This window comes from Salminus brasiliensis, chromosome 8 (assembly GCF_030463535.1).
Source record: "Salminus brasiliensis chromosome 8, fSalBra1.hap2, whole genome shotgun sequence".
Taxonomy (NCBI): domain Eukaryota; kingdom Metazoa; phylum Chordata; class Actinopteri; order Characiformes; family Bryconidae; genus Salminus; species Salminus brasiliensis.
This window is the reverse complement of record NC_132885.1, coordinates 14,359,642-14,503,399: the sequence shown is the minus strand read 5'-3', so window position 1 is coordinate 14,503,399 and position 143,758 is coordinate 14,359,642. Positions and strand designations below refer to the sequence as shown.

Sequence of the window (143,758 nt, the reverse complement as noted above, 5' to 3'; positions counted from 1 at the left end):
TTCTTGGCCAAGAAAGCAAGACTTTATAAAAAACATCAATAAAGGCCAATTAATTGCAAACATCCCCCCCCACCCACACACACATATATACATCATCTGATTTACATTTGCAGTATAAGTTTATGTTCCATACAAATTTATTATACAATGCCTGTTAAAATATCATCTGTGACTTAATATACATGATCATCAATTTAAAGAAATGTAATCTGACTACTTTCCATTGTTTACAGATTATCCAAGATATCCCAAGAAAAACATTCTCCTAAGGTGAGTCTTACTTAACACAAAACAAATAGAAAAACTACAGTCATAAGAACCTGTGCAATGAAGACATGCAATAATACCTACATGAAACTATTTGCCTCAGACCTCTGCACACTGTTTTGGAGCATAAACTTCAAATGACAATATACAAGCATAAATGACGACAAGGATCAACGTTTTGAACTGTAGTTAATTTTGTGTATGCCATTGAAAGGGAGGAAACCCACACTAGTAGGATTTCAAAATGCAGATGTAAATATGGAGAAACACACCCAACATATGGATGCAATCACAGGATACAATCTTTTATTTAAGATACTCTGAGCTCCACAGATACATGGACTCTCTCAGCTGGTGCTTGAAACAGTGTTTTAAATGTGGTTGATTCCAAAAAGTGAGAGACACTGACTGATGCATGATGATGCATTACCAAGTTTGCCCTGAAACGTAAATGTGGCATCCAGCTCTGCCCTCGATCGGTATCAGCAATCGGCTGATTGTGCTGAAATCTGTGATTGGTATTGGCCTTAAAAACACTGATTGGTCAATCTCTATGTAATATTACTACAGTTACATTAGCCACATTTATGTGCAGCCTGATAATCCGGTAATAATCCCACTAATCTCAGTATGTACACTATTGTATGGAGTAGAATAATCCAATTGAAGCCATTCCAAATACAATTTCTGTAGAACGAGGTGGGTAATACTTTAAATAATCAGTTAAATAGAAGGATAAAAGCCATGTAAACACCTGTATCACAGTCCCAATCAGGAAGTGTAAGTAAATTCTGTGCATGACAACGCAGTGCTCAAAATCCTATCTTGTGCAAGGCATTACTTGTAGTACGTAGCATGTACATGTAAGCGCTTCAGTCTTATATCTATAATCGGATTGAATTGAATCGGATTGGAAAAAATTTTTTAAACATGTAAACATAGCCGTTGTAACACGTATACAGTTACTTCCAAGGTCCAGAGATGAACTAAAGTTTTTAGTGTTTTTAGTGTAGATCCAAAATAAAGGGACTCTTTTATGTCGGGAACACTTAAATAAATGCACTCAAAAGAGCGTAAGAGGATGTTCAGGATATTCGGCTGGTTTTAAAATGGTGACAGATATTTTTCTTCAAGTTTGAGCTCTCTAAAAGTGTGAGTGAGGATACAGTTCAAACAGAGGTCTTGTGGAGCTCGGGTGCTTTTGCTGTCACCACTGATCCCCAGAGAGGCTCTCCCACACCGGAGGCCCTGAATAGCTGACACTAACCCAAATTAGACAGCCCATATCTTCTCATACTGCACTTATTGTCAGACTCTCTTTTCTGAAAAAGAACAGGAGCTAAAATACAAGAGTCTCCGATTGCTGGGCATGCCAGGAGTAGGCCAGGATGAGGACAAGCAGACAATACCCACTAACTGCTGTGTGACAGGCTAATTATTGGCTTACTGTTGTAAAATTTTCTCTACATAGGTCACTTGGACAGTGTAATTAAAAATGCATTACAGAATCTTTTTATTGAAGCAATTAAATCAAAAAAGCAAAAAGTAATTAAGCTTGGAGGTAATGATAGTGTTAGTCAACAGCATTTATTGCGGAGATGAGTGGTGTTTGCCTTGCCTCTTAATGCGTTCTGTGGCCGTATTTACAGGCAGCGATTTGATGAATGTGTCACGCAAGCTTTCAGTAAGAGCCAATTATGTTGATAATGTCAAATTTTGAGCAAAATTAGTTCTACAGCCGTATTGTCATCCAGGAGGTAATTGTGAGCAGACTCCGAGCACGATTCCCATCGCCAGTGTACTTCACTACATTACGCCATTTAAAGATACTGTAGCACAATTTGTGCCACCCAGTTTATAATTACATTAAATTGCTCGTCTTATCAGCGCTTATGGAGTTAGGATTATCAGAGGCCGCGCCGTATGGGCTATGCCAAATTCCTCCCAGACTTTTGCCCACAGCCTGCACAAAGAACAGAAGAAGAGAGAAGATAATATTCTGAGGTTAAAAACCACAATTTCCTCTTTAAAGAGGGTCTCCGGTTAAAGGAGCCATCATATTAAAACAGCCAAGCTTTGTGAAGCGAAGCAGCCGGGCTTGGGCCTTTTTAGACATATTAAGATCCACTTGACTTTGAGTGCAGCTGATTTCTCATGCCAATGTATACACGGAGCTGACGCATCGTCCCCACACATCTATCCCAGCCCCCCCCAATTGTGTCAGGTAACTGCATTCAGATGATATGGTAATGGCTAGGGGGTGGTTGGGGGGAGGTTTGCTGTCCTAGTTAGCATATGGAACAACTGCAAACCTAGACCTAATTAGAATTCCATGCGCACGTTTATGAACAGCACAATAATAATTTAATTGTCACAAAAAAGGTCTATTAGGGTCAAATTTGTAGCTTCAAGGAGGAGGTAATAACCCCAGCTAAGATGAAGGTGGCAACAAAAGACGAAAAACCAACCTATGCACCTTCTAATCTAGGCCCATCACAATGTCTAGTGTCAGAACATTTCAAATTAAAAGCACTGAATAAAACAGCCAAGCTTTAACGATGCGGCTCCACTGTCCAATGGAGAGAAAAATGTCAGTGTGTTTGTGTCCTTGAGGAAAGCTCAGAGTATACGCTTGTAAGAGTAATATTCTGCAGACATAAAGTGGCCTGAGGCTGCTGTCCACTACACAGAGAAAAATCCTGATCCCTGTGTTTACAATCAGCCCTATCAGTAATAGCACTTTTATCCTACAGTCTACATTACACAATACCACAGGTGCTTAACACGGACGCTACATTGCTACAGGGGTAGAAGAATAGCAGCGAGACATTTCTCTGCTCTGTAAATTCATGAGTATCAATTTTGGACCCAACGGCTAAAGCGGACAGATATTTCCTGAGAATTATCCTTGCTTCGTAGACGCATTCATGTGTGAGGAGGCGTGCAATGCATTATACATTTCCCTGTAAAAACAGCAACATTTCTTCAAGTGTTTGCATTTCAGAATATTTCAAATCTTTATTGTATTGTTATTACTACTGCTACTATTACTACTACTACTACCACCACTACTACTATTATTACTTCTACTATTACTACTGCTACTATTACTATTACTACTACCACTACTACTATTACTACTACTATTATTACTACTGCTACTAGTACTACTACTACTATTACTACTGCTACTACAGCTTCTACTACTACTACTACTGCTACTAGTACTACTACTACTACTAGTACTACTACTATTACTATTACTACTACTACAAGTATTATTACTACTACTACTGCTACTACTAATACTACTGCTGCTACTACTACTACTACTGCTGCTGCTTCTACTACAACTAATACTGCTAATAGAACTACTACTACTACTGCCACTACTTCTTCTACCTTTACTGCTAGTGTTCTAGCTACTCATAATACTACTGATGTTCTGCTACTGCTACTACTACTCCTAGCACTACTACTGTTGCTGCTATTATTCCAGCTACTAATAATACTGCTTCTGTTATTATTTCTACTGCTACTACTGCTGTTAAGCTGCTACTGCCACTACTTTAGCTGCTGTCACTGTTATTACTACTACTGTTACTACTGCTAGTGTTCCTGCTACTAATAATACTGCTGCTGTTACTACTACTGCTACTAATACTGCTGCTACTACTACTACTGTTATTCCTGCTACTAATACTTCTGCTGTTATTAGTACTACTGCCGTTACTACTACTGCTACTACTGTTATGCTGTTACTACTACTTCTACTGCTAGTGTTACTAATACTGCTGCTGTTACTACGACTATTAATGCTGTTACTACCGCTGCTGTTAATACTTCTAGTGCTACTGCCAGTGTTACTACTACTGCTGCTGTTACTATGGTACTACTATACTATACAATATGGTACTACTATACTATGCAATAGATTATACAAAGGTAGGCCCATTAATATACTACTGAATTCGTTCTGTTTCAGCCCTCAGTACTTTAAATCATGCTGTTTATACATGGGGTGCCCTAAATGCTTTGGCTGTTCATTTTTGTGTTCTGTTTATTGTCTTAAATGTGTAAAATATAAACAGTTATTGTGGAATTCATGTCTATTGTGTTTCGCTGTCTTTTAGAGAACATAACTGACCTCAGGGCAGTTTTCTTGTGTGCTTTGTGAGCAGGTTTATTTGTCCGTTGTAGAGTTAGCTTCCTTAAACAAGCACATGAAGGAACAACAGCGCTCTGCTTTTTCTTTTGTTCCCGCTCTTTTGTCTTGTCATTGAGATTGTGAACAGCAGAGGGCAGCTTAAATACATACATATGCACTTCCTAACATCATACACACACACACACTGAAGCCTGGCCTTCTTTACTTGTCCAAGTTGGCCCACGGCTACAGATGCCCCTGCTGAAAAGCCTAGCAGCAACAGGCGAGCAGCATGATTGACATTAACAGCCCAGCGACAGAGCGAGAAGTCAACAATAAGGGACACTCTGGAACTGGGGATTTTCATCAGCCACATCTCTCTGTCTTTTCATCTGGGTTTTGGGGCTCTGCATGTCTGCTATAGACCCCCACCATGACATGCCACGTTTAGCATTCAATGCCCATGTTGTGTGTCTGAGGTTGTGTCTCAAATGGAGCCCTAGCTCCACGTTGTGAACTATCAGCTAGGGATAGAAAGTAAGTGATGTGATCAAGTAAAAGGATTTACTGAAGTACTGGGACACTTAACACCACAAATATGAACTGGATGTAATGACAATCCACAGACACTGATGTGCACATACACTATTTGGACAAAAGTATTAGGACACAACTCTTAATTATTGGAATCACCTTTAGACACATTAGTAAAATAATGGGTTGTTCTCACTGAAGTACTGTAATAGTACACTAATAGTAAACACTGTTGTAACAAGACGTCTGTTCCGGAAATGTCTTCCCTCTTAGATATTCTTAGATACATTGTTAGGGGTATAATTAACAAGTGGAAACATTTAGGAACCATAGCAAGTCGGCCAGGAAGTGGCAGACCACGTAAAGTTACAGAGTGGGGTTGCTGAGGCCAACTCCATATCAGTGTCTGTCTTTAGAATGGGATATCATTTAAAGCACCTGTAGGTGTAATGTGTATACACTCTATACACAGCATAAGCTAAATGCTAACTGACTGGACAATTGCTGGCAACTACAAAGTCTGTTTAGTATAGAATGTATATCAGCAATTAAAAACAGAGACTGAAATGTTACTGTCTTAGTGATAAATGTATATACAAATGTGGGAGTGGTTGATGATTTGATATAGGATTCATTAGTTAGGGCCACCGTTTATCCCCTTCATTAACAAGTACACTGTGAGATGTTAATTGGTGATGCGACAAGTAAACAAATGATGTGCTTTGATATTGTAGCAGTAAGATACGTGCTAACTGACTGACAACACTTTGCACTTTTCAAATGTTGAGAACAGAAAAAAGAGGTGACTTATTCGTGATATTCTGCACCATATTTTTACAGTATTACAGTGTCTCCTCACCTGGTGACAAATCGGCTTTTTAGCATCATTAATAGCCCAGCATCTATTAGTTTGATTCAAGATCAAGTTCTGAATATGAGCTGCTGTCATTTTCAGACACAATCTTTGACTATTGTGTTTATATGAGCCTACTTGGTTAAGTTGGTAGTGATCAGTAATCTGTTATTTTTATCAAATACTGAACATGTTAGGGCAATTGTAGATAAGCAAACTTAACAGTAATTGTCACTGTCACATAAAAATATTGTATCTCCAAAATGGCAAATTTAAAATAGAAGGAAAAAACTTACCTTTCAGTGGAGTCATTTTGGAGCATTTCTATTGGTCTGTTAATCATGACACATGAGTCAATGTAAAGAAAAACTTCCAGGTTCACATAGTCAAAATGTGTAAAAAAAAAATAATAATAATAATAATAATTAAAAAAAATAAAACAAGATTTTTGTGTGACAGCAACAAAGTTAAAAATCAGGTTCAAGGGTTTGGGTTCCACGTTTTAAATATATTTACTACATAATAATAAAAAATAATCTGTTTTTTAGCTTCTGTTGGCCTGATGAGCACATGATACAGCCAAAAAACTTTGTGAATGCTTGAGTGAAATTCCCTCCTTTACCTTTTTTAAAATAGTTTTTGGTTTAATTTGCAGAGCATTCTGGGATATCCCAAGGCCCATCTGAGTATTTTGTTCTGCATTGCAGGATGTAGTGGTGGTGGTGGTGGTGGTGCTGGAGAGGGGGTGTTGTGTGGTGTGCTGTGCACTAGTGCAGTCTCTACACTGGCACGCGCTGAAAGGGCTGAGTAGTTTACTGTATTAGTTTTTAGAGGGACTCTCTATAAGCCGCTGCTCAGCGTGCCGTGCAGGCGCGTCCTCGAGCCGGTGCGGTTGCGCGCGTCTCCTCTTCTCTCGGCTCAAGATGAATCTGGCGGCGCGGGGCTGCGCGCTCCATCAGTGTCACGCGCCCGGCGGTGGTCCTCCTCTCCTCCCACAACCAGGGTACCAACCGCTGCCCGGAATTATCCTTCAGCAGCAACAGCCCTGCTTTAAATAAACAGCGCGCGCTGTGGTCGCCCATCCATCTTAAAGAATGAGCGCCACTTGCTCAGCGCCCGCAGAACCGAGCTGTTTAAAACACCACGCGCAGGAAATGCACAAATGCACGAGGAGGAGCCGCGAGCTCCACGCTGAAAATATACATCTTAATAAAGAAGCAACAACTCGCAGATGAACAGTTTTATGAAGAATGAAAACAGATTAACCGTGTCAAACCCTTTATTTAATCAAGCAGAACATTAATAGTGTTTTAAAAATATGAATAATGTAGTATATACACCCCCAAAACACACAGTTACAGCAAAAATAACCTTTATTAGACTATTAAAATGAAACATGGGGGCCTTTTATCTCCCCTTGTATAATCTAACACTAACTCAAAGCAATGCTTACTGAAGTATGTAATGCATTTATATACACTCCTAAAATGATGTTCTATATAGAACCACACCATCTCAAAGTACTATTGGATGTTTAATGTTTACATGGTTCTTTGCCTGTTTCTTCTAGAGAGAGAAACTCTAGTAGATGGTTCTTTATAGAAGGTGTTCTATATAGCACCTGAAAAAGAGGGGGGGGGGGGTCACTATTGCTGCACTTCAAATGACCATCTTGCAGTACAATGTACAAACCATTCTTTCTATGAGTGTAGTTATTTGTTGTAGCTGCCAATCTTTTTCTCACCATCATACACACATTCACCCCCCCTCACAAACACACACATTCAATGACATTAAACAAAAGCCTTGCAATACATAAATATAAGATACAGTTCTAATAATAATAAAGGTGCCACAGATGGTTCTTTTAACAGGTCCACTTTTGTTTGCATAAAGAGACATTTCTGAAAAAGAGGCGTCAGTGTGAAAAATCTTTAAACCTTCACATCCACTCTTTTACTAAAATGGATCTTTGTGGAATCAAAAGTGGTTCTCTTATGGCATTACTCAAGGAACCTTTTGTAGCACCTTTATTTATGAGAGCATAGAGAAGCTAAATTGGACGGGAAAGGAAGAAAACAGTGTGGAATTCCAGTAAATGTATGTTAATTTTATTTTTAATGAAGCTCAACTGGATACTGTGTGTGTGTGTGTGGGCATGTTCGTGGGTGTTTGGGCATGGGGGCGTGGGGCTCATTTGCAAAGATGACAATGGACGTTTTTAACTTTTGAGCAGGCCTGCCATTACCCAAAAGAGTATTTTTGTTTCATTTGACTGCGTAACATTTGCTGATATTAAAGTGTTAATAGCAGCACAATTGATTGGTTAGCTCCACCAGTCATTAGTGAAGGGGGTGGCAGAGAACATGGCAGTAAAATTATAGTGTTCTCCCAGTCCAGCAGCACTAGCCGTGGGCTTGTCTGCTCTGTGGGAGGGGCTAGCGGGGCCAGACCGCCACATCTGACAGCAGCTTGAAAAACCACAGGAGGGAACCCTGTTAATTAGACATTTATGAACATAACACTTAGCTCAATTCAGTCAGAAGATCCATTTCTAGATATCTTAATTTGCTAAAGGTAGTAAAATGTGCAGTCCCTCTAATTGAGGTGAGTCTGCTTACATGGCAGCTGTATGTTGGACCACTCGTGGTTGTGTAGACATGCTGTGATTCAGTTTACTGTAAATTAAAGCAGATTAAGCAGTAATTAATTATTTTGAAAAGTGCCGTTATGAATGCGGTGCTGTATGCTTTGATATTATAGATGTAATTGATTTATTAGGTGGAAAATGGAGGTGCATAAAATTCTGTGTGCATAATAAAGAGCTTTTGCGATGTTTCTTTGGAGACACATCAGTAGTGAAATTTCAGGACTTTGTGAATTTGTCCTTTTCCCTCCCCCGACAATCTCATTACTTACGGTTGGTCTGGGAGGCTGTGTTAATTGCCTGTTCGTGGGATAGTACATAAAATAATGAGTGTCCCGCATGAGAGAAGCTGGTCAGGATGCCCTTAGCCTGCTGCAAAACGTGATTTCCACAGTCGAACTCTCACTCAATTTACCAAAGCGCCTTTGCTGCACGTTTTGTTTAATGGTGGGAGATAATGCAGCACGAGTTCTGTGATATTACCGTAAATGAAAAGAGCATGGATTCACAGTGCATAGAAATTAAGCAGCAATATGAAAGCTATAAATCACCTTAAAAGGAACCCACCTGGAATAGCTCCTGATTAGGAGTTAAATAAAATGACCCAGAATTCTAGACCTTTAGTCAAGCTCATGTGAAAAGCAGGCGCCAAGATCCCCCCTTTTTTTTCCTCTCTCTCTTTCTCTCCCATCACGGCTAAGAACACTCTCCAGCCCGAATACGCACTTATTAAGTTCCCCAAGTTCAATCTGAAATGAGTTTGTAATTAACAAGTAAAGCCAAAGCTTTAAAATGTCAAACGCATTGTATTTCTAGATCTCTGAATTTTTCTGAGGGGAGGACGGAATGGCGTGTGTTTCACAGCCGTCCTGATAAGAAGCTTACACTGAGAGAATCTCAACATAGATCATTCCTGCTAACGACTTTGGTGGCCAGTAGTTAAATTGGTTTCACCCTCCTATTTGGGGCCTATTGGAGCGATAGCTTTGAATGGTAAGCAGTTTAGCTCATCTGAAAAGAGGAGGTTGATGCAAATGAACTCAATTTCTGCCTGTTTTGTTTAATGTTTAACATTATGTGTTCTCTTCAATCTTTCCTAAGTGCACTTTAGTCGTTATACACCGGCGCAGATTATCAAAGCTTAGGCTCCCCTATCTTCCCCTATATTTCGTCTTAAAAACCACCTCATTGCATACCAAGGACACTGAAACATAGTATCTGATAATTCCATGCATTCATTACATTAATGAATCTAATATGAATAAGTGTCCCCCCATCAAGCTTAGCTCATTAGCATAGTCATTAATATTAATATCAATGCAGATTTGTTTTGTGATAAAAAAAAAAAAAGCAATAATAAGCGTAGGCATACAATGCACAGGCAGTATGGGAAAGGGAAACACATTGAGAAATGTTCAAACTAAACATTTAAGCCGCGCCATGGCATGTGTCACATTTCTGTGAGAGCGAACAGCAGAAATAGGCTGAGAGAAATAAAACAGCAGCATTAATAATGCCTCAGAAAGAATATGACTGGTATGCAGATGAGGCGGGTGAATGTTAAGGAGCAGCCGCACGTCTGAGACGGAACTGGAGGGATGGTTCGAGCCCTCTGACTCATCAGCCGGAGCCGTCATACAGAACAGCACCTCTCTTCAGACGAGCGCGCGCACACACACGCACACATACACACGCTGCCCGTTCTCTATTCTCTGTGGATAATCAGAGATGCCAGACATAGTTTAGTTAAAATTCAGCAAACATTCAAATATATATTTCTTTGATTCCGCTGGTGACTCACCCGCACTGCTGCCTTCACTTTGCCTCGCAAAGAGAGAAGAAGTTAAATCATGTTTTGTAATTCTTTATTTTGTTATTGTGTGGGTGCGTGAGTAGGGGTGCAGGTGGGTGCATGCATACTGTATGTAGGTGCATGCATGCTCACATTGTTCTGTGTATATGTATGTGTGTGTTTGTGTGTGTGTGTGTGTGTTTTTGCCCTAGGTCTGCTTAAGCTTGCAGCTGTCAGGTGAAATTTAAAGGGTCCTTCTCGGTTCTCATTCTTTAGCTTAGCTTTCCCAGAGAGACATCTGAAATCACTTACAGAGACAAACTGTTTGGTCAAAGCAAGCTCACAAAGCCTCAGAGCAGCTGCGTTTTCAGTCAGTCAATTCATTGCGACCAGCTGGGGGAAAGGAATGAAACCTTCGCAAACACAGTGTTAAGCGGTGGCTTAGTTATAATACAATAATATAGTAACATTCACTTCCCAAACTTAGAGGTTTGGATAAATAGACAGAATTCAGATTGTCCAGTTCATAGTCAAAAGTATTTATTAAGTTTAAGTATGTCAGCCCAGTTGCATCAGTTATTTGTGTTGTTGTTCTCTGCAACCCTAAAAACACACAATATTACTCTTTTACTGAATACTGAACATGCCTTTGATGTTCAGGTGTGTGATTAATTGAAGATATGAATACTGTGGTTATATTTTATTTCATTATTTATTATTAGTTATTAGTTATTTAAGAGATATTTAAGAGTTATTTAAGAGATGAATTCAGAAAATGTAGGTAATAGTCTGATTTCATATTTCCTTTTTTGCTGTATGCTTATTTGCAGAGTTTGTCCCTAGGTGAGCTTTTAATAAAATGTTCTCTAGAGAAGAACAATATGCTTTCAGAAAAAAGGAGGCTACTGTTATATTAGAGTTTATAGTACTGACATGCCATTCTCATGCCGACTCATAAGGATAATAGAAACATTTTTGGTGCCAATAGAACCATTTCTAAAACATTCTATATAAGGCCACCTACAAAATGTTGCAAAGAACCCTTTAACCAGCCCCAAAAACATTTAAGCATCAAAAAGGCTCTTTGATTTGTCATTGTTCCAAATATAAACATTTAAACTTAGCTTTAAAATGATTCCACTCATGGTTGATAGGAACTGAGTTCAGAACATCAACTGGATTACTGTGATAATCGAGTAAAAGATGACCTGATTTCCAACATGCATAAAGTTAAAGATACATTTCTTTAATGTTTCCCATCTTTTACCATTTTTAATGTAACAAAAATGAAAAAAAGGGTCTGGAGCAAAAGCATGGTAGAATGACAGTAACAACCCTTTTTGCCCAGTCATCCTTGCAGAATGCTTTTTATTGTGTGAGATTCTTGGGCCATCGTGCAGCACTGCTCTTTGGAAGCCTTTCCACAGATTGTCAATGATGTTTAAGTCTGGGAACTGTGGAAATCATTAAGGTGTGTTTAGGATTATTATCCTGCCATAGAAGCCATCCTCTTTTTGTCTTCAGCTTTTCTACCAATGGTGTTGATGTTTGCTTCCAGAACTTGCTGGTTTCTTTTCTGTGCCACTGGCTGCAACACAACAAGCCCAATGCAGGATTAATCCATCCCCATGCTTAACAGTTGGAAAGATGTTTGCACCCTTTTACTTTTTTCTGTCATACTTCTGCTCACTTTGACCAAAAACCTTTACTTTAATTTCACAGAACTCTTCAGAGGTTTCAGAAATTCATCAGGCTCTTTACATTCACCTTCAAAGATGTTTGATGCTACAATTTGCTGGCGATAATATTATTTACTAAAACGTTATAAGCAAGTTGACATTTTTGAACAAACTGATGTTTTACTGTCACAATTCTTTTTTTTTTAGAAAAGAAATATAGATATTTAGCCATTTTCAACTAAATCTTATACTTCAATCCTGAAATCTTATACTTGTACTCCAAATCTTATACTGATCTGATCCTGAAACTCAAAATGGTTGCTACTATGTAAGAATGAACAGTACTTAAGTGAAATCATTTTATGGACTTAATTAGAAATGAATTCATTAATTTACTTAAACATAATTGGTTTCCCAACTTTTACAAAGTTAACTCATTCTTTAAAGGTTACCATTTAGGTCTTTTGCACAGTACTGTATACAAGGTGTATATACATGTTATGTGCATATGTGCATAAAAGGAGTATTTCAGCCTGCACTGTTTTTTTTATTTACAGACAATCAGAAGAGGGATCATTTACAGTCATAAGGTCTGTTTGAATCTAAGGAAGGTTGAAAGAGGTTGAAAATAGACATGAAAAATGAATTATGACTGCTTTTGTTACATAAACCCACACAAACGTCATAAGTAGGCCACAGGGAAAAATACATTAAGTAAATGTAAGTTATGGGTCCTTCAAAAAAGCTCAATACTAAACCTGGCTTAAGAAATCTCAGTAATGGCAGTGAAGCTACAAAGTCACCCATGCATTGTTTTTGCAGTGAGAATTGGAGAGGAGATGTGGTGTAATGCTGTTCTTCATAATAGGAGGCTGGTTGGTACCATCCTGTGCGAAGGTCTGAAGGTTCCTCACAGTCTGCTCTGCTTCTGGCAGTCACACACACACACACACACACACACATGCCAGCAGAGGTCAGAGCTGTCACTCAGAGGGCATTGTCAAATCTTAGCCAGCCATGTCTGAAGTGGGCGGGCCTTTCCTCTAGCCCAGCTGTTTCCAATCAGCTGGATCCCCCAACCCCTCCAGAAAAAGGAAAACTCACTGATTTGAATAAGAAACATGAGAAACTGTGATTGAAAAAACAAAACCTTTTACGTAGCTTGAACCTGTCAGTTGCTCTTTATGAATGTACCAATAGAAATGGTATTTACTATGAAGATACCATTTCAGAGCTAACATTTACCATTCAATTTCATGGGAAATGGATCAATAGAAATGCTCCAAAATTTACATTGACTTCCACTGAGAGTAAATAAGGGTTTACATGTAAAGTTGCTGTTTTGGAGATTACATTATACACTATTTGAGACACTGAGAAACATATGAACCATATAAAATATACCAATACTAGCCACACCACACTCACCACTGATATGGATAATTTTTTTATGCTACGAAATTTGATTAATAATTTATATCATTTAAAAGATCTATGTTGCATATGGTGTAATCAGCCTTGATCCAAAACACAAAATGTCCGATGACTGTTTTCATGTAATTGTCACCCAGAGTCTTTAGGGCAAACTTCCAGTGCTGTCATCTACCCCAACAATGTCACAGTATTTCTAGCCCACTCATAACAATGTATATTAATTGTGACGGTTGGCTTTATTCAATTCTGAACACTTGTACCTCACGAAGAGAAATGAATCATCCCTGACTTCACAGTAGCAAAGCCCAGAGACAAGGCGGGCCTCAACCATCCAATGCAAATTACTCCAATTTACAATCTTGTATTCTGCGGGAGACCATTGCTAAATGGTCAGGCTAGCTAGTCACAGATATTAAAATAAATTATGTCTAATTTGAATTTTAGTCACGCTACATTAACTAATAGAAAGTTATTAACATTTCAAGAGAGGGAGAAAAAAAAGCTTTTGCCTGCAAAATTAACAGTGGCTGCGCTGACCTGTGCGGCACACGGACTGATCACTGTAATGACAGCGTAATGGCATATTTACATTAAAATCTCTGTAGCTAATATGGGATTCAGAATGGGACGCTAAGTCAAGGATTATTTGGTCTGGCCTGCTGGCCTCTCCTAGAGTATTGCTCTTCGACTTCAATCCACAGAAACTTCTCATTTCATGACTATTTATATGAGCAGCCTCTGCGGCCTAGCGCCCCTCCCTCAGCCTAATGTGTTCTTTAGTGCGTATCTTTTATCTTCCTTCCTCTCCCCTCTTTTCTCCCTTCCTCTGTCTTTAAAGGCAATTATCATCACGCTGCACGCATGTCAGAATCCTGCTCCTCTTGCGTCTACTTGGAGGAGTCTCGTTAGATGAATGGAATTCCTTACAGAGAGTGACGGCTGTTCAATCCTTAGACCACCCCCCCAGCACACATCTCCTAGTTTGGGAGAGCTTTTTTTTTTCTTCATTCGTTTATTTGGCTTTGACTGCTCTCGTTCTCGCGCTCTTTTATCCGCAGTGTTATTTTAAGGGCTAAGGGCTGTTAAACAGCTCTGAAATGATGGGAAGCTTTCAAACCTCTCCCTTTCTAACAATTGATTTCTCATTTGAGGTTTTAAGATGCTGCTATGAAAGACGCTGTGATCTATATTATTGCCAAAATACTTGAAGCGGTAAAGCGCGTCAAAGCAGGCTGATATGTTGGCAGGTTCTAGAGTGTGTGTTGTGAACATGACCCACACATTTAAATTCAGAGGCGAGTAGACAGACGCAAGATTATTATTATTTTTTTTTTAAAGAATAGTCATGATTTTTCTTGATTTAAAAATATATGTATTTGGGGTTTTTGTGATTTGATGAAACTGAAAGGGTTACTCGGCAAGAAAGAGGTTATCATACAAAGTGTTGCAGAGTATAAGAAAGAGAAAAAAAACAGAAAACATCACAGGACGGGCTACAGAGCTGACAGGATCCACTGACAGTGAAACATCCCTGCTGGCCCCCTGCATGAGGGCAGCATATCAAACACACACACACAAGCATGCATGCATGGATGCTCACACATCACATGCTTGAGCATTAAAAATATTTGATTGGAATTATTTTTTGTTCTGTTAAGTTTTGCCTTTTTTCATCTATTAATAGTTTCTTGTTTCATATATAAACTGGATTTCTTGTTATATACACTATTTGGACAAAAGTATTGGGACATCTGCTCATTCACTGTGTCTTCCTTAATTAAGGTTTTTTTTTGTTGGAGTAACAGTCTTGGTTGTCCAAGTAAGAAGGCTTTCTACTAGATGTTGGAGCATTGCTGTAAGGATTTGATTGCATGCAGTGACAAAAGCATTAATGAGGTCAGGATGTTGGATGATCACCACCTCATCCTCAAACCAGTCCCCAACTCATCCCTAAAGTATTGGACGGAAAACCATCATTCCAGAGAACACAGTTCCACTGCTAGCCCACACCTGGCATTAGGCATGGTGCCATTAGGTTCCTGTTTATCTGTTCAGAGAGTCCTGTTCTGTTGGCAGTACTTCTCTACAGGGACTAGACAATCTGTGTTGAAAATACGTGCAACCTAAAATAGCCGAATGCATTCATTAGAAAGGGTGTCCAAAAACATTTGGACATGTATATATACTGCATTTGTAGGAAGTACTGCATATTTCAGCTATTTAAGAAATACTGTATATGTCATGTTTTCACTTTTTGCATTTAGATCTGGCAGTTTCAGAATTTCATTATAAATAGGCCAATAAAAATAAATAACTTTGAATAAAATCCTTTTACACTGAAACTTAAGAAAGTTTTTCCTCCTCCAGTGAAGTTGTCATTTTGGAGATATGCGGTTTGCCAACTACTTAAGCAATACTATATATGTCAGAACCAAATCATCACGCTTCACAGTACAGGGGGTTTTATGGTGAATGCATTGTTACACAATAGATAACTGGCTGTAAGAAGGGCTACTTGTGCATTCTGCAACACCGCCTTCATATAGCCAAACACACGACTGCTTCTGATTTGCTTATCTGTCCTCATTTAGCACAGGTTCCCCCATGCTCTTTGTAAGATGGCATTTCAAAATAAATCTATTATAGGGGGCTGTGCACCCGTGGCTGCTGTTCCTCGCTATCTGCCTCTGACATTCTGCAGGTTGGGGTGGGCAGAAGGGGTGAGGGCGGGGAATGTGTATTTAAAAATGCAAAATGACATCTAATGTTTGCGTGGTAGCTTGTTCCTCAGACCCCGAGCGTAGCTGACCATCTGCTGATCTGGTCAGATGAGCAGAGAGCTGGCAGCAGTGCCCAGGCTCTGGAGAGAAGAGGCTAGAGGATGGGAAAGGGAGGGGGGGGGGGTAGGGGGGTATAGGAGGAGAAAAGGGAATAGGAGAAATAAAAAGAATAACAAGGGGAGACTAAAGAGGAAAGGAGAGGGGGTTGGAAGGGGAGAGGGAAAAAGTGGAGATGATGGGAAGGGGAGAAAAGTGGGAAAAGGATGGGGAGAATGAGGAGGAGAAAAGGAAAGCAGAGGAGAGGGGATAGGAATGAGGAGAGAGGAGAGGAGAATGAAGAGGTGAGGGCAGGGGAGAGGGATAGGAAGAGGGAGAATGAGAAGGACAGAAGAATGCGGAGGTGAGGCATAAGAAGGGGAAAATGGATAGGAGACTCATTCTGTTCTCCTCCTCATTCTAATCTCCTGTATGTAAAGAGGAGAAACGAGACGAGAATCAGGAAGAGGGAATAAAAGAGGGGAGGAATGACGAGGAGAACAGTGGGAAGAGGATAAGGAAGTGGGAGAAGGGGAAGTGGAGGAGGTATAAGTAAAGGAGAACACTTGAAAAACTGGGAATGCAGATGTGTAGAGCACTAACAAAGAAGTGAGGAGAGGAGAACGAGAGAAAGGACAAGACCAGAGAGAAAAAGGAGGCGATTAGAGAGGAGCTGATTGCAAGTGTAGAAATAAAGGAGAGGATCTGAAGAGAACAGAGGAGAAGAGAGAGTAGATGTGTGAGGAGGTGTGTGATTTATTTGGGATTCATTGAGAAGTTCAGTATTGTGTAGTCTCTCCTCTGTAGAGCAGCAGAGAGGGCGCCACTGTAAAGAATGGGAGTCCAGCCATGGGGTGAAAACAGGTTGTCTCCAAAGCAGCAAGGCTCAGTGACATTACAGATGAAATCACTTCAGAAAACACTGGAAATTAATATCATAATGAAGCGGAGAGTGGCCATTAGGATGGCGTAATGTGGCTCAGGAGAGCGGTGATAGATGTCCAGCAGCTCCAGGCCCCCTATTTACACACAGGCTGCACAGTGGTGGCTGTTATTAGAGCAGTGCAGGAGGCACAGCGAGGGAGGGAGGGAGCGAGCAGAGATAGGGAGGGAGGGAGGTGGGCTTTTATTAGTCTGCCTTCCACATAGCACATCTCGCCCTGTCACCAACTCCACTACACATGTTTTAGTGTGTTTTCACTGCTAAATGTCCCCCTCCATAAACTCCAACAATATCCCTCTCTTCATCATCCAACAGGAAGCTGCGTCAGTTTGTCTCTTCTGCTCTGGCCATTTCCCTATAAAGCGCTACTTATGTATGGCTTTCACACCTTCAAACATAGATTTACACCCTTGCTCCCCTCTCTCCTCTCTCTCTCTCTCTCTCTCTCTCTCTCTCTCTCTCTCCTCCTTTTGCTCTTCTTTTGACAGCACTATTGCATTCCCCCGCTTTTTATCTCTGCACGTTTTAGGAGAATGAATTGGCCGCCGCTGTCACCGGGCTCTGGCCAAGAATTCATTTTTGTGGGTCAAGTGTTTCAGAATGTCATCTTTGACAGGAACTATCCAACAAAATGAATACAGGCACAGACCTTGGCACCTCTCATCCCTTCATCACCCAACACACAAACACACACAGCTCCCTCAAACAGCACCCATGACTATTAGCTTGGCAGATAAAACTATTCAGGATTTTTCTTCTGCTCACAAAAAAACCGCTTCCGAATTACAGCAACATTAGAAAAGGACAAAAGAGGGATGGGAAGACAGTGGCTCTCACGCAGCGGCCGTAACCTTTTCGCTTCCGTCTGGCTTTGAAGCTGAGCTAAACACTTTCTGAAGAAAATTCCCCTCTTTGATTTCGGACTAAATCTCTCTCGGAAGATGCTCTCCGCTTTCCTGCTAATTTGCTTTAGCGAGTCTTTCTCAGCCCCCTCAGTGCACCTAATGAAGTTGATGTGCGGCGGTGATTTAAGCGTACCCAATGACGTATCGGGGCCCAACGTAGCTAATGGAAAGCAATCATGTCGGACATGGCTGCTGGATGCCGAGCGTTCAATAAGTGAGCAGCAACAGAATGGCTCCCAGCGAACAGGAGGCAGGGGGGCTTCTGAGGAGTGGCTTGCGCTCTAATGCGATCCGACTATAACGGACAATCTATTTACAGTGGGCTCTGGGGAGCTAATAAACAAATGTTGAGTAATTTCAGCCAGCAGTAATTACCCTTGCAGCTGACAAGGAGAGTGTGATCGTTTCTCCTTCACCCCACGCTCTGAGCAGGAGGCACGGAGCAGCCAGAGCAGGGGACCCACGCTGCAACACGCATGTGGGCTTCCAGCCAACAGCTAGCCCTGCAAGATCACTTGCTGAAGAACTAACCTACAGTCTACATCGCACACACACACTCACACACACAGAGACAGAGAAAAACTGACAAGGCTGTATAAGGGAGGCTAAACTCTCGCTGTGAAGCTGCAGATGTGTTGTGCTTTCCTTGCTCTTCCTGAGCTGGCCTGTGTAATTTTCTTCCATGAGCACACAGGCTATTAAAGAATCAAGTGGGCTGGCTCCTGTAACATAAACATCAACAAAAATTACCTGTAATGAATGAACCCAGTTAGCAACTACTCCTGATAATGATAATAATCCCAACCTGCTATTTAAGTGGAGGGTACACTCTTTAAAAAATACAGATGCCACAGTGATTCTTGGCTCGGGCTCTCAGCAAAAAGGGTTTTCTTGGTTTCTTCTTAACAACTGTGGAACCCATCTAGGTGCTATATCGTTTTCTGTAACAAATCATCTAAAGGATATTACTCCTTTAGATGTTAATGAGCATTCACAGAACATTTTAAGCATTTAAATGATCATGTGAGTTGTCACATCATTCTGTATAAAGAACCCCTTTCTTGGTTGTAGTAAAAAATCTGTAATTTGTATAGAACCTTTAGATGATGTGTAGACTCACACTATTTCCTCACCTTTACAAAAAAACTTATTTCTAGGAGTGTAGTAGACCAGTGGATCACCTGGCCATTAAGCTGGAAGGAGGGATAGCCACCTCAAGAGCTCTCCATCTTTCCTCTCTCTTGCCGTCCACTGCCATGGCTGCAAAATAGATTTTTATGCAAATTCCTCTCTATTGATTACTGCGCCTCTCATCGACTGGCTGGGGGTTTGTGGAATGCACATGTAATTAGATTATGTGATAATCATTACAGCATAAACATTGGCGGATAAACCCGTTAAAACCCGTTACATGTATCTGCAGGGCAATCTGGCAGAAACAAACAACAAAAAAAAAGGAATCTGAAGTCCATCGAAACATATCCCTCCCTCTCCTTCTCTCTCTCTCTTGCTCGCTGTTTTGGATGGAATAATAAGCTGTAGATGACGTGACAGGACAATATGATCCGCTGACAGATGGACAGAGTGGCCGGTGAGTGGCTCTCTCTCTCTCACAGACAGGCAGATGTCCCGCGTCTGGGTGCGGGAGCGGGCCGGGGGACAGAGAGAGCAGCCGGCCACTGAAACGAGGAGGCTGAAACTCGAGCGCTCCTCGGGGGGTTTGACTGGTCATTTGATGTCCAGCACAAGGGCAGTGTGTGATGGTGAATGAGCTCAGGGAGAAAGGCCGACGCGGCAGTCTGTTGCAAAGCTGGGCTGGCAGGAGAGAGGGACGGAGGGGGGCACAAAGAAGGGGGGGGGGGGGGGGGGGTCCAGACACTTTCTTGAGTGTTTTTTTTTTTTTTTTTCCTTTATTCTGCCTGACAGACAAAAAGTTGCACGCACACACAGGACATCTGCAGTGAACACGAAGACAAAGCAGCAGAAGAATCTATACATTGAATGTGCTGTATGTGCGGTACAGTGTACAACGTGAAGAGGTTGGCTTTGAAGCCTGGTTTTGCAGATCAGAGGGCACTCATGTCTCAAGGTCAGCCCTGTTATTCAATCACTGAAGAATAAAAGTCCAGAGAAAACTACACACATCCTGCTGTGTGCAACAAAACAGACCCATACAATCGCTCTGTCTGGGCATCATCAGAAAACACTTGAAAAAAATCATTAGGATTGCACAGGTCTTGTAATTGTGTTTTGGAATGTCCACTCTACTTAAAGCAGGAATGTTAAGAGTTAAGAGGTTGACTTTGTAATACCGGTCTACACTCCTGAAAATAAAATGAATGGTTCTGCTTTGACATTTAGTTAAAAGAATAAAAAACTAGTTCTTTTTAGGAACTACTACAGCATGTGGATGTTCTTTTAACTGTATGTCTGTATGTCAGTCTATGACACTGTTAGGTTGTGCTATATGACACTGTTAGGTTGTGCTTTATGACCGTTAGGTTATGCTGTATGACACTGCTAGGTTGTGCTGTATGACACTGCTAGGTTGTGCTGTATGACACTGTTAGGTTGTGCTGTATGACTGCTAGGTTGTGCTGTATGACACTGTTAGGTTGTGCTGTATGACACTGTTAGGTTATGCTGTATGATACTGTTAGGTTGTGATGTATGACTTTGTTAGGTTGTGCTGTATGACTTTGTTAGGCTGTGGAGTTTGACTCTGTTAGGTTGTGCTGTATGACTTTGTTAGGTTGTGCTGTATGACTTTGTTAGGCTGTGCAGTTTGACTCTGTTAGGTTATGCTGTATGACTGTTAGGTTATGCTGTATGACACTGTTAGGTTGTACTGGGTGACACTGCTAGGTTGTGCTGTATGACACTGCTAGGTTGTGCTGTATGACACTGTTAGGTTGTGCTGTATGACTGCTAGGTTGTGCTGTATGACACTGCTAGGTTGTGCTGTATGACACTGTTAGGTTGTGCTGTATGACACTGTTAGGTTATGCTGTATGACTGTTAGGTTGTGCTGTATGACACTGCTAGGTTGTGCTGTATGACGATTAGGTTGTGCTGTATGACTTTGTTAGGCTGTGCAGTTTGACTCTGTCGGGTTGTGCTGTATGTATTCTATGTTGTGCAGTTTGACTGTCAGGTTGTGCTGTATGACTCTGTTAGGTTATGCTGTATGACTTCTAGGTTGTGCTGTATGACGATTAGGTTGTGCTGTATGACTTTGTTAGGCTGTGCAGTTTGACTCTGTCGGGTTGTGCTGTATGTCTTCTAGGTTGTGCTGTATGACTTTGTTAGGTTGTGCTGTATGACTTTGTTAGGCTGTGCAGTTTGACTCTGCTAGGTTGTGCTATTTGTCTCTGCTAGGTTGTGCTGTATGGCTGTTATTTTGCACTATATTACATTACATATACATATATTACATATTACAAGAGTATTGCATTCCTCAATATTCTGTAACTCTCTAAAGCAGCAGCAGAAGAGGAAGCTGCTGTACTTTTGAGGTACCACAGGCTGAATCCGCATTCAAACAGTGCGGCTAAATGTCACCGCTGAACTCCCATCCAGCGGGCAGGCAGGTGCAGGGCAGCAAGCTGGGCGGTGAGGGGTGGTCTTTGATTGCCTGAGAGGGGCTCAGATGAGAAGAAGGCCAGCCGGGAGGGAAGCGGATGTGCAGCCGCCTCTACCTCCACAGCTCCCGCTCTGTAATTAATCGCCAGTGATCGGAGGTGCGGTCCTGCCGCCCTGTATAAAAGGCCCTCTCTCCCTCACGGCCCAACCCGCGGTCAGCAGACGTTAGGCAACATTAACTGCCTGTGCCGCTGCTGGTTCAGAGAGGAGGGATGGAGAGAGAGAAAGTGTGTGTGTGAGAGAGAGATGGAGAGGGTGAGAGAGGGAGATGGAAAGCTTGGGAAGGGGCTGGGAGCCCCTGGAGCCAGCACGCATGAAACTGTGCCTGTGTACCTTTCATCTTAGCTGAGATTTGGAGAGGGTTCAGACCGCCGAGGCTCCTTAATTCTCACTAATTCATTTGCGCTCCAGATTCACTTGGCTGCGGATAACCTGAGAATGATAATGAACTGGAGAGAGCCGGAGCACGGACCCCTTGCCTTTGAATGTGCCTGCGTGGATTGAGGGAATCTTTCTCTTTGAATCTCACAAGGGGAAAAGAATCTTATTAGTGTCTGTCATGAGATGTCCTCAATGTGGAGTTGGGGAGGTCTTAACTGTTCTTTGCTCACAGCAACATGCACGCACACACACACACACACACACACACACACACACACACACGCATATTTGTTTTTATGTGATTTTAGGGCTTTGAGTCATACATACCTTTGGTCCATTTATTAAATATATATATACTTAATTGTTGAAGTGATTCAGATCTAAAGAGCTCTCTGAGGCCCTCGAGAAGGCTCAAGCATGCATATTTAAAGTGAAACACGTAAAACATCTGGCAGCATAGCAAGTTTAGCCCAGAAGCAAACTTCTATACAACAAAATGTTTAAAGAAGCCCCCCACAGTTAAAAAAAAACATCACAAGGAAACCATCACTATATATACTATAAATATGACGATATAAAGACCAAAAATATGGCAAGTCTTGGCCTGGACAAAGACCAAGACTTCTGGAACAATGTGCCTTTTTTGACAGATGGATCCAAAGTGGAATTATTTAACTCAGTAACAAAAGACATGTTTGAAGCACAACAAACATTGCATTTAAGCACAATAACCTTATACTAACTGTGAAGCATGGAAGTGGAAATGTTTTCTTGAGGAATATATGAGGCCTGTCTAAAAACTGAAGCTGAAGTGAAGGTGGACCATGCAACATGACAATGACCAGTAAAAGTAATGGTTCATCAGAAAGAAATTGAGAGTTCTGTAATGGCCAAGTCAAAGCCCTGATCTTAATCCTATTGAGATGTGATGGGGAGATTTAAAACCCCAGCTGAAAGAATTCTGCATGGAGGAGAGGGATAGCTTTCTCCCAGTCGATGTTGTAGGATGCTGGTCTATGGTTATAGGAAACATTTAATGTAGGTCATTTCAGACAAAGGGGACAATAGCAGCTAATGGGGCATAGATTATCTTAACCTCTTTCCTCACAAAAAAATTAATTTTTATTAATTATATATGCTTTATTTGTTTTGTTATATTACCTGTATGCAACTACCTGTATGTACCTACCTAATTTTAAGCCCAAACTTATTCTTAACCTCAGCAACTAAAAAGAAAAAAGGCAAAAGAGAAATCTTTTGTTGATTAAACCGTTTACTTGTTAAATGTACAAAAACAAACACATGCACACACTCAAACTACCAGAGCAAAAATAAAGCCCTGCAAAACTGTAGGCGAGTTGAACTGGAGCCCATCGATGCTGAAGCGAGGAAAGCGATCCGTCCGAATGTTGATCACCATTTCAAAATCATATTCGCCAATGAATATTTATCACTTCAGAGCTGTGTGAATTTTCAATCAATAGATTTTACCCACCAGCAGAAGTTTTTTTTTTGCCTGTCCACGCAACACCAACCTACATCCAAATAATACATAATCATTACTGATGAGAAGCCTAGCATTTACATTTATGGATTGAAATGCCACAGTTTTCCATAACTAAACACAAGCATGGGAGTCTCTCCTGTCTCCTGCTTAGAGGAGAAAGGAGGCTGTATCATCATGTTTTACTCATCTGCAATTCATCAGGAATGCTCAACACGAAACAGTACAAACATTTAAATAGCGCAAACCTGGCTTTGAGTCTTAGAGTTAATAATAAGCCATAGACTCCTTGTGAGTACAACCCCCAGCCCACATCTATGAGGGTAAGATAATATATTCCACTACCACTACGGATTCTGGCCTGGCTGCAGAATGATTGAAGGAAAGCACTGTTTAAAGATGTCTTGGAGGGAAGTAGTGGTTTAGGAGACAGAAGCAGAATGAATTATTTGAGATAAAAGGCTCCATTTTTTATAAATGGAGCTGATCTATTATTATGTCTTGTAAAACAGAGTCTATTTAAAGGTAGCTGGACTGAAGTAGAAGTGAGCAAACAAAGAGTTTTTTTTTCCTCCCAACCAGATGTTGCTAATAGCATCCATTCAATAACATTGAACTACATGGGGAACATTAAACATCCCATTTCCACTGTTCCTCTGTCAGCCTGTGTCTGTGCAGCAGGGAACTGCATAACTAACTACAGATCAATAGCACATAATAGCTCTCCGATCCCCATCAATACTCAATTAATGAAAAGCATGGGGAAAATATCAACCGTCCGCCAGCTCCTGCCGCTCCAAAACAGTGAGTAATGATCGCCCTGCTTCCACTTTACGGCCCTGGAAAGGCCCTGCAGGACTGTGTCCATGGCGCTGGTGGAGGAGGTCTGACGATAAACAGAGAGATTCAGTGCAGATTTACGGGGTGGGGGAGTTTGGAGAGTGGATGGCTGACTGGTGTGGAGAGGCAGGGAAAAGCCTCCATGGTACTGCACTGTTCCCTTTTTCACTCAAATAAAAGTGAACTTAATTTGTGGTGCTGTCTGGAGAATTTCAAAGGCAAGGGCTTCCCCCCTCTCTTCTCTCTGTTGCCTCTCTCTCTCTCTCTTGTTGTTTTGATGCTCCTACTCAAGAGTAGGTTTTGTTATATATTATATATTATCTATATTATAGATTAGGTTATATATTAGTCATATTAAATATACTGTATAGGATGAATAATATGAATAAGTTATATGTTAATTTATTTGTAAACAGAACCTTTGAGTGATATATGTAAATAGCCTCTGTTCTGACTGACTTCTCTGTATTGTCCTTCATTCTAAAAAGTAGTCCAGGCTAAAACTGCTGCATGACTTAAACTTAAACTAACCCTAACCACATCCTAAACTTAAACTAACCCTAACCACCAACCTAAACCTCACCTAACCTAACTCTAACCACACCCTAAACTTAACCTAACCCTAACCACAACCTAAACCTCACCTAACCTAACCACAACCTAAACCTCACCTAACCTAACCACAACCTAAACCTCACCTAACCTAACCTAAACCTCACCTAAATCTAACCCTAACCACAACCTGAACCTCACCTAACCTAACCACAACCTAAACCCCACCTAACCTAACCACAACCTAAACCTCACCTAAATCTAACCCTAACCACATCCCTAAACCTCACCTAAATCTAACCCTAACCACAACCTAAACCTCACCTGATCTAACCTTTTCCACAACCTTAATCACAACCTTAACATAACCCTTTTTCACAACTTAAACTTAACCAAAACCTTACCATAACCCTAACTCTAAACATAACTATATTGGAATATGAAATTCTTATGGTTTCTGCAGGGGTTTTTGTACATTAATCCATAACGAGAGCATGATGTGGCAACGCTTTTCTCAGTTCTTCTTTGAGTACATGATGGGCTGGATTTTGTGTATTTGTCAAAACAGCACCACCAGTGGATGGAAGCTCCTTGACAATCTCAAAAGATATGTACCAAATGTCTTGCAAATGTTAGAAATTTGCAAGACATTTGGAAAATCTCCAATGTCTGCTTCATCGAAAACAAACTGGACTTCCGTATACTAAATCTAAGCACATATTTAAAGGAGATATTAAAACGTGGTGCACCAAGAAGTTAAATCCAGGGAATTGAGTTAGCGTAAAATGTAACCCTGCTAATCCGAGACATTCTCAAAACAATTTAAATGCTAAAATGGTTTCCTGCATGGTTAGATAGTTCTTGAAGAAAATATATAGTTCTCAAAAAAAACTCTTGTAGATGATTCTTTACAAAACATTTTTCAAGGTTTCTTTATAGCAATTAAGAAAAACGTCTTTAAACTGTTAAAAAATTGTTTTTAGTGAAATGCAGGTCACTTTTCTAAACCGACGTATGTGTATGTGTGTGTGCATGTGTGTGATTAAAGCGCTCACCTGTAGCACCAGTTTACAGCAGCTCTCCTGAGACTCTTGAGAACTCAAAAAATAAATCCTCTCTCTACTCTAGGTGGAAAATTCAGCGCAGAAGTGTCGGTAATCAATAAAGAGACGAGTGCGGCGGGGTGATTTACGCTCCGTGGCCCAGTGGTTTACGTACAAAGAAAAGCCCAGATCCCTCCACGGGTAGCAGCCATAATGGAGGCCTCTCAATCTTAATGGATGGCTTCGATTGTCACGCTTGTTGTAGCAGTATTCAAAAGTGCTATCCGATCAGGCCGCGAGACAGCGGCGAGCAGACGGATGATTAGGTGCTGCAAACGAGGCTTATCGCCAGGGGAAATTGATGACTCAATACAGGAGAAGATGGACGACTTCATTTGTGTCATATAAAGAGGCCCAGCGTCGAATCCGTCATAACAGAGTTATGATTGAGCTTAAAGGGAAGCATTTGTGATATCATTACATCCAGATCCACTTCTCCTCCTCATCTGGCACCCATCCACGCGTAAGTGCAAAAAAGGAGGGTGGGGGGGGGGGGGGATGAGGAAAACAGAATTGGAAAAGGAAAGAATGAAGGGAAATAGGAATGATGGAGAGAGAGAGGGAGGAAGTGGGAGAGTGAGGAATAGTGAAAGAGAGTGAGTGAGAGGGGGAGTGAAGTAGAGAGGGAACAAAGAAAAAAAATCACTTCAGGCGATCATTCCTGGCAGAGTGTTGGCAGCTCTCACTTTTTTTTTTCCTTTCTTTTTTCTTGTAATTTTAAAATGTTTCCCTGCACCTCCAGTAAAGGGGCAATAACGGTCTGCAGATTGCTTATGTCATCACATTTTGACAAACTTCTCAATCGAATTTGACCTTCATCTTTACCCATCTGCTTCTTTTCGTTTTGCCACTCTTTCACTTCATATTTCTCCTTTTTTTTCCAACGTCTTTTCAGCTCTACACCTATTAATTCCCCCCTCACTCCATTTCCCTGTCAGAATAGAGCAGCAGACACTTTGCAATACCTCTGATGCCTGATCCAGACCTCCTTTGTTAGCACCTGCTTCTTTTATCCGAGGCCTATTCAATAGTTAGCTACAATATGTTGTCATTTTAAACAACATTCACTCACCTGTAGAACATCAGGCTTTAGACAATTTATAGTCTTTGTCTGCTGAGCTTTTTTTTTATCACCTTCTTTGCGGTGTGGAGACACCAATTCTTTCTATAATCTTCACATAATTATTGATACTGTAATAATCCTACAAATAGAGTACAACTGTTATTTGACACATAAAAACCTTAACCCTGAACCCAAACTTTCAGAATCACAGAATCAGATGCACTTTTAAGGGGAGGCATAAGTGGGGAAAATCATTATACATTGCGGTGTACATACCTGAGTGAAGGCTCAGATGTAAGGAGGATGCAACTCTCCCTACAATATAAAGATCACTCAAGGCCAACAGTCGATGATAATTACACATTTTGTGTCAATAAATTATAGTCCTGTAATAATTTCTGTAAGAAAGCGGTGTACTCACTCATTTCTGCAAAACCCTCAATTAACTAGCATACATAGGATACTGTGATACTGGTTTTCTAATCATGGCAGTTAGAAAAATCTACCACAACTACTAAAGGACATGATCCACATGATCTCAGTTTAATGTTACTGAAATAAAACTTCTCAGAAAGAAAGAAAAGATTTAAGTCTTAGAAAGTATCTTTTTTCTATTTTCTTTCCCCTACCAAATCCATGTCTATGAAAGTTCTTGAGTAACTGTCAAAGGTTGTCTGGCCTGTCTTTATTATGGATATGTGTAATTAGGAGTGTAATTTATATAACCTGCAGCAAAGAACTCAATATGTGTATTTTTATGTTATTCATTTGTTTATTTATTTATTGTTGGCTGTGTCTTTATGCAGAGGTTTGTGCTTTCTGCAAATTTGTGCAAGTCATTTATATTTTTAGATTTGTAAAATCAAAAGTCAGACGTTTTACTGTCTTCAATTTACTGCCTTAGGATCTGTTCAAATTTGGTTGCTTAAAACAGACACAAATGTTGCCAGGTGTTTGGACCCAGCGTTTATTTCCATCACTTCCATCAAAGTGTAATTAAGTCAAAGTAAAAGCTCCAAGTTAAGTGAGCAGCTACTTTAAAAAATGGTCATGGTTGCAGATTATCTATAAAATAAACCTGCTAAGAATGCTGGGATGTACTAAATTAAAACATTTCTACATCAGACCATTAAATGTTATAATTTAATGAACTTCAAAAGTGTTAGTTAGTAAGCATATTTAATATGTTTACTGTATTCTAACTGTTGCCCAGGGTTTCTTTACTCAGTCCAATAAAAAGTTCAGCTTTGCAGTTTACGGTGTGGGGTAGTGGGTTTTACTGTCTTGTTCATACAAGAACACCATGCAGCAGCAAGGGTCCTTGGGCGAGGTGCTTAGTACAAGATTCATGTTCTTCCTTAAGGTAAACTGTAAATTGCTCTGGATAAGATCATCTGCCAAGAGCATAATAAATGAAAAAGACTATCGAAAAATTCAAAAAGCAAAGATGGTCAAGCAGGTTAAACTGGGTGACCAATTAAGCTCTTGGTCAGGAAAGTTTGTAAACAAAGTTTGAGTTTGCTTGACAAAGCTCGTTGTAATACCATGAAAATATGATACATTAATCCATCTTTGTGAAGTACATATCTTTGTACCACAAACAGAACATTTGTGTCAAGTTTGATTAATATACATTAAAATGAGTAATTTGGAGCATGAAGGGATCAAACGCCAAGATCTCAACATTCATTTGCTTTTCAAAATCAAAGCATAATTGAACGTAATTCCATCTGGGAATGGTCATATGGTAAAAATCTTGAGTTTGCGTTTTGAGTCTGTCTACAGTGACTGGCTACGTAGTAAACGTTCCATCAAACATAATGCTGTTAAATACCTGAATGTATATGTGTGTGTGCTTGTGTGTGTGATAAGTTAGAGCGTATTAAAGAGCATGAAGAAAATGGCTCACATAAACCGCACCTGTTTAACGGTGTGATCATCATGGTAAACACACGGGGAGAGAGATGGAGTCTGACATTTCTGCGTGAGTCTACTCTGCAGGCCTAAAATGACACAGCGGCAAACGTGTCGGGGGCTTCAAAAAATGCCACTTCAGATGTGGAATCAATTTGCATTTCCCCCGAGCCCGGCTAACACGAGGCTGTCAGACGGGCCTCCAGATACGCCATCGATAATGATGTTATGGAAGAGGCTTGCTGAGGGGAAGAGAGATCAAATTCAGAGACTGATGCTATATGTTTCAAATGATTGCCCTTCGCCTTGCTTGTGTGTGTGTGTGTTTGTGCGTACATGTACGTGGATGTGTGGGTATGGGTATGGGTGTGTGCTTATGTGGGGGGTCTTCGAGTGTGTGTGTGTTTTCAGTTCAGGGTTAAGAAACAAGAGTGCAACATGTCATGTCTGGCATTTTAAGCACAGACGAAAGAAAATAATAATTAAAAAAAGACGAAAAACAATAACCAAAGCTGGCATGACTCTCTGCTAGACCTGCTTCTATATTTGAGATGACCTACAATAAAAAGGAGTGCGAAGTATTACAGTCAATTAGGGATTTCCAAATAGTAATTAAGGTATTAATGAGAAACCAAACTGTCAGTGTTAGTGTCGTCCTGCTCCTACGTCTTAATTTATTGTTGTAATTAAAATGTTACTTGGAGAGTCGGCTCTCAAAAAAAGGGATAATTGCCACCAAATTAGAACAGAAAAATTGTGTCACTACTCAGATCAAGGAAAAGAGGGATTATTAAGACATAACTTTTAAATAATGGCCCATTCTTTTGGTTCCTTGACATTAATGAGAATATTTATTGCACAGTGGCAGAAGTACAGGTATCAGCTGCGATCAGCACATCATTAAAGTGGCCTCGGAGCCAGCTCTCACCATGGTAAAAGGGTAACTACATGACACTTTGGCCACTTTGTGAAAATGTGGAGCCAATGAGGGATGATGGTCCAGAATGTTCCATTTTAAGATGGCTATGGGGAGCGAGATGGAGCAGAGGAGGAAAGGGGGGTGTGAGGTGGATGGAGGGGCAGCGGTGGTGGCGGGGGTGGTGGTGTTGGGGTGCATTTTCATGGCTCGCATTCTTTTTCGCCTTGCCCAAAATGTGGTGTAAATATGGGATAGGAGAAGTGGTGGGAGATGACCTCTGAACCATATTGCTGTATGCTCGTTATCAGGTAGATAGATGGATGCATGCATAGACAGAGAGAGAGAGAGAGAGAGAGAGAGAGAGAGAAACTGGGGTAGGAGGAGTGGAATGCTCCATTTCTGGGCTGGAATGGGGAGAAATAACATACTGACCCTTAGCAGCAGCCAGATACGCTGCAGACGATACATTAAAATACCCCTAACCACCCACCCCCCCGACCCCAAACCATTCTCATCTTTCTAAAACCTGAGCAGTCTGACCCCCTGACCTGCGCTCACACGCCTCTCGTCCTCCATGATGGACAGACAGAGGAAGGTGTAAAAGTTGTGTGTTTTAAGAACTTTATGCGGCGCGGCTAAGCACTAATTGGAGGTGGGTAGTAGTGCCGGTTTGGCTGAAGGCCTCAGTCACCTATTCTCTCTGACATACACATACGCACATACACACACACACACACACACACACACACACACACACACACACACACACACACACATGCAGTCAGTGAGTCGTGCCTGAAGCCAGACAGAAGTCCCGGTGGCCTCTCACTCCTCCTGCATCACTGAGGAAGGTTTCAGAGCTGCTGTTCAATATCGATTATTTGGGAAGCTTTAAATGCATGTATAAATGCACAGACGCACCAGGGCTCTAACCCAGGCTTGTTCTTTCTGAATACATTCACATTCCCCCGCTGTGTGTGTGTGTGTGTGTGTGAGAGAAACTCACAGATTTACATTTTTTTTAACAGCCTACCAATATTGCAGACGCTCCTACTAAAGCTGACTGTCTGAAAGCCTCTAAACTGCATTTAAATGTAATTTAAACTTGTATATTTATAACTTAAAAATAACAAATATTGTATGTCAAACTGGAGGTAGACACATCTTCTAAGTATGAATGCATAAATGCATCATTGTCTTGTTAAATGGTGCTTCTAGTAGATGGTGCTTCACAGAAAGGCTTTCACTGTTTTTACGTAGTCAAATGACCCTTTTTTTTTGTATATAGGGATTTTGAGTCCCATTAAAGATATTACACTGGGCCCCACAACTGTAAGAATTCTGCCAAAATTCCCAAATTAGGGTGCCCCTGACTATATAGCAGTTTTGATGGGAGTGTATAGGGGTATTACATTTGAGGGCATCTGAAAACCTTTTAAAATAAGCCAATGGGGCTAGAATCAATGAGACCTGAGAACTGCAATTGGCCTCTAACAACTGGTGATCATTGTCTAAAATATTTTTTTACAAGATAATTCTATTCACTATATGTCCAAATGTTTGTAGACAATAATTCTAATGAATGCATTCAGTTACTTTTAGGTTGCACCTATTACTGACATGTCTAGTCCCTGTAGAGAAGTACTGCCAAAAGATTTGGACTCTCTGGAGCAGATAAACGTGAACCTGTCAGCACCATGCCTAATGCCAAGTGTGGGCTAAAGGGGTATAAAGCCCCCCAGCACTGATCTGTGGAGCAGTGATCTGATGCTGCTCCATCCCCTTGGGAAACAAACACATCTACTACCAGAAATAAAGGATGCATTTGAATGGTTATGGCACAACCTCCCAGTTAATACCCTTGATTTTAGAAGTACACTGGATGAACAGGTGTCCACAATCTTTTGAACAAAATGACTGTAATGCAAAGTTTGCTCAGCACACAGATTGTTTTGTGGTAGTGGTGGTAGAGCAGTGGAAGTCTTATATCTTATATTGTTATTTTGTTACAGTGCTCAAACTTTCCCTACTATGTACCAAGCTTCATTATTATGGGATGGTGAGTTCCTTATATTTCCTCTTGTTTTTTTTTCTTCTTTTCTTTCCAAAAAAAACCCCAAAACAACAAAACAGGTAGAGGAGCTGTTCGCTGAAACACTGCAGGTGAATTTTTGTATACAGAATGAAATCTCATTAAAATAATCAGGAAACAAACTGGCTGCGGGTGAGTGAGCGAGAGAGTGAGTGAGTCAGAGAAAGAGCGAGAGAGAGAAAGAAAATGAGAGAACAAGAGAGAAATTGAAGCACGCTAAACTCGCTGCTTGCTTTCATCAAGGAAACTACAACCTGCTACAAGCTTTAATAACAAAAATAGCGAAGCCTGTTAGCGCTCCATTCAGAGTAATAATGGGTATTGTTTACGGGTGGGTCTCAGACAGACAGATAATGAGCTGTATGGGCTTTTAAACGGGGGGAGAATGAAGGCCTTTATGAATATATGCGCAGGACAGGCTGCACTAGTCACAATCTGCAATCAATAAAGAGCGGCCTCTCTCCCTGCGTCCCCTTTGGACGGGCGTGACGGCGTCTCTCCGGGGCCTTACAGCTGAACAATGTGGACGGATTGCATTGTCTGACGTGGGAAAAATAAGAACGGTGATAATAATAATAACAAAAAATTGAAATGAGTGAAGAGACTCTGTCTGGCTCTCTAATACACTGTACATACGCATGGAGATACACATGCTATCAAGCACTAACATATGCTCTTTCTGTCTCCCCGACACACACACACACACACACACACACTCACATGCAGACACACACACACACACATACACACACACTCACATAGAGAAGATTGTGTGCATGGCTTGTTAGAAGTAGGGAGATAAAACTTAGCATAGTGCTCCCAATTAGCACAGCAGTGACCATGTGCTGCCTCAGTCTAATGTCCTCTCCTGACGAGCGGCTGGAGGAGACAGAGCTCGCAGGGCTGTGTATGTGTGTGTGTGTGTTGGAGAGGGGGTTGAGAGGGGGGCGAGAGGAAGCGAGAAAGGGGTTGAGAGGGAGAGAGAGAGAGAGAGTGATGGAGGTCTGGGAGAGAGCGTGAAGGGAAGACAGTGGGGGGAGTGGAAGGATGGGAAAAGGCAGAGAAAGAGAGAGAGAGTGAGCTAGAGAGAGAGAGAAAGATGGAGAGAGAGAGGGAGAGAGAGACGGAAAGAGATGAAATGGCTTAAGCATTCATTTTGAGTAGAGAGACAGGTCCTATTAACATTTAACAGCATTTGTGCAACTTGGTGCGGAGGTTATGATGCAAATGAGGGAGAATTAAAAGTGGCCAGGGGTTTGGCATTGATGGATTGCAGTCTGGCAATGTTCACACTTCCCAGTGTCCATCAGAGGCGATTACTATGTAATTAAAGCTTATTTCTGGACTCTCCGCCGCATAATTACTTTGTGAATGTAACCATCATCTAAAAGCTAGAGAAAACGCTTTAGCGTTTAGTCCGGCAGTCATTTCCACCAGCTTGTGTCAGATATAGCCATCAGACAGTGCAAAAGAACTGTCACTTTTAATAAGAGGCAAAAAATTAAATGAAACAGTATGCTTATTACAGAAAAATTAGGCTTTCAAGAGTCCTTTCTGCTATTTGCATAATTTATTCTTTTTTTCTCTGTCTCTCCCTCTCTCTCTCTCTCTCTCTCTCTCTCTCTCTCTCTCTTTCTCTCTCTCCCTCTCTCTCTCGCCCCAAGCTTTAGGCAATTTCCCTCACATTTAAATAGATTGCACATTTAAGGCTACTTAAGGAAAATTATCACTTTGCATATTTTAATTGTTATGAAGGAAGTGATTTGAGAGAGGTCTGTGGCTCATCCTCTTGAGCGGTGCTGGGTGTGTGTGTGTGTGTGTGTGTGAGTGTGTCTGTGTGTGCATGATGTGGGCGCCGTGCGCTGTGGCGTCGCAGATAACCCCCAAGTTCACACACATCCACTCGACTTTCATCAGAATGCTAATGAGGAAGCTAACACTAGGACAAGTGGATCTTTGATATTTACAAAATAGGCACTAATAACTGGAGTGTAATTTGTTTGACACAACTTTATTTCCCTCTTTTCTTATCGGCAGCAGAGGGTCTTTTTTTGTGTGCGGTGGGCAAATTGCTTTTGTTCGGAAACAGAATGCAACACAAAGGTCCATTTATAGACTAGACACGCACATACACACATGTACACACACATACATGCATGCACACAACAATGCAGGCAAATCAGATAATTTATAACAAAGGAAGAGATGTACAGTCAGTGTCTATATAAAAATAATAATAACCAATAAATAAAATGAGGTGTACATAAAAACATCACATACTAGCATTCAGAGGGTGTTCTCTTCTACTAGATACTGTGTAGTCTGTGTGTATTGTTCCTTAGTGTCTGAAAACTTTATTTTAATTAATTTTTTTTTTACAAACATTACACTATGATCATGTAGTATCGGCATAAAATATAAATATATATTTACATTACAGAGATATAAACATTATGATATATAATAACAAGCTGCATATGACTATTTTTTTTGTGCTGTTTCTCTAAACCTACTTAACTATCCGAGCAGCTTTTGGAATAATCTTCCTTCTGCCACCTTACCGTGATGTCTGGAGGTCCAGTTGAATGTTGGCTCCATTCGTAATACCAGCAGGAGACAGAGGGGGAGCTGTGTGTTAAGACAGTAAGACAAAATGAATGATCAGAAAACCCAGCTTAAAGTTATTAGAATGAATCTGCCTCTGATCAGTTCTCCTCCTAATGATCAGATCTCCTTTAAAAAGAACTCTTCAGCCATATTTACCTGATAGCCATATTATATATATATATATTTGTTCCTCGCTTCTACCATCTGAGACAAGGTGTTTTTGAAATATTGTCCTAAATCTACCATTAAATCATTTCCATGATGCTGAAGAAATCCCAAAACCTCCTTATTCGCTGCAGTGAAGGGCTCTTAATCAGGGGGTAAAACTCGAGAGTCGCAGAATGACTCAGCAGATGGCACACTAGGAGTGACCTACTGTATGCTGAAGACAAGGTTCAGCTGTAGATCAGTCATTACTTTTATATAAACACTGAGCCAATTATCCAGTAATTAAAACAAATTACTGTCAGTCAGATGAAGACAAAAGGCTGCACAGAATGTCATATAATACATAATATAGACATATGCTTCAGTACCCATCTCCAGAATGTTTATTTGAGGTCTGCTATTTAAGAACTAAACAGAAATGACAAATATGAACACAGGAGGAGACACCTTGAAGTCAAATAAAGAAAAAGAAGAAGAAGAAGAAAAGGAAGCAGAAAAAAACCCTAAATCAACAATCGACGTCTCTTCATCTCCGGCTCTGATAACCTTTGTCTTTGTGATTCTGTTGGAGTGTGTTGGCGGTGTCTCTGAGGGGAACCCTGCTGAATTGCATCCATTAGGAGAGGCTTCTTTTAATGTGCACAGCCGTGGAAATGACACACAGTTGATCACAAATGAAACGGCGACGGGCACCAAATGCACCTAGTTCCCAATGTTAATTGTACAGCAGCATCCTACGCACAAACCATCAACTACATAATTATGCCTTCAACATGGAAAATCTAAAGCATTAATGTCTTGTTCACAATGAAATGAAAGATTTCTCTTTTTTTCTAATGTGTAATAATGCAAACTGTATTTAAGAAATGCAGGAAATGGTTTGGGAAAAAGCAGTAAGGGTCATCTTTCAGGCAGATGATTAGTGGGCAGTGCAAATCGGTATGGACATTATACCGATTGGCCTTCTGAATGAATACATTCAAGGTAGGCTGAGAATTTAGAAGAATCTGAGTGTTGCACAAGCTGCTGGATGTGTTCACAAACTGAAGAAACATGGATATGTTTCACTGTGACCATTTTCTAGGAACTAACCACTGGTCAGTAACTCATGAACCAAGGGAAGAATTTTTTAGAGCTCTGATAATTTTCTTTACGCTAGAAATGTTGACTCAAAGTAAGTAAACTGCTCCCATGTGAAAAACTATGAGATTAAAGAGGTGTAAGAATTAAGTATACACACACATATATAAATATATATACATTGCTGTGTTCATATCTCCAAAAAAAGCAAAAAGCTCTCAGTCATTCTCGAGCATTTCTATTGGTCCATTCATCTTGAAATTGTGACACAGTGAAAAGAATAATGGCCAAATTCAAAATATGTAAAAAAATTAAAAATCATCAAAAACCTCATGGTCAGGAAAAAAAATACATCATTTAATGTATGTTGCTGCAACAAGATCGTATTCCAAGCGATTCTGGCCACTTATATAATACAATCTTGTACTGGTGCTGGATAATTGATGCTTACGTATGCCAATCAGATGCCGCCCCCCCCATCCCGCTTCAAACAACGAAGGGTTAAGTGCCTAGCTCAAGGGCACAGCGGCAGTAGCGGAATGTTATCAGTTGGGCTCAAACCCATGACCTTATAGTTCATGGTCACTTTCCCTGACTGCAGGGCTAAAACCACCCCATTATTACATTACAAATGCTAAATACAAAACCTCTTCTTAAACAGCAGTTTAGGAGACGTGTGTGCAGGTTGTACTGGGGGGTCTTTGTGACAGCCAACGGGGGGTAGAGCCCATTTTCCATATATATGTGACAGGATAATCCACTCAATCTGTAGAACTGTATTTCTATACACCCAGGAAACACTGAGCGAGAGCCTCTAATGTTTAATTACATTTTGTGTGGCTCTATAAGAAACAACTGGAAGCTTATTAAGTGATATGCATCGTTTCGTGGATATTATGTATAGCACTCAGTGGGATGCACTACTCACAGAAAAAAGGCATTTTTGTCTGAATGTAAACAGATAAAGAAATATACAGTACATTTACAGTAATGTACTGTGTGAGGTTTTATGCCCCTACAGTACACTAAAACTACTCGCCTTGGTAATAACAGATGAAGGTAAACATGAATACAGTGAAACAGAAGAAGGTAGTTGGGATCTTGTGAACTAGTTTAAAGCATAAAGCTTGGTTCCAGATTTCTCCTGGACCAGTCCTTCAGTCAGTGGATTTGTTCAATTCTAACACTATTCCATCAATTTATTCCAATCATTAAGCACTGATTTACCAGATCAGGTGTTGGACGATAACTATAAATAATACTAGACTCCCATGAGGAGAGCCTAGAAGATATTTTAATGAGCATAGTGATGTAAAATCACAACTTTTTGTATAAAAGTTATTAGTATTCATTCTAATATTAGTGTTTTACTGAGCAAATAAAACACTTACTGGGCAGATAAGGAGCTTTTTCATTCTTATTTACGTGTTTATGTATTCCTATACATTCACAACAGAAACAAAAATATTGTTTGGTGATTTTTATTTCCTTGTTTGTTTGTTGCGTAAATAAATAATAAAAGAGCCTCTAAGTGTTTATTGTGCAGTGTATAGGTCTTTCCCAAGAACCACATCTCTCGTCTCAGTATTGTGTCACAGTTAAATAGGCTTATCAACACACTAAATGAATAGTGAATATATAGGCTTAACACTCTAATTAATGACACACACATCCACTCATTAAATTTGTTTTGATGTGTCTCGTCTGCAGCGGAGGGGGGAAAAAAGCACACACTGCCGTTTCGAAAAACATTTTAATGATCTTTTATTGTCCTTTGTCCCTATGAATACATGAAAATACATTTACGTCGACTGTAGTTATGGCAATATTGTACATACACACACATATAAACATGTATGTGGTGTGTTTCAAAATGTTATATCAATAGCAAATGTACATTAAGTACACGTATGTGCAAGTGTATCTCATGTACAAATACATTATATGAAATGCAGGTACATTTCATATAGAATTTCCATATATAAAAATGCACACTTACACACTTAATAATAAGTGCACACACATTCACATGCACACTACAATTCACAAAGGAGTAAAGCGATTTATTAGAATCCAAAAACGGAAATCTGCATTTAGAGACCTTGAAGAAGACCTATACAGCCCACAATATCCTTTACCCATTGTGGTTTAAGTGAGTAGATTTCAAAGAGTTTCAAAGTTTTGTTTGTATCTTAAGTAAGTGTGCAAATATCTTTGCCTCGACACTCTCTCTGGTGTGTCTCATCGATCATTTGTGCAGCTACTACAACTGCTCAGTGTAGGGACAGTCTTTCTGAGGTAGACTGCTCAAGTCAAGACAAGCGTTTTCTTTTTCCCCCACTTTGTTTTTCTACTTTTTTTTTTCCTTTTTATACAAATGCATGACATTCAAAAAAGACAGAACATAGGTACTACATGTGTGTATGTAGCAATGAGGTAGAAATGGTTTTAGAGAACAATGTTTGAATAGAAAACTGATACAACAGCAACATCTGGAAGAGTGCTGGAGAACGCAGGACAAAGAACATACACAGGGAGGTGGAAAAAAAGAAATACACTAAACAATATTCAAGTGAGTCGAGGGGCTGTTACCACGCTGAGGGGGAAAAGAAAAAAAAAAAAAAGTGTGCTTTAAACCTTTTGTACTTCACAGAGTCAGTTGCATTTTCCACCAAATGCAGTCCTTTAACTCAACGCTTTTGTTCTCAATCACTACCAAGAACTTCCAAGTTAAGAAAGATATGGCCAGAGACCTTCCAGAGGAGATATATGCAAGTGAATGCTGGTGAATGCCTGTTCACACAGCACAGTGGTATTCTGCAAGCCTTTTGCAAATGATGACGCTTGTGAATATCATGTTATTCACAATATGTCAGAGGGCTCTGCAAATCAATGCTATTTGGCTTAGGTGAATGTAGAAGCAAATAAGTCTGTGTCACGATACTGTCAAAAACAGTGGTTTAGCCTAAAAAATACATTTCATGTGGTAACCAGCAATCCAGGTCAAATAAATACATTGAAGGAAACAAAACAAAAGCAGTCAATTATATGCATTCAAATAGACTTCTGCCTCGTTCCACTTTTTACAGTGTAAATCAGCACAGGCTAAATTGCCGTTGTATACCATATACAGTACTGTGCCAAGATTTTGGACACCATTTATCTCAGCAGTAATCGGTGTTTTGCCTTTAAAACACCAGATCACATTAGAACAGACACTAGTAAACAAAAATACAGTAAAAAGAGGCTTGAGTAGTTGAGATTTAACATTATTAAGGTAGGGGTGGGCAATATGACAGTATTTTGTGGTATCCTGATACACAATATGTTTTTAACAGCATATTGTCAATATCATCAGTATTTAAAGAACACTGACCAACCATTTCATTGCAGAGACTGTAATTAATCCTGCTTAATTAAATCGGGTAGAAAAATCACTACTCAGTATGCCAGAGTATCTGGTGAATTTTGTATGCATGACAAAATATCACAATAAATATTGTGAAAATGTCTTCAGATATTATGATTTAATATTGCCCAGTCCTACATTAAGCAGTGATTTACCAAACCAGGTGTAAATAACTCTAAATGATACTAGACTCCAATGAGGAGAGATTGGATGTGTTAATAAACACAGTGATGTAAAAACACCACTTTATTTGAATCAACATTATTTGTATTTATTCTGATATTAGTGTCTCACAGATTAAATAAACACTTACACTTAAATAAACCCAGATATGGAGCCTTTTGATTCAGATTTTCCCCAGGTGCATAAAACCTTTGTACAGTACTGTATATACTTCATGCCCAGGTTTCATTTGGGATCAGTCTGTCCTGAAGCAAAATGGCTGCATTTGCTTTGGTGCCAAGAGAAGACACTTGGCTGGAACTCAAAATCTAAAAAGTGCATCTGACAAATTGCACAAGAACATTTACTTACTTTGCCATGATGAAATATGTAATTACAGGCCAGACCAAATCCAAAGGTAATCTACTGGATGGACACCAAACATGGCTGGCGTCTCGATCTGCTGAGCATACGTCACGTTATGAATGCAAAACAGTAAAACGAGTGACATTTTACAGCTAATAAAAGGACTAACTGCACTGTCTGTCATAAAAGGAAGGGATATGCACTGATGGAAGTCATATATACATGTAGTGGAGGAAGCGACAGCTCCAGCGGCTAAATAAGCACCATCAATGGGGGAAAATTGCAGTGCTGAGAAGAAACGTGTCTGGCCAACACCAGAGGACGTATAATATCCTCACTAGCAATCCCGACGCATTATATAGCGGACGGGAGCAGTAAAAGGCCTGGGAGAAACAGAGAGGGGAAATGAAACAAGGCAGCTTCCCTCGAAGCGTCTGTAGGGTTCTCCTTCAGTGCTGTACACGGGCAGCTCTGCACCACTCCGCTAGTGCTTCACAAAACGCATAAATGTTCAGGCAACAGAAAAGGATAAAAAAAAGGCTGAGAGTAAACAAACAAACAAACAAAAACATACATTCAAACACAAGGCTTTCTCTTACTTTCCCTCGTGTGCAGTAAACATAGGTGCAGGCTTCTTTAATCTCCAGTGCTGATGCCCAAGTATGTGACTAGCTGTTGACTGTTAGTGAAGAAAAGAGCTGCCAACAATAAGGACAGGGACACCAACGGAGGGCGTCCAGAGAATGGTGCCCTCAGAGTGCTACACAAAACCCATGAAGTATGTGTATGAAGTGGGGGTAGTGTGCACTATGTATTGTGAGCAGAAGAATTGCACAGATAGTGTCAAGAGAGTGGCATTTGTTGATTCTTTTGATTGGGGGGAAAAAAGCAGCTAGTTCTACGAGCAGGCTTTCTAGCTGAGCGAGCCTAAAAAGGTTAGGACGTCAAGCTAGCCTCTTTAATTCTGCTTTCAGAGGAAACAGTGCTAAACTGAGGTAGAAAAAGAACGCAGGGTACACATGATCCTTCAGGATTGTTACACAGATGACACACAGCAGCAGAACAGAGTAAAAAAAACAACAAAAAAAACCCATAAAGAACAAGATTTCTCAATCTGTAGAGATAACATCTGGTGGTCTTTTTTTTTTTTTTTTTTTGGAAAAAAGGTTTTGGTTCACCCCAATGCGTCTGTCTTTTCTGTCCACTGACAAAGAGACAAATACACAGAGTTTTACAAAACACAAACGCCGTGGTCCGCTGCATCTCCTCTTTTGTGGCTAAGGCTTCGAACGAACCTTATCGGCACAATAAGCTGTGCCCATCTCTAACACATGAGCTTGCGCCACAGAGTCAGTACTGTGCTATGCATGAGGACAGGGTGCTGTAGTCAATACTGGCACACAATTCAGAATTCTTCATTCTTCAACCCTTTACTTCAAGCAGTACTCAGAATGGAATTGTTTTCTTCAAGATTCGATAAAATAAAGAAAAGAACATAAAAGAAATACCCCCCCACACACACTTTTCTTCTCCCAAACAACCCAGAAATGCTCTGGTTACATTCATAGTCATATTCTTCTCTTTTTTTTTTATTCAACTGAGGTGAACCTTTTTACCGAATGCAAATCAAAACCAAACCCAATGTTAACTGCAATATGTAGTGCTTTGACACAATCTTTTGAGGTACTGTACAAATCACAATCACTTTCCTGAGTTTTTGAAGAAAATCAAAGCAAATGGAGTCTATAAATTAGGATCCAGATTACAAATGCCACAAAAACTTTCTCACGCCCACTTAGGGCCTGCAGACCAGACTCGGTTGAGGGTTACTGTTGTCTTTCTGTGGTTTTCTTTTTTTGTTGTTTTTTTTGTTTTGTTTTTCAGGTGTGTTTTTGTTTTTTGACAGAATTGACAAAAAAAGCAGAACATATCCGTTTTAGTCTCAGGTTAAAGCTTTCTATATTAGCACATGCCACCAAAGTAGATTGTGAGGCAAAACAACCAAAATACAAAATAATAAAGCACCACTTTAGGCACTTGATTGCAACAGAATCTCAAAAAGAGCATAATGATATTTACACACAACGGAGTTCGTCCTCGCAGTCATCTCAGTGATACTGCACCTCAGTAAGTGATGCTCGGTTTCAGCAGAGTTGAGCCAAGGAGCACGGTTTCTCTGTTGGACTATGTGCAAAGGGCCAGACATGGACTTAAGCATAGCTATGCATCATTCAGGTCTTTCTGAATGTCCTTACCACTGTTCTTTAAGGGTCACTAGCATTTGTAACACCCACCCTTCAAAACTGCATGTTTCACCCAAAGAATTCTGAATTGTATCCTCTCTTTAGAGCAGGAGAGGCTGCCCCATGTGGTTCCCCCTAACCTCCCCTCTTACTGACTACAGCCAAACATTTTATTCCACTCAGTGTATGTGTCCAGTTCTTTCTGCGATATGCTGGGCTGGATTTTGCAAAAGACATTCTCAAAGTCTTGGTACGACAGCGGCCTCATCTGACCCGGCATGATTCCGGAAAGGTCCGCGCCGGACATGCCGTGCAAAGGTCCTACTATGGCCTCCTGGCAGAGCCGGACTACATCCAGCCCTGAGAATCCTTCGGTCCGCTGGACAAGCAGTGCCACCTCTTTGTCGCTGAGGCAGTAGTTGTGCTGGGCGAGCACCTGGCTGATGAGCTGGTGCCGTGCTGTAGTGTCCGGGAGTGGGATGAGCAACCTCTTAACAAAGTACCTACGCAGGGATTCGTCGATCTCCTCTGGCTTGCTAGTGGAACAGATGACCAGGACATGATCCTCTGGCGAGCTTAGCACCCCGTCCAGCTGCAGGAGCAGCTCACTTTTGATACGGTTTACTGGGCTCTCTTCACTTAGCTGGCCTGACAGCAGCAGATCTACGTCGCTAACGAAGACTACCGAAGGCTGCCGGCAGCGAGCCACGAGAAACGAGGCCTGTACCACCTTGTCTCCCTCCCCTAGCCACTTAGTGACCAGTGCCGAGCCGCTGAGCTGGAGGAATGCAGCGCCCAGTTGGCTTGCAACGCAGCGGGCCAACAGTGTCCGTCCTGTGCCCTGAGGTCCGAAGAAGAGGATGCTGCGAGGCAACGGTGCCAGGCCGCTAAACATGTCCGGCCTCAGTATGGGCCACAGGACCTCCTCCTTAATGGTTGCCTTGGCCAGCTCCAGGCCGGCGATGTCGCTCCAGTCAACAGGTGGTGTCTGCTGCAGAATCTCGGTGGTGACCATCTCCACAAGGCCGGCATCACTATTCTTTAGCTGTTCCTCGGCCAGATGGCCACTTGAAGTCACTGTACCGACGGAATGGGACAAGTGCTGCCTGTGCTCTTCGCCGTGCTCGCTCATGACAGGGGAGCCAAACTTCCCGAACGACTCTCCCGATCGCACCGATCCCATGGATCCTTTGGACGATCTATACGATGGAGGAGTAATAGCCCTGCCAGACTGACCACCAAATTTATGCTGCTGGTCTGAGGACATTGACTGCTTTGTGGGCTTAAACGGCAGAGATGACGTGTCAGCACTTCTGTCAAACCCATTCCCTCTGCTTGAATCAGCGATGCTGTTATCTGGCATCCTGTACATGGGGCTTTGAGTCGAGCGCTGTTGGCTATAGCTGAAATTTCCATAACTGGAGTCCATGTCTCCTTGCCCCGTCATGTAAAAAGCTTTCCTTTTCAGTGAGTTGGCGGAGCTGCCGTTCAGAGGTGTTGGTGCAATCGGCGCATGGCTATGTGACTGGTAGGAATAGCCAGGGAGAGTGGAAGGGGGCAGTGGGGTGGGCGCTGCAATGCCTGAGGGCAGGTATGCTGAGGGAGGTGGGGCTCCCCCAGGGCTGTAGCCGGGAGCAACGGCAGCCTGGGGGGGATAGCCTGCAGGAGGGTAGTTGTAGCCAGAGAGGTTGGGCGAGCCTGCATTGTAGCTGGGCACCAGCGTTGGAGGAGGGGGAGGAGGAGGAGGCGGAGGAGGAGGCTGAAGGAGCCCACTACTGTGTAATGGAGAGGGATGTGGAGAGGCCAGGGATGGGGTGCTTTGCCCGCCGCTGTAGGTGGAATGCAGGTACGTGCCATTGTAGCCCCCAGCAAATTCCTGAGAGGGGATCCCCGAGTGCAGGGCAGCAGGTGTGTGGCTTCCGCAGCCACTGCTGGAATAGCTGGGTTCACTTAGGCTGCTCGGCACTCCTGCAGAGCTGCAGACGCTGGCCGTAGAGTCCCCTGGGGGTAAAGCGGCCGGAACAACGGCCTTGCTTGCAGAGATCACATCTGCAGTGCAGTTCATGGGGTAGATCCCTTCTTGCCATGCTTCACTTTCTGATTTGCGTCCGTTCAGGAGTCCTGCGGCACCTTCCGGATACGAGCACAGCAGCGCTCTCTCGCCAGGACCCTCCAGGATGCCAGAGTATTTTTCTGCGTACTTCTTCAGGAGGTTGGAGGCAGTGAGGGCTGAGATGTCATCGTTGGCCCAGGCGTATTGGTAGGTTCTTTGCAGGTGCCCGCGGTACGCCTCAGCCTTATGAGCCGGGGAGCGGGTTGTGGAAGAGATGTCGAAGTGCTGCTCTGCCCACTGCGCATGCTCTGGGGTCCACTGCATCTTTAAGCCTAAATATCCCCAACAAAACAAAAGAACAAACACCAGTGTCAGAAACTTGATGAATAACGTTCAGGATCAGCAAAGCACCCCCTTCTTTTTTTGTGAAACTCTGCAGAATCAATGATCCAATACATGATTGCTTTTAAACAGAGAGAGAGAGAGAGAGAGAGAACAGCAAGAACAACACAAAAATATTACTTTCTATTTCCTACTCTGCAGCTCTCCTGGAGTGCAGGCTACATATCACAGGGCCTGCTGACAGTTAGTATCACAGGAGCAGTGCGGATTTGGGCACCCAGCACCTGGTTAGCACAGTATAATGCACCCTGCACACAGCGGAGTGACACAGACATCGCAGGTCACTCTATAATCCAACTCTCATCTAAAGCAGTCCCAGACAGTTTCAAATCTGCTTGGAGGAGTGCAGCAAAGCAATCTCCCAGGCAGCGCTCCGCTGCTTTCATCACACAAACCCCACAGCACGGCATGAATTACAACAGCTCTCTGTCTGCCTGCTGCCTCCTGGAGCACTGCGAACTGGAAAAGGGGAAAAAACATGTCTCTCTTGTCTTTTCTTTCTCTCTCTCTCCCTCGCTCTCTCTCTCTCTCTCTCTCTCTCTCTCTCTCTCTGGCTCAGTTGCTCTCTCTCTCTCTCTCTCTCTCTCTCTCTCTCTCTCTCTCCTCTTTACAGCTTCTCTCTCTTTTATTGCCTCCGGGGCTCAAAAGCCACCATCAAGTTTAATCCCAAACTCCATCTGCAAACACAAGTAGTTACATATGCTGTCATCTTAGACTCAGCATGGGATTATCAAAGAGACATTTACTCGAGAAGCCATGGGATGACACAAACGGTCCGCACACACACGTACACGCGCGCACACACACACACACACACACACACACACACACACACACACACACACAGAATAGACTACTGATGAGAGTGGAAGTCAGCCTTGTTATCCCACAGGCTGTGTTGTAGCCAAACACACACACGCATTCTTGATTATCTGGACTCACTAGACCTTAATGCATACACACAAACACATACACATGTTCCACACAAAAAAGACAACAGAATTTAGGTGTTACAGGGGTGTTTTTTCATATATCTAATTCCCAATCGGTAAATCCGGTAAAGTTATTGTTATAACACAGTGATCTACTACTGAAACAAACAACTGTATTGACAATGGAGTTAATGGGTGATAGTGATATTCAATATTTTGTGCATCTCCTAATGATGACATTATTAGCTATACAATCCAGACTGTCGTGTATATATATATATATAGCAATTATTAGGGTATTAAAAAAATTCCTGCTTTTGTTGAAGGAACTGTCTCTGCTTCCAGGGCTTTCTAGATTTCAAAGCTGTGAGGATTTGATTGCATTTAGCAATCAAAGGTCAAGATGTTGGATAATCATCATCCCAATAGGTACATGTTTATCTGCTCCAGACAGCCCCATTCTATTGCCAGGACTAGTCAAGCTGTGTGTGTGCATTTTCACATCTGTGTCAGCAATGAGTGCATTGTTTTGAGTTTTGTGTCCACAAACTAACAAACTAATTGTGTCCACAAACTAATTGACAAATATATATATATATATATATATATATATATATATATATATATATATATATATATATATATATATATATATCTCAGTGCACAGTGTACGAACATCACGTGAACTGACAGGTGGAACAAACAAGCTGATATCTGATTAAGCAACACGGTAGATTCCAGCATTAAATTAACACCTACAGTGATGAATTAACACATACAGATTTTATTTGGGTGCTGCAAGACTGAAACAAACACTGTAAGTATTCAACACAAGGGATTTTGCTGTTTGCACTGTAAATTGTGATTCTCCACTGTTAAAGCTTTCAAGTCTGGGACTAGGTGAAGTCTGTGTGTACAACACTGGCCCATGGTATAAATCTCCAGCTCTGTTCCAGGAGTTCAGAGCCAGTATTGTATAGTACACAGCACAGCCTTTTTTTTTCTTTCTACAGTAGCAGCGAGGCATGTGGTTTTCTCCATCCACCACCTTCCCAGCAGCCTGCCTTAACAGCACACACACACACACACACAAACACACACGCACGCACACACACACACCGAGCGCTAATTAGCAGGATGATGCTGCGCTAATTGTGTTAATTTACAAGGTTTTAGTCAAAGGGATCGGCGCTATGGCTGGCAAGGCTGTCAGGCCTGCGAGCTAATGACTAAGAAAGGCTAAAGACAAAGCGCTGGCATGAACATGGCAGGCATGCCAGGAAGCCCATTAATAACATCAGCAGTAAAAAGCTGCACTCCAAACAATGGCAGGAGTCAATACTATTACTCCGACAAATCATACACGCTTAGATTATTAGGAAATTAATGCCACATTTTATGCACTTTGCTGGAAAGCGCTTTTGATTTGCTATTATGTTGCATTTTGCAGTGTTTTATGTGTGCTCCCGGGCCTGCGCATTACGCATTAGGCTATGCCTGGTTTCTGCTGTGGGACATACGGTATTCCCACGGCAATCCATTTGAGATGTATGTAAAGATTTATCTTCGATAATAATGTGTACTGAGTGGAGGACATATATTTTCCTTGATCTGAGGATGAGCTTTCATTTCTCCGAGCAGACTATAAACTGTGTGGCGTGTACTCCAGCGCTGTTAAAAGATTACCTTGGGAATTTGGCGGCTCAGTTATCTTCGAGCCTCTGTACATCCACTCGTTAATACATTTATTACTCATCTTTCATGTTCCACTTTCAAACACACATATATATATATATTTATATACTGCTCCGCTCAAAGAGGTAGGTCTTTATAGAGGACGTGGGTGTTAAACTTGCTAGAATAAAGTAAGACGTTTGGAGAGGCTAAAATCCTCCGCAGCGCGAGTGTGCGTACACAGAGCTTTCAAACAATACTCCAGTCTCTCATTCTAATGACTTTTCTGAAACGCACCACACGCTAACAAAAGAATTCAGCAAATTCAGCTCTAGCCATTTAACAAGCCTAACAAATTACCAGCCTCTTACAATAATAAGGCAGGGATGTCTTCCTCAAACCGTTAAAAGTGTTTAAGTCCACTGAAATGAGACATCAGGAGATTTAGTTACAGTGGTAACAGATGGGTGGTGGGGGGCAGGGTTGCTGAGCAAAATACTGTATTATAGCACATCTAAATCCATATAATGCTCTCTAAGTCTCAATGTTTATACACATATTCCTGCCTTTCTACCACATAATGCACAATCCCATCTGGGTCCCCTCTTTTATGGTACTTTGCGTGATCTAATCCATGCTCGCCTTTCAGATTACACACTCAATACTGATCAGGTGGGATTTGAATACAGTAAAACAACTGAACTGTGCATGGGGTGAAGGAGAGGGACAGACAGAGACAGGAAAGGAAAAAATCAAGTGAGAGAGAAACAGGGAGAGCGCAAGGGAGCGAGGGGGAGCGCGTGAGAGAGAGAGAGAGAGAGAGTGCACTGCAGAAGATGAATCATCTCCAGTTTAGTTTTAGACTGCACTAAATCAGCTGCAGCTCCTGCATGCTCTTCATGCTTCTGCGGCCGGGCTGCTAGCAGTGTGACACAACAATAAATAACACAAACACACAGACAAACCTATCTCTTTCTCCAAATATAAAAATGTCACTCCCACTGCTCCCATATGTCTTATCCTGCCATTGCTTTTTGGGGACAATGTTACACTACAGCCCTTTAAACAAGAAGCCCTGTTTACCTGTGTTGTGTATTGTGTACTGTGATCCTTTAACAACTGCTGGAGCATCCATGCTGTTCATGTCATATTTTACCACAAACACCAAATCCACAAGTACACGTCACACTCTATTTACTGGCCATTTCATATGCAATATGTAAATATGATTGTGTGTGGTTGTGTGTGTGTGTGTGTGTGTGTGTGTGTGTGTGGGGGGTGGGTGGGTGGGTGGGTATTGATCAAATTCAATGTCATGAAATTACAGAATCTTGTGTTAATACAGGTAATGCAATCCTGCTTGTTCAGTGCTGGTACTTTATATGTAAATGGGAAGACTTTGATGTTTTGTTGTGTTCTCTTTTAAATATCTCCTAAAATGACAAAACAGTAAAGCATGGATAAATACTGAATAATCTATTAATAGGTGTGTCTAATTAGTTGTATGTGTATATTAATAACTATAAATTGTATTGTATTGCTGCTACAGAGTGATTCAGAATTAACAGTAGCACATTTTCACAGTGTAAGAATACCTCGAGACTACATTTCTGTACTAATTTAACACTACTTGATTGAATTTGTTTATATATTTAATAATCTATAGATTTAAATCTCATCTCATATTTATCATAACACTATCTTATACTCTACAATTCAAGAACAACCAGAAACTGCAAACAAAAAACAAACAAAGGTCACATTTCTAATTAACTAACTATTAGATACACATACTAATACACGAATACACGTGAATTTAAAACATTCATTTAACCCAATTAATTAAAAGCAAGGCCTAAGTCTCTCAAACTGATTCAAAGACTGAGTGTATCTGGCTACTACTGATCCGCTTAACATGTTGGCTACTAAAATATCTACTATAATCAATAAGTAATGATTTAAAATTGGTCTAAATTGCTTTATTTACACTGTTTATGGATTTGAGTTCTGGAAAGATTGATACTCTTTAATACTGCTTTGCTGTCTCCTGTTAAAGTGGGACAGAAGATGATCTACCCCTAACAAACATTTACAATTAGCATTTTACCTCAATTACAGCTATTTAAGCTGCTTGAGTTGCTCAGTTGGCTCTGTGTTTGAGTTCTCCTCCATGTTGCTTCCATGTCGCAGACTGGAAAGGGCAGAGTCACATGGCTACAGTGTGTTATTAGTGGGTTTTTAAGGGGACAGTACATGAACACAAACAGTGGGGGCAGTACTAAGACATTTTTTTTTAATGTATTTATAGAATCTTTACAAAATCAGAAAAATCGATATGGGCAAGATTACGTCAGTTAGAGGTTCTGGTTTAGATTAATTTGGGATGAACTGTCCAGCCCCAACACTTAACATCATTTACTTGAGAATGTTATGCCATTTCACATCCCCCAGAAATGACATCACATCTACACCGTTTAAAATATTTAACATGTGATATTCTCAAGATGAACTAAACGACTGAGTTTGATCAGTAAAGCACCACTACATGAAGCTTAAGTCTAAGTATCTCACTTTATTCATTGTTCCACTTTACTACAGTTCCCCCCCCATATACACTTATACATATAAATAGTATGATAAAGTTGCAATAAACTGTTGTTAATGTATAAGGGGCACAAAACAGAAAAAATTAATTACTGTGTGTTCAGATCACGATACACCAGAATACACAACATATCGCTCTAGGAGTCAGAATACACCTAAGAGAATTACCTGAAACATAGAAACAGAATCTGCTGGCTGTCTGCATTTGTTTGCAATACTCATGCACATGCTCTCCAAACCGCTGCCAATGAGACAATGAGAAGAAGAGGGAAACGAGACTAGACACAACAAGCACTGACCTGCTCTCTCGCTTTAGTTGCATTTGGCATAACTGGTGCTCATTTCATTAGAGGATGTCTGAAGACAGGCGGAGGACCTCCGCTCAAATTCCACTCATTGGCTCACCACAAAAGCCCTTTGTTTAATTTACCAGTGTCTGTGCGAGGCTACCTTTACAGTACGGCTGGCAAATCTTAGATTACACTCGCTGTCAGAATCCACTCCGCTCAAGCAGAAAGTCAAAGCACGAGTCGCAGAGCACTGACAGATAAAGATTTTTTAAGGGTAGCTTTGTTGTTGATAACAGGTGAGTAATATCCAGCAAACAACACAAGACGATGGGTTTATTTAGAGCGCAATGTGCCCAGTTCACCCAGGACTCAATCATCTACAGTATACATCCTTACAACCACAAGTCTGTAATATACAAAAGTAGCAAAAAAAACTGAGCACTGAAACATACAAATCAAGTATCTGGCTGAACTGCTAATTGCTCATCCAAATAATTAAAGATGAGCAAGTCCTGCATCAACTTTTATAGGCTGCACTGTCTTCCCCAGGCCTGTCAGTAATTATGTATGGTTTGTGCAGGCATCTAATAGGTGTGTTATTAGTGAGAGTGATCAACAGTAAACCCCCGGAGAGGAAGCTCTGCTACAGCGCACTGTTTAATTTCAGACACTGTGATCATGGCCAATGAAACAGAGAAGCTGACCTTTTTGGGAGCTATTAATCTGGCTAGCCTTGGCCGATTTTAAGCAAACAGCGGCGCGCCCGCGCTCTGTCCGTCCAATTTCCCAGTGCGTAAATTGGACTGCCGCTTGCACAATTCTCTATTCATTACTGCGCAGCTGAAAGGAAGCACAGAGGTGGCGGAGTGGTTTTCTTTTCCTTTTTTTAGTGTGTGTGTGTGTGTGTGTGTGTGTGAGTGAGAGAGAGAGCGTGCGTACGTGAGTGTATGAACACGCAATGGCTTCTAGCAGAATTCCCAAGCTCTCCTTCTATCACCCTCTCTCTCTCTCTCTCTCTCTCTCTCTCTTTTAGGCTGGGGGGGGATGGGGTTTGCTTTAGGAGGAAGCTGTCGTAATTGAAACGTGGCCTAATCAGACTCATTACCATTTTGGCCAATTTGCACCACCAAAGATGCTTATTAGGTAACTGTGTTTAATAAAGCGCTCTTTAGAAAGCTAACTGTAATGAGCTCTTTAGAGTCAGGTCCGAGCGTGATTATGCCAGTGGAAGTGTTTAGCTGGGCTCAGGCAGACGGCTACATTTAGTCATGTACAATGTCATAATTAAGCCACACAACCTGCTTTCCCCGGCGCACAATGAACACGGCTGCAACCAGAGAAACTCAGAAAAATATTTATAATTACTGATCATTACAGCCCAGGGATTTTTATCTGTGGATGTAAACATAATTATGAGAGCCTCTTCCTTTCATAATGCGCACACAGCACACTCAACATGACAAGCGTGCGAATACTGTGGACAGACATTAATTACGTTTATAAATAAAAACAAGCTCATATTCCTCTTCTAATGCACTGTGGAGATGTGTTTCCCCCTCTCCCTCTCTCTCTCTCTTGCTCTATACCAAGCACCTCCTCAACAACCCCCCACACCCCCCCAGCCCCAGGTGGGGGGATGGTATACAGTTCTAATTCAATCTCTGCTGGTAATCGTTATGGCAACAGAAGGCCATTCATCTTACATATCAACTTAAAACCATTTAAAGTCAATTTGGAAATCCATGTCCCACTCATTCTGATGGGTCCGGGAGACCAGAGGGCATCATTAAGCTCCTAATTTAGCCAAGAAATTCAGTCAATGTCCCTTTTCCTGCTGCACAGCACACGCCAAGACTCCCAGTGCCCAGCCACTGGAGGTGGTGGAGAAGAGATCATGCAGTTCTAATGCGTCGTGACCACACGACAAACAATGCTTCAAAAATAAATAAATAAATAAATAAATAAATAAATAAACCTGCATCGTCACCCTACCTCCAGGGTACAGTGATTTAATTAAGCTTTCTAAACACAATTAATCAACTAATTAGCCTTAAATGCATGTCACAGGATGAAGTCCACATCATTTAGTGACTTGGCTAATTGTGATCTTGAGCTACCCTATGAGAGGAAAATTATCATAATACCAACATCCACAAATGCTCTCAATGGGGGGATTTTAGATCAGTTTGACATTAGGAGGTCTAAAGAAAACAGCAAGAACGTATGTTCTTCTGAAGGATGCCAGATCATAATGCGGGTATGTTAATGTGCTCACAGCTCTCACAGCCCTATTCAAATATATTAAAAATATATAAATAAAAGAACAATAAAAATAAAAGAAAAAATAAGAATCCTGCAGTTTTTTTGTTCAGACACCTTCTGAATAGTACCTGTGAAGTGGAACCTCACCTCAACTTTTCAACACAAAAAACTTCCCCAGCTGTTGGTAGAGCTAGCCTGCTCAGCAACATCTGAACACAATGATTACAATGAGCAACTCTCATAGTAAATTGGTCAATGGCAGATTTGCAGATTAACAGCTCCAGCTTTAGTCTGGTTACGCTGCCCAGTGGTTAAGTGGCACCGTCCAGCTGTCTGTACTCGAAGCAGTAATTATGACGCACACATCAGCAGCTAAATGAACGATGATTCTGTTGCTCAATCTCAAGCACCATGGATAAGGTGACTCACCTCATGTGTGTGGACAAAAAACAGGCAAATGGATGGATGGACACCTAATGTTAATGCAGGTAACAAGCTGTTAGGAAATAAACAAGTAAATACAGACAGGAAAAAAATTTGCACCAAAATGCACAGAGCCCATGAGCCAGCTGAGTGTCCTGTGGAAGCGTGTCTTCAGACACAAGGCGAAGCACTGATTTTTCATTTCTTTAGACCATCACAGCTTGAGGCTTCCTTTACCCTGTCTGTTTGCATTTTCAGACCCTGCATCTTAAGAAATGTGAACAAACCCTCGGCTTAAAAAGTCTCCTCGTATTAATGATAACGTTTACCACCGTGGAATGGAACAGTATGAGGAGGGGGATAACTGTGAAAGCAAATTCCACTGAGAGACAAAAGAAAAAAGAGGGGTTTACTGTGCTTATCTAATACCATTATAGCTGCATTTCATTATTAAACAACTAACCAACGCTAACTAACTGCTGCAATCCCATTCGTTTTACCTGTAAACACTTCTCCTCTACTATGTGCTATGTCATACAGTAAGGCGTTCAGATGAGATCACCTGTAATATTTGTGATGCACAGAGCCACAGATGATGGCTTTCTCCATAGCTCCTCTGAAGTGTGAGATGGTTGCTCATGCGGAGTGTTCTCTATAGTACAGACGGCCTATGTGCTACAGATCAAACAGGTTAATATGGAGAGAACACAAGGGGGGAAAAATCTACAAACCCAAGCTAAAATAAGCTTTTTCAGAGTGTGATGCAAGATCAGGGGTAAATCCACTGGGAACGAAGGCAAATGGATACATGTAAAATATTGGTTTACCCACTTTTCCCAGCACGGATCCAGTTCTGACTTCACTAAGCTTAACAACATTTTTCCATCTTCTAATCGTCTGCCCGAGTTCAGAACCTGAGCGCTTGCTCGGAGCTCAGTCAGTCAAGCTGTCAGTTAGCCACGTCCACGCGTTGGTGTATGCGAAGAGAATACCTGGAGGAGGTTAATAAGGTGATTTACCTCTAATGTGCCATCTGCTTTTGTCTCAGCGCCACTGTCAGCATGCTACAACTTAACTCCCCGTATGCAAGCGTACGTCTCACAGCAGACGCAGAAATGTGTGTGTGTGTGTGTGTGTGTGATGGAGCGGCTCCATTACCGCTTACGCTGCTCGCTCGCTGAAGACAAATACCGCGGCGGGCCAGGAGACATTTGGAAAGAAAAAGGTGGGGAGAGGCCGGAAGCGAGCAGATGCGCGCCGTATGCTAGGAGTAGGGTGTGAATTTATATGGGCACTTATCTTTAATGTAGTTGGCATGTCACTCAAGCAGTCAATTTCCGAAGACAAGGCCACTCTTTGTAACTGGGCGTAATATTCATGATTGTGTTCGGAGAGAAGACGTGGCGCGCGCACAGCCTGCTGTGACAGAGCTGTAATCATTTCAATCTGCTAAACACCGATTATGCCTCTCAAAGCGTCTGACTGTTTCACTGATGCAATGCTCTGTCTCTCCTCTCCCTCTGTTCTTCAGCCCCTCCTCTCTTCCTCTTCCTTTCCCTCCTCTTCTCATCTCTTCCTCGCCCCCTTTTTTCTACTCTTGTTTACTCGTCAGGTAATGTGAATTGAAGAAGGTGGTGAACTGCTGCTCATCTAATGATTCAAGAGATCCTCTTTACTGTAAGACCGTGTTTACATGAGCACTTCCAGGTCGCTAGTATTCGTGCTGGGCGATATGACCTTAAATCAGTATCCTGATTAATTGCAATTAATGAATGATTATATTAGCTGCTCAAGTTGCTTAGATGGCTTGATGTCAGACTTCTCTTCCATGTTCCTCCCATGTCGCAGACTGGTTGTCATGTGACTACACATGCAGCAGTATGTTTTTAGGGGACAATACATAAAAACGTAGTGGGTAAAGTACTAGAAGAAATTTTTTTTTTTTTTTAAATTAGAGGCTTTGAATATTGATTTTCATTCATTCTTGAGCAATTGTCCGACCTTAGCTAGTATCAGTCCACCTGAGGTTTGTTATGGGACATAGAAGCATGGATAGATTAATGGATATTTAGGGGGACAAATACTGAAGAGACTGCTTAGAAGGTTTACCGCAGTAGGTGTACATATCAAGGATGTATGATAATGTTGGCATCATATTGGTATTGGCAGGTAATTATTAAGAAAAAATATTAATTTCAGTTTTTTTAAATCTGCAGCTATGGGCATATTTTGTTTAGTGCAATGAATAATGTGTACAGTGAATAACCTAGGTCTGGGGCTAGGCTATAAGGTAAAAATATTATATGACATTTTTACCATAGAGCCTAACCCCAGGCCAGGTTTCTCCAGGAAGCTAATTCTAGTATATCTAGTCCCATTTTCAACATTTTATCAATGTCTATTTATCCACATTTGCAGATGTGTACATGAAAACAAAGAGATGCTATAATTAACCAATTATTATTCATCATTAATCTAAAATAATGAAACAATTTACATATCAATGCATCAATAATACATATGACAACAAAAAACATGCAGTCACTCCATAGTACAGAGGAAATATTTTCAGATCTAGTAGACTCAAACATTTTTACGGAACCATCCACCTCAAATCTGACTTTATGGGCACTATACATACAGCACAGTGTGCTTTACCAGCCTTTCTACCACCCCATAACCAGGAGGCTAACTCCTCCTTCTCCTACTGCTGTCATCCATCAGTCCTAACACAATGAGCTAATTATTTAGCCAATAACCGCTCCACAACGCACATTACACTGAGGTAATTATAAATCATTACACATGCTACGCTTTCTGATATTAAGTGGCTGGTAAGTACGGTGGATGCATCATATTTCAAGAGCAGACAATATACGTGAACATGACAGCAGGGAGAATAATGAGTATCCATTATCTTATATTGCTTGCAATAATAATTTTCAAGACCCTCGTTTCATGAAGGGTGGTCCATCAGATGCTTAGCACAAAGACGTTCCTACGTAATCCAAAATGGATCTTTAAAGGTCATTAGCAGAAGTGAGGTAACACACAATCCATGAGAGCCCCCCCCCCCCAACATGCACTCCCTTCTTCACTCCCCTGTTGATCTGTACATCTTTTTACTTCGAAAAAGGTACTGAGATAAGCCAAACCAGCACGCACACACTTCCACACACATGCATACACAGACAACATGGATCCAGAGGGAATACAACCTAATTTGAGCACTGATATGAGCTTTGGAGCAGTTCAAAGACAACATTTGCAATGGCTGTCTACCACAATTTGAAATTATGTCCGAGATGCCATGAAAATCAAGCCTGTCTATGATTTTTATTGAAGTTCAGCAACTGGTTACTTCTTATAACAATAAAATATCTATCGGGAATGCTGAGTGAACTCTCTGCCTAGCCAGATACACTGTCTCCCACAAGCCGCAATTCAACAGTTCAAACTCTGAGGATAAACACAAACCAACAAAACATGTGTTCAGTCCAACACTGTGTAAAGCACAGGTGGTAATTTGGTGAAAATACATAAGTGTATCTTGGTTAAGTATAAAACATCACAGCTGCCTAAATATGAGCCTCAGTTTAGCTAAATTGCAGATGGTCAAATTCGCCATATAAGTGGTCTATCAAACATAGCATGTCTGCCATTCTGAGGAGGACCAAGTCCATAAAAGTGAAGGAGCAGATGCCTGTAAGCCCTTATTTGTCAATCATTCTTCAGGGATAAAGAGTATACTTGTGGATGGCATTGGCTATTATTGATAGTACAGGGAGAGAGAAAGAGAGAGGGGGAAGAGTGGCCCTCTCAAACCTGTACATGGAAATGAAAAATAAATAAACATTAAAGTAAATGAAAATACTGAAGCAGAAAGAGGACCTCGGGGACATGGAAAGGGGTTATCTTGGATGAACAAGTCAGAAGATTTGCCACAGAAAAACACACTCATGGAAATGTTCCTTTTGTACATAACCAAGGTACTGTGGGAAGAACAGTGTTGTGAAGAGCACTTGACCTTGTTCATAACAAAGCCTTCTTTTGTAAGTACAGAAAAATAGCCAATTGACTACGGACAAGTTCCTTTTGCCATTTATCAAACCTTTGAATTTAGTGAATGAATTTGATGCTTTAAAAACTTAATTTCCAAAACTTAGTCATTTAATTTCAATAAAGGAGACAGCAATGCTGAAGTGAAGAGTGTGTTCCAAGGACAGACAACGGTCAAAGCACTTTGAATGAAAAATATCTTTACATGGTCTTCTATAGAGGGGCGTAAGCACAGTCAGCAGACAAAAGGCAGATCCACGTCGACAGAGTTCTGTTAAAACATTTAAATCACAAAGAAGAGAAGAAAAAAAGACCCTTCCCTAACAGCTAATAACGTATTCAATGATTAACAAGATGTTTCGACTAGACCTTTCTAATAGCAAATGTGTAAAAACAAAACAACTGGAAGAGGTTATTCATTTCAGTGATCTGCTGCTGTGTTGCTTAGTTGACCCATCCTAATCCATAACTACATTATATGTCCATATATGTGTTTATATGTTTGCACACCCCTTCTAATGAACGCATTCAGCTACTTCAGTAATCAGCTACCCATTGCTACACACAGCTTGTCTAATCCCTGTAGAGAAGTACTGCCAATAGAACTAGGACTCTCGGGAGCAAATAAACATGAACCTATTGGCACCATGCCCAATGCCAGACATAGGCAAAGCCCTCCAGCATTGTGATGGTAGGGTGCTGATCATCCAACATCCTGACCTCACTAACACTCCTGTCACTAAAGTAATCAAGTCCTCAGAGCAATGCTCCAGAATCTAGTAGATGGATAAACTCTTTTTTTAACCCTTGATTTCAGAAGAAACAATGAATGAGCAGGTGTACCAATACTTTTGTCCATCTAATGTATTTTACTATGACTACTGTTGGGTTCCTGGCCAATCTCCATGAAACAATATTTATTTACTATATGTGTTTGCTTTATTAATATTCATATAACCTGTTTCAGGACTGTGAATCCATTTAATATAATACTCAGTAGGGGCCTGAAGTATAAACACCCTACAGTGAACCAGAATAGAAATTCTGAATCTCCAGTATTCACAAAACAGATAAAGGGTTCATATCATGGAAACTAATTGTCCTTTCTTTTTAATAAAAAACAGAAAATAGAATGCAGAATTAATGACTATGGACTGAACTATGTCTGAATGATATTTTTGGTATGTAAAGCCACTTAATAATATAAATACACACTGGAAAATGTAAAATTACTAAAATTACTGAAACATTTCACTTGATGTGATGTACAAGATTGACATACTAGCAGATAAGTGATACTGATAAGTCTATGCAACAGGTGTCCTTGACAAGTCCAAAGTCAACTGAAATATCAAAACAGGAAGCTGAAAGATGCTTCACAATAAAAGTCCAGAACATTTGCACTTTATTTGTTTCTAGACAATATATACAATAGTAACGTGCATCAATTAATGCTATAGTCAATAGTTGTTGTATTGTAGTTTGATTGATAGAATTATCTACACTTTATTATTATGAAGCAGTAAAGCTGTGAAGCTTAAGTTATTGGTTTTGGATAGAACAATACAGTTAGAACACAGGTTTAGTTGCTGACTTCTCTGTAAACTCCAGACACTTTTTTAGTTGATTTGCTTTACTAATAAAGGACTGAGCAGATAATGCAGATATTGATCCTAACTATAAATACTGCCCCCTCTTAACAAATAAAGTGTTCCTCCTAATTGTATGCATCATTTTCTCATATTCCAAAGACTCTTGCACATTACTGTACATGTTTTAAGCAAATATGCTCCAAATGTTAAAAGTTTATGGGCTCGAAATGGCAGGATGTAGGTGGAGAAGTTGGATTTCTCCAGCTCTGAGGGTATTTAATAGAGATGAACAGCCTCTATCGATAAAATGAACCTCCTCTTGAGAAGAGCTCTACTGAAGCACTTAAGCACTAAATGAATAAGCAACATTATGCAAATTTTTAGCACATAAAGCTTTTGGTGCTTCACCATCAGGCTTCATAGACCTAAATAGTTTCTGGCTTCAAGACTTTGAGCAAACACGGACAGCACTTCTGCAAAGTTCTGTGACACAAAGGGACATTTTGATCTGTTTTTAAAGACTAAGTTTTAAATCTAAGAGAGATGCCATGTTAAGGCCTCGCCGCTGGCAGAGGCACACACATGCAAGGCTTCCTATCTGTGAGCAGTGAGAGAGTGTGAAAGTGATCTATCAGTAAGACCTGCATGGAGCTGAACTCGTTTTGGCTAGCGAGCTTCCAGCACTGGCTCGAGTTTGTCCGCAGATCAGAGCAGGCAGCTTGTGTTCAGCTGCTGCATATGAAAGTGAGCTGGCCCGAACTCAAACTCTCCCCGCAGTCGATGTGTTGAATAATGTATCTCAAGGTGTCACGAGGGCCTCTGCAGCCTTTTCTGAGCCAGATTTAAATGTTTACACTCAATTGAGTACAGCTATGATACATACACTCTATCACACACGCGCAAACAAATAATGTATGCCTCTAATCGGCATTTGGCTGTTTTGAAGAGCGCACAGTGAAGACTGATAGATCAGAGTCTCTCTGTGTAGATGTAAATATCCAAGCGTTTATTATGCTGCGCTAGAGCTGCATTTAATGCTTCATGCGTAAATTCAATTCAGACTGTTAAAAACAATAATCTTCTGCTTAATCAATGACTAATGGAGTCATAACTGTTAGCAAAGCCAATCAACAATATTTGTGATTGTAAAATGATTTACACTCACAATCAGTAGAGAAATCTGGTGTAATAATAAATAACTGTCAGACCAATATTAGATATAGTTGCTGTCACTCAAAAACCATGAATCTCCATTTTTGCCGTCAAAATAATTGACGGACCAAGAAAAATGCTCCAAAATGATAAAAGAATAAAATCAATTAAATAGTCATTTTTTCCCCTTCTCTAGTAAAGCTGCCATTTTGAAGATATAAGATTTTTGTGGGACAGCGATGATATGCAAATATGCTTTTTATTACCTTGTCTGGCTAAATATGCAATAAAGAAATATGATGCCTACCTTTATATATTTCAGAATGCTCTGTAACAAATGGTAACCTAAAACAAATGACTTGTTTTTAAAGTGTTTTATTTTAAAAATATATAAAAAACATCTCAGCAGAGAGAAAGTTTTTATAGTTTGTGTATTTAGGAAATTGTTTCACAGTTTTATCTACAGTTAGATATTAAAAGTTTATTATATTTTTAATACTAGTGATGTGGCAAATATTCCAATACTATTTTAATACCCTTCAATGCTCTTCAAATACTTTTCATGGCCTATTTTAATAAGCTACATGTAACTGGACTTATTAAAGTAACGCTGACTAACTGACTTAAGCTTTTGGTGCTTCACCATCACTGACTAACTTCAAGTTTCATGAAAAAAGTGCATAATTAGTTTTTGATGATTGTATTTAATGCAGGGGATTTGTATATTCAAACTCGTCAGATGTCCAAAAGAATATCTTACTATTGTGTATCGAGAAGCATCTCATGTCTTTAAGTAATGTAATATTATATTAATGCCATATCGTCCACCCCTACCTTCAAATAAACGCAATAAAATAGATAATAGAGTGAACAAGGTACGATCAAGTCACAGTCTCCTGTCAAAGTCTACACTTCAAGACAGATCAGTGTGCTGGAGACAGGCTGCAAAGCACTTATTTACGAGATTTGCTCCAAGACAGGATAAAAACACATTTGCGCACAACATGGAAAAAAAAAGAAAATAAAAAAAATGCATGGCCAGGTCTTTCAGCGAACAAATATGATAATACACATCACATCACACCAAATTCTTCATTACATTGTTAAATGCACTTGCATGTCAGCATTCAAATGCAAATTTAAACGTTCCAACCTTTCCACATAATCATAGATGATTTCAGAGCGGATGAGCCGCTGGTGTTGACAGAGCTGCCTGCGCAGCCTAATAGCCCATGATGGCGTTCCGTCTGCCTAGCGCTCGGCTGGCAAAAGAGACAAGTGTTTCACATTTGGCATTTTCTTATGCAAAGCAATAATTCACGGGGTCCCGGGCATATGTGGAGCGCCATTGTTCTGTCCAAGCGATGCTCATTAAGGCATGACACCAGAGGCCAAAAGACTAGCGAGCCCGTCTCGCCACTCAAGAGCTCTAAAGCGCGCTAAACACTGCCAGCGCCACCGGAAAAGCCTGATTCACTACTATATAGAAATTAGCGGCCGATAGTCTCTCCATCTCTCTCTCTCTCACACACTCGCACAAACATGGGAGGGCAGTGCGTGGAGGCCTTTTTTTATCAATAAGACAGCAGTATGAGCTAATGTGGTCAAATACACGTCTGCATCTATATGTGTGAACAATTTTGACTGCACCAAGGATCTGTCTAGTAACCTAATGATACATGCCGTGCTGATATGTGGCTCAGAGAAGCTGAATCCCGCAGCCTATCACTGCTGTTTGAACTGGCTGAAAGTGGTGGCGTGGGTGACAGTCAACTTGGTCTGAGGATTCACACGCTCTCTCTCTCTTTTTCGCTTCCTAGTCTCACCCATACTCTCTCACACTCCCTCATGGACATGCTAAGTCTCTAGGGATCACTTACACACTTCAAAGGAGAAGAGCCCAAGACTGCGACCTTGCTACATGAAGCTTCATTGACCAAACCCCATTCCCTCCCCAGACGGGCCCAGTCCCAAAGCCATAATCCCCTCAAGAATGGCTCCAGAGCATCACCCCAAACCACTGGCTTCAGGAACCAATCCCAAAACCAGAGACAAACAAGGACATGACCACTAGGGGAGATACAGAAGAGATAGAAGCTTCTATACATCAATCTATTGTGGCAGTTACTTCATAATCAATTTAATTATTATTGTCCAGCCAATATTGGAAACAACTGGCCCACAATTAGAACCAATCATTTATCATCCTATTTTTAGGACTGTATTATTATTATTTGTACACACACTAATGCATGTCATCACTAGTTCTGGAAATGTTCCTTCTTTTAAAGTCACACCAATGGACAGCCTAGTGGATAACACCAAACTCCTTAAACCCCTTGTCCAGACGAGCACAGCATTGATAATTGTAAAAGTTATTGGGAAAGAGTGTTACCTTCAATGCTGTGAAAGGCTCTACTTACAGTGTCTACCTAACAATATAAGCATTTGTATGACATATTGTACAGGTTTAAAATGAATAATATATAATTATTAATAATCGCTATTAATAATCATTTATCTTCTTCGTCCAGACCCTGCATGGAAAGCAGGAATACACCCTAGGCAGTGGCCCTGTTCATCACAGAACAGCACTCATGCATAGCCAGTCCAACCAGAGCATTCAGAAGAAGTGAACACACCAAACTTTTCACAGACACTGACTTAAGCGAGGATAAAACCCACAACTCCAGGCCCCTGGAACTTTGTGGCTTCACTGATATTTGATGGCGTGTTTAAGTGAATTTGGGCTACTGAGCTAAAAATATGTGCAATTCATTATTTAGGTACATTTATAACCATATTGCATGTGTAAAATTTCTCTGTAATGCTTATTCGGATGACTCTATACCATTTTATAAATATTATGTTTTTGCATTCAGCAGATATGAAAAGTATTAGACATTAGCCCTGGCACACAATTACCATATCAGTGCATCCCTAATTATTATCATGGCTGATTTATTATTTGCATGGCTGTATGTAAACCATACAGCCATCCTTAACTCATACTTTGCACATTTACATTTTAAATGTTTATATTCCATATTTCTTGAGTTCATTTTTTTTTTTTTCATAAAAATGTATTATCTTGGTTTTCTATGTGACTGGACTGCCAGGACTGTTTATGTGACAAATTTTTATTTGATTTGATTTAAAGTAATGAATTATTTATCATTACAAAATGTAACATGTAGTAGACACTGTGGTTATTAAATAACTTCATTGTCCTGAAAAAAACATTTTTTAATTTTGACACAATGTGAATCTGGCAATTGTTCTTTACACTGGGTCATAATGTCATGATGAATTAACCAATAGAAATGATCCAAAATGATCTGATCATTTGACTTCCATTGTAATTAGGAAGGCGTTTTCCTTGTCCTCTAAAACCAACATTTTGGAGAGGTTTGGAGATGGTTTTTGCAGGACAGAGGTGATATAGTGTGAACATGTTTTAAAATGCAAAAAAAAAGAAAATGCCATAACACCAGTTGTTAATATCAGTAGTGATGCAAATATATGCATCAGAATCGGCCCAGAAATTCCCTTACCCTCCCGAATCTGCAGGTGCCCTGATCCTAAACGTGTAAGAAATGCACAAAGTGTGCAGACAGTAGATAACATGGTGAAGCAAACAAAACGAGGCCCTGCAAGATCCATAAGAAAGACAAGGACAACAGGTTTGATCAGCAGCACATGGAACTTGAGTAGCGTGTAGGCAGAGAAACACAGCAGAGGTACCATGTAGATACAGAAATAACTCAGTGACAGCAGTTATTATATAGCATGTACAACAGACACAACTTGACCTAAGGAACAGAGTGGTGAGCTGGGATACTGCTGTGTGTATGTGTGTCTCTGTGTGTGTGTATGGGTATGTGTATACCGCTGCCTTTCACTGCGTCGGTGCAAATGCAAAGGCAGCAGGCAGTCATTTGAATTACAAACCAACAGGCCTGGGCTGCTCCAAATGAGCGCATTACCTCGTTCAGTGGTCCGATTCAGGCCTGTGATTACTTCACACTCACCCTCCATTACACACACCGCAACAAAAGTGATTGTGAAGTGGAAAAATAAACCCGGCGCCGGATAATCCGATTCCTGTTAACATGTTGTTGATGTAATTAATAAAACCGTTCCAGTGCCGCCGTGCTATTTGTGTACAGTTCTGTTTACAGAGGAATCAAACTCAAAGCTTCCGCTCTAGAATAGGTGGAGACAGCAAAGCTCCTTCTGAGGGGGAATGAAAGACATGCGCTGGGAAAACAGGTCAAACATTTCCTTCCGACTCCCTGCGAGAGTCCAGAGGTGAAGTTTTGAAAAACCAGACACAAACAGAAGTGAATAATTCTGAAAAATAATTCATAGTATTGTCAATGCAGGCAGTTTCCTCAGAGATGATTAAAGTTTTCATCTATTTGTCTGGCTGTCTATGTGTCCATCTGTCTCTCTATCTACCTAATAGACTTTTATACTTTACTCAGCCTGTGCAGTGCGCAGTGTACAGCGACGGCTGGTAAAACATGCTCTCTGCTGCTTAATACTCATCGAACAGAAGCACACTCAGCCAGTGAAACGCAACCCTACCCAGGCAGGCCTGTCGCCTCTGTCCCTCACACACTCCCTAACAATACCCCACAGTCCATCACCCTCCTATTCTCCCTCTGCTCTCTCTCTCTCTCTCACACACAGTAAAGTAGGATTTTAATGCGTGTCTAAATTTAGCCGAGAGGAACCCTCGGTTCGGAGTTAATTTGCAGGTGCAGGGCGAGTTAGAGGAGGAGTGCTGTCCCTCCCTAAACCCCTAAACCTCTCCACGGAAAACACACAAGCAGCTGCACTCAGACCTGCACCTCCTGCTATTTAAATAAACATTATGCTCCACCTAAAGGTTTTACCCAAAATGGACTATGCAGCTATAATGCACCACAGCAGATGCTACAAGCATATGACCCACTGCAGTCCTCCTCATTATGATCACAGAAAACTTTCAGCTGAGAGCTGTATGATCGACACGAGCAATGTGCTAATAGAGAACCTATTAGGTGCTACGTATTTTAATATACAGTAATATTAGGAATTCTGAACATCATTACATGGCCTACTAAAACAGACTGCACTGCATCACTCTGACCTCAAAATTGCTTGTAAAACATACAAAAAAATGAGTATCTGGTAATAAGAAACTGCAATACAATGAACAACACAGTGACTCTATTTTGAAAGTTTCAGCTGCTGTGTAGCTGGTAGCCTTAAAAAGGAAAAAGGAAAATATCAATATTAACTTAACACTGTGAAATTACCCATAAATCTCAGTATAAATATATTGACTCATCTCCTCTTATGACTGTGGTGTCAATTTGCAGGACAGTGCAAGGTTTAGTTGTGTGATGGATTAATGTAATACTAGCAGAGACATTACCTGAAATGCTGTCCTTTAATCTTGTGAGAAAATGAAGAGTTTGGAAATTAAGTTATTTCCTTTCCAGTACTGCAATCTGACAAACAAGTCAACATGCTAACTTATATATTTAAAAAAAGCTAGCACGTATCTACACTATACTGACAAAAGTATTGGGACAAACCTCATTGGATTCAGATGTTTATTCAGACCTATTGCCACATCAAGCACCTAGCCATGCAGTCTGCCTTTACACACATTAATGTAAGAATGGGTGGTTCTAAATATCTTAATTCTGAATTCCAGTGGTTGACAGTATTAGGATGCCACCGTTGGAACAAGTCAGTTGGTGAAATTTCTTCTCTCTTAGATTTTCCACAATCAACTGCGAGTGGTATAATTAAATAAAAGTGGAAGCGTTTAGGAACCACAGCAGACCACATAAAGTTACAAAGTGGGGTCGTTGAGTGCTGAGATGCATAGTGCACCAATGCTCTGCTGTTCCAAACTTACTGTTGGGAGAGTGGGGACTAACTCCGTAGAAATGCCTTTGGATTTAGACTGGGATGTCTTAAAAGCTCCTGTAGGTGCAATGTGTAAGTGCAATGTGTAAGTGTCCCAAATTATGCCATACACACATTACAATTAAGTGTGTTTTCCTGAAGTCACTTGCACATTCTAGAGTCATCTGTGTGGTATATTATTAAAGCCCTATTAAAGTAAGAAAATCACATTCAATCACATTGAACCTGAAACACTGTTGCCCTCTAATCATGATGCATCAATGTATTTTTGTACTGCTTATTCTTCTTTGCTACAATGTGATGAAAGGGTGTGTTTAGGACCACGACAGCCCCTTTTTTCCCTACTACATGTTTCTCATTCCATGACTGTGGTGCCCGCTAACCTGTTCATACGATGTTGTATGTATATACAGGCCCTTCAAGCTGCCTGTCTTAAGGGTGGTCCTAATACATTAAGAGTTCATCCACCTTCAATATCAGCGCGTCCCCGCCCTCTCAGCACATTTGACAAATGCACATTAGGGTATTGAGAATGAGTATGCAGAGGCGTGGCTTAGTAAGCGAGCAGGGTATAAAGAAGCCAATCGGAGGCTTTTCCGCTTTAGGCTTTGCAACAGCGACCAATGGGAGAATCATAATGCGAAAGGTTGCCACCTACTGCTACGTAATAGAGGGCAAAATCCTCTCTTTTTCATCAAATGAGACGGAGTTACAGACGCGGCAGAACTAAAAGAACTATTTCCACCACTTCGGGGCACACAAGTCAGGTTTGGAACAGTAAAAGTCTAATTAGTCTAATTTATACACATAAAAAATTGATAGACAAATCACTTGTTTTAATTAAATACTACAAGTACAAAATGAAAATAGTATCTAGAGAATTTACTAGCACCCTAAGTATTGCTTGTTTAACCTATACTGTTGTCTTTTGTGGTCTGCTAGGTTAGTTTGATTCTGCTATTTCACAATACATCCAACCGTTAATTTGGCACATCTACTGGTCAGTCATTTACAAGGATCTTTTAGCCTCATGTTGGCCTACTTTACTGTATCTTACTAGTTATATTGGCTGCTTAAAAGACAACAGCAACAGACACCAAATGCCAATGCCAATTAGCACTTCTTCATGAACCTATTATGCTACAACACAGGAAAAGACAAACACAGCTCTGCAGTAAGAGTCCAATTAGGGCTGCACAATATTTCTTTACAGCATCGCCATCGCAGTGTGGTCATGCACAAATAATCACATCGCAAGATGTGCAATGTCATGTACGGCAAATTTAATTAAATGTAACTTGATGCAAAAGGTAAATTTACACTACTCTCACTTTTTTACATGACGTGTCTACCAGGGGCGGATTATATCTGCACAATGTCCTTTATTTTACTCCAATTACAACATGTTGGATTATTGACTTATTGGTGAATTATGGTGAACTCTGGGGAAAACTCCTGTAGTTTTTTTATATTAAAATATCTACACTGTAGAAAACAAATGCACTGTCCGTTTTTTCTAATATTGTGTAGCCCTGTATTACTTATGGTTCCCTGAAATGGTGGGAATATGTATAAAAAAAAGGCTGTGAATAAAAAGGATTAAAATCCGGCAAGGCTCACTCAGAGTAAATGTGAACACTTTGGAAATGAAAGTTGACATTCTGCACTGTAACCTCATAGTCCCGGTTTCATTTCCATCATATTTTCATCAAACTGTGCCACTGTCCAATTACAGCTAGATTAAGTCTAACTAGTGCCATTCAGCAAGGTATTTTTTCATACTTGTCTTTTATTTGACTAGACTAATAAAAACTGAAAGATGTGGTGACTGACCAGCCCTGTGGCTTATGAAAAATGTAGAGCTTTGTGGCTATTGGATATCTGAATGAAATTTAAAGAGCCTCAGTGGTACGGCAAAGCTCCAAACCACTACCTTCCCCTGGCCGTCTACTGATCACTAGAAAGAAGACGGGGAAGAGAGAGAGAGTAAGGGGAGGAGAAAGGGAGGAAGAGAGAGAGAGAGAGAGAGAGAGAGAAAGTGAGACACTTGGGCCTCGTTTGATCGTCTGACCAGCAGATCAGAAAATCAGTTTGGATTCATATTATATTGATTTCTAGGTCTCTCCTGATTGAAAAGCCTTTTGAAAGTGCAGAACTGGACCTAATCTGCCTCTGGGAAACTGAAGTTGTATATTTTACAGAAACCTAAGACATATCTAATGTGCTAGGAGTTAACCAACTTTTAATGGAACAAGTTTTACTTCACTGAAGCTGTGGGAGAAGGGACACTATGGAAGATCAATATATGCAAATAAAAATGGGTCATTTACATGTTTTACATTTTAAAGGTAGGCTTATATCTAAGAGGGTATTCGGTGTACTGTACATCGAGGTCCTACACAGGCTCTTCACTATACACTGGTAGGCGTTAGGAGCAGACAATTGTCACTTATATGAACATAGCTCTTGAAACTCCCTTCGGTTAGAGCAGCCTGGGAGAGGTTTTTTTTTCAGGAAAAGGTACGATGCCTGCAGAATGTAATTACTGCCGCTGACCATACATCATCGTGACACTCTGTTTTCTTACCATTAACACACAAGTCTACTTACAGTGGATTAACAAGTACAACATGCTTGGTACAAATGTCCAGCAAGTGACCTGTGTGTCTTGTACTGAAGTTCTGAAGTGTGATCAATCCAGAAGATACAGCTTACAAAACAGATTCCAGATCAAAGTGTGGAGTTCAACATGTAATGCATGGGAGTGCAGGGCTCAACTTGAAGGGAACCCTGACTGTTAAGACTTTAATGCCATTAGATCATCTGCGTGCTCAATGCTGTTCAAATCTGATGCATAAACCAAATGGAAGTGTTTCTCTTTTTACAGAACATAAAAATAGAGGATTCTCTTGCTGGAAAAGCTGAAATATCAGATTAAATAAATATTCAGTTCTTGCTCTGTAGACAAGACACAGAGCAAGCTTTAAAAAAATATGTTAGCCTTTAAATGGAGGGTTTTTGTCTATTTTTAATAATAAATAAAGTACTGTACTTGTACTTGGTTTGTTTGAAATTTTAACAGTATGTAAACCATATTGAGGCCTACATGCTTCCTTCCTTTTATTATGGAGAAATGATTTTAGACATAGTTAAACAGGTTGTATAATAAGGCCTTCTTTTGTTTGCTTTCATATATCCCAGTATCTGCAAATGTTCTGGCAGACATTTCTTGAGATTCACGCCGAAGAATCTTTTCAAAGTTTTGATGCCAATTTAGTTTTTTCCATTACTCAGTTGTGTGTTTTAGTCACAACGTTGACACCTATTTTATGTTAATTCCCCTCTTAGTGGCTCTAATATAGCACCATTTTGCAGCATATAAATAACTGATATTGACAGCTAGCCAGGCTAAAGTACAGCCTCCGCACGGCAGGGTTCACTTTGACAGTTTTACAACAAAAATGAAACCAGTCCATTTCCCCCTTACAGAGTGAAAAAGATGATGATGATGATGATGATCTTGTAAATATTTACCTTTTAATATGCTGATTTCTTTTAATATAATCAGCATATTATATTTAACACAAATGCTCTTTAAGTTATTTAGACAAATATAATTTTATGCATTTATGTTGTTCTTCTAGAACAGTGCTGTATCTGCATCTAGGCATTAGACCTTTCTAGTGCTTGTAACACCTAGCACCTAACTGGCCTATAGTGTTTAAGTTTAATTTCTGCTTTCTGTCACTATCACACAAAAAGTACCTTCAAATTGACACCTTCTTAAATTTCAATGGAAGTAAAAAAAGATATTATTTCAAGTAATTTTGGAGCATTTCGGTTCTGTTTGGTTTCTGTTCCAATGACATTCATCATGATATTTTTGAGACAAGGTAAGAACAAAAAAATCTAAAAAGTTCAAATTTCAAAAAAGTAGAGAAGGATTTATGCACAACAGCAATGCTATGCTTATTTGAGCTGAATTCTTCATAAATGCAAAAATAAAATCAAAACGTTGATATCGTCTGTTACAGCAGAGTTGCGTAGGTTGCTTGTACAAAAATAATATTAAGAAGAAGAATTGTGCTCCAAATTAATCAACTAATAAAAAAAACAGTGAAAGTCAACATGTATTAGGGTGTGGCCTGTGCTCCTCTCCAAAAATAAATAAAGAAAACAATGAAAAAAAAAAAGTTGTGTATGTGTGAGTGGACTGTCCAGACATTGTTCTTTCAGCACTGTTCGAATAGACAGCAATTAAGAATCCCGATAATGCTTTAATTGAACGATTAAGCGTTAAGAGCGGGAGACAAAAGGGACGGACAGCGTGGTGGTCAGCTGTAAATAGCATTGCTCCGTCTGGAGCCCCTGGTGTTCAGCGGTCACTATTGACTGCAGTGGCCGGGGAAGGTCAGCTGTGGAACACGAGCCGCTCAAAAGGTGGAATGAGGCAACTGAAGCAATCTTTGGTCAATATGAAATAGAAATCTCTGGACTGTACTGCGCCAAAGTTACTGGAGTGAGGTAGCCCTGCTGCACGGGGAACTTTCCAGAGTGGTGGGGGGTGTTATGGGAAATTGGCTCACCCACTGGCACGCTCTAGCATGACTCAAATGGAGGAACATGTTGGACGCATCAGAGAATACAGATCTCAGCTCAGGGCCGCCTTTTATTCTGCACACAGGACGCGGCCAAGTGTGTTTCAGCGCTGTGGAAAACTACTGAGTGATTTATCAGTCAACAACACTATCCTTCGGGCCGACAGGTACACCGCTTAATCAATGCAGGGTGTTTTTTTTTTTTGGAATCCGCCAACAAAACCACAAATAAACAGATGATACAGACCTTCTATTAGCAGCCATTTCAAAAGAAAATCCTTAAATCTTAACAACAGCTCCTAAAGGGTTCTTGGCATGTGTTTTAACTGGTGCATATCCTTTAATTTACAGGGAGATGCTTTTAACTTTTCGATTTTGGCACATTTTGGCAACAGATAATTAATCTTGATAAGTTACTGAGTAATGAGTTTAGTAATACTGTTAAATAATGGACATTGTAGCCATAATAATATTCTACCCTAGAAATCAGCAGGGTCTCTTGCCACACTAGCAGAAAAAACAAGGTTCACTGTGGTGCAATAAATAAATAAATAAATAAATAAATAAATAAATAAATAGTCCAATCAGAAAAAGCCAAGTTTGTAGCATTCTTCAACTCAGGCTCATAAACCTTACTAATCGAAACATAAAGATCATCATATACCATGACTTTGTGACATATATGTAGAAATGATTGTGAAATTAATTAAGTAAAAGCAGAGTGGTAATTAATACAGCCTATCTGCTCTAATTCTAATTCCAGCTCTCTGTTGCCTCTTTTCTCTCCCAGAGTTTCCTTCGGAGCAGAGCGGTGTGTTGTGCTGCACAGTGCTGCTCTGACACGTCTTCAGCACAACCACTCATCCGTCTCTCTCACTCTCCTTGACAAAGCAACAGGTACCTGGCACACACTGATCCATCTCTCTCTTTCTCCCTCACTCTCACCCTCTCCCTCTCTCTCTCTCTCTCTCTCTCTCTCTCTCTCTCTCTCTCTCTTTCTTTCTTTCTCTTTGAGAGAGTGATACCTTACAGCCAGGGTTTGTCTGTCATCGATTTGACAAGACAGAAAAGGGTATAACTCAGAGCTAATGCAGGTGTGAAGACTAATGCTCAGCTGAGCAAAAGCACACAAAGTCTGCACACACGCGCACACACACACACACACACACACACTCACTCCCAGTTTCAACAACAATATGCTTCTATATAACGCTATAGGACAATGATTAGGGCTGTACCAATATGACAAATGTGGGCCAATGTTAGGCCAAAACGTAATATTTTAAAGGTCTCGGTACTAATCGCTTCTTAAACACATACTGACCACTTATACCAAACATACACTACCAATTACTTCATTAATGTAAAGAAAATGCTTAGCTCCTCAAGCAGTAAATAACTACAGTTTAATTGACAGCGAGATTCAGCTGACTGCAGAAAGCCCAGCTGAATGTAAAACTCACTCATATTGAAGCACACGCTTCCATTATCAAAACAAACAATCCTGAGGAGGTGATGTTAATTATATTAGTCTGGAAAGAGCTACAAAACCATCACCCAGCTTCTAGAATATCACCAACCCAAAGTAAGAGCTCTTATCTACAGTTTTATCTTTTAACTACTGAAATATCTAAGGGCATATAGTGGCAGAACATCTAGGAAGTCACCAAAGGTTCCAGGAGAACATCCAAGGAACTGCAGGTCTCTCTAGCCTCAGCTAAGGTCAGTGCTTATGACTCTAAAGTGAGAAAGCCCTGGGCAAAAGTGACATTCATTGGAGACCAACAAAACACCATGTTCTAAGGACAGAGCAACCCAAAGTGTTTATACCAAACAATTTTGACAAAATGGGTCCCTTGATATCTGGCTAATGACAAATACTGCAGAAACTAACTATAAATTCTGTTTTGTGTAAAATAACAAATACATTTAAGCAGAAAGAATAAGTCAAACAGAAATGCAGATCCATACTGGATGAAAGTAAAACTTAATGAATGTTTTGAAGTGGTCCTGAATTGAACCCAACCGAGCTGCTACTGCAGGGCCTGAAACAAGCAGTTCATGCTAGAATATTTGCATTAAAGCAGTTCTGCAAAAGATTGTGAGATTTAATTGCTCCACTGATGTCAAATTATAGGAAATGTTGGTCAAAGTTATAAAAACAGAACTTTCCTTTTTTCTCATACTCTTTTTGGTCTAATAGCATTCACTTTAGGGCTGTGCAATTCATCGACAATTAATGAAAACATTCAGAACCTCTAATGTTAGCGTGTCGATTATTTGGATGTTTTAAAAAACATTAATAAAAAACGTCATTATTCTGTTAGTACTTTCCCCACTGTGTGTGCTCATGTACAGCATAGAGGAGAACCCAACACTAAGCCAACTGAGCAATTCGAGCAGCTTATACATTCCTTCATTAAGCATAATCGAGGTAAAATGCTCAATTTGCCAAATAGGTAATCATGGAGAAAATCAGGGGCGGGACAAATAGGTTTTCACAGTACTGTACATCAAATATTGGTTTGAAATATATTGGCCCTGTCTGATATTATCATCTATCCCTAATAATAATGATAATGATGAAAAAAAAGACCCACAGTGTAGCCTAGAACACACACCTGCACAATACACGATGTAATAAACCAAATCTTTTGGATCACAATGAAGCTGACATGCAGCACAAAGCATTTAATGTGGCTAACTCTGAGCGCTGATGTGTAAATAATGTGAATTTTCCCCCGAGTGCAAATGACTGTGATGTTTCCATAAGAGCATGACCACAGGAATCCGCGTGACTGCTACGTCAGTGTGTCTAACCTTCGACGCCACAGCTGGGTAGTCCATCAAGAGCACAATAAATCAAACGGCCAAACAAAAATGCTGCTTTTAACCTCCCGGCCCAGAGTGTTAATAAATATTAATAGCTTTCATTTGCACGCCACTTTCAGCTCTATTTAAGAGCCATAAAGGCATCGTCAGCCCGCGTTCACAGCAGATCTCACATCCCAGCCACGTGGCAGTAAACGCCGACTGACAGCACTACTGCACTTCTAAGTGGATGAATATTAAATTGACATTTTGCGCTCTCCTCTGATCAAGCACAGTTTTCCTTTCCTGCGCGTGAAACAGATCGCAAATAAAGCCACTTGGCTCCTGGTCCTGTTGCTCTTTCCCCAGATAGAGCGCGTGACGGAGGCAAAGCGGGGTTTACGGCGGCTGAGGCGGCTCACTGGCTGTCTTAATGGCAGTAAATTGAAAGCATTAGTTGGAGTGAGGCCTGAAGGACAGCTAGAGAGAGAGAGAGAACAAATGCAAGACAAACGAGAGCCTCTTAAAGAGAGACAGGAGAAGCTGTGAGGCAGAAACATGGGTGTGAAATAAAAAGAGAGGTACGTCAATTTGTCATGATTAAGAGAAAAAATATGAAACCGATGAATAAACTAGGTGCTTCACCCCTCACCCACTACGCTACCAGCACAGGTAAAAAGGCTGGGCGATACATTGTTTAGACAGATATCACAATACTAAAATACCATTATATTATGTTTTAACTTTGCAATATTTTTAATAATTAAATATATAATGAGCATTATAAAATAGGTGACAGTTACGTGCAATGGATGTAATTAACCAGGTGCTCCTGGTTATTATGAAATCAATAAATAAAAGAAATATAATAATAAAATTAAATGTGTTACCCCTATGGTCTATGTAGAGGAGTACAGAATGTAATAAAACAGTGCAAAACAAGCTATCCAGAGTTTCTAAGACATTGCTCATTAGGGTTATTAATATTAACTAAAATATTATCTTACATTGAAATATTGTGATCTACTTGAAAAATAACACAATGTGTTAAATTGTATCATTATCTCCCAGCTCTACCACAATATCTCATAATACAGCTCACAGGCAAAATGTTTGTTTGTTTGTTTTCTAGATAAATTACACATCCTCGATGGAAAACACAATTCTGCCCAACTGCTGTTCATTTGTTGAATTGAAAGTATTGTATCACATACAAATATTACAGCACATTTCTTATGTTAGTTTTGTCTCAATATGGTAAATGTGGTATATGGTAAGCGTTTTCTGTAGAGGATCTGTTCACATATTTTCAGTTAGAACATCAAAAACAACAAACGTAAATTAAACAGGAATGTTTGCATACAACTGTATGTTCCTCTCTGCTTCATTTCACCTGCTATAAGAAGTGTAATGAGGAAAATAATTAGTTTACAGTAAGACTGTGGTAATTTGTCATTAAACAATGCACAAGGACGTGCTGATATTGAACAGGCTTTAACTTCACATTCACTGGCATTCTGCTGCTCCACTGAGCGTACTGATTTTGTATGATGCAGAGTGAATCCCACTCTCTCTCTCTTTCTCTCTCTCTCACACACACACACACACGCACACACACAGGTACTGATCACTAGCTCAAATAAACCACAAAAGGCCTTCAAGAACGGCCACCTTCCATTAAGTGCAAATGAATGTACAATTATTTATGCAGTTAAGAAACGACTGAATGTGAATGTGCTGTATTTGCATGTTCGGTATTCTCTCAATTAAAAGCTAATTAATTAGATACAATTCTATTAAGGAACAAATCCCACCCATCAATAAACACAACCTGGGGTCAGTCGCTGCTCAAATGAGAATCGTTTTCTTGTGCCGCAAGCCGCTAAAAATAACGCATCATTTTCTGACACTAGAAACAGAAGAACACAAAAAAAGACACTGCAGACACACAGAGATGACCCCTTGATTCCCTTAAACATGAACACAATAACTCACATACACAGATTATATATATATCTTTTTGCTTATGTTTAACCTACAGCAAATCTATTTTTCATTGTAGAAACCAAATGGAAGAGTGGAAAAGGTCTTCTGGGCACAGGAAGATGCAGTGGTTAATTTAGCCCAAGCCTGTCTGCAATATATAATATAATCTTCATTACTTCAGATCAGGAGAGTAATTTTAAAGAATGTTCAGCGATATTAAACAATGTATCAAATTCTATAAAGCTGAAAGAAAGATGAAAGCAAAGCAAATTTATGACAAATGAAGCACTAAAGTGAATAAAGCAGCTTTTCTTATTTAAAATAAATTATTATACAAAGTTACCATCAGAACTGTGACGTATCCTTTTCCCCATTAAAATCCTTAAATGTTTCCATCATGCCTTCAGTGTGTTAATGGTGGTCTCAGTGTCCTTGATCAACGTTTACAGTGTTACCTTTTTACCTTACTCTATAGACAATAAGCATTTCTGTTCTCAACCAGTCTTTGTCGTGTTTCAGTCCTCTGTGAAGCTCAGTGAGAAACTGTCCTGTCCAAAGCTTTAGAGCCAAACTGCTAAGATAGAGAACTACACCAGCTGTGCTGTCACCAGAGCTTTGAATTTGATAGTGATTTCAAGTGAGGTATCGCAACATTCATCAGTCTAAGAACAAAAGTTTACTAGATTGCAAACAGAAAGAATATTACATTTTAAAATGTTTTTTTTTTATATTAACATTAATATTTACACTTTATTATATTGTGTTTAATACTGTGAAAATAACTGGTGTCTTATGAATGAAATAAAATGACAGGTACACAAAAACATATGTTTAACATGTTTAGTGTTCGATCACTAACATTTTAACCCTTTAAGTGAAGGAACTAATTGTTTTTACAGTACAGACACAGAATGGGTTACACCTGATTATTTCAGTCTGTTTGTAGAATACACATAGAGAACACTTACATTACATGGATGTTATTCAAACTTAAAAAATAAGCTCTTCACACTCACACGCTGCAAAAATACAAAACTGTATCAGATTCTTTAGGAAGCAAAAAATCTTTTATAACATCTTTTTCTGACTCCTCTTTTGTTAAGAATATAGAGCAAATACAGCTCTAACCTTATGCTAGCTTATTCAAATAAAGAACTAAAAGTACTAAAAGATCATGAAATGCCTGCATTCAAGTACTGAACTGTTTGCAGCGTCGCAGAATGTAAAAAGTATTGAGTGTTTGGTGTGGCGACTGGCAGTTGTTCAGTTGTTCTGTACACTGCGTCAAATTTTAATGACTTGGAATACCTTCTATACACCTAATTAGTATTACTACAACATTTATTATGTCAAAGATACTGTAAGCTCAGAGTCTTTGTCAAATAAGATTTGATTCTCTCGGTCTCTCCTATTAATCTAATGACAGATCTACACATCACTTTCATGACATCACAACGCCACTGCACACACACACACACACACACTCGGATATACACAATTTAATCTTGAAAAATTCAAGAAATATTGCAACATACTGCCTACTCTTTTTGCTTCAACATGCTGGGAATTACGAAACTCCTCTTCTTCACCTAAACACTTGAGTGGAATGAGCTGAAATACACACACACACACACACACACACACACACACACACACACACACACACACACACACACACACACACACACAGCCTAAGGCCAGAAAGGAGGTTGTATTCCACGGTGCTGGAGGTGGTATGACGTTGCAGGTTCTATTTCCAGAGAGAGGGTTGAAGTGAGGCTACGGAGAGTGTAACACTGACCCCCGTGACCTTTGACCCAGAAACACTGCCCGAGGCTCCTGCTCGCCAAATCCTCATTCGTTTGCAATTACCACCATGGCCCTTTTCTCACGAGAGAACTCTACCTAAATCTGTGTGCCGGTAAGCAAGATTTTAGTCAAAAAATGGCTTTGAATCGGGGCCATGCTCTGAGCACTGCGGCGCGGAAGGGTGAGCAATGTGGACAAATATAACATCACCATACCTGACATTTTCACACTAACACAATAACCCTCAATATTTCAATATTTTTGCTTCCTAAACGAGCTACGGTAGATTGAATGAGCAGCGCCTCTTTTATTCGAAAAACTACATACAATTCTACTAGCTAAAAACCAAAAACCAGACGAGAAGCAAAGAACCACCATGAAACCCCTTTTGGTTATATATTTATATATATATATTTATAAGTCTCTATTTGACAAAAACCTTATATCTCCCTTTTAGCCATATTTCACTTTTTGCCAATGTTTGTGGTGGAAAAAATTGAACGGACCAATAAAAATCCCCCAAAATGAATCACATCTTTTTACACTGACGTACGTAAGAATGAAACGTAAGAATGTTTTTTTGACATTTTGGGACCGATATGCTCTTTCACTTGCTTCAGTAGTAGTCAATAGTCAACAAATGGGTTAGATTTAGATTTTTTTATTTCAGCAGTTAAACAGTGATTTTCTGTCACTTCTGAACACTGAATTGTAACATTTATGAATTTCTTTAATCAAATACACTAATAGAATCCAGCTGTTTTTGTAACATTTCACATATTCTGCATCACTACATGCTCTTACTGGACCCTCTATGCTCTCAGTAATACTGTATGTAAGATGTTAAACTGGTAACAAGCTACGCCAATGTGGGTCCTCTACTCTAAACATATTTAGTAATAAAGAATGCAGGTGTCCAGTGCTAATGTTCTGATGATACCTATATATTTTCATATCGTCCACCAGTAACGATAGCATATCGGCCTATCGCCCACCCCTAGCACCATGTATGCGAGTGCACGTGTGTGTGTGTGTGTGTGTGTTTGAGAAATGCGCGGGGCTCCTCTGTTTTGTTTCGCTCTGTCAGTGCTCTAGTTGCATGTGAAGGGAGATGAGAAGCAGAATTTTCCTCAGCGCACTGGATCCTGCAGCCCGCGTGTCCGCACTCATCTGTCACTGCTTTACATACATGCAGTGACACCTCCAGTCTCGGTGGGCAGCCGGTGTCAGCGCGCTGCCCTGCTAAAGGCAGCCAGACTGGGTACGCCTCTCCTCCAGGTACCCCTCGGGAGAGGCATTAGGACTCGGTGACAGCATGACAGGCCCGCACATACACACAGACACACATACACAAAAGCCTGCCGCGCACACACTCACACACACACATATGAGCATGCTCGGGCCTCCTACACAACCCCCACACTCTCCCAAGGCAGAGCGGGGTTTTTTTGCATAAAGCGCTGACTTAGCTCCACATAAATTTCGTCAGACACAAAATTATTTTTCACCCCCCCTGGCCTCCAAGCTACATAACTTTTGGAATGAATAATGGAAACAAAGAGGTAAAAGGCTTTTGGGAACATTAAAAATATGTGGGGGATGAAATGTGGTGAGGGAAGAGAATAGAGTGGGGGGGTGGGGGGGTTTATATGGGCCAGATCTCCTAAAACAAGTAAAAATAAAGTTAGGGAAGAACCGCACTAATGGTCCAAACAAGTGTTCAGCTGCTTTGCCTCATTACTAATGTAAAAAGTGAAATTCATAGTATGGCCTGACTGATTTGAAAATATTGTGGGTGACAGCAATACTGATTTTTTAAAAAGTCTGACAGCCGATATGGTCAGAAGATATTATTTCTGACATAGATTTAAGAATTTAATGTCAGTAATTAAACAGAGCTCATCTGGCTGTTATGATTTTCACTTCTCAACTGTGAATTGTCAAGTATGTCATTTTCTCAATTTCCCAAAATCAAATAGACTCTTCTAAATATATTAATACTGTGGGGGAGGAGCGACACTGAATTCTGGTGTCTGTTTTGGGTTCAGATTTGCCAGTTCAGCCTTTATCACTGTGATGCAGTTAGTGGGCATTAGGGCTGGGTGATATTGACAAAATTCAACATTTCAATATTATACAAATATATCATGATATGAAGATACCCCATTATATTTTTGTTAGCTTTGGGGATTATAATAATTGATATAATAAATGAGCCATAACAAACTCATGTTTTCAGAGTGCAGCAGGAATGTGTGATACGGTAAAACTATTATATCAGAATATTGAAAGATAGTTTCATCATTTTAATTTGCAATACTTTAACAGTCAGAGAAAATGCACAAGTTGTGCAGATTTGCTATCCAAATACTAACCCATACCTAAAACCAGTGACTTTCATTTAGAATATGCTTGTGTTGTCAAAACGTGAAAGTCATAGGGCCTGACCGATATGTATATTTTGTGGCTGATAATAATACTTTTTTTTTTTATCAGAATTTTAACTGATAATATCAAACAGAATTTCTGTAATGAAACATGCAGTTGGTCAGTGTTCTTTAAGCACTGACAAAATCCACTATATTGCTCAAAAATTATTTTGTGTACCACAATAACACTATTTATCATGATACAACAAAACATGGTCATATTGCCCACCTCTGACAACTATTTTATTCTGCTATGACAAACCTGAATAATTGTTTTGATTGTGAATAAACGATTTGAATAACAACCACGACAATACCACCACCACCAACAAAAATGCTGTAAATGCCATCTTAACAATGTATTCACCAGGCCCTAATTCATAGCAATAATCTAGATCCTGGCCTCCACCTGCAGCCTCTCTCTCTGGCCCTTGAGGGCCGAGTGGAGCAGGTGAGCATGGAGCCACGGAGCATGGCTCTCTTCTGGAGCTGCTATTTTGGATGGTGCAAAGTCAACATTACTCCCTGAGGTCTTCTGCTGATAATGAGCACAAAGGAGGCGTCAGCCCTCATAAACCTTGGGGATGATGCTGAACTCCTTATGAGCACTCGTTTTTTTTTTTCCTTCTCAGTCTCTCTTTCTCTTTTAAATTAATCTAATTCCATGTGGACACTTAAAGGAACAGTCATATAGGCCACATTCTAAACAAGCCTTTATTGCCGTTTCTTAAAGAGGAAGGCACCCATCCACTTGGCATCTTTAAGAGAAAAAAATAAACAGAGTAATTAATAAATATTTTATTAGCACGTTGAAAATCGCTGAGAAAATTATGCCTCATAATTCTTTGTTTTTTCAAGGGTTCAGCTGGGGCACAAGCGAAATAAAATTTTGTATCTTAAAAATATGTACATGCTTCCTTTTCCTTATCTTTACTTAATTCATAAATTATAAACTGCACTTTTTAATGTTTAATGTCTCTGTGTCACCCTCAGTATTTGCACTGTTTAATATTAATCATTCTCAGGATTGTCTATCTCTGTATTGTTTGGTACCTACTGTCTAAGCCCCATATCAACTTGTTTATTTCTAATGCATACATATTTTGATGATTTATGACTTAAACATAACTACAGCACTAAATGACTAAATAATAATAATAATAATAAAGAAAATACAACTAAACTAAAAAGAGAATGGTCTGAGGAATAGTCTAAAATAGTCAGCAATGAAATGTTATAAAACATATAAAAACATATTGTTGACATTTTACTGTAAAACTATGTCATATCAATATAAAAAAGATATTTCAAATAATTAGTTGAATGTTGAATATTTAACTTACACATTCACTTGTATTAAATGCAAAACTTTTAACACTGTAAAATATTCAGAGGCCAATATTTCCAGATCATGGTCACTCAGTTTATACTGAGACTCCTGTGTATCGCCCATGCAATGTGAACTTCAGCCTCATCTTTCAGATATACTTGAACGGAATTCCCATTTCTTAACTGTTTTATTCCACATTCACTTTTCCTGTTTTTCAATGTATAAACACAGTAGTATAAACATACAGTATATTGTCGCTGTCCAAAGAAAAACAGGGCAACTTCACAGTTCTTAACATTCAATGGAAAAATGGAAAACTATTTGAATCCAAGTAGTTTAGGGTATTTCTATTGATCTATTCATCCAGAATTTTTCACACAGTGTACAGAGAAGCTAAAGGGTTCAAACGATGGAGAAAACTAGAAACAGACAAAAATGGAGATGGTTGCACTGAGATGGTTTTCACTGGTTCAGATTTGTAAAAATATGTACTTTTTGCAAATCAGAACCAGATTTACAAATCTCCCTATGTACAAAGCTTATTACACACTAAGGTATATTACTCAGAAGGGCTGGGCGATATGGTAAAAATACTATATCACAATATTTAAAGCTTTTTTTGTGATACACGATATTTATCATGATACATGTAATCACAGACTAAAAACATCAGTAGCGACAGATTCTTATAAAGTTCTATTCAGACACTCTCCCGTACTGAATACAGTGATTTTTCTCATAACAGGAGTTATTAGTGTAATGACACTTACGGCCGGACGGCAGGGTTAACCAACACAAGTGATGAAAATGCACAGTTCTATTGTGCGGCATTGCTCATATAGAGTAATCAGAAGAAAACTTTACATCTGCAATTTCACAACAAAGGTCAATGTTTGAAGTTTGTAAAACAACATGACAAGTCTGGACGTAATGCAGTCAAAAAACGGAGACTGAAAAGATGCAGGCTTCTATAACAATCATTCAAAACATACCTAATTATCCACAATAAACTACTTCAAGAAATAAAAGCTTTTGTAATGGCCCTCACAGTCCCCAGACTTGAGTATGACTGAAAATCTGTGGGTAGATCTTAAACATACTGTGCCTGTTAGACTGTTCTAAGAATATCTCAGAACCAAAGGCGTTTTTCAAGTAAGAGGGGGTGAAAATTTGTAATAAAAAAACAAGACCAGAAAGGCTCCTGGCTGACTACAAAAAGCACTTGCAAGCTGTTATACCTGCTAAAGAGGGTGTTACAAAGTACTGACTTAGTAGGGTATCCAAATGAATGCACTTTTTAATCGTAGTTTGTTTATTTTGTTCAATAATTTTAACAGTGAATGAACTATATATATATATATATATGCTATGAAAGCACATACACACATATACAGTACTTACAGTAAGACTTCTGCCCAGTATTGTACACACATGTATATATACATGTACATGCACACACTTTTTTTTTATCCATACCGGTCAGACCTAATATAGTGGTTTGTACCAGAATCTCATTAAGAGAAACCTTGAGGCTCATTCGAAACCAAATTGCTTTGACTTTCGAATGTGGAAACAGGGTCAGTTTCAGCACTTCTTTTAAAAAGTAAAAAGGTAAAGAAGGCAGTAGAGGAACAGAGGAAACCGAGACAGGAGATGGGAGAAGGATAACAAAAAGGAAAACAGACATACAAGAGAGATACAAGACAGAAGGAGCTCAAGAGAGAGAGGGTGAAGAGGATAAGGGTGGTGGTATTTGGAGGAGACCTGGAACAGGGTGGGTTGAAATAAGAACACATCTATGACCGTAGGAAACGGTCATTAGGTCTCTGCACACCTAGACCTCCCTATGCCCTAAATGTTAATGACATTAATCAGCTGACCCACAAACCTGATAACTCATTGTTTAGTAACTACTAATATATGGTTAAAAAATGTAACAGCTTGCATTAGTAGGACACTTAAGTGTGCCCTGGTGGACAATGCCATTGCTTATCCAGCACAAGCGTGAGGGGGGGGGGCAGTCTGTGCAACAGCACGCATCATCCCTGATGTTGAATTAATCAGAATATTTAGATATATACAAAATGCATGCAGTGCAGTTCCAACAATTAAATTCATCAAATGCACATTTACTTTCTAATTACCTCAGTTGGAGGACATGCATGAAGGGCAGTCCTCGAGCACGGGCAGACAGGCAGCTTATGTGGCATTCACTTATGCAGATTTGCTTTAATAATTGATGAGGATTTTAGCACATGCAAGTAATATTGACCATCAATTTCCTTGGGTCTTTACATTTATAGTATATTTAAGCAATACATACAAAACAGGGTTAAATGTAAAGTCTATGGAAGTGCATCATGTATTACACTATAATGGTTTTAAATGCCAGAACTTCAGGAATTAATCATTGTGGGTCGATGCAAATATCTGATATGTTCCAGAGTACAATCAATATGTCATTAAATCTCAAATTGAATATTATATACATATATTTGCAATTATACAGATATCAATATGAGTACTACTGTATATCTTTAAGTAACTTAAAATATAAAAATCTATGTTATCAGTAGCAGAAAATGCTAGACTGTATAGTGTGATTAGAAGCTAACGGTGGCGGAGCTTTTTTAATGACTCTTTTTTACAACAGAAAAGTTACAGTACCTTTTCTAACAGTATGACATGAAATGCAGCCACCCACATGACAAGAAGAGAGCCAATAATATACGACTGACACCCGAGACATACAACTGCTCCTTACTACTCCATTAAAGCACCTTCTACAGCGTAATAATCAGGAAGCCTCTAAAAAGCCAGGTACAGTATAAACCGCATGCAATTTATTACACATCTGATATAACAGTAGCTTTTCGTACCCCGACACAAACAGGAATATGAGCCACAGGCCCAAATAGCACCACAGAGGCCGCATATTAAGGCGGCTCTGCCGAGGCGGCAGGGTAATGCCGGGGAAAGAGGAGGGGGGCAGTAAAAAGCAGGGGTGAGCTGGGGTCAGCGGTGTGCCGGTGAGCACGACAGCTGAAAAGTGCTGCTCCGCAGACGGCTGAGATGAGATAATTACATTACGGCCCATCATTAGTGCCGGCCGTCTCCCCACCAGCCAACATTAGAAGCCTGCAGTCAGAGCCGCCAGCCAGACGACTAGCCAAGAGCCCTGGTGCAGCCACAGCTCTCGAGTAAACCTCTGCAACACTGCCAGGCCAGCGATCGTGGACCAACAACTCTGGCCTATCAGCAGGAGATTGCACTGAAATATTCGCAAGCATCCAGCTTAGCATGTTTCAATGAAACAAACAGCATTCGGCGATCAAATGAAAGGTTACACAGCTTCCATAACATCGCTTTCTATATTCCAGTCTTCTAATTCACAGACTACAAATATCCCGGGACAGCTTCCAGAAACCAGTATACACTGGTCTAAAGGTCCTGCCAGCACCCCCGAGCCCTAGCCGGCTACCGCCAGCTTCAAGTGTTCGAGTACCAATGGTGTGCGCTAACCGCTAACCTCCCTCTGAGGCTCCAGATGCTTCAGGCAGCCCTCCCTCTACAGGCCTGACACCTTAAACCTACATGGCACTTTACCAAGGCTCTCTCTCCTCGCTGCCTCCAACCCTTTACCAATCCTGCGTGCACCCTGCCTTCAGTCCTTCAGACAGGCCTCACACGGAGCCTCTCCACCGCACCCCGGCTTCTCTCCCTCCGTCAATCCCTGGCACCTCGCCAACCTGTCAGCCAGCCGGGCCCCGCCGAGGATGAATGGAGCGCTGGGAAGTTAGCGTGCAGCGCCGAGCGGTAGATAGCACACATCTCCCTATGATCATCATCCTAATTAAGATCTGACTGCTTTTATGTGATCTTTAGTAGTACATCAAAATATCAATTTGAGACAATTAGCTGCTGAACGTGAAGACTCAATTCATCATTCCTGAAGGATTTCGCTTTTCCCTTCTTTTTTTTCACGCCAATGAGGAAAAGGGGGGAAAAAGGCGGCCAAAATATTGGTGCTCGCATTCAAGCACATGAATGTTTTCTGTCGTGCATATCAATGGACAATTTTTCTCAGAGGCTAATTTCAATACATTAATTACAATTTTATGTTCTCATTAGATGATATAATTCGCTCTCGAAGCTGAGCTCAGAACGACTGTGATCTTCTAAAGCCATGTTTTTCCCCGGCTTAGTGTAATTTACAAGGCTTCCGATGAATTTAAATGTCAAGAAACATCAAATAAATGAATAGCGGCGAAGGGTTTTTAGCACCCTGTAATAAAAGTAAGTGCTGCTTGTTGGACGGAACTGGGTGACGTTTCACACTGCACCCTTTGGGCAGAGACAAGGACTGTTTTACAGTTTAACATTGATTAAAACCCTCCACATTTTCCAGAACACTGCACTCCAAATTAAAGACAAAACACAAAAGCAGCTGGATCTGAGGAAATATTATCTGACCAAGCATGAGCAGAACTGCAATCTACAGGAAAAAGGGTAGAAAAGGCTTTGTATTCATTGATGCCGACCAGATAACCGGGTAAAACACTGTGCAAGTTTGTATGAACAGTAAACCGGACCTGTTGCATGCATAGCCTCAGAGGCCACAGAGTTGCCGAACATTGTGTTGATTTTTTTTGTTGTTGTTGATGTTATTTCTTATTTTCTTACATTTCCAGACACTTCAGCAGTCATAGAAATACTTCTTGGAGTGCACTGCGAAACACCTTGAAGGGGGACTGAAAATGCACGTCTCGTTTTTCAAGGTTGTTCAATGATAAAAGCACGTATTCCTGCAGCGGCAGACGGCCACGGACAATCCATCTGCGGCCCTGATATTCTGCACTCTATAGAAACCGCTGCTCTGCTGTGGGGCAGGTCCTGTGGAGTTGCACTCAAGTCATTCAATTTCACATTTCACAGGAACGGCAAACAAGCAGCAAACAGAAGCACAAAATCTCCACTAACTGCTGGGAACAGCTTCAAATGGCAAGGACCAGGATGAGACAAGGGTTAAAAGAAACCCTATCTTAGCGAGAGCGCAGACAGAAATTCAAACTGCCCTCTGATCAGCCCTGAAACAGCTTTGATTTCACTCTCCGGCTATTAGAACATTTTGTGATTAGCTGCCAATGTCATTCGGAAACCTAATTCACAAAACCTTAGCGCACGGGTATTCATCATTGGCAAAACCCACAGCATTTCTGGCCATGCATCAAAAGCATATTCAAAAACCACCAGTCTTGCACTCTAGGTCAATGCAAAAAAATAATTATTTTGATCTCAAAAATATTTAAAAAAAAAAGGTGTTTTTTTCATGGCAAGCTGAGCTGTGTGAAGAGCAAAATAAAAGCTCCATTTCCTGACAGTCTCTCTCTCTCCCTCTCCCTCCCCTTGCTTTCCTTTGAACTAAAGAGGATAAAATCCCCCTTCATAAAGGCCATTAAGAATCAAAAAGTTTATAATGTCTAATTAGAATGTAAACAGAGAAATGAAGTCATCAGTGATTTAGGTAGCCGTCTCTGCTCCTGTCACTGGGGGTATGCTAATTGCTCACACAAAGCTGGGAATGCAGGAGGATCTCGGTAGAAGGCCAGATTAAAAGTATTACTGCTAAACCTAGTTTTGCCCACCAGGGGATTGGCTATTCTAAACCAATCCCCAACAGACGCTGCACTGTCTGTTTGCTTTATGGGCAGTGAGACAGCTCCGGCGAGGACCAGCTCATTGTTTGAGACGGCAGGAGAAAAGAGAAAGCGGCACTAGGGTCTTTGCTTATGTTCAATTTTAATGGTCTACAGCACTTGTGTCAAGAACATGGACTGTGTTAACAACTCCTTCCCATGTGTAAAACACATGAAAGAACACTAGCTTTTTTTTTTTTTTTTTTGCTACTCAGACCTTGTCTAGTCCATCACTACAGATGTCTATCTGCCAAACGTATAAGACGAAACAGAACATGTCGGTTTACAATCCTGGGATACAGACCACCAAGAAAACAGCCAGTCTAGAGTTTCACATTTGACCAAATAAAACCGTGGCTAACGATACATGATTAGCGCAAAACTACCACAACACGCCAGCCTTTCTGACACCTCCTCGCCTGTTTCAAATTCCATTGTGGAAAAGCGAACAATCCCAGACAGGAATGTGAGTACAGCTCAAATCTTGATGTCAGCTTAACGCGATTGCCGTGGCTATGATGCTGTCAGCCTGTGCTGCCTCCGCCACTCGTTGTAATGAATGGAAGGCTAGTGTGTGCACTGGAACACATTTACAGTGATCTGTCAATCACAGTTACTGCCGCGGATTTCAGCGCTTCCCTCAGTAGTCAGATACGTTAGATACGGATCGCTGCTGCTGATCAAAATACGTTTTAGAAAGAAAACACACCCAATTTTACTTTCCACAAAAAATCCACAAAAACCTAAATAATAAAAAAAAACTAAAGTCCTATTGAATTTCCTTGGGGATTAAGAAAGAATCTATCTATCCATCCAAAATAGTAGATCTGATCAAAATCATCACCTAAGGCTTGTCCTTTAACAGCCTGGATAGCCAAAAAGTAGAAAGCTATTCCTTAGAAAAATTCCTGAAACTTAGGAACACAACCAGCAACAACACCACCGTTTGGTGTGAATTAAGCTACACAAGCATCTTATTATGCACAAAATCAATTTACTCTGAAAAGAATCCATATTTTGGTGTGTGCTAATATAACTGACAGTTAAAAACATGTATAACCCCTTATTCACAGATTTCTGTTGGGAAAGTGAGCTTGTATCTCTGCCAGTTTCCCACCAGACCATTCTTTTTTGGCTCAAGCGTATTAGGGCGATGTGAGCAACTTTCTCTTTCTTTTTTTGTCATTATGAAATGTTGTGTTCAGCACCACTTAAAAATTCGTATTTAGAGGTTCTAGAGCCAATAATATTTAAGGCCTCATACTTCCAGGCGCAGTAATAAACCACTGCATTCAATATTGCTATAATTCTCTGTTGTATGGTTATAAAGCTAGAACAAATGGTATATTGACCATTGATTGTATATTGATTCCCAATAGCATTCTTTTCTCTTTATTCTGTAAAATCAAAATTTCATGGTTGGAGGACCTGTGTCATGGTCTGTAACTGCTACTTTGGTGTACCGCTGCTCACTAACAATCATTTAGAGCACCTGTGTGGGTTAGAACGAGCGCTGGGCCTGAAGCAGTGGGAGAAAATTCCGCTCGGCTCCACAACTCAGGAGATAATCTCTGATCGGACAGCGGAACAGCGTGCAAACAGCAGCCGGAGCACAGCAACATAGCACAGATAATGGACAATATGCATTTAAAAAACATCCATCCTGTATGCTGTCAGTCACCGAGAGGACGGAGGGAAAAAAAGAAGCGCGGAGCCGACAGACAGTATGTGTCTAAATGAGCTAGTGTGTGTGTGTGTGTGTGTGTGTGTGTGTGTGTGTGAGAGAGAGAGTGTTGGGGGAGGGGGAAGCAGAGGGAGCATGTCAAGGATTCGAGGTCCTTCATCTTTGCAGCAGAGCATACACACATTACACACACACACACGTGCGCGCATACACACACACACACGTCTCTCGGTATAGCAACAGACAGCTGCAACCACTTTCTAATGCGCCCCAACTTAGATCAGTGAGAGAACTGACAGCGGACTCAGAAACACACAAAGATAACACAGCCAGCTGCCAGAGGAGAGAGAAAAAGAGAGAGAGACAGGCAGCGAGAGAGGAAGAGAGAGAGAGAAAGGTTACAGGGTCTCTCTCCCTCTTTCTCTGTCTCTGTAGAAATAGGATTTGTATTTGCATGAGTCTCTCTCCCTTGGGGTTTTCCTCCGTTTTCAGATGAAAAGCACACAAGACAACACTTAACATATTTGCTTAAAGATGACAACCCGGTACTGATTTCATTTGAGCCAGGCTTTGTCTGGAATGAAGACAGGGGGGAAGTGAATGAGATTTGTTACAGAGACTGACAAATGTATCCGTCTGTACGGATGAGTGTTTCATCAATTTGAAACAGCCCCCGAGATCCCCCAAGGTGCTCGTCCGCCAGCGAGCCGACTTAGTCTGAAGCTTCCTTTAATTGTCACCATTAGATTGAGATAAAAACTGTCAGTCTCATTTACACAAACAATCCCGAGAGGACGGTGGCGTTCAGACGCCTAGCGTGCACACACACACACACACATATACTGAGCATGCCGGCTTTTTATAACACTGAGCATTCAGTCAAACTACTGGACAAATGAGTATAAAGGAAACAGATACAGCACTAAAACAGCAGCAATTATGCAAGTCTAAATCGGACCCTGGAGTTAACCTGACAGTACTTTTGCTTGATAAAATGTCAACGGGGTCAGACCCCCCCCCTACCCCCCCCAAAAATATATATATATATATAACATTTATTACTGCCTATACTTTATGACCATTTTGACCTGAGAACACCAAAAATATATTTACCCTTTAAGACCACAACAGAGAATTTAATGCACAGAATACGTCTAAATGTTAGCTTTTCAGGCAACGACCACTTATCTCCAATTTACAGGAGAAATTCAATGAAAGTCAAAGGAAAAAAAATATTCCAAATGAGTCCCAGTTTGAGCCTGAGTCTATTGGTTCATTTGTCATGTATTTTGTGACATAATTTAAAGAACAACTGTCAGATTCACATTATGTGAAAAAGTGAAAATCCACAAAGTACACCGTTTGTGTGTGACAATGATGATACACTGGTGAGTGAGTGAGTGCTGGTAAATGAGAAATTAATTAATATGCAGATTCATTAAAATAAAAAAAATAAAAAAAATGGACTGGATACCGGATTCCTTTCCATTCTAATACTTACAGTTCTATCTAATCATGTCATAAAACACAACCCACACAATACACTTACACACCTTATACTCAATCCATGTCTTAAAGATAAACAGAACAAAACTGACACTGCCTCCTACAACCCTCATCATCCAAATCCACCCACTGTTAACAGGTAAACAAGACTATGTGTGAGTGCAAATTTGCAAAGTGAAGTCTGAGACTGTGAATAAGGCATATGCATCCATATTCAAATGATTACACTGCAGCATTTCCAATAATAATTTCAGAAACAAATGTTGTTTCAACAGTTTTCCAATGCAAAATAAAGGTGGATACCTAGGCATTCGAGCATGTGATTGTATTGCAAAAAGCAGAGTATAATATAAAGTGAGCATAACTGGGAATGGGCCAGTGGGTTTTCACTCTATTGTGAATTTATAGTGCGGTCATTAAAAACTGATGCGAGTCTTAGAGCTCTTTAAATATGAACAGCTGTCAGTCAATGTCAACTGAGATCAGCCACAACACAACTTCTCTATCTGCATTCTGAACAAAACCTCTAAAAGAAGAAATTCCCAAACTATTACCTGCAATTTCTGGAATACATTATAAAGCACACAAAAATTCTGGGAATTTTTGCGAACCTGTATTTTTCTATTCTAAACAAAACCTATATGATCACAGTGAACAGCTGTCTCGCAGCCCATGTTCGCACGCTGTCACAGTTATCGCGCAACAAAACCATTAACGCGCTAAAGTAGCATCAGCAAGGCTAGCTGAGCCTTATGCGCGGCGGTGTGTATTCCTTTAGGTGTGTATCCCCAGGGCTGCCTGGCCGCCTGCTCTAGCATGTCAACACGAGACGCATCAAGCAAAGAGGGTGCTGAAAAGGGGAGGGGTCAGCATCTGTCATCAAGCACACCACAAAACTCAACATGAGGTTTCATGTCAACACATACATACACACACACACACACACACACATGCGCGCGCACAATCACAAGAATTGAGCGGCGCTGTCATGTTGCTTAACATGCTGATAAAGCCGGGCCTGGGGTTAAATCAGGACTAAGCCCGACCTGAGCTAGCACCACAGACAGCTGCTTAAACACACACTCAAACACACACGTCCTCCGCTCACTGTGTTAAACAAGCAGCACCACTGCAGCCTCCCAACACACTGCAGTCTACAGCACAGCACTTCACCCAAGCCACTGCAAAAAGACTCACTAACAACCAACACCTAGGCTAATATCCTAAAATGTGTTTGACTCCTATTATGCAGCTGATCAGAGAACATCCATGCACTTCCCACAGTTCCTACATTAGGCCAGCAGGTCCTGCTCACCTGATCCGATCATGCCGTTGCTTTAATAACTCAGGGTATCATACATCTAATGGCTTACTGGGAGAGGGAGAAAAAACATGAAAAGGCTGCAGAAAAACACTTCAGCGCAATAGAAATGCTTGTGTAAATGTAAAGGTACACTGCTCTATTGATGGATCCTCAGGGCTGAAGAGGAGTGGAAAACACACTTGAGTCCATGCCTGATGATTTTAATTGTGTGGTTAAATAACAAAATGCAAATGCTACTGATGGGCATCTTTTCCGTTGTTTTTTTTTTTTCCATTCTCGCTTAAGAGTAATATTTTTTCTGCTTTTTTTTTTTTAAACCTACGCAAGCTGATGTTTGTTCAACCAACTCTTCAACTCTGCACAATTACTCCAAAAGTTTTACTGTTAAAGCAAGCTGAGCATCTGCTTTCCAGCTCTGCGTAGCCTGAGAAAAAAAAACACACACAGTACTACTAAAAACTACTGTGTTATAACAGTGGAACAACTGTCAATAGGATAATGTTTGACCTCCTGCCATTTCACACATGTTAAGCCTGATTTATTAAAGAGAGCGAGAGAGAAAGAGTGCAAGTCAGAGGAAATGTCAGAAAATCGTCACACAGCTGCATTTAAGTCCAGAGGAAAAGGCCTCTTAAATTCAAAGCTCCCAGTCGTGCATATTGCTTTTTGCACAGCTCTGCTCTGTGCGCTTGATGGATGAAGCAACATGGCCAGACTGAATAATGCATGTGTCCACGTTTAGTAAATAGTTCAGCTAAACTTTTCTGCTCTTCCAGCACCAGTGCAGCGAGTGCACGGAGAGCAGTAGCGTTTTTAACACTGGATGCAGGTGGGGTGGGGGGTGCACAGACAGCATCTACATTATTACACGAAAATTTGAGAAAGTCTACAAAAGTACGGGAAGCGGAGAAAAGTGACGCACACAATACAAACAACACACACACACACCATCTCATACATACACACACACACAGGGACCCATTTGTTGACTATTGACTAGTACTAGAGCAAGTTAAAGAGCACATCGTCGCTGAAAGACAGAACCCTGTGTCTCAAATATGTCGGCTTTACAGGAGAAGGTGAAAACCTTCTTTCCGTTCGATTGGAAGTCAAAGTAAAAAGATTTCGTTCCAAGTCATTTTGAAGCATTTCTATCAGTCCATTGATTAAGAAATTCTGTACCAACGAAAAGAACAACTGCCAGATTCACATCATGTCAAAACTTAAAAACCAGCCAAATAGAGACACAAGGTTTTTGCAGGACAGCAACGATATTTAAAGTTACAGCAAATTTAGCTACAGTTCCTGTAAATTTACAGCATATGCTTCCATTTTTGCTCCTTTAAATCCTTACGGATGCACAACAGGACTACATGCTTTAAAAGAGGAGCTGACACCAGACACCAGACCCTGCTGTTATTTCCAGCTCGTGTTATTTCAGCTCTCGCTTGTTCAGTTTCTGTTGATGTGAAATGCTGTAAACTGCACTGCTCTGATGGAGCACTTTAGAGAGTTGGGAGCTGACGACAGCACGCACACAGGCTGGCATACAATCTTATAAAGGTTTAAGATTTAAAAAGGTAATAAACAAACGTGACATCTCCAAATTTAGCTTAAGGGACGTGTAGCTCAGGAACAGAGCACCTTCAACAAAACACACGCGCTCAACTATGACTAATACAAGCTAATGCGATTAATGCTGAAGTCCAACTTATTAGGCTACGGCGTTTAGCTCCCAGTGCTTCTCGAGCGCTACTAATTTACACAGAAAAGATCGGATTACTGAGTAAAACATCCCTTTTTCACGTTTTTAAAACATTCAGACAGGTAGGGTATCTGTCACTGACGTCCAAACACACACACACGCCTTTTACTACTTAGGCTACTACTTGAAATCAGGCATGCACTAAGAAGAACTGTAGCTAACTCTACGGTGAAATAATAACACATACAAAAATGATAGTAGACGTACCATAAACACCGGTGCTACTGATCATCTCTGCCCCCGCTAAAAAAAAAACAAGAGAGGAGGAAAAAGGGGGGAAACCAGCAGAATGGGAGGAATTCCAAAGGTTGGCTTTCAATACGGCCACTTCTCCTCTCCGCTATCGCATTTCAGCGCCGTGAAACAGGGGGGCCTTTTCGTCAGGTATTCATTTAACCTACATGCATATAATTAGGAGAAGGTAAAAAAGCAACAAAAGCTCTTGGATAACGTGGAAGAGGAGAGAGGCTCGTGCACACACAGAGAGAGGGAGAGAGCGAGAGAGAGAGGGAGAGGGAGAGAGGCGAAGAGAGAGTGAGGGAGAGGGAGAGGGAGAGAGAGGTGGGGTGGGGGGGAAACACATGACCACGACAGCAAGCTCATGTCAGTTTTTCTCCCACCGTCTGCTCCAAACTAGCAGAGATACAGCACGAGCTGCTGATCGCCTCGAAAGTGACATGAAAAACGCCACGCTCTGAACTCTGAGCTCTCTGCTCTGCGTGATGTCCTCAGCTTTAAAAATAGACTTACAGCCCTGCTGCCCTTAAACAGCCATGCAGCCACAACAGCAACAGAGATGTGGACGTTTTGCAAACGGAGAAAAAGAAAAGAGGTTGGAAGTTTTTTTTTTTTTTTTTTTTTTTTTTTTTTTGCATTTTCCCACAGATAGGTAATATTGCACGAGCCGTGCAAAGAAAGTTAAGTTTGGAGCAACCCCACCCCGCTCTGTCTCTCTCTCTCTCGCTCTCTCTCTCTTTCTCTTACACACACACACACACACACACACACACACACACTTCCTAGCAAAGCCCCCCTTCCCTAACGGTGAATTGCAACACAAGCAGCAGGGTCAAACTTCACCTACCCAGGCGCGCTCTCGCATTTTCACGCTCCCCGCAAAGCCCTGTGTTTGGGAGCGAGGCTCGGGGCTCGCGGGGATGTTGCAGCTGGAGCTCGGTGCACGGCAGCGATCCGGAGAGGCGGTTTAAGCAGGGCGATAAGAGAAGGAAACACACACTCTTTCTCTCTCTCTGACACACACACACACACACACACATGCACAAGGCAGAGTGTTCTTCCTTCCGTAGTCCAGCAGCTCCCGATGCCTTTTCTCTTTTTCCTCTCTCCCTCTCTCTCCCTCTTTCTCTTAAAACTGTTAATATCGTCGAAAGAGGCGGATTAACTCTTACCTGTGTGTGTGGCAGGGTGAGCTCAGGGCTTTAGGGCGACATCGATCCGCGCAGGCTTGCTGACGGACGGGCGGTTGGGGCTCAAGCGCAGATGCTTGCGATTTGAAACCATTCCAAGTTAGTGAGGGGAAGACTGACCGCTGCCTCTGCCATGTTGGAATTTCAAACCCCAAACAGCTGCTGCACGGAGGAGCCAGCGCGCCGCGGATTGCGCATGCGCCCTGCCGAGGAGCCAAATTCAAAGCAGGGGCTGCGCGGACGACGCTGGTTTAACCACAGGGGTCAGTGCACCGAGGTATCACACACACACACACACGCACACACACTAATGTTCTCCTCACACATTACACATTTGTGTTTGAATCAGTGGGTTAAATAATTAGCAATTACAGCGAGGTCTAATTAGCAGACTGCTCTGAACTGCACTGTTTTCACTGGGTTACACGCATTGTCTACTTTATTAGACGCTGTAGTAAAGCTTACCGGCCACTTTAATAGAAGCACCCAATTTGCAACTGCCTTCACTGGCCAGTTTATTAGAAACACTCATTTTGCAGCTACACTCACTGGCCACAGTATTAGGAGCACCCACATGCACCTCATCTATAAGTAACCAGTGCAGGCCAGAGGTCCAGTATACAGTTGACATTACAGACTGTTGTAAATATATCACATTTTACCTTGTTCATCATTGGTCAGTTTCTTTAGTTTATTGATTTTAGTCTGTATTTATATTTGTAGCATTAGTGAGGGTTTAAAATATTATATACATTGCAAAGGAAAATGTGTCCAGAATTAAAAACTGGTGCTTTGTTATTAGAATTCTTTTAAAGGCCACAAATCCAAAATGTCTCTCACCTTTTTTAAATATGAGGGTGAAGTAGTATTTAAACACTGTGCAAATGTGAATTGTGTAAAAATGTACCATGCAGCCCCCCAGGCCTCACATTCCATATATGGAAACTACAGAGGATTTGCTCTGACATCACGTTCCTGTTGGAAAACGCCCCCTTTAGCCTTTAAAGATAAAGCCTCAAGTAAATGGTCTTAGAAGTATTTTCTGACCAATTTAGTAGGCTGGTTCATCCAGGTTTACTTGCTTTCCATTTTAATTAAAATTTAGCAGGTCACTAAATTCGCAACTATGGTGGGCTTGTTTTTTCCCCACCTGTTTTCAGTGTCTGGATTCCAGTTGTTTCTGTATTGCAGCAATAGGTTTGATTCTCTTCTCTTCTGTAAAAGGAGCGCTCTGAATTCCTGCTGAATCTGTTTGTACAGTCAATCACACAACAGCTCTTAACTTTTTTTGTTTTAGCAGCATTCACACTGAACATTTACGCTGCCACTTTCACTAAGTGGGCGTGGCCACAGTGCTTCAGTGGCATACCTCTAATGTGTCATTTTTCATTTTTGTGATGAAACCATGAAAACAATTATTATAAAATATTCCTATTCAGCCTACAGCACTTTAGCTCCACGCATTCACACTGAAGTTATAAGGAGTGTTTCAGCCTAAGTACTTTTTGAATAAGGTGCAATACAGGTTTACAAGGCAAAATAACAAAATGTTTAATGTTTGGAGAAAAAGAATGTTTAATTCAAAACTATAATTTAGAGATTATAATTAGAGAGAAAAAAGTTTCATTTTTACTATGTTTGGTTCACTAACCCACAAAAGGCTCATACGTGGAAAAAATAACAAAAACAAAAAAATGTAGCATATGGGTCCTTTAAACTCATTATTAGATATAGAGGTTAAGCACTCTTCTGTTGGTCTATATAGGTTGAAATAAAAAGGAAACTGTAGCAATTATAGACTTCCTCTGTTTTGGGATTAGTTTTTTAATAGTATTATTAAACTCAATGCAAGGTTTTTGGAGTATATCTGTGACTGATAAGTAATCATTTTTACATGTGAAATGTTTAAGAGATAATTTAAAAACTATAAATCCTAAAAAATGTAATACATTCCCTCTTGAAGACGCTTTTTACATGGCTCACATTAGCTGAAGGAAGAATGTAAGGCCTAAAATCAAAAATGAATTTTCTTGGTCTGTAGGCATTCTAGCAGTTTCTGGCCACAGGATATTATTTGTGAGCTATTCTAACACAGCAGTGACACCAGCATGGCAGAGGCATGAATGGTCCGCCAACCAAAAACAGCTAGCCAATAGCAGACCTGCAGAAACTGGCCTTCAATAAAAGGAACATGTTATCATTTTAACACGTGTAATGACCAATAGAAATGCTATCAAATGACATAATAAAAGGAATACTAATAAAAATCCCTTTTCATGTAAAGCTGCCATATTGAAGAGAAGAGGTTTTTGCACATATATACATTCTTATGCTAAAGTTTAGGCACCCTTTATCAAATTACACATTTTGTTCTTTTTTTGAGAAATTGTAAACACAAACTGTGTCCAGCTGCATACTATGCACTAGAATATAGGTGTAGACTATATCGCTGCTGTCCAGTGAAAAACATGTATCTCTATTTTTGTCCATTTTTAGTTTTCTCCATGGTTTGAACCCTGTAGCTGCTCTGTACACTTTGTAAATATGCATTGATGAATGGACTAATGCTCGAAATCACTTGGAATAAACTCTTATTTTACATTGACCTCTATTGAAAGGCAGAATGTTTCCCTATTCCTGTAAACCCACCATTTTGGAGATGTTTTCATGGGACAGCGACAATATACTAATCTTAATTATGCGAGTTGGGCAGTTTAGTCCACAAAATAAAAACATACAAACTTATTTTCTATAAACAGGAAGTGATGCAGCAATGCTGTGCTGGACGCCATTGCCGCTGCACTTGCATTGTTATCCGCCATTTTTTTAGTAATTGTTTCAGATGTGGGTAGCTCCTCCCCTTCTGATTCACATTGCACTGTGGGAAACGCTGTCCATCATAGCCACACATTAAAAAACATCCAAATCTGAGTACGTATCTTGGATATTTGAGTATACTTAACTTTTATCAGGACTTTACTTCATACTTTATATTCAAAAACTAGGTAGAGTAATTAGTATGCAATTGGTGGGTTTGAGGTATATTTAAATTAAAATAAATATATATTATCCTGTTGTAGAACCCACCCTTTTTTAGCTTCAGACTTTTAACAAATGGTTTGATATTTGCATCCAGGTTTTGTGGAATCCATTCTTTCCTCCACCCAAGGAATACTGCCAGTGCCATGCGTAACTCCAAAGCATGATATATCTCATACTTCACAGTGTTCTTTTCATTAAATGCAGTTTCCTTTGCTGATTGTGGCCAAAGACCTATATTTTGACTATCAGTCTAATTTCCAGATCTCATCTCATATCTCTGTAGCACACTTCAGACTTGTGACAAGTCACACTTGTGACTTACTGTAGAAGATTTATATGACACTTCCCAATGACAGTTGATGACAATTAAGGTCTGATTTGCTAATCAAGAGTCTTTGCAACTGGTGCCCAAACTTAGTGCACAACTGCGTAGTCCACATTGATGATTTTTTTTGTAATTTGTAATTGAATTTGTTTTGTAAAACACTCTTAACATTGGGTATAAATTTTATGACGAATGCACAAACAGAAATGGTCCAAAATCACTGTTCTAAAAATACATGTTCAGTAGGATGTGCTCATGACTACCACTTTGAGGTGATCTCTAGAGAATACAGAAACCTGTTCCTCCTCTAAAACAATGTGTGGAATTAGCCTTTTTATGGAATTCATACTATTCTCTGTTGGCATCTAATCACAAACTGTGTTGCGGCGTCCAGCCCAGAATTATGTATTGCTTTGACAGTCATGAATGAAGGATCATACATCACGACAGGTCACACTCCATACATCTCACTATCTGTTTCCCCAGCAGAGGATTTCAGTGTTGTTTCCACTGACACACCTCCAGCAGAGGAGTGCGGAATAGGGACGTGAGTTTGGACACGGGGATGAGCATCACCCATATTCCCTTGTGCCTCCGCTGCTCTATATGCTGGAGCCTTGGAGTGATGCATTGATCCGGCCCTGAGCGCTCCCCAGTGAGCTCACTGGCCATTTCCAGCACAGCCTTCAACCCCTGAGAGAATTCCTGCCCGCTGGGCACCCACCTCCGCGCCACTCAGCCTCTCTAACAAATGACCGACTGCCTCACTCCAAGGTAATAATTACTGTCCTAGTCCTGAGAATGTCCGGTTGCTGCAGCTGGACCCACGGCTCCTCCGTCTTTCGCTGCTGTAGCTAATCTTGATTTAATTGAGTCCCACCCCAGCTTGCGTTTTTGGCAGAGAGGACTGTTCATTATACTGGAACAATGTGGATGGGAAGAGAAGATGTAATAGAGGGGGTACTTAAGCTAGCCTGTGAAATGTAGTCGACTTTGAGCTGTATACTGGACTAGTACAACAGAGTGGAACCGAGAGGGGTAGAAAAAAGGAAAAGACAGAGAGAGAGGGAACGTAGGACAAGAGGCTGTGAGGGAAAGTAGTTGGGAAATGAGACATGTAAAGAAAGAGGGAAAAAAGACATAGAGAAGGATGGATAGAGGATATAAGGAGAGATATAAAAGGAGAGAAAGCAGAAGAGAGAATAACATAAAGAAAAGGAAAAAAGAGAGGTCAGGAAAAGCGATTGAGAGCAAGCCATGCTGCTTTGCCATCGGCGACCAGAGTAAGAGAGAGCACAGTTGGCCGTACTCTTTTTTCTCATCACTCCTAAGCTATGTTGGCTGGCACAGGCGTTAGCTGGTGACGCGGTGGCTTGTTTAGCATGTATCAGAGCTGTGTTCAGTCCTGTGTTCCTCCTAGTGTTGGGAGCGTTGCTAGTGCTAGGAGAAGTTATGTTCAGGTGGGTAAATTGGCAGTACCAAATTGGGAGAAAAATATAAAACTTGGACAAACATAAAAACGAAAGGTAGGAGTAAAATGAAGAGAGATGTAAAAAAAAAAAAAGGAGAGGAAGAGAGGAAGAGACAGAAATGAATGAAAAAAGAAAGTGAGAGAGAATGAGGAAGAAAGAGGGAGAGACAGAACAAAGAGAGGGAGAAAGAAAGGCAGAGATCTAAAGAAAGAAAATAAGATACAGGGGGACAATGAAAGGCAGAGCGAGAAAAAAAGAGAGGTAGATAGAGAAGGATATAAAAGAGAGCGAGAGAGGGACAGAGAGAGAGTGAGAGAGAGAGGACAACCGGTATGGTAGATGTAATCAGGACAGTTATTAATCTCCGGGTTGAGGTGTTGGCACTGGAGGAAAATGCTGCTCATCAGTGCTGGAATTGCTGTACCTGCGTGCAGCGTGGCCACAGCGCTGGAGAAATGCGGGAGCGGCCGACCGGCTGTCTGCTGCCTCCAACCATCACTCTGAGGACGAGAGGTCAGCGAGAAAACAACCGCTGTGTAGTCTGCAGCCTGAGCCGCCGCCATTGTCTCGCCACCACATATGAGAAAGTTCTCCCCGTGCCTTTTGTCCTTGTGTCAGCAGGCAGGACATTCTAAATTATTTTGCTCAGCTGCCTCCCTGAACTCTTGCTACGGCACGTCAACACACACATCATCTGGACACACACACACACACATATACACATTGCGTCGAAATATGAGTGTGTGTGCGTCTGCTCTGTCCTAGCGTCCACCACAAGCCTTCACACGCACGCACAGATGCAGACCCAGACACACACACACACACACACACTTATATGCTTATGTGTGAAATATGTATCTGCTTGTGTACAATACAATACAATACAATAGTGTACAATATGTAGCTACATTATATAAATATATGTGTAAAACCTTGTATCTCCATTTTTTGTCAGTTTTTCACTGGAATCTGGATAAATGGACCAATAGAAACCCTCCACAATTACATGGGCTTCCACTGAAAGGTTAGAAGGCTTTCACCTTCTTCTGTAAAGCTGACATTTTGCAGATACAGGGTTTTTGCATGACAGCGACAGCACATGATATGCTCTTTACCTTGCTTCAGTACTAGTCAATAGTCAACAAATAGGTCCATGTGTCTGTGTATGTATGGGATGGTGGGTATCTCCTGTATCCTGTAAAACAGATGATTTTGGAGATTTTTTTTGTGACAGCAATATATATATATATACATAAATATTTTGTAAACAATTATTTGTAATAAGGTAAGGTTATGTTCAAATATATGAAGGAAACATAAGAAAGGTGAAAAAAAAAAAAAAAAAGTAAAATGTGAACGTTAAAGACGGTCTGTTTGCTCTGGAGCTCCATGCCAGACTCCAAAGCTGTGATTAAGAACAGCATTTATCTAAATGGATTTCAACTGATTAACCAGTTAAGCAGTAATGATCGGGGGCTGTGTACATGCTGCATCGGGCTCTAATTTGATAGGAATGTGTTGCCATGGTTGTTCTCTCAGACTCACCCCCCCCCCCCCCCCCCACACACACACACACACTCCACCACCTACCCCCCCGTTGCTGAAACTGTCCGTTTCCTCAGGAACAAGGTTAGGGGTTTACCCAGTCACGTGACGTGCTGTTTTTTAACCTTCTGCCTGCAGACTCCTCTGTCATCTCCCATCACTTCATCCGGGCTCGGACTAGGGTCCTTTTTTTCCTTCTTTTTTTTTTTTTTTGGCTGCCGTGGAAAACACATGCTTTGGAGGAAAAAGCTAAGCAACGTCTGCTCACAATGCCTGTCGTGCGATTTGTGATGTTTAATCTAATTCGTTCCAATGTAGTGTCTAGCGCTTTAGATCAGTGCCCCATGGAGAAAATAGAGCCTGCCTTGTTCTTCATTCAGAGTGAGAACGCTTTGATTCTCTATCGTTCTCCCTTTGAATCAAGCATCAAATGTATTTTAATTGTGCAACAGGGCCCGGATTTGATTCTGCTGTCACACGGATCAGATATATGGTTTAATATGGAAAGGACGCACTATTATGAGCCAGATAGGAGAGGGAAGATGCTGCTCTGCTGATTTTCCTTCTTGCTTTTATCCACAGTGTTTTAGTGGTGCAACAGGGTTGTTGCATTCAGGGGGGCTATGAAAAAATGCAACTTTGAATTTGCATAATTTAAATGTGTCCATCAGTTGCATGTGAATAGACGGTGTGATATCAACACAGTTCTTGCCAAAAGAAGTGAACTGAAGAGCAGACGTTACATTACCTATACGTCACTGTATGTATATGCCATTAGGTTAAATGCTGAATAATGTACATACAAGCTTTTTTGTTGGTTCATTTTTATCCCTTGATGCATTCAGAGGGAGACAAATTTTCACATTACTCATTCTGGAATTATTAATCTGTTGGTCTCCAGGGTAACATCCAGTTTTATATCACTCCGATTTTGTAGGCAGTAATTGGAGACGCTGTAGCCGCTTCTTATCCGAGAGGTAAAAACAGTCGTAACATTTTATGCCCTAAAAAAAGAAGCGCAAAAAAAAAAAAGCCGAGAGATTCAGCGCCTTTATGTTCTGACACATCTGTATAAATAACACAGGAGCAAACAGCCAAGGTCCATTAATAGAAATAAAGGAAACATTGATAGTGACAATCCGCAAGGGGGAGGCTGCAGCCGCTTCCAAGTCCAGCTGCAAGACTTAGCGATTGCTAAAGAATAGGCTTAAAGGAGGAATAAAAGGCAGGCAACAAAAGGGGAGAGGAAGAAAGAAAGTGGGAGAGAGAGAGGCTGAGAGAGAGGGGAAGAGAGAGAGAATGGAGGACAGTGAGAGAAGAGAGAGGAAAGTGAGAGGGAGAACGAGAGCAAGAAAGAGAGAGAAATGAAAGGTTTGGTTTCACATTCTATGATGATGTGTAGCCAAGTCCCTTTATGGTCTGAGGCTAACATCCTAATGGGGACAAGCTCGAAGTGAATGGAGCCCACCGAGGATAAGCTACTAAATCTTGCAATAAAAGCAATGTGATTTACAGTAAATTCCAGGCGGCTGACAGCGGCAGAGCTGAGGGCATAAACAGGCCTTTCAGCACGGCTCCTTCCCCTCGCCTCTCTCTGCTGAGAACAACAATCGCACAGCCAGGCAGCCTGGCTCACCAGCAATGACTTTGATAAATAACCAGGAAGTCCCACTGTTGGCTTAAAACTAGAAGTTGTTCAGTTGCAATTCTGCATTTGTCCTCCTTTAATGGGTATGGAAGTGGCTTTAGCTGTAATCTGGCATTGATTGATTAGGTCTCACTATAGCTCCCACTCTCTCGTCCTGGCTTTGCTCGGCGGGGAAGGCGCTCGGCCGCAGCTGGGCTCCTGGCTGTATTAGGGCCCTGCACGGCTTATTTACCTGCAACACAAACACAGTTAATTCCACTTGGGTGGACGGACGCAGCGGTGGACTCCAATAAAACGAGAAACAAGAAGTGACATGTTCTTGTTGGTGCTGAAGACATCCAGCGAGTGGATGAAGGGAGGGGAAGGGGGGGAAAGCATAGATTCATAAAGCTAGGAGGAGTCTGGAGGGGAAGAGTGTTCACAGTTTATACCCAACCCACACACAAGCAAACTCAAAGCAGCTATTAAAGCTGTCCGCTGGCATTTCGTTGGGTTTCGGCGATACATCATTTTCTGTCCCTCGGCCGAGTTACAATCAACGCTACCTGGATTAGCATTAACTGACCTTCTGGAACAGTTTAATACTTTCTCTAAAGCTGCATGCGAATGTAGCAGGAAGACTATTTCTGGACTGAACCATGTTTGGGGATATTTAAGCTTGTATATGTAAGAGAAGACATTTTGGAGTCAAGTTTCATGGAGGTTGTAGAAATCACGTTTTAATAGAAAACTCCAGTCTCTCTGTATTTGGATTGCCTCTTACTCTTGTAGTTTAGGCACAGAAATGACGTATTTAGTTGAGTTTTGAAGTAAAAACAAGTACACACAGTGTTTGCAGAAAAAAAAAGTTTTTGGACACCTTCCAGTTATATGACTTAGAATTCGTAAAGACTTGTTAGGATAGATTTGGGAAAAATGGTCATTAGGAATTGTCAGCTCATTCCAGAGCATAAGACTTTTCTAACCGCGGTGAGCGATATCTATAATGTTGGAGAAGGCTATAACAGGATATATTTGATAGTCTTTTAGCTCACAATTTCCGATGTGCAAACATTTTATTGAGGAATGGCACTTAAGGGGAACTGTGGAAGTCACAGCAAGATCTAGATCAGGGGTGGGCAACAGGGGCTGGAGTTTATCACAGTGTGCGCATTTCCCTGCTCTAACAGACCTACTAAACTTGCTGATTAATAGGTGAGTTGAATTAGGTCTGCTTGATCAGGAAAACCACATAACTCTGCAGGAATCTGTCCCTCCAGGACCGGAATTGCCCACCATTGATCTAGATAATCAGGTAAACTCAGATACAACTGAATGTATGCTGGCCAGAAAGGCAAAGCAAAACCCCATATATCTTAGTAAAGGAACTGCATGAAGGTTTAGCTGACTTGGAGATACATGTTTTAAACATGTATCCTTAACCTTTACATGCAACTTCATAACAAATTTCAACGTCTGAAATCTGAAAACACATCTAGATAGGCTAGAAGCATTTTTGAAAAAAGCCCAGATATTTTGACCATGTCCTGTTCAGATTGAGCCACGTCTCCTTCTTGCCTTTTTTGGTACCAAACCTGACAGTTCATCTCAAACTGAAAACAAATGTTGTGTTATTTCTTCTCCTCCCTATTAGCAAGACCTAAATTAGAAAGGGCTATCCATAAGTAATGGTGTATATTCAACTGGAAAAGTTCACTATAAGGGGTCAAAAGATATTTTATTTGACACTTGGTTACCTTTTAAAGCATATTTTAAAAGTTTTCAGATTGGAAAAACTGGCCCCAGAGTGACTTATGTTGTTTTTTTCCTCCATTTCCATCCATTTCTATTTCTATTTCAGCTGAATTTATTTGAATATTTAAAAGATAAAATTCATCTGGAAATGCAATAATATTTTTTATGCTGATTATTTATTGTATTGTTTGTGTATTTATTATTTATTTGTAAATGTTTTTTTTCTTTTTTTTTATTAGTTTGGTTTGGTTCATTTTTTCCGTTCTGTTCTTATTTCACTTATGCAGATATTTTATTTCATTATATTTTTGTTTATATTTGTGTGTTTTGCAGTTTAAATTTAGCTTTAAATAGCATAAATCTGTCTTGTGTTAGATGACATGGAGTTACAGTGTAATGCTGATGGTGATTTTGCAAGTAATAAACAGAGTACTCTAAAATGATAAGATAATATCACAGTAATGCAGTTACAGCAATTTTACAGCAAGAGCAATTTTTAATAACTGTGAATAATCAGTTTTCTTTTGTTTTTCAGACCAGCAAAAAATATGTATTAGTGTAGTGGTGTCAAATGTCTTTAGTCTACTTTCCCAAGAGGCTCGTTAGTTTTACACATTTTACAGTAGCTTTGGATGAGTTTGAGTCAGATATGGTGAAAAAACTGACGGACTGACAACATACTTTCTATCGGGACACATGCAACAAAATCCAACACGGTGCTTCTGCAGCCCTGTGCGAGGTCAGGAGCACAGCGCATGGTGCCCCATAATCTTTCTGTAGCGCTTGTTTTCAAACAGATGCAACACATGCGTTGCAAGGCAAAAGCCTTTTTTGTTTGTCTTGCATTGAAATGCAAGCTACAAATGTCTTTCATGCATGAAAAGTGTGAAAGGCTACAGCATCAGTAAAACTGTATTCCACACTATTATGGCTAAACTTTGGCAGTTAATCCACAGTTCACATTCATGCCGATTCACACCTGTCACAGGCATCTGACAAGAGAACACCTGGCGTGACTGGCTAACATATCTGCTAAAATACATGCAAATCACTACAATGAGCAATGTGGAGGTCAGTAAAAATGATCGAGGTCATGTTCATATATTGTACAACAAGTCGATAGCGTAATATGCGTGACAGACCTAGCCAGCAAGAAACAAGAAACAGAGCACAGAAGAGAGACAGGATTGGTGATCTGAAGTTTTGCATTGGCCCTTACAGAACCCTGCCTTAATCATCATTAAAAATCTGTGTGAAGATCTTTGACATGCTGTGCATGCAAAACAGCCCAAGAATATCACAGAACCAGAAGGCTTCTACGAGTAAGAGTAGGTGAAAGTTTGTAAAACAAGAATACTTAGAACTAAAAGAACTACAAGTTGTGATCAACCACAGGGGTACTAAGTAGGGTGCAGTAAAAAACTTGTGCACATGGCAAAGCTACTGTTATCTATTTTTATGTTAATCAAAAAGTAATTATGCACTGAAGTGCAGAAATATTTAAATCACTAAATGCAGACGTTTACTTGTTTACTTCTTTTCTAAAAAGAAATATGTCAAAATATGATGGGGGGGTGCCATTGGGGTGCCCAAACATATGAATATTACTATATATTGTCTACTAGTTATTAAAAACTGTATAGTAGAGCTCAAATAATTCTTAACAGCGTTAGGGTATGAGTTAGGACAAACGTACGGGTCAAGGTTAGTGACAGGTTAGAGAAAATAAGGTGAGGTGAATTTAATACAAATTAAGTTGATTAGGAGTTAAATGCAAGGCAATGCAAGAATTCAATCTTACGTTTACCACAATTACAGTGAATGATTACCCTGCAGGGTTTTATATTTCTCCTTTTTCTTATTTTATTAATTGTGCCATACAGGATGTTTAACCTTCACCTTGAGGACAATAGCATTCAGACTGCTTTCAACATGTCATTGTTATTTTTTCAATGTTTGCATGATTACCAAATCTGCAAAAATAACATTGTTCAATTAAAGACAAATGAGGCAAGGAGCTGTTCCATGTATGGACATTTACATCCTGAACCGAATAACCCCATCTAGAATCCTTTAATGATTCTCACTCTCGAGTTTAGCCTTTAGACCTCGGTGGTTTGACACCTTCTGGTGTTTGTTACATTGCCCATACTGAAAGGCCCATTCCGTGTTTGGAAAAGAACACTGGCGTCTCTATTATACGCCACACATATACATCAGGTACGTCAGGTATTATACACCCTGATAATGATTGAATTCAAACAACACAAAGCAACGACCATGAAGAGAACAAGACTTGTGGATGATGTCGGTTATAATGAAATAGCGATGTTTATTTTGAATGAGGCGCAGAAGGTTGGAAATGCAATTTAGGCCGAAAGCTGGATATTGATTGTGTTTTACCAGCAGATCCATTTTAATTAAATATTAAATAAGAATGTGGGGACATAGGGGCTACAAGTTGTTTTCAGTTTGATCTTCAAGCATCTTCTCAGAAATCATAATCGCCGTGGACAAGCCATTCTTTAATCAAGTATTTAAATCAGGCTTGAGTTGAAATGCAATTCATTTGACATGCAAAGAATACTCTAGTTATTTTTAACGGGAGGTCTGGCCATGAAATTCGTGTATGAATTTTAATGGAGACACTTAAATGGTAATTATTCTACTCCGGCTCAAATGCAGGTAACAAATGGAATTCAATCAGTGGCCGTGCATAATGACCGTCATTAGGAGAAAGAAAATAATAATGACATCCTATCTGCATTAGAGTCGTATGCTCTCCACACCCCGATCCCATAGCCATTATTGATCGCCATGGAGATAAGCAATTGTCACTTTCCCACAGCATTGAGCATGAATGTTAAATACAGCAGGATTTTTTTTTTATCCTTGTCTCTGTGTGTGTGTGTATGTGTATGTGTATGTGTGTGTGTGTGTGTGTGTGTGTGTGTTTTAACAGCACAATTATTTCACAGAGGACAAGATATTCTTCACTTTAAAACATATCACACAGCAGTGATGAACTAGTTGAAGGGGAAAGGAGAATGGTATTTTTAGTGCCCATTGTTTTGTATAGAAACCAAACACGTATGATGGTCAAGGCTTCAAGAAATATGTAATGTGAACCTGGATCCCACACATTCAGACAGTGATGCTGTTGTTGTTGTTTTTTTGAGGGGTTATTTTGTTTTTTTGGGGGTTTTTTTTAGGTGAGGGTCTTGCATTGCATCTGTCTGGCCTCCAACGAAATGCATCTTTGGAGGCAGTCGATATTTTCACAAGAGCAGAGTTTGTATATATTATTGTGGGAACTAATGATATACACTGCTCTTGGCTCTTCAGCTGAGGCCTAAGCAGTTCATTTGAAAGGCAATGTGATAATCTGGGGGGGTTAGGGTGGATCTGATTTCTGATAAAGGTACAGAAATATTATTGAAACTTCGCTCAGGCTAAATATGCTGTAACAAATGTAAAGTTGGACGAGGGGGGCATTACAGCACATTGCAGAAAATTAACTTTGGCGAATGCATTGATCGAGGATTGATTTGTCACACAGAGCGCACGCAGGTTAGTGTTGGTTGCCGGTACTGAAAGATGAAATAGAAAAACATGGTTGCGCAGATTAAATTTCAAGTTCCATTTGCATAATGTGGCTCTAAGACGTAGTGTATTGATGTTCACTGAAGTTCTACTGAACTTTCATAGATGATACAAAAGTGCTTGTTATTGAGGCGCTTTCTAAGTGGTCAGTGTAAAGTTATTGTAATTGCACGTCAGGCTGCTGCTGGGGAAGGTGAAGGACAATGGTGTTGAGTGTAGCCTGGCCTCGTGCCAGCGGACAGCACGCTACACCCCCTCCCCTCCCCCCCCCTCCCCTTCACTCTCTCTCCTTGCTATATGGTCTTTTTCTCACACCATCTCTCTCTTTCTCTCTCTCTCACACACACACACACACACTCATACAGAGACCTCTCTCTCTCACTCACTCAGTCTCTCTCCCTCTCTCTCCCTCTCTGCTGCGGACTCTCAGTGGCGTGTGTACGAGCCCACCCCAGGTGAGACAGGCTCTGCTGCTTTGATGGATCTGCCATTTCAGCCCTGTTCTGTCGGACAGCAGGAGTCAGGCCTTCACCCTTTCCTCCTCCTCCTCCTTCTCTCTCTCTCTCTTACTCTCTCCTCTCCTCCTCTTTCACCCCCTCTTCCCCTCCCTGCTCATCTCTTAATCTCAGAAAAAAATATATATCCTATATCTCGCAGATATACACCCCCAGAGGTGCCTAGAAAAGCACACACCAGGAATGCAGACAGGCACGGCATTATTTATTTAATGGGCTGACATAGAGAGAGAGAGAGAGAGAGAGAGAGAGAGAGAGAAAGAAAATAAACAGAGCAGCAGTGGAGAGGGTTCAGACATTGAGCTATGCTGAATAGTTTGGAGTAATTAGCGTCATATAATGGGAAAGTACTCGTCTAGTTCCTCAATCCTTCTGTTGAAATATTTGTTTCTGATCATTTTTTACATTCTCATGCAAGGACATGTGTTGTGGAACGCTAAGGTGATCAAATCAGGCCATTCGAATATGCAGCCATATGTGAACGGCCAGGTGAGTGCCTCTCGGTGGGGTGAAATGCATCTGGACGGACACATTGAGCCGCCACTCTTTTGTGGGTTATAGACATGTTCAGTATGGCCCATTATATTTAAGGACAGCTGAAGAAGGTCACAACTGTTAACCACAAAATGTCATTTCCAGCAACATTGGTCAGTATTCAGGGAGACACGGACAAAGCGTGAAATTTTAAAATACCCACTAAAACACAATTTTTCTTTCCTCTCTCTGCTTTCGAGGCTGAAGTGGATCTCCTTGTGAAAAGCCATCCATGCCAAGGTTGTTCAATTAACGCTTTTCTCTTTCATCCTGTGTTGGGAGCAGGAGCACGTTTGCAAGAGAGTGTTTCTCTGCCCATCATTGTAAAGTGCCATGCCCACAGTGAAAGCCCATAGCCAAGCATCCATGTCCTTTTTATAGTTGTACAGTGCTGCACTGAACCATGTCTGCCATATAATAGAATACAAGCTACAACATACAACTGACAGAAAACAATAAGAACAAATTCAGGGATGAAAATACTCAACAATCTTTCACTGCTGCTAGATCCACTGCTGCTGCTGTTATTGTTGATTAGTGATGCATCTATCTATCTATCTATCCATCCATCCATCCATCCATCCATCCATTAGAACTTTACCAGTAAAAAGTCACACCCAGGAAAGTGAGTAGGGGCAAGGCTAAAAGCTAACCCAGCTACAATCTCTTCAGCTTGCTAACAGCACCTTGTGCTGAGAGGAACAATGGCAGGACAGCAACACTATCCAATTAAAGCTATCCAAATAAATGTGAAGTGCCATAAACCAACCAATACAAGCATAGGTTTTGTGTTGTTGTTGAAAATAACAGGGTGGTAAATAGACTTGTAAGATTATGTCTGAGCATTTTTTGCCCCAATTAAAGTTATATTATTTAATATTTATGCATTAAAGTTGATAAAAAAAATACATGCATTCTTTGGCAACTTTAATATACCTTAATGTTTTTGCTTTCTCCTGTAAAGTTACCATAGAGATACAATTGTATTTAAATGTTTTGACACCCTGGTCAACTAACATTTTGATTTTGACACATTTTAATGACAAAAAACATAACATAAGGTGTGTAAAAGGTTGTTACTTCTATATCTTCATTGTAGTGGATTAATAGAAACTGCTCTAAAGGCAAAAAGGAAAAAAAGTTATTTTGGCTTTCTGCAGAAGATGTGTTTACTTATTTTCACTTTAAATTAATAAAATATGAATTTTTTGAACAGGGTTGTCGAAACATTTGCGTACCACTTTTTGATTGTTGTTTTGCTGCTGTTTTGGACAGCGATGATATGCAAATGAAGTAGTAGTAGTTTGTGTGTTTGTCTATATTTAAGGCTTCATGAACACTTTCTAACAAGATTCTAACAACAGCTAAATAAATTCTTCCAGCAATGAAAGCCTACAGCCTGCACTGGTTTTAATAGCATGATGTGACTGAGCACCCTCACTTCACCCTCAGTTCTCAGACCCAGTATGGCTGGAGGAGGTGTGTGTTTGGTTGTTTATGTGTGTGTGTCTATTTGTGTGTTGGCATTATAGGCTCAATTTCTTTCGCAATTAGAGAATTCCACAAAACACAAACATGGCCAGCAGAGGACCTTTAGTCAGGGTCATTAGCAAAAGCAAAAATAAATATTTTATGGATGAGATTTACTTGGAATCTATTGAATCTCAAGCTCTTTTTCTTGCATCTGAACAGTGTATATATCATATGAATAAATGGGGCCTAGATAGAGAGAGTTTCACCTGCAGGACCTTCCTCTAATACCTCTATTACACGTATGTTCATTCGCTCAATATATTGAGTGTTGCACTGAGGCTGGGCCTATAGAAACTGTATGTTTTTCAATGCCAAAATAACAAAGTAGCTCAGCCTCCTTCTCCAGGTATTTTGCATTATAGATCTGGAGAATAGCTTGCAGACGCTGGAGGTGTGTGTATGTGTGTTTGTTTGTGTGTGTGGACTGTGTATGAATTTAAAGAAATGATTGTTGTTTGCAGAAATATAAAAGAAGATGCAACACAATAGTCAGAGTTGGCCTGTGGTTGCAGCACACATCAGAATGAAATGGAGGAGCAGACAGACAGACAGACAGAGGTGACTGCCTCCATTTGATCTGAAAATACTCTTGTTTTCTGCCACATTGGATTTCCTCACATAGCTCCTGTACTTCCTGCTCACTGTTTCCTTTCCTCCCTTCCTCTCTCTGTCTGTCTCACACACATGCTTAGGTTTGTTTTTATACAGGACATGGGATATATATATATATAGTAACTGTTGAAAAAAAAAAAGACTTACCAACAGTTGCCATTCACGCTTTTGTTCAGACAGTGTCAATTTAAACAGTATCGTGAATAAGTTCATAGCATCCAAGCACATTATTTACGATCATTGTGTTTTTGCTTGTACAAACAGGGGAAGACAAACAGAAATGCAGTAAATGCAGTAAATGTTTCTCATTTTGAAGAAAGTACTTCTCTTTAAAGCTTGGTTCCAAATTTCTTCTGCACGTCTCCAGCCAGCACATGGATTTGTTCAAATTCATCACCAGCTCTCCTGATTTAACATCATTAGGCACTGATTTATCAAACCAGGTGTTGGAACTATAAATTATACTAGACCCCCTGGGGAGAGCTTTGGAGATGTTTTAATTAACACAGTGATGTAAAACCTCTATGTTGTGTAACATTTTGTACTTTAAATGGTACTTTATGTTAAGTAAATGGTATTTACTTAATATTAGTGTTTTACTTAGTAAATAAACATTTACTGCCTAGATAAGGAGCTTTTTAAATTCTAATTCCTATAGTAATACACACACACATATACACACACACACACACACACACACACACATATATATATATATATATATATATATATATATATATATATATATAAATACACTTTCATAGGTACAACACTTTAGTCCTGAAAATGTGGGAAAACAAACACACATACACACACACACTCACACACACACCACACACACACACACCACACACACACACACACACATCATTGCAGGCGATGGAGTCCTCTGTGTTTACTCACTCCAAACCAAATGATCTCTCTGCAGCACTGCCACTTCAGATGTGAAATGGAATTTGCTGCTCTGTTCTATTCAGACTCCATTTCTCTCTCTCCCACTCTCTCTCTCTCTCTCTCTCTCTCTCTCTCTCTCTCTCGCTCTCTCTCTCTCCCTTTTCTCTCTCTCTCTCTCTCTCCCCCTCTCTCTCTCTCTCTCTCTATCTTTACGCTTTACCAATTCCCAAATAGAGTTGGCCTGCTCACACATAATGTGTGTGAGGATGGAGTCGGACTCCTCGGACTCTGGGGAGGCGCCTCAGGGGAGCACTGGAGGAGGATTGGACAGCACAGGACGCTCGATTTCATTCTGTACTATTTGCCAAATTGTGTTTGTTCATTTGAGGATGGCTGGATATCTACATTTAGTGGTGAGTGAGCAAGCAGTGAGAGAGGGGGGGTCCAGCCGAGCCACAGGTCACAACACACACTCGCATTATAAGCACACAGTTACTCAGTAGAAGTGTCGGCTTTTATCTGTTTATCTGAGCGCTGGCATGAAAACAGAAAGAAGGAGTGTTAAGAAGACTGAACGTTCCATTACTTTTCACATCAGATCATGGTTAATCGGGGGGAGGGCAGCCATTTATGACAGTTTCACTTGTTTTGGACAGAATTTGGGGAAGAAACTGAAAGGAGAATTTGCATACAGATTTTATTTTACTGTACTGAACTGTCTTACTGAACTATTACTGCCGTACTGTACCTTTTATATTACTCCCATACTGTACTTCTTATTATATTGCACACACCGTACCACGTATATTACTCCCATATGGTACTACTTATAATATTGCTCATACTGTACCACTAATATTACTCCCATACTGTACTTCTTATAATATTACACAGACCGTACCACTTATATTACTCCCATATGGTACTACTTGTAATATTACTCATACTGTACCATTTATATTACTCCCATACTGGGCTACTTATGCTACTCCCATACAGTACTTTTTGTTCTTGTACAGTACTGTTTATACTTTTCCCTATCAGAACTTCTTATATAGTTCTTATACTGTAATATATAATTCTCATACTGTACCTCATATTACATCATATTACTCTCATACTATACAGCTTAAAACATTACTCCCATGCTGTAGTTTCTTATATTCTTATACTGAACTACTGCTACTATCACTTCCCCAATAAGCTACTTATATTACACCCCTACTAAACATTGTTGATGAGTGCAATCATATCCTCACAACAATTCAAAACAAGTGGTTGGTGTGGCGCAACAGATAACACCACCACCTACCATTGCGTTACAACAACACCATGTGGGAGACCAGGGTTCGATTCCCGGTCTGGGTGACTATGCTGCGCTACACCAATAAGAGTCCTTGGGCAAGACTCCTAACACTACATTGGCCCACCTCTGTAATACGAGTAACCTTGTAAGTCGCTCTGGATAAGAGCGTCTGCTGAATGCCATAAAATGTAAAATGTAAATGTAAACAATTCTCCAAAATCTAGTAGAATGCCTTCCCTAAACAGTAACTCCAACAAAAGCAGCATAAACTCTTTTGTAATAGCTGTCATTTTGGGAGAAAACAATGATTGAGCAGGTGTCCCAATACTTTTGTCCATATAGTGTATATTTTTTATTACAAAATCAAGACAAATATGTATGCAATCCACACACACACACGCACACACACACATACAGAAAGAAAAAGAGAGGTATATAAATCTTCCCAGCACCTGTCTAAAGTAGAAATCCTCAATACTGTTTCAAGCCCAATTAAAAGACAGACAGGATAAACACAGCTCTTGTGTCTCTGTGCTTCCGGAAGCCATGATTAGCTATTAGCTGATCTATTGTATTTCTGCTCCGCAATCTTGCCCCGAACTCAGGCACCAAGCCTGTGTGTACGTGTGTGTGTGTGTGTGTGTGTGTGAGTGTGTGTGTTAATTGGAGAGCAGGGGGAGAGAGAGCTACATTGATATGTTCTCCACTCAATCTGTGGATCAGGCCTGGACTCAGTAAAGGAAAGGTCACAGGCTGAAGCAACTCGTCTCCCTGTGGGGTTCCAGCATCAGCCCAACCAACACCACAAACAATTACGTACGCGCGCTTCTAGCGGCCCGCGCAGAGGCAGCACTGGAGGCTGGAGGAGCCGGGCCCCGGTGGGTTGTTGCTGGTCACTCCTTAGAACAATAAACTAGTGGCCTGAGCAATCAATACGGCCACAGCAGCCACCGCTTCCATTATCGTCCCTGTCGTCCCCCAGAGCGCGCGTGCATGAGTATGGAGAGACATGCATTCCTCACCACCTGTGTCTTACCATCACTGACTCTGACTCTCTCTCTCTCTCTCTCTCTCTCTCTCTCTCCCCCACTGAGACCAAGCAGAAGCCACCACTCAGTGCTCTCTTTAAAATCCTTCTCTGCAGTGAAGCAGCTCATCATGACCCCAAAACACAGACTGCTGCACATGACTGCACACACAGTAAGCTCCAGATCATCCATCACGCTGGCGAATACCTAAAGATATTCACTAACAAATGGCGATTTCAGTTTAGCTCATATCAGATGTGATGTGATGTAAATGAGCATCCCCAACAAACATCTCCATGTTTGCCGATTCACACTTTTTAACATCATTTGAATCTGGCAGCTGTTCTTTATATTGCGTAAAAAATTCACGATGAATGGACCAATAGAAATGCTCAAAATTTCCAGACTTTGAATAACATATTTTCTCATTGACTTCAATGGAAAGAACAGTTTGAGTAAAACCAGAGTGAGTGCAAACATTACAACTATGGGTGGTGTTGATGTAATGGACTGAGGGACTAGTTGTAACAGCCACAAAAGAATCCATAAAAAAAAAAAAATAAATAAAAAATATATATATATATATATATATGCAAATATAATTTATTCAGTGCATTATTTAATGAGTCAAATCTGTTTAAACAGTAAGCACTAGAACTAAAGTTTGGTCTAACAATGATTTGGATGGATGACACTTGTGATAGTGTAGGTGGTGCACAGCTCCCGTGGCCTGGGTATGTGGGTTTGATTCTCACTCTAGAGGTTCCTGGAAGTGGAGGCACTATACATGGTATAAATAGGGCTTTGTTTCCTATGTGATTCTCCTTAAACAGGTGCAAATACCTTACATTTAAAGCAGAGCATCAGTACTTCTAACCCTTATAGGATTTGCTCCATTTCCAGTTAATTGTGCTGGATTACCACAGACAAAGTTATCATTATCTAATTACCTTTTACCTCTATATTGTGTGGTATATTGTTGCTGTGGGGTCCAAACCTTGTATCTCTTCAATGGCAACTTTACAAGAGAATGAGAAAAGCCTTCTTAACTTTATGTTGTTTGAATCAGACAAGCTTTCCAATCTAAATACATAAAGTGCCTGAAAACAATCTTACCTGTTTTGAATATTAATGGGGGATGTGGGGTCCTCTCATATATTCAGGGAGACCTAGTTGTAACCCTGCATAACAGCTAACTAGGGCTAGGCAATGTGACAATATTTAATCGTATCAATCGTAACAATATGCTTTTCTAGGCATATGGAGGATATTGTCAGTGCTTAAATACCACTGATCAACTGCAAGTTTCATTACTTACAGTGTAATTTATTGAGATGAAGTGCAGCAGATGTTGAATAAAAATGACTGTATTCAGTACAGGAGAGTATGTGAATAGTAGATTTTAAAAGTCTGTTGCTACTGATGCATCTAGTCTGTTATTACATGTATCATGATAAATATCATGTATCTTAAAAATGTCTTTTAACATTTTGTGATATAGTTTTTTTTTTTTTTTACTATATCGCCCAGCCCTATTTAGGCTGTATTTAAGCCTGGGTAGCTCTTGTGTGATATTTAAATGCTTCCAAATAATGTTACATCAAGAGGGTAAATAAAATAATAGAGGTGTGAATTCTGTGACCTGTACAAACACAGCTCAGGAATCAAGAAACACTAATGATGAAAAAAGTAACTTTCATGGATCTTCAGGATGAATCAAGAGAAATATCTGTTTGATTACAGTCCGACTTCACAAATGACGTTGCAGGAGGAGACGACTTATGTCAATGTGTTTTACTACATGAAACGACCATGTAACAGTTTACTCTGCATTAGTTAAAACAGTGCTATCAGACAGTAAACCATAGCATAATACATAAAGCACTTGCACCTGCCTTTATGCTTGCTAGTCTGTTCTCAGTCTCAGTGCTCTTATGAAGAAAAATACTTCCATAAAGGTTTTCCAACATGACTTCTCTGTAGACTCTGAAGTGTTTTTGCAGACATGCCGCAGAGAGTTTTACTCTCATGTAAAGAGCTGATAGACACAAAGCACTATTCACATAATATTTTACGATGTTTCAGCTGTTCACTTGAGTGTAATGCAACAGCTCGGATGGAAACCTGCCTGCAGAAGAGAACAACTATCATGGCTGCAGTGGAGAGTACACTATGTTCTACTGCCAGCGGGTTTTATTCACTTTCTTTATTGATGATGGGACTGGTAACAGTAACTGCAGGATGAATCCTGAATTCAGATTCCAGCAAATATCTAAAAACTCACTGGGCAGTGTGCTCACTTTGCAGCAGAGCAATAGCTTAAAATATACAGTTAACACAAACATCTATCGAAATATAACAAACAGAACAAGTCGATAGTTTGGGGGTTTTGAAATTGGCCCAAATCTGTTTTCTTTGTTTTCAGTATGTGAGATGTTCTTTTGAATCATGAAGAAGGACACAACAGTGTCTGAGGTTCACGATGTGTCCATTCCATGAACTTACATAACATTCTTTAAATCTAGGGCCTCTTTAAATGAAATTAAAAACAATATATATGTATTAAAGCTAATCATTGCATAATTCCAAATCCGCTATGCTCCAGTATAGAGGCCAAGCTACAAAATCTCTATCACCATCTGATTTGGACAACGCACACTTCCACTACTGTCAATACATTCCACCCCCACCCCCCCTCCACCCTTCCCCACATACACACAGGCGAACATGGACACATGCACACACAAGGGCACAGTCAAAGAGATTCACGACCAAAAGACATTTAGGACGTGAATGCGTGGAAAAACCATTCTTTTCTTCTTTAAATATGCAGCATCCAGCACCACAAACCTGCTCTGTCAGATCCGCTGGGAACCTCAATGATCACACTGTGTTCTGCTGAGAGCCAGGGGGCATTTAGCGCTGACTGAAGATGACAATTTGTGTGTGAGTGCATGTGTGTGTGTGTGTGTGTGTCTGGGTGTATGTGTGTGTACGCCAGGAAACCTGTGTGTACCTGCTTTGACATACCGGCACTCCGCCTGGGGGAAAGCTAACGGAACTGCCATCAAAGCCAGCAGACACAATGCACAGGCTAAGCCAGACAGCACACTCATCTGCAGTAAAGAACAGAGGAAAAGAAGGGAGGCAGAGAGAGAGAGTGAGAAACAAACCCTGCAGCAGAACACAGAACCAAGCCTGAAGGCCGTGATCACGCAATGTAGTTTGATTGTTCGCTGAAATTGTTTTGTCAGAGGAGCACAATGACAAAATACAGTAGCTCTTCTAAAGGTGAGGTGGAAGTAATGAATGGAGGAGGGGGGAGGGGTTTACAGGGTTCTTCCAACCTTGAGGAACACGATTTAAAAAAGATACAAATTTTGCAGACAAAGATAAAGATGATTGGGAATTGTTTGAGAAAACAATGATCACAATGCAAGTGGTCTAATAGGTTCTTTAGCAGTGGCTCTGTCAATATGCTTTAGCTCCTCTATACATTAATGAATTCCTTCCACTGCGGGAGGATGTCTTACCCAAAGCTTTAGAGGAATGGTGGCCCACAGGCATTCACTCTCAGTTCTTTTCCTGGTCTCTTTCTGTCACACACACACCCACATCCACACACGCCACAGATTTCCCCCTAATGCTATTGGCACTTTTCCAACAAGTAGCTCTCCAGGGAGACGCAATGCTACAGTGCTTCCATAATTAAGCCATTGGCAAACAAAGAAATAGTCAGCTAAATGCTTCCTGGAGAAGAATCATAACATATCTGCTGGGATTTACCGTAGGTGATTTTTTTTTTTTTTTTTAACATTTCAACAAACTAATTGGTTCCCCTGTCTATTGTTTGTCATGCACACAGATATGAAAGCACTCTAACTCAGAAGCGCTCATCCAAAAAGAAAAAAGAAAAAACCCTGAATTTAGACACACTCAGGTCATAGGATTCCTCCTCTCTAACAAACACAGCCCACATACACACAAACACACACGCACGCACTGTCACTTGGCAATTAGAGGAGACTGATATGTCTCATTTGAGCCAAACACCTGTCCATTGTCAGTGTAAGACCACAGGTATGTCGCTGGAATTTCAATTGGCTAGTGTGTATGGACGCATTCCATAAACAGAAATGACTGTGAATATATTATTTCTCTGCTCACTTTAGTCCTGTGAGCGTAAACACAGCGCTCCAGGTTGGGATCAGTGTAGAACATTTTCGTGTCAAATGGAGAAGAAGTAAAAGTGCTTTGCTTTTTTTGTCTGTGAATATACGTCTCTTTACAAAGTCAGGGGACTTGTTTCCCAGCTTTCATTCACTTTGCCATGAATTGCAATGCCGGCATACTGAGGGCTGGATAAGAGCCTTATGGAAGCAACTGAATCATTTGGTTGAATCAAGGCTGCGGAGGTCAAGCACCAGCACACGCTGAAAATCACTTTAATTTCTACTTCAACTTTCAGAGCCGTGTTCTTGCACGCAGACCGCCAGGTTTCTTTTCAGCGTCAAACGTGGCCCGCCTATTGTGTGTTAACCTCTTTATGTAGCAACCTGTTTTATTTCAGAGACAGGATTTAAAACCATGCATGGAAACAGACGAGGAGAACAGGACTTCAGCCCAGGAGCCAGTGAGAGAAAGCAGGAGTGAACAGATCAACCAGTTTCTTGGTGCTATCCAGAGCGAGAACGTAAGAGTAGGGCCTGTGAGTCACATTCCTGCAGTCATGGAGGTCATTTCCAAGGGGGATGAAAGAGTTACAAATCTGTGTATCATTAGTTTAATGGAAAATACCAAATCTGAAAAATGAAAAATCAATTTATGCTTAAATAAAAAATATGGAATAAAAAAACAGACCAGGGACTTTGACTTTGGTATTTAAAGCAGCATTAAGTAAAAAATTTTTACCATACAATAACAGCTTCAAAATTATGTTGATGCTCCACAGACACAACTCGACACTCAAGCTCGGCACACTGCTCACTGCACTGTGTATCTTTGCGGTGAAGGGGACAGGACAACAATTGTGTAACAATCGTGGCCTTCCTGGACGTCTGTAAAAAGCAGCTAATATGCAATGCAAGCACTTGATTTGAGACACAGGTGAGTGAGACTCCTACAGCTGTAGGACTGAGTGTTAGACTGAGTGAGACTCTAGCAGGACTGTGAGGAGTGAGACTCCATGTGAGAGTGTGCTGAGAACAGTTCTTCAGCCATTACATAATCAATTGAATCTGTAGTACAATCCTTCTCCAAAAGGCTCTCATTACACAGAGCTACTCTGAAGTATGAAAAGGGGTTCAAAGAGCACAACACTCCACAGCTAGAAGCTAATCTTGAAATTTGCTGCTGAAATAAGTGATGGAAAAGCGGTTCTATTTTTATAAATGAGGGGTTCTCTCTCTCTCTCTCTCTCTCTCTCTCTCTCTCTCTCTCGCTCTCTCTACACACACACACACACACTCTCATCTCATGCTATTATACTAACATTGTTTAATGTCAGTTTTCAGTTCTGACATTACTGTGAATCAGTGTGAATCACTGTCAATTATTATGTTATTTTTGGCTCCCAATCCCATCCAAATCCGATCCGAGTATCAGCGGATACCGATCTGATCTTTGTTCAATGATGTCCAGTCACACATTTTAGAGAAGATGTGCTGCTGATTAAATCTGCAGTATTTTAGTAACAGTTTTTATAATAAGACATTCTGGGCTGATTGATTTGTTTTAATTGAGACTTTTCTTATAATGACTGTTTTATAGTGTGTTTAGTATTTTATAATCCAGTCAGACTAGCTGACTAGCTCCTTTAAAACACTGTAGTCAGGTCCCTTTCTGTGTGTGTGTAGTGGTCTGGACTGATATCTTTTGTTGTGTGTCGACTACTGATGTGTAATAACTGCTGCCTGCTGGGAAAAATGTCCAGTAATGGTGTTTTAGGGACATCAGATGCCGCTCTGAACATTGTGGTTAAAACAAAAAAACAAAAAACTGGATTGGGATTAAAATCATCTACTGTCAATATTGGAGCAAAAATATTGTGTTTTTAAGATTATTTTGTAACTCTCTGAACAAATCTTCAAAGTTTAGAATTTTTTTTTTTTAATTATCTGTGCAAAAAACTACCCTTTTCATTTTGACCTGTTATGTAAAAATAATATCTTATTTTCCCCAAATATAATTTTTGAAGAGTAATAACTCATGAAATGCTGGTCATTTGTTCATTTTGAAGTTGCACATGTGTTTATTTGCATGATAATAGGTCACCCCCACCAGTGCAAAATGCCCACAGATTAATGTTAGTAGTTCTATTTTATCTATTCGATTTTATTAGAAAATACAAGCTTACATTTACATTATATTTATGACATTTAGCTGATGCTCTTATCCAGAGCGATTTACAAGGTTACTTGTTTTACAGAGGTAGGCCAATGTCGTGTTAGGAGTCTTACCCAAAGACTTCTAAATGGTGTAGTGCAGCATAGTCATCCAGACCAGTAATCAAACCCCAGTCTCCCACATGGGTGTGGTAGCTGCTACGTCACACCAACCATGCTGCACTACATCAACCACCAAGGAACCACCAAGCTTAGACAGTAGCTTGTTCATGTGTATATTATAAAGCAGTAAAACTGAACAATAACCAGGATGTCTAGTTTTCATTACTTATAGTATATATTCTTTATTTTTAGTATACAAACTATAGTTCCTGTATGGTTTACAAAGTTCAGACAACCCTTACCATAACCTTTAGACCCAAAGGTTCAAAAACCAGAGTATAGATTTAATGAGCAAAAATCATTACTGTGTGTAACTGTTCTAACATACTTCAAACTTACTGGAAATTGTCTCATGTTAGTTTTCAGTTACCAGTTGGTTTGTAGCAAGGAATGTAGGCCGTCTAAGGGTCCCTAAAGATCACTTTAAAAACCACCATCATAAGCAAATGACCTACACAGTACATTGGTCACTGTTATTACATACAATATCAGGGTGATGAGCATAGACAGTGACATTCCTATTGTGTCTTTAACTGACAAAACAAATGCATGTCAGTGATCTTCCAACCTTCAGAACTCCCACTGGTGGATGTATCTGCACTGTAGTCTACTGTGTGCGGTATATCATCATAAAGGCAAAAGATGTCTTACAACCATGGACTTTCATTACTGAAACCTCTCTGTGCTACCACTGCAACATCGGCGATCTCCACAAATTATTGTCATAAATGACTGGCAAAAAAAAAGCTTAGAAGGAAAATGTTATACATGCTATCCACTTTTGGACCAATTAAAGGAAGTTGATGCAGACTTTTGTCACCCATGTGTGATCATATGACTGCAACCAGCCATCCACGCTCTCAGTGACCTGAGTTCTAATCTGTAACACCTGTTACCTACTTAGAAAGTTGCAAAGTATTGGATCCCTGTTTTTGTCGATTATCCTCTGTTGATATTTTTCCAGTGTATGATTTGAGGCACGTTACATTTGGGCAATAGAAGCCCCATTCACAGCTATGATTAACATGCCTCAAGTGATCTGATCACGAATGATTGTCAAAATGCAAAGTCGTTCAAACCTGGCATTTTAAATGCTGCTTCTGTGACAGCTTATGATCAGATTTCTCACATAGTTTCTGCTGGAGGAGCATGGCACACATTGATAATTCATCAACATAAGGCATCCAGTCTCTTTTTTTGCACTAGCCACGTGTATTGCCTTTATTCTTTAGTTAGCTTGTTATTGTAGCTCAGCTAACTCATGCAGATGATGGACGATGTGGTTTTACGTTTATTGTGTATTTTCCAGCTTGGACAATGACGTGGTTGGTGTGGGCAGTGGTTTACTGTTGGGGATGCTTTCAGAAGCTTTGGTGTTTATACTACAAGAATAATGTGGTCATATGCGTATTTTAGCACCTCCGAATGAGGTTTGAGTGATTGGATCACAAGGTGTCCTCGAAACTCATTGGACCCTGTTCACACCACTTTGTGCTGGCCACCCAGGATGCATGTTAATGCCAGGTGCCAGAGACGCTAGCAATACTGCTACTAAGTGTCGATTGGTTGCCGAACTGATGTTGGAGTTATGGGCAGTTAATGTCCTCGTCAGCCAATGCTATGTTAATGTTTAATGGGACTACTTTTGCAATGCTAAGCATTATTACAATAACGAAATAAAGATGGATGCTCCTCGTCTGCTCATGGTGGCTGACGTAAAGCGTCATCATTACAAACGAGGCACTTCTACAAAGTCTTTAAAAACTATTTGTCAGTATGAAAATAATCAAATATTTTGCTCAAATGCTCCATATTAACCCATTCAGTAGGTTCTCTGGTGGCACCACTGTTTTCTCAATTCTTCCTTGAGTACATGACAGGCTGGCATGTGTGTATTTAGCAAAACATTGCCACCTGTGGATAGGAGCTCTTTGGTAATCATTAAATATGTATGAATATGTTTGTGGAAATGTTCCAAAAATTTGTAGGTGCACTAGTGGTTTGTGTACGAATTTTATGAGACCTTTAGGTCCCAACCAAATTGACAACATGCAGTGAAACCAAAGCTAACCCTAGACCCTAACCAGTCTGACTTCAAAGCAGCACACTCTACTGAAACTGCTCTCATTGCAGTTACAGAGAAAATCCATGCAGCTAAATCTGCCAAACTGTCATCGGTTCTGATTCTCCCGACCTCTCTGCAGCTTTTGACACACTGAACCACTTGGAATTACCGGCTCATGGCAATGGTTTGCATCAAACATGCAGGGACGCTTATACCAGGTAACATGGCAGGGGGACACGTCCGCTCCTTGTAGTCTCTCCACTGGCGTTCCACAAGGCTCAGTGTTTGGTCCTTTTTTTCTCACTAGCTCTCTTGGTAAAGTGATATCCTCTCATGGATTCTCTTAACACTGTTACGCTGATGACACTCAACTCGTCCTTTCTTTCCCACTGTCTGACACACAGGTTTCTACCCGCATCTCAGCATGTCTCGCTGACGTCTCTTCTTGGATGGTGGCTCACCACCTCAAATTTAACCCCAGCAAGACAAAGCTGCTTTACATCCCGGGAACTTCTGAACTTCAAAACAATCTTGCTATCTCCTTTGAAAACTCACTGGTCACTCCTTCTGCAGAAGCTCAAAGCCTTGGTGTGATGGATGATCAGTTATCGTTCTCAGGTCATGTTGCAAACGTAACTCGGCCATGCAGATTTCTCCTGTACAACATCCAGAGAATTCGACCCTTCCTCTCTAGAGAGTCGCCCAGGTGCTCGTTCAGTCTCTCGTCACTTCAAGAATTGACTACTGCAACTCTCTTCTGGCTGGTCTCCCTTTGCGCACCATCAGGCCCCTGCAACTTATCCAGAATGCAGCGGCACGGGTCGTCTTCAACGTTTTTTAAATTCAGCAATGTCACTCCCCTGCTGCGTTCTCTACACTGGCTTCCTGTAGCTGCCCGCATCAGATTCAAAACCCTGACGCTGGCCTACAAAGCCAAAAACGGACCAGCCCCTCCGTACTTGATAGCAATGGTCAAAAACCGATCTGCACCAAGAGCCCTTCGAGCTTTAAGTACGGCTCGGCTCGACCCGCCATCCCTCAAAATCCACGGAAGACAAGCGCCCAGGCTTCTTTCTGCCCTGGCACCAAAGTGGTGGAACGAACTTCCCCTGGGTGTCCGAACAGCAGAGTCGCTCGCTGTCTTCAAACACAGACTGAAGACCCACCTCTTCGGAGAGTACTTGGGCGAATAGCAGAGTGATCACCTTACTGACTTGTGTTTAGTAGTGTCTAAGCTTAGAGGTATCTTTGAATTTTTAGTCTATTCAAACTAGCTGAGGTTATCCTTGGGTAAATAGCAAAGCACTTTTGTAAATCGCTCTGTATAAGAGCGTCTGCTAAATGCCTTAAATGTAAATGTAAATGAACTGGATCAGTTCAATTCAATTAAATTTATTTATATTGCGCTTTACGAATGTTGTCAGATCAGGGACCGAGCCTCTTTTGAGCAATCTAGTGGCAACAGTGGCAAAGAAAATCTCCCTCGGTCGAGAGGAAGAAACCTTGAGAAGAACCAAGGAAATCCTTCTAAGGTCGACACCTGATAATAACAATAATCAGCAAAGCAGGAATAAAGACAGCAATAAAACAAAACTGGATTAAGAGAAAATGGTAAATGTGGCGTCAAGCCATACAAGATGAAAACGTGAGTGAGATGATAAAGTCCATGCAGATAAACAGTCAGAAGCATGGTCATGCAGTGAGGTGAGGATGAATCAATGCGAGGCCCCAGAGCAGGACAGCGGGCAGCAGGGTAGTGGAGAGCCAGGTCAGGCGGTACCGGGATGGAACAGTTGGAACTGGGCATCTCAATACATCAAATGTACGCAGTGTAACAAAAACATAAACCTTGGTTTGGACTTTCTGGTGTAAAAACACCCTTAATTTCAAGAATTATGGCTGTTCTTGCTCAGCCACAACATCCAAGCTTCTAAAGTACAGGGAGTCAGTTACATCTGTTTGAACAAACTCTAGACTTCGGAGATCGATCGCACCTGTGCATGGGACACGACATGTAGTGCGATTTGAGTTAAGACTGCCATTATCTAGAGATTAACAAGTTCAAGTCACCAGAAGCAGCACAGCCAGTTCTTCTCCCCCCAGCTCCTGGCCTTGTGCCAGCCATGAAGGTGACAGCAATCCTGCCGATGCTGCATGGCAGGACAGAGAGGGGGAGAAACACACACACACACACACACACACAAGTACAGGAAGGAGAGCATGAATATGAAAGTCAACTCAGTTATGGGGTTCCAACCTGTCCTTACAACTCAAAGCAGTCAAATGCAACTCCTTGACTCAGCAGATTCCTCTCCCAATGGACAGAGGGAAAAAGGAGGTAAGGGGACAGAGAAAGCGAGAGAGAGAGAGAGAGAGAGAGAGAGAGAGAGAGAAAGAGAGAGAGAAGGAAAGACATTCTAACAAACAGCCTTGTCACAGCCCCTTCGTCCCCACGCTAATTATTGATTGGATGATTAAGGCAGATGAAGAGATATTTCATTTGAAAGCAAGGGCTCTGCCTGTGCATCCCCAACATGGCAGAGGGAAAGTGAGAGAGAGAAAAAGGGGAAGAAAGCAAAAGAGAGAGAGAGAGAGAGAGTACAAGGGGGTGGGGGGTGAGAGGGATCAATACTCTCAATCAGGTTGGAGAGCATCTCTGTCAGTCACAGCAGACTGAGGTGATTAGGATTGAGTCTTAAGACGATGAATAACTTCACATGGCTTTCTCCCAAGCCTCCAGCTGCCTAGCGGGGTGCCTAATGAACTCTGCTCCACTCAAACACGTACACACCATTAACAGAGCCGGTTAAGGCCTTCCACAGCTGCCTGGGCCATACCTACTCTCTGCCATCTCCCAGCTAGCTCTCCACAGAAAGCTCCCAGCCCACACTCAGCCCTCCTTCAGCCGACATCAGCTCACACCCCCACCCTCACCCTCACCCATCCCATATAAAACCCACATCCAGCCTCTCTTTAGTCCTGGCCTTGCCCACTCCCACCCACACTAGCTCAGCAATGACGTCTCAATTATTCACCACAGAGTGATTAATTAACCCTAATAGAGAACTCTGCAGGCCAGGCCTGCTCACCCAGGAAAGGAGAGAGAGAGAGAGAGAGAGAGAGAGAGAGAGAGAGAGAGAGAGAGAGACATAAATAGACATAAAAAACTGTATTGTAATGCTTAAGATAATATTAACCTATTAGGAATACTGAAAGCACACCTATGATTTCTTACCATATACAAATCATGAATCATAATTAATCCTAAATCCTAAATTTTGGAAGAATCATGCAATTATTTGCATTTGAATTTTCCTCAAAGATTCCTAAATAATCTTTTAAAGTTTTAAAAATGTAAGTCATGACATATTTTATATATTTTAAATAAATGTATATTTCTGTTTATTCTTAACTATTGAATTTTAAAAGTGCTCTAGAAGGTCAAACTGTGTTTAGCTTGGCATAGATTAATAAAGAGAGTTCAGTACTTGGAAGTGACAAATAGTCAACATAAAACACTGTTTTCTCTTCATTTTTATAGAACAACCTTCATAGCCAAAACAGAGCTGTTAAACAGGCCAATTCCAAAACTGTTTTGTAGCAGTATTGGCTTATTTTACCACAAATTACATATTGTCACCCCTCTAGCGACTACCTTGGGATGCTTAAAAGGCTAAAAGCTAATGCTAGGCTGACTGGAGAAGGCAGAAAGGGTGCTGTGGGTATTCACTTGGGGAAGCCAAGGTACTGCATTGCTGAGTGACTCCACTGTGGCTTACAGAAGCCAGGGGACTGTGTCAGCAGCCAGAGGAGACGCTAAAAGGCAAAAAGCTAACGCTGGGCTGAACTGAGAAGGGAAAAGGCTGACCAAGTACCATCTCTTCAGCTAGCTAACCGAGAGGCCACTGAGATTCTAATGCAAAATGTAGAGTCCATGTTAAACTGTTGAGTAGTTAATTTTAAACTAGGGATGCACAGTTTGCATTTACATTGTTGTCATTTAGGAGAGACTTTTAGCCAGTTGTTACAAAATGCTGTTGCTAATAGATCCCTTGTTGTAATGTGTTGCATTAACATAATTACCTTAAATGATGTGCTAATGTGTAAACATTAGATGTGATATTTTGGGGAGTAAACAGGGCAAAACATGTTAGCTAGGTAACTGTTAAACAAGCTAAAACAATCCAGCTTCTTTTTTTGGAAGTGGAAGGCTTGCTTCGAGCCACTCCTAATGGAAACGCTTTTCACACACATTTTACAACCTAGAGACACAGAACCTATGCTGGAATTTAGGGAAGCATGTGGACTGATGCGGTAGGGTAATATTAGAGAATTTTACATGAAATACTCAGGACTTTGCCAGGGCTATGTACTGCAGTTTCTGGTATGCTGGGCCTGGAATAGCAATAACAGAGGTGCTATTCTTCCTATTACAAGTGAGTGGAGCATCAGCATGATTTTAAAGCTATTATTTTAAGGTAAAAAGACTACATAATGGTGCTTTAACCAACTTGAGCAAGAGTAGGTGGAGTTACAAATTCATCTAAGCTGAACGCATGGTCCGAACTAGCAAACTATCTGCTATCAAGCTAGCTAATTGTAATTGAAACAAGTATTACTGGTTAAGCATCTCAATCGAGTAACACATAAAACAATGCGTTTACCACCACCTCACTGTGACTGACTGTGCAAATTTAATTAAAAACAGCTCCCATCACTATTAATGCGCTATGTATGAGATGATGTACTTGTACTACAACCATGTAGATCTAAATTATCCCCTTTTTGGAGTCAAAAATAATCTGTTGAGGGATATGAAAACGGCACAAAGTAGTATGCAGAAAAATGAACATGGCTCCTGCAGCTGCTCTTGTTATAATGTATACTGTAAAAAAGCAACATTGATTTCAAATGTCAAATGTAATGTTATTGCTCGAGTTGCATTTATCATCATTTTCTCTATTCACATATTTTCTTTAAGTGTGTACACTTTTCCCTGCTCTGAGGTTTCCATGTAAAGTACTGCTTATTCTGCATTGTTGCTGCAAACTCTTAAGTATAGCATCTACTAGTTTTGTAGGTAAGCATGTAGCCCTTTCTTGCCCTTCCTCTGGAACTCTTCCTAACGAGTTCAGCTGTGGTATTCTCATTGGCGCTGAGATATACAGAAATAGCTAACTTGTTGCTTTTGGTTTTCTCTTGTAAAAATGTTTTTATCTGTGTTCCTCCTACCATGAATCAGCTGATGGGAGACATGTTTGTACACACCCCTTCTAATGAATGCATTTAGCTGCTTTAAGGTGCACCCATTGCCGAGACAGATGTGCAAATGCAAACACACAGCTTGTCTAATCCCTGTATAGAAGAACTGCCAATGGAACAGGACTCTCTAGAGCAGATAAATCTGAATATATTGGCACCATGCCCAATGCCAGGCGTTGGGCAGTGGAACTGTGTTCGCTGGAATGATGGTCCTCCATCCAGTACTTTTGGGATGAGGTGGGGTGGTGATCATCCAACATCATAGTGTTAGTTGCAGAAGGGAGGTATGCAAAGAGTTCAGGTTAAGTGGAAAAGCCCAGGCAACGTTTCTCTATTTGTGCATACTGTTTTTCTGCTGCCATTAAACATAGGACAATGATTATTCCATACAACTCTATACAACAAGATAGCCACAGCACATACACTTCTGGAGTAAGAAAGATGCAAATCCATACAGTATGTCAACAGCCAGAGGAGTGTCTCTTCTAAAGACAGTCACACAGGAACTGCATTGTCACTGTAATGTGGATTTAGAAAAGACATCAACGTATGTGTAAAGAACCTTTAAGGGAACTCCTGTTTAGCATGTCAGAGCTGAATAGAGACATCAGGTGTACAACTTTGTGGCTCATGGTAAACAGACATGTGGACATAGTCCTACTATCCTATGTCTCCTACTATACATGTACAACTACAGTGTGGTGCATCATAGGGTCAGTTGCAGTGGTGTGGTATGTGAAGAGTGTAGACCATTCAGTGAAAAACCTTTCACAGGCTCAGGTAACATTTCTTGTGTATGCTGTCTTTTTGTCACCATAAGAATTAGTGAAGAAGGCCACAGGTTCTAAGTGTTCTCCATGCTTCTGTATTAATATGCCCATATGACCATGACTGTTGCTATCTGCACTGACACTGCTGGGTTTTGTAAAATCTAAATTCATGTTCTGATATTCAGAGATCAAGACTATTACATGCTTCTTTTCATACCTGAACCGGGTCATTAAGTGTGTTTTTTCTGATAGGTTGGAGATGTATCAAGGAGATCCTTGGTATCTTATCCAGGTTTTTTCTGTAGGCAGTGAATATCTTTGAGTGGCTTTAGCTTAGCTTCAGCTGACTGCATTTGTATAAGTGCTTTTATTATCAATGCAGTTTGTCCTAAATAGAGTGATTTAAGTGACTTACAAAGCTCATAATTTTTTATAATAATATATAATTTTTTTGCTGGCCTGCTGAAGACCAAATGCATACTACAGAATGTGAAGATAGTATCTTTATAAGTGTTATGTCTCTTTCTCAACTGGCAACGTGACAGTAGTGGAAATATAAAGGCAGGAGCAAGTCTGGCCATCATCCACTGTGAGCAGAAGTGGAAGAAGTAGTACACAAGTCCCATACTAGAAAGTAAAATTACCAAAACAAAACAAAATAAATAGGTAAACGTTAACGTATACTCACTTAGAAGTAATACATTTTATGTATTATGAGTTAAATACTTGATTGAGTATTTAAATGAGTATTTAACCCCTTAATGTAGCAAGGTTTATTACACACTAAGGTGTGAGGCTGTTCTTTGGTAATTGAAGTTTATAATAACACGTTCGACCAGCCTGTGGTCCATAGGCTGTTTAAGGGGTGAACAAGTTAATGACATTAATCTGCTATGTGTAATTGTAGAGGTATTAGAAGGGTTCAAAAGTACTTACACTAATACTTACTTAAGTCTGTGGATCTGGAACCAGAAGGACAGGCCTTTACTAATACGCATGCCACAAAAAATGAATTAAGTAAACAGTATTTTAAAGCAGCAGTATGCAAGAATTGGCATTCTTTGCTCATAAGCTCCCCCCACAGCTGGGGAGTGTCATTTACTTTCACACACACTTTAAGGGATACAGAACCCGCATTTGAAGTGATCAAATGTCAACTGACAGGGTACACGGTTAAAAATATAAGTTCCTTGAGGAACTTTTAGGGGTTTTTCAATTTGGAACTGTGGAGGAAGCTCTTAAGGTGTTTTGAAGAACCTTCCAGGAGCCTTTATTGTCTAAAAACCTTTACTTGAAGGTTCTTCAAAGCACCTTAAGAGCATCCTCCAAAAGTTCCTCAAGAAACTTCTACATTTAACAGTGATATGGTAAAATTACAAGATTTTATTATGTTGCACAGCGTTACACAGTTCTTGCAAGGGGTCTCATGTAGCTCCATCAAAGTTGCATAGTGCAGTTAGCAACGTTCCAAAACCTGGAGTGTTAATGACAGATGTTGTTCTCCCTTGTACACATCAGTGGAGCATTTTAAATGATTGGAAAACCTTTATTGTAAGATACAAATGCTACATAAGGTTGAGTAAAGTGACAGACATACTCATATAAAGTACAGATACTTAAAAATATTGCTTAAGTACAGTAACAAAGTACCTCCCACCCCTGACTGTGAGCAACACACACTCTTGAGTTGTTCTCTGTAGTCCCATGGCATCAGCTACAATGTGACCCAGTAGTCGACTCACTGGTGTGATGATCATGAACACACTGAATTTGAACTGTGTCCCTTGTGTCTTACTATGGGGCTGTGAACCAGCCGAGGCTACTGAGGTTGCGGCCATGGCTTTGAAAAAAGGCTGTCGTGCTCTTACGTTAAGGTGGATGTTTTAAAGTTCTTTACTCTGAGGTCAAACTTCTGTGTCTATTTTGTAAATACAATTCCAATTCATGCTCAAGTTCACATGCCAGGCATAGTTTGAGCCGATGTGTATATTCTCTGTGCCAGTTCTACATACTTTTGGAAAGTGACTCATTTCTCAGCATCTTCGTGGTGTTTCTTGCACCACAGTGATCTGTTTTTCCACAGTGGCAAGTTAGCATTTCTCCTGCAATGTGCCCTATAGTCATCTGCTATTATGTTCTGGTCTGGCTGTTGTGAACAGCTCCTTGTTTTGTTCCCACTGCTGTGTCCTCACTTCAGTTAGCTGTGTGCTAGCACTATCTTTGTGCTTGGTAATACAGGCTTTGACATATTTTGATTAACAAATTAACTGGATAGCGCACTCCTGCGTCACGTCTGAGGTTAATTGCAGTTTCTCCAAGAGCTTTTTGTCAAGTGTACCCACTACAAGTATGTCAAGCATGATTTCTGACTGAGAGGCAGCAAACAAACATGTCTTGGCTAATTCGTAGAGTATCTTTGCGTAGACTACTCTTGTGTGGATTCCCTGTTATTAATCATGATTACACTACCATATAGTGCAGCAGTTGCTTCAGTAGCTGAAGTCAAAGTTCTCCAGATTAGGATTTTCCAGTCTTTTTTATTAGGATATGTCATGCTAATTAGCACACATAACTTGTAGGCAAAAACAAAACAAACAAACAAAAATTATATATATATAATTTTCAGGGTTGGGTTTTTGATCAGTTTTTGAGGACAAAAGATCTGTTAGGCAGCATGAGCAAAATTTAGCTAGCATAGCGTTCTGTTGCTGGAAGTGTCTATTCAGAGGGGATTAGTTTTACATGGGGATGTGGAGTAATGTAATTGTACTACAGGTCATCTGTAAAACTTATGACCGATTCACACTGGATAAGAAATCTCATAAATAACTGAAATGGGGGTGGGTACTTGACGTCCTCTCCAAAAACTGTAATGATAACTATTCTTATAACCCACGTATACTACTACTACTACTACTACTACTACTAATACAAATAATAATTGTAGTTTACATAAAGGGTTCTTTAAGGTATGCAATAAAATAAAGGTTCTAACCAAAGTATTTTGATAGATATTTAGTGATATGATATGATATCCACCCACTGTGGAACATTTACATTTACATTTACATTTACGGCATTTAGCAGACGCTCTTATCCAGAGCGACTTACAAAGTGCTTTGCTATTTACACAAGAAAGAAACCTTAGCTAGTTAGAATAGACTAATAATTCAAAAGATACCTCTAAGCTTAGACATTGCTAAATACAATACAATAAGGCGACCATAGAACGGTTGGTGTGGCGCAACAGATAACACCACCACCTACCATTGCGTTACAACAACACCATGTGGGAGACCAGGGTTCTATTCCTGGTCTGGGTGACTATGCTGCGCTACACCAATAAAAGTCCCTGGGCAAGACTCCTAACACTACATTGGCCCACCTCTGTAATACGAGTAACCTTGTAAGTCGCTCTGGATAAGAGCGTCAGCTAAATGCCATAAATGTAAATGTAAATGTAACTCTATTCGTCCAAGTACTCTCGGAAGAGGTGGGTCTTAAGTTTGCGTTTGAAGACAGCGAGCGACTCGGCCGTTCGGACACCCAGGGGCAGCTCGTTCCACCACTTAGGTGCCAGGACAGAAAAAAGCCTTGCCGCTTGTCTTCCGCGGATTTTGAGGGATGGCGGGTCGAGCCGAGCCGTACTTAAAGCTCGAAGGGCTCTTGGTGCGGATCGGCTTTTGACCATTGCCATCAGGTACGGAGGGGCTGGTCCGTTCTTGGCTTTGTAGGCCAGCGTCAGGGTTTTGAATCTGATGCGGGCAGCTACAGGAAGCCAGTGAAGAGAACGCAGCAGTGCAGTGACATGGTTCAATTTAGGGACATTGAAGACGACCCATGCCGCTGCATTCTGGATGAGTTGCAGGGGCCTGATGGTGCGCAGAGGGAGACCAGCCAGAAGAGAGTTGCAGTAGTCAAGTCTGTGAACAAGTGTATTAATATTAGTTTATGACTCACAGTATAAGCTTTCACAAAATGAATGAGCTGCAGCAGTTTTTGCAGAATTAGAACTTGTGCTGGTTCCACTGTTTGGGAGAAGTCCTGCTCCTCCTTGAAGTAAAGATTCTGATTGGTTCTGCTGCAGAGTTTTACTGTTTTCCAGTTCATGCTTATAGGTCAGTTTCAGTGTGGTTTAGGAAGAGGGAATTCCTTTTAATAATAATAGTCATCGTTGAGGACATTGATTCTAAATGTATTTGGTGGGCCGCAGGGCATCATTAGACCCAGTTTAATGTAGTAGTAAAATGTTGCTGAGCCCCACTAAAATCAGGCTGGTAAATAGTCCATTTTATTCTGGATTGCTGAGCAAAACTACGGGACACACCATGGAAATTCTCTACAGACACTACATTTCCCATGACACCCCAAAGTGTTTCCAAAAGCTTATATGGCTAACCCTTTCAGTCAGAGCCAGTAATTATGTAATGGAGTAATGGACATCCGTAAATGTTTAAAAGACAGTCAGCCAGGCAGCAGACAAGGTAATGATAGCTCATAGCTTTATGTTTTGGTTATAGCCACTTATAACTGTATAACATTAGACCACTGAAGCAGAGGCATTCATTAAACTAGCAAAGGCATCAGGTATGATAGCACTGGCTTTATTTATGCTAGATAGTAAAATGAACATTGATTAGATAAACTTGCAAAATGAGTGTCGTGATCTAGCCAATGTGACAGTAAACTACTCATTTTAAAAGCCTGCGTTTCTAACATTAATTTAGGATGTCACCATTTCAGATGTAGTTTTAGGCTGCAAACAAAATATGTAATGCATGTGTGAGAAATATTATTATTATTATTATTATTATTATTATTGGGAATATTATTAGGCTAGCAGAGGGGAACAGCTATGCCCCTCTAAATTCTATGTGCCCCAGTACAAGTGGTCTAGAAACACCTCTGCTGGGCTGCATTAGAATCTTTATCAGTATGTCTGACCCCCCTGCTGTGATGTAATCCTTGATATTAGTCACTCTATTTTTACCTGTACTTGTAATTTTACTACTCATGTTTTTATTGTAACTGTAACAGATTGCCTAACTCTGTTACATGTAGTCTGTTACTAACTTACTCTCATAATTAGACACGTCCCAAGCAAGTTGACCGATGCAGTCACAGCACTAGAAAATCATCATGCAGCTTGTTCTCAAACAGCGCACATGCTAGTCTGTGAACTTAATTCACAACAAAAACAAACACTGAAGCTCTTCTCAATGTTTCTCAAATGCAAAAAAATGAAATAATAAAGAAATCTGTGTTCTTCTCACTGTTATCATCTGTCAAGAGTTCCTAGATGTGAGTCAGTCAGACTGTGTTTACCATCCTGCTACAGTATGTCAGTATGTTAATTTAAGTGATAGCACTGTGTGAATAAGCACAGATCACCTATCAGAGAGAGAAATGGTGAGAGTCACGAATAGAGAGAGAGAGAGAGAGAGAAAGGAGAGATGAGATTGACAGAGAGATTAGAGGAGGACTCTGCTGCTGTCTCTTTGTGTGGTGCCTGTCTGTCAGCCAAGAAGGAAAAGAAAACGCCTCTCGCTCTCTCTTCCTCCCTCTCTCTCTCGTCCTCCCTCCCTCCCTCCCTCCCTCCCTCCCTCTCTCTCTCTCTCTCTCTCTCTCTCTCTCTCTCTCTCTCAGCACTGCTCTGTGTGTCCTTGTCACACTTAAAGAAAGGACTCTTTGCCAAAACTCCCCATTGTGAGCTGATGATTCCAAAGGCGGACACCACAAAACACAAGAGAATTGGTGGGGGTGGAGGGTGGTGGGGCTTAAAGTGAAGCTCTGCTACTCTTCACTCCAAAAGCTCTTCAGTACAGCATTCTATAGACAATCTGCTCTGTGATGTCTGTGTGTTCTTCACTCATCCCTGTCGTTGTCTCACATTGCACACCCCACTGTCCTCCTCTACTGATACTGTGATACAGCCTCAGATTTCAGAATTTCAGTATTTGTTTCTTAGTTCGGGAAGCTCCCAGTCATGCATTTTTAATCTCAGCAGTGTTTGTTTTTGGGTATGGTCTGGCTACCTAACATTCTGTCTCTTACTCTGTGGAATTGCACATTGCTGCTATTTTTAATGCATCAGAAATCTCATGTTTTTCTTGGTTGGCTTGGCTGCAAAGGGTAGAACTGTTTCTGAGTGACTGGATCTTTGTTCTCGTTCATGAAATACAACATGACAATGGCAAATATTTCTAGCCCAATTAATTAGAAATGGTTAGGCCCAGCTTTTTAGGGTATTAATGCAGTCTATTAATAATAATAGAAATGTCAGTAATACAGAATGACTTACACAACACAAATATTGGTGAAGTATCACCATAACAAAGCAGTCTGGTGTAATTAATGTACCAGACTGTACAAATACAGGAAACAAAGGATGTGGCACTCATGAAATTATTTGCATTTGCAATGTAAACAGTGGAATCTAACCATACATCCAATATGCACACTGAGATGCAGCATTTAAAAGGTTAACTCTAAAACCATCAGTGCCAGGGGTAGGGTAGGTTCCATTTTATTCATACCGTCATACTGCCTCGAAAATATTACAGCAATATTCTGTATTAAATGGTGCAGAGAGTAGTGTAAATCAAGTCAAGTCAAGTCAAGTGGGTTTATTGTCATTTCAACTACATACAGAGTACACAGTGAAACGAAACAACGTTCCTCCAGGACCATGGTGCAACATAGACAGTGCATACAAGACACAAGTGCAACACAAACAAACTTTTAAATTGCGCAAGTAGCACAGATGGTTCTTCATTTATGGGGCTTATCCTCTTATTATAGTTGTTTTTTTGCATCAACTTGAATTTCCATTTCAACTTAAATTGTCCAACAGTTACCTTAACTGCTGCACAATTGAACCCCTTAAAATGTCTATGGCCTGCCAGCGAGCCTAAAGTGTTATTACAAACTTCTGTTAGCAAAGAATAACCCCACCAGTTTGTACAGAAGTCGGTATGTAATAAGCTGGCTTATTTGACTCAAAGGTTTAAGTAAGAAGCTGGTGAATGAAGTAGTTCCACAATGTCCTTGTTTTATTTTACTGTTTCCTATTTATTGCAACTTTGATCTTTTAGAATATGAGGTAGGTGTTTGCATGATTTTGTGACTAAAGTTTGTGCTTACATCAGCTAGTGAGATATCTATGTATTAAAGCTTGCTATTGAGTTTTTACCTTGTATCTACTTGTTAGCTTGCTAATGTCAAGTTAACATTGTAAATTTAAGTTAATGTTGTAAATGTACAGACAATGAGAGTCCCAGTTTGAGTAGTTTTGCTTCTGGTGATCATCCGTATCATGAGTGTAAATAAAACACGTCGCTGCTGTAACTTGACAAAAATGTTCCTAGTTGTGTGTAAGTTATGATGAAGTCTGAATTTGAATTTTAGATTATTTCTTGTTCCAATTCATTGAAAGTCATGTATGTTAGTTCATTCATCATGAGACGTCTACACATTTTAAATGGGAGTTTACAAGTTTTCTTCTGCACAGTGCTGATATCCATGTAATACAGTAAGACTGACAAAGAATAATGAGTGTGTGTACATACACTCAAAAACCTGTTTAATAATCTGATTTCTGCGGTTATCAGATTATTTAAGTGGTCATGCATACTCTTAACTAGAGTACTCCCAGATTTCTCAGTCTGTGCTTTCTAGATAATGTATGTTCATATTGTGGCTTGATATGTTAAAAAATTGCAGCATGAAGTTTGGGTTTTACATAACATTTAGGTCACGTCTTATTCTGTGAGATTATTGTCTGCCTGACTCAATTACTGCCTGACTCATTTAGACCTGGAGTTCACCATTATCTGATTACTTAAGTATATGGAAACAAGTTGATTACTGACAACATCTGATGGTCTGTAGTTACCAGTTATGTAAACATGTAAACGCACTCGGAATATGCTCGATTATAGTTTTAGGATTGTGACATTTAGTATTTTGTAGTTAATTTTTTGTCAATTTCATTTTGCGTTTTTTTTTTCTTTGTGCAGTGGAGGAGAAAATAAATGAAAGTCCTGATTGTGACATAACAGCCACCACAGAACATTGGCACAACAATGCCATGCTAACAGGGGTCTTAAGGGGGCCATTAAATATCTAATGAAAAGTAGTGCCGCAGTCATGAGTGTAAACCTTTTTTTAACAGGCTCTAAATGTACACTTAAGTTCAATAAAAAGCCAGTTAGCATTGGTGAAGTATTGCCTTTACCTTTTAATGTGGAAATGGCAGAATTGCCATTTCCATGTACTTATTTCTTCCTATTAAAATATATATGCATTTCATAGCCATGTGGAAATTATGCTAGTCTTTTTTCTTCCAGGGCAAACCATTTGTTAGCTAGATTTGATGTTAACACTGGGCACTGGTGACTCCACTTGACATACTGTTGCTGCTGGTCTGCTAATCACCACTCTGGTGAAAGTGGGTTGTGGCATAATTAGCTTAGTCTATGCTACATTGGTTTCATTTGCTGCTTCAAAATCCTTCTTTCAAACCCAGCCAGAGGAGTGACGTTTATTTGCTTACTGAGCCTTATATTATTCATAGCTGAGTTATTGCTTATTATAAAAGTGCTCCCACCATGTTAAACAGGCTCAGATTCAGCTCCTTAGAGTCCCCCATGCTCACTCTCTCTCTCTCTCTCTCTTCCTATCTCCACTCTCGCTCTATGGCTGACACCGGCTGGCTTTGGGGGGAGTGAGCGACTTGTTAGTACTCTAAGCAACAGCAGGAACAGATGTGTCCCTGACAGTGGATGGATGGTCATGGTCCATCTGGCCAGTGCAGCACTGGACAGGAATGATGAATACAGCTTCATCAGTGAATGGCTGTCATCAATCCAGCGTGGCCACCGTCCACCCTGACAGCAGCCTGCCCCAGGTGGGACTACCCGGAGAGGGACCATTCCAGAATGCAGGTCAATCAGCAGCAGCCAAAGCCAATATTAGCTTTCAATATATAGAACACTATAACGCATTACAGCCTGAAATCAAGTCCACGCTTAGAGAGTGAGAGAGAGTGAGAGAGAGAGCAAAAGAGAGTGGGAGAGAGAGATTGAGAGGGAGCACGACAGAAAGAGATTGAGAAAGAGAAAGAGAGATGAAGAAAAAGTAAATCAGCGAGCTTTGATGTGGACATGGGGTGGCTGCTGTAGATTTATTTGTGCTCAGTCGGTAACGGCGGCGCTTTCTTGGGCGGGGGTGGCTCGCAGGCACAGCGTCTTGGTCAGGAGGATGGAGAATCCAAATGAAATGCACCCCAGCCCGCCAACCCGCCCGCCTCCCCACGTGGCAGTACGGGTAAGGAGAACGATTGGAGAACCGACCTTGCCATGGCCCATTTTGAATATGTTAACAGTCCTCTGTTCCCTTGAACTGTCACAACTTCAAATCGAAGACTTTTAATGCTTTCCCAGAGCGGCTTATAATAAATGTCTCGTGGCATGGCCACTGGACGTTTCACCTTGTTTCCAAAGGCCTGAAGGATCCATATTGGTGCAAAGGATTTTTGTCTTTGTCTGAAATCTCTGCCCCCATGATCGCTTCCTGTCTACTTCCTTTTCCATCCAGAGGGAACGATGAGAAGAATGGAAGACGTGGATTGCGGAGAAGGAAAACAATCGCAGGTATGATTGCCAGTCATAATGAGAAGGGGGGAGTGAGGGGGTGAGGGGGTGTGAGGAGAGAACGGCCAGGCTGGACCTTGATGTCAGTGGTACGAGGACACTTCAGCTTTTGAGGGGCGGTTCAATAGCTCACACACATTTATAAATGGCGATGCTTAGAGCGGTGCTGAAGAAAATGACATGCCTGAAACCCTGAACTGTAGGCAGCACGTAACAGCAGCCCAGGGAAAATATATATCATCAGAATAATCACCAGCAAACATGGGAAACAAGCTTGCATATACACGAATCTTTCTTTTCTCCCAAAGCAGGTGATGCCTCTGCACTCTGTCACTCCTTGTTAATGCTGAATCAAACAGAAGCAACAAGCCTTATTCAACCTGGCAGCTGGAAAAGAGAGATTTTTTTCGGGGAAAATCAGAATTAGAACCGTCACTCTTTGCATCTGACAAATATTTTATGATTTGATTGCTCATGCCAGCACTATTTTCAGCTTGTGCACTGGTAGACCTCAACCTCAATTAGATGGATATGTACAGTAGATGGGCATCTGCAAAAACGCCCATCTGTTTTTTACTAAAGGGAAAAAAGGTGGTATTTGTATAGTATACAAACACAGTTCTCCTACTCTCTGTCAGTCTAATGTGTATACAGGGTGCTATGTTAACTCATAGCTTTACAAGACAGTACAATGTGGTGTAGGGCTACACAGTATTGGAAAGAACATACATTATATTGTATATTATACATTACACATTTTTTCTGTTGGAGTAAAATAAATTATATTGTGCAGATATTATGAGAACAGGGCAGGTTTTCCCTTTGAGAAAAGTTGCAGCATGACATGCCTGATATCATTTTGACATTGTGCCTGACATTGCACATCCTGCAATAATGCGCACATTGCAATGGCAGTGCTAAAACAATATATTGCGCAGCCCTACCCTAGTGGCACATCATTCCCTTCTTTCCGTCCAGTTTACACATTCATAGGCAGAGATCTGCGCTCACAGAGGTTATTTAGAATGTGTAGCGTTATAGGGAAGAACTCAAGCTGACCAGCTGTTTCTAGCCAATATAAGCGCCCTGACGAATCCTTAACTGGAGCTTAGTGTGTCCAGCAATGTGCTGTGTTGTTTAAACTACCTGCTTCTCTCTGTGGTAAAGACTGTGGTGTAAATTTCATCTCCAGTGTGCTCTTGGTTGTAGAAACTGTGAGTAAAGGAGAAATGGCTCTACACTCTTGATGCTCAAAATGCTTGAAATAGTTCTTTGAGCAATGTCAAAGAAGAACCACTTTTGGTTCATCAGTTCTGTAAAGGACCTGTAAATAGAATCTATAATAGAGACGTGTGAGCGAGAAGAAAATTTTAAATAATAAATTTGACACATTTCTATTACAATTTTTTTTCTTTATGGAACAAAAAGTGGTGTTTCAGTGGCACCACTCAACACATTAAAGCTTGTGGTGGAACTACATGACTCCATCTATATGTGACTCCACCTCGTTCAATCAACATGGAGGAGAACTTAAATACCAAGCTAACTGAGAAACTCGAGCAGCTTATACTATTACTATGATTATTAATCATGATACTGATTTGAGATCATATCGTCCAGCACTAGGTGGAACCCAGTAAAAAACAAAATCACTCATAGGTCTCATTTAAACATATTTGCTAGCATTAGAAAAGGCACATACACCAGGCATAATGCACTACATACACAACTAAGGAGAACAAATAAGCTGTAAGGCATTAATGTCTAACAGCTCATCTATTGCAACCTAGAAAGTGTAAATATCTGTGGTACTGAACCTTTAGTGGTTAATTAACTATAAACACTATACTCTCAATACAGCTGTTTCTGTTTGCCAGTGGCTGCAGTGTCTGTTATAAATAGCTTTGCCATATGTAGTAAGCTGTCAAGAAGACTATAGAGAAACAAGTGCCCAGATGACCTCGTGGAGAGCTGGATTCCCAACTCTTATACATATTTATTGCCGTGATTCACCTCTAGTCTTGTTGACAGCAAGACTGAGCTTTGAAAGCCAATCCACACTCGAGGTGTGCTCCACAGACTAACATCCCATGTTAAAACTGTCCCTGCATTTATGTTTTAATGCTTAAAATATTAAGTTTGAGTTTGTGGTCTGTTGGTACTGCTGATCACTGTTGCACAAAAAAAGAGAGACGTTCTCTTTTCACTTTTTGATGTCATTTAAATCTTGCAGTTCACCCTTACATTGTGTTAACATTTCATGATGAATAGACCAATAGAATGCTCCAAAATGACCTGTATTAAGTCTTTTTGCATTGATTTCCATTGAAAGTTAAGAAGGTTTTTTCCTTTGGGTAAAAGTTGGCGTTTCGGAGATAGAAGGTTTTTGCGTGACAGCAGCGATATATTATCCCCCTTTGTCTGCATCACTCTGTGTTGTCTGCATTCGCAGTCAATGGTTATGCACACTGTAATTAGACATAGTAAACAGAAAACCAGACATCTTCCGCTAACAATGCAGAACAATGCGATTCGGTTTGGACAATGAATGGGGCCTGGCCCACATCCAGAAACTTCTGTTATCCTGCCTGTCGGCCAACAGAAATGCAGATGTGTGAATGCGTCTGGATATTAATACAGCAAATTAACATTTGAGATAATCGGAATAGCAGCCTTGACGTGTTAATGTTTAATTCAAGGCAACAAACTGTGGATTGTCTGAAAATGAGGAATGTTTCATTGTATTTTTATCTCAAAATTCCAGGGTTCTTCTATAGCCTGCTGGATGCAGAATGCGCTGTGGCAATTGACTATATATTAATTAATAACCAGCGATCGTTCATTCAGTGCAGTCTTCATCATATCTCACACCAACACACATATAATGACTTAAACGGGGGACTTAGGAGGAGGATAATTCTATATGGAATTTCCAGGGGTTTTAATGGGCAGGCATAAGCCAGAGTTATTAAAGTGTGACAGATGCAATCAACAAATTATCATTGTTGAGATTCCATATGGTGCGCAATCCATGATCTGTTGCTGTTTATCTGAGGGGTGAGAGAGCGAGGCAGAAAGAGAGAGAGAGAGAGTCAGTGAGGCTTGAGCCAGAGAGCTGGTTTTGTACATTTTTGCTGCCCTGTCGTTTTCTCAGCAGGGTGTCTCTTGGGAAAATCAGGGCTGAGGGGGAGCAGAGAGGGAGAGAGAGAGAGAGAGAGATGAAGAAGGGAGGGCTTGGCAGTTACATAGCACCAGCAGCATGTCTCTAAACAGAGAGACAGTCAGCCCTGCATGCCAGCCGCATGTGATTAGCACATATTCACTTAACACCGTGTCTGATAGCATTTAATGGCTCGGAGTGTATGTGTGTTAATGACACTGGCCACTCGAACATGTGTGAATGTGTATGGGTGTGTGTGTGTAAGTGTGTGCATGTGCATGGGCAGATATGTGTTTGTTTTTAGGTAAGTTTTCAGGATGGAAATGTCCTGACTTTGCCTCAAGAAATCAAGGTTAACTCACAATGACAGGACTTACAGAATGGGCCTGGCTGTGTAAAGTGCTTCTCACAAAAGCTGCATGTTTCATTTGTTTGAAGCTGAAAGGGCAAGCCATTTCTTCACTGTTACTGACGTTAGGTTAAGTGTAGGTTTAGGCTTAGGAAATTTGTCATACAATGGAGATATTTACATATTATATATAATAGCTTACATATGGGGCATAGGCACTCACCGATGCATTTACTAGTAAGACCAATACTGGATAATGCCTCCTTTTGCTGTCAAACCAGCCTCAATTCTTCGTGGCATGAGGTCCATGAGATGCTTTGAGATTCTAGTCCATGTTGACATTGTTGCGTCACTTAATTGCTGCAGGTTTGGCAGAAGCACGTTCATGCTGCAAATCTCCCGTTCTGCCACATCATCAAGATGTTCTACTGGATGCAGATCCGGTGACTAAGAGGGTCCCTGAGGAACACTGAGCTCATAGTCATGTTCATGAAACCAGTTTGAGACCACTTTTGCTTTGTGATATGGTGTATTAGCATGCTGGAAGTAGCTGCTAAAAATAATGGGTACATTGTGGCCTTAAAGGGATGCACATTCTTAGCAGCAATACTGAATTCTATAGCACTCAAGCGATGATTGATTGGTAGTAATGGGACCAACATCTGGTTGGGTTCATGGTTTCAAGCTGTTGGCACCAAATTTGGACCCTTCCATCTGTGTGCCTCAGCAGAAATTGGATTCATCAGCCAAGGCTACGTTTTTCCAGTCTTTAACTCTCCAGCTTTGTTGAGCCTGTGCTCACTGCAACCTCAGCTTTCTGTTCTTGGCTGACAGAAATGGAACCTAGTCTGGAAACCAGCAAACATCAGCAAATGCTGCACTACCTCTGTTGAGAATCCCAAATGCTCCAGTTGCTGCATGTTTGTGGGTGTTTCTGCCTTCAGTTTTGTCTTCAGTCAGGGAAAAGCTGTTGAATTGGGTTATTGTGAGGCGACTGTCAATTTATTTCTTTGGCTTAAGAACGTCTTTGGTTTCTTTTGCTGTATGGTTTGGGTCATTATTCAGGTAAACTATGAAATATAAGAAATATGAAAGTATAGCTCTTTACACTGTCCCCCATAGTTAATATTCAGGCTAAAGCGGGGGTGACCTCAAGGATCTTATGTACTTGATTCACACAAATATTTTCTTCTAATAGAACAGTATATTGTAAAAAACTTAAATGTTTGATGCAAGTTTCTTTAGCTTTAGCTAGACGTTCGAGTGTAGTCAGTTTTCATAACGTTTTAGATAATGAATTTCAGTTTGGTAAACAATACAGCATATGTTTAGCTCACTCAATAAGTAAACAAATAAACAAACAGTGTATGTGGTTTCTGTGGTTGTTATAAAACAAGCTATAATTAATTGTTCTAACATACATTTTTACTGCCTTCAACTCTCCAGTTTCTGTGAGCCTGTGCTCATTGCAGCCTCAGCTTTCTGTTCTTGGCTGATAGAAATGGAACCCAAAATCGCCTTCTACTGTTGTAGCCCATAGGTCTCAGGATTTGATGTGTTGTGCCTTCTGAGATGCTTTTCTGCTCATCATAATTGTACAGATTGGTTACCTAAATTACTGCAGACTGTCAATTTCAACCAGTTTAACCATTCTTTGTTGAGTTCTCTCATCAACAAGCTTTTTCCGTTTGCAAAGCCGACGCTCACTGGATGTTTTTCCTTTATTGCACCATGCTGAGTAAACTAAAGAGCCCTGTTATACATCAACAATTATAGAAATACTCAAACCACCCTTTCTGGCAACAACAGTTATACTACACTCAAAACCACTGAGTTCATTACCTGCTGGTTGTATTTTTATGATTGTATTAATTGCACTGTTGCCACTACTGCCATGATTGGATGATTAGATAATTCCTGATTAATTACTTAGTGAGAGTATATTCATAACCCCATGTACCAACACTGTATAAAAACAAACTCTGTGTGTGTGTGTTTAGGTGGGAGGGGTGGGGTGGTGGTGGGGAGTGGTGCGCGTGTGTGTACATGAGGACAGACAGGCCTCATAGTTTGCAGTGGCGGTTGAAGAATGGTTGTGTCTCTGTGCTGATCTCTGCATGCTCCTCAAAGCCTCCCTGAAACTGACAGTAATCCGCTTTTACTCAGAGAGACTGACAGTCGAGCGCAGCACAGACCAACCCAGCCGCAGTGTCACGCCACATACTGCACATCACACACTGACCGCTGTCTCTCACAAACAACAAGTACCGCATCACTCACACTTTGTACTGACACACACACACTTACACTTACACATGCATTCACACACACCTATATATAGTATGTACATACTCCAGTACTACTCTCATTACGTTTGCTGTTCAAATGAGTGGACAGCTCTGAA

The 143,758-nt window shown here is 40.6% G+C and overlaps 1 protein-coding gene across 3 annotated transcripts; it reads right to left on the bottom strand.

Moving 5' to 3' along the window:
- Window positions 1-37,456: 37,456 nt before the first annotated feature.
- On the bottom strand, window positions 37,457-93,933 carry fign (fidgetin). Of its 3 annotated transcripts, none has more exons than XM_072685724.1 (2): window positions 93,781-93,933; window positions 37,457-44,447 (listed from the first exon to the last, which is right to left on the bottom strand). In XM_072685724.1, the coding sequence occupies exon 2, from the start codon at window positions 44,437-44,439 to the stop codon at window positions 42,211-42,213; it is 2,229 nt and encodes a 742-aa protein (XP_072541825.1). In that variant the 5' UTR covers window positions 44,440-44,447; window positions 93,781-93,933; the 3' UTR covers window positions 37,457-42,210. The 3 variants fall into 3 exon arrangements, with proteins under 3 accessions (XP_072541825.1, XP_072541826.1, XP_072541823.1); XM_072685725.1 differs by lacking the exon at window positions 93,781-93,933 and adding an exon at window positions 93,456-93,504; XM_072685722.1 differs by lacking the exon at window positions 93,781-93,933 and adding an exon at window positions 92,579-92,879.
- Between the last annotated feature and the right edge of the window lie 49,825 nt (window positions 93,934-143,758).

Coding starts and splice junctions, on each gene's coding strand:
- fign (XM_072685722.1), bottom strand. CDS start 92,603: ATGATCAGTAGCACCGGTGTTTATG. Junction 44,448..92,578: donor CAGTAGCACCGGTGTTTATG/GTACGTCTACTA, acceptor GGGGATATTTAG/GCTTAAAGATGCAGTGGACC.